Raw genomic sequence first — 103,591 nt, 5'->3', positions numbered from 1 at the left:
GGAAGCCCTCCTGAAACAAAGAATAATGTTATGTTGACATAGATGGTCTGTAGATTTATCTAAGCCATGTGGACACAGATGGTTTCAGTTCTCACCTTCCTAAATCAGGTCCTTCTAAGATGTTTCCTGACTGAGTCATTGGTAACACACCCACCACGCTCTGACTCCCCCAGAGGAAAGAATTTGGTGTTATCTTTACTTCCCTATTCTGTAATTCAGGCTCTCACTCTCTACTCCATACTTTGCAATTACTTCTTAAATGCTTTGTCAGCATCTCTTCTGTCTCCATTCTTTCTTTCATATAAAAGTTAGAGTTTTATTTCTGAAATAAATAAATGAATAGGTAACTTTTCTCCTAAGTGATTTACAGTAGTTTCACAATATTTACATATGTTAAACCATCATGTATACACGATCAAAATGTATACAATTTTTATTTGCCAATTATACCTCAATAAATTTGGGGGGGGGAAGTTTTCTAATGCTAAAGAATAAAACCTGAACATAATAGCACTGACTTCAAGACCCTCCTTGAACTGGTCCCAATATCTTAATTCACTTACAATACATATATTTTATTCAAATTATTTAAACTAAAAATTAGAACAAAAAACAGGTCACCCATTTCTCTCCATTATTTACTATAGGCATGCACAGCTAAAAATTTTTCTATAAGCACTGTTATAGTTGCATCTCATAAATATTGGTACTTTGTTTCTTCATTTTCACTCATCTCAGAGTATTTTTAAAAATCTCTTTTGATATCTTCTTTGGTCCATTGGTTATTTATGAATATGTTGTTTAATTTCACATATTTGTGATTTTTCCAATTTTTCCCTGCTATTTATTTCTAATTTCATTTCATTGTGGTTAGAGAATATACTTTGCACCATTTCTAACCTTGTAATTTTTAAAATTTACTTATTTTCAATTACAATTGAAATTCAATGTTATTTTATATTAGTTTCAAGTGTACAGCATAGTGGTTAGACATTTATATAATTTATGAAGTGATCCCCCCAATTAGTCTAGTACCCACCTGGCACTATACATAGTCGTTACAATATTATTGACTATATTCCCTATGCTGTACTTTACATCCCCTTGATTATTTCATAACTACCATTTTGTACTTCTTAATCCCTTCATCCTTTTCACTCATGCCCCCAAACTCCCTCCTTCTAGCAACCATCAGTTTGTTCTCTTTATCTATGAGTCTATTTCTGTTTTGTTTGTTTATTTATTTTGTTTTTTAGATTCCATATATGAGGTCATATGGTATTTGTCATTCTCTGTTTGACTTATTTCACTTAGCATAATACCTTCCAGGTCCATCCATGTTGTCACAAATGGTAAGATTTTGTTCTTTTTATTACCAAGTAATAGTCCATTTCACATGTATATACATACCATGTCTTGGCTATTGTAAATAATGCTACAATGAACATGGGGGGCATATATCTTTTTAATTAGTGTTTTGGATTTCTTTGGGTAAATACCCAAAAGTGGAATTGCTGGATTATAAGTTAGTTCTATTTTCAATTTTTTGAGGAACCTCCATACTGCTTTCCATAGTGGCTGAACCAATTTGCAGTGCTACTAACAGTGCACCAAGGAGGATTCACTTTTCTCCACATCCTTACCAACACTTGTTTTTCGATCTATTGATGATGGTCATTCTGAAAGGTGTGAAGTGATATCTTATTGTGGTTTTAATTTGCATTTCTCTGATGATTAGTGACATTGAACATCTTTTCACATGTCTATTGGCCATCCTAACCTTGTAATTTTATTAAGGTGTTTTATGATTTAATATATGGTCATCCTGGACAATGTTCCATGTGCAGTTGAGAGGAATGTATATTCTTCTGCTGTTGAGTGCAATGTACTACTGATGTCTGTTAGGTCTAGTTGATTACTAGTGTTGTTCAAGTCTTCTGTTTCCTTTTTTATTTTCTATCTCATTTTTGTATTCATCATTGAATGGGGTATTGACGTCTCCAACTATTATTGTTTGCCTAGGTTTCTCTTCATTTCTGACTGTTTTTGCTTTATGTATTTTGGTGCCCTCTATTCAGTTGCATGCATGTTTTTAATTGTTTCATTTTCCTGATAGATTAGAAGTTTTATTATTAGAAACTATATCTCTTTGTCTTTAATAACATTTTTTGTTGTTGCTTTAAAGTCTATTTTTTTTTCTTATAGTAGTATAGCCATATCAGCTTTCTTATAGTTGCTGTTTGGATGATATATACTTTTTCATTATTTTACCTTCAATCTATTGTGTTTTTAATTGCCCATTTTAAAACTTTCATTTTAAATTAATTTTTAAAATATTTTTTAAGTTGGGTTGTTTGTTTTCTAACATCAGGTTGTCAGGGTTCTTTGTACACTTTGAATACAAGTCTTTAATCAGATATTTGTCTTGCAAATATTTTTTCCTAACCTGGCTTGTCTTTTCATTTTCTTAACATTGTCTTTGGAAATTTTGATTAAATCTTAGTTACCAATATTTTTTTTTATGGTTTGTGCTTTAGGTATCTTATCTAAGAAAGCTTTACCGAACCCAAAGTCATAAAGATTTTCTTCTGTGTATTCTCCTAGAGGTTTTACAGTTTTAAGTTTTATATGTAGGCCCATTTTTAGTTAATTTTTGTATGTAATGCAAGCTATGAACAGAGGTGGGTTTTATTGTTGTTTGGTTTTTATTATATAGGTATGTCTAATTCTAGTACCATTTGTTGAAAAGACTATCCTTTCTCCATTAAATTGCATAGAAACTTTGTAGATTTTTTTTTTTTTTGTAGATTCCATTGGATTATCAACATAGATGATCATGCTGTTTGTAAGGAAACACAATTTTGCCTCTTCCGTTACAATCTGGATGGGTTTTATTTCTCTTTTTTGCCTGTTGCACTGAATAGGACCTCCAGTATAATGTTGAATTAGAGTGGTGAGACAGCAATCATTGCTTTGTTCCTGATCTTAGAAGAAAATAATTCTTTCACCACTAAATATGATATTAGCTGTAAGTTTTTTATAGATGTCTGTGATGGTTAACTTTATGTATCAACTTGACTGCTAAGATATGCACAGATAGCTGGTAAAACTTAATTTCTGGGTGTTTCTATGAGAGTATCTCCAGAAGAGATTTACATTTGAATCAGTAGACTGAATAAAGATCACCCTTACCAACACTGGTAGGCATCACCCAATCTGTTGAGTGTCTGAAAAGAACAAAAAGGCAGACCTGTCTGCTTGACCTGACACATCCACATTTTGCCCCCAGACATTGACATTCCTGGTTCTTGGACTTTTGGATTCAGAACAGGACTTACACCACTAGCCCTAATTTTCAGGAATTTGGACTTGGACTAAATAATATCACCTGTTTTCTGGGTTCTCAACCTTGCGGACAGCAGATTGTGGGTCTTCTCAGCCTCCATACCTATGTGGGCCAATTCTTATAATAAAAAACACATAAATAAAAGCTCCCATTGCTTGTTTCTCTTGGGGAACCCTGACTGATATAAGGCCCTTCATCAGACTAAGAATGTACCCTTCTATTCCAAATTTTCTGAGAGTTTTTATCTTGAATGGTTATCAAATTGTTGACAAAAGTTTTTTCATCCTCAAGTTTTTTATGTTTATAAAACAATCCTAATTGATGGACATATATGTTGTTCACAAATTTGTTATTACAAACGAAATTGTAATGAGTGGCACCATGCAGATGTGTACCTTCAAGATAAATTTCCAGGAGCAGGAATATTGGAAAATAATATGTATTTATAATTTTGATAGGCATTTCCAATTGCCCTCCAGAGGGATTGTACCAATGTCCATTCCTACCAGCAATGTAAGAGTGTTCTTTTTTCCTTTCAGGGTTGCTAACAAAGTGTATTTTTAAAATTTAGGATTTTCCCAATATAAATTGGTTTAAAAAAAAGTTACTTTTCAGTGTATTTAAAAATTTTATCTCTTATTATGAGTGACAATGACTATATTTTCATCTGTTATATTTTCATCTGCATTTTATATTTACTTTTCTATTCCTATCTTTTGCTATTGTGTGTGTGTGAGAGAGACAAAGAGAGAGAGAGAGAGAGAGAGAGAGAGAGAGAGAGAGAGAGAGAAAGAGAGAGAGAGAGAAAGAGAGAGAGAGAGAGAGATTTTTTCTTTTATCTGTAAGAACTTGTTTTTTATTTTGTTATTATTAATATTATTATTTTGGTCAATTTATCTTTTGATTTTGCTTTTGGTGTGTGTGTAAAAGACACATGCCAGCTTATCTTAAATAAGTTACATTCTTTCCACTATTTATTCTGGTGAGCTGTGGGAATATAACTTACGAGAAAATTTGGAAAACACTGTAATTTTATCAATTTTTTTGAGAAATCATATTTTGGAAAGTGGTAAACCTCATAATAATAGGGTGCTGTTACCTGCTAATTTTTTTCATAGAAAGTAGTTAATAAACTTGAGTGTTTCTTCTTTCTCTGGTGTGGATAAAAGGTACTATCTTTACTCCTCACATCAGACCTCTAGGATTAAAAGAGCAGGAAAGTCAAGGAACAGAGTGACACTGTTTGATGCACATGGAATTAAAATGTGCCCTTGGACTTGGTCATCTTGAAATGATTAGTGGCCTGGTTTCAGACAGAATGCTCCATATCTCTGAGAGTATACTCATTATTTGTATCTTAGTACAAATCACTTATGGTAATAGAGAATACCAGGGGCCTTCTTTTACAACCCAGACTCTCCAACTTGGGGACTTCTAGGAGCCTAATTTTCTAGCTCTTACTTGTATATCAAAGTGCTGAGTTCACAGTCATGAACTCAACCAATTCTTTATTTAACTTTGTACTGTCTTTGCCCCATTGTCACTATCCCACATGATGTTGGCACATACAGTGGTAAAAGAAAGTTATTTTTTTCTTTTTAAGTTAATATTAATGATACAATGTTATGACAAATATCTTCCTTCCTTCTTTCTAACTTCTGTTTTCTGCTGCTTTTTTTAAAACCCCACCTCAACTCACCCACTCCTTCCTTAGCATTTTTGTCAGTATCTCAGCTCCTTTTCGGTGTGCTTTTTTTTTCTCCGTAGGACATATAGGAAAATCTCTTCCTAGAGCTAATTATGTGTGTTACATTCTTGAGAAATTTATTTTAATGACTCAAAGAATGTATTTTTAGAACATCTTAAATGTCCTATTCTTGGGAAGAATACTGGTCAATTTCAGTCACATCCACTGCTTGTAGAAACCTAGAGAGGTAGAGACGTGGAGTGTGAAGCAACGAGTTTTATTCATTTATGCTCTCGTCACACTTTAAAAACTACTTATTCATGCCAGTCACCATTTATGTATTTATGTGTTTATTTATCAAAGAGTTGTTAAAATAAATGTAAGTGTATTTATTTTTATACTTTTTACAACTTTAAAAAACATGGATAGATGATATAATCATTATCATCAAAGGAGCCTGCTGTCCATCTGAAAAGTCAAGACACACAATGATGTAAATCAATTTCTGGGAAAATAGAATGGTGAAAACAATATAGAGCCAAAGTATAATATAGCACAGCAGTGTATTTTCTAGCCGCTTACTTCATATTCAGGTACCTGCAGCATCTTGAAATCTTTCCTAATTTTGGTGAGGGACAGGGAAATGAGTAAAGTCTAGTGTTAGCATGTATAGTCCCTTTGCATGAATTACTAAAAGATGCCCACACTGGGCAGATGAATTACAAAAAGGCATTTCCTTTGAGTACACGAAGCATATTAAGATCCATGTGATACCGTGTTTCCCCGAAAATAAGACCTAACCGGAAAATCAACCCTAGCATGATTTTTCAGGATGACATCCCCTGAACATAAGCCCTACTGTGTCTTTTGGAGCAAAAATTAATATAAGACCGGGTCTTATTTTCAGTGAAACACAGTACGTAGCTTTCCTACCTACTTCCATATGCCTGCTCAAACTTGCCAAAGGTACCGTGACCCTACCATCTTACAAAATGCCTGCGTGTAGTAAGTGCCTAATAAAACTTGTCAATTGGAATTGACCCTACACTTTTTTTCCCTCTGACCCTCCAGCTGTTCATAATATCACTTGTCACAGCCCGCGACCAAAGCATTGTTTAAGATGTCAAGGTTTCCTAACTAAGTCTCCACTGAAGCCAGTGCACCTTACAAAACCCACCAAAGAACTCAATGCATTAAAACCTTGCTGGGAAAAAGTTAGGCCAGATCCCACACACTGAGCCCCAAATCTAGCCAGCTACAGATTAGTCTTTTCTCCCTAAGTCTCAGACATACCTCCATAGGGGCTGGGCTGCAAAACAATAGGAGAAAAAGACACATGGCAGAATTCAAAATTGTTTCTCTTCTCCATTCTGGGCCCTTGTCCATGAGTTGTTCTTGTGTACCCTGGCTCTCTTTTTTTTTAGGAAATGTTTTTCCTGCCAATAGATTTCTGGTGGGCCATCCTTAAGGGCCCCTGAGATCTTTAAACAGGCTTAAAACTTAGAAGTAAAAACGACAATGACTTTGAAGTCAGGCCTGTGTTTGCAAACCAACTATTCCACTTACTAGCTATGAGCCTTTAATGTCTAAGTTACTTCACTTCTCTGCTTCTCATTTTATTATTCAACAAAGGGAAGATAAAAATATGGGGCTGTTGTAAGAATAAAGCAAATGCAAGCAAAGCACCTAGTACAGTGCCTGGCACATGGTTGATACAGAAAAATGGTATCTACTATTTTTATTAAAGGAACATCTGAGCAAATACATGCTACACTTGTGCTGACAGGTCCTGTGGTCATGAGGTGACAGAAAAGAGATTAAGGGAGGGAGTTCAGAAGAATAAATATAGTCATTAAAGGTACAGAGAAGATATGGTGGTTATTATAGGCAGTGAGGGCCACATGAGCAAAAATATTGAGGTCAGAGTAAGAGACCTTGTTTGGGGAAAGAGTAAGAGGCCGTGTTTGGGGCAGAGTTTCCATGTTAGATGAATGAAGAATAACTCGGTTGAATTGCAGAAGTATATGGAGTACAGTGATTTAATGGCTCTCTATCCACTCCCCTTGACTTGTAATTGGGACAATTAAATCACCATTAAGGAGCTTGAAGAACTCCTAACTTTGATTTTGATTTAGCTTAACCTGACTCAGGTCTTGGGATTTCATCTCCAGGCAACCACATTCTGGTGGTATGAATCTGGACTTTGCATGTAACTTTCCCTCATCAATAATGGAACAATGATGGCAATCTTACAGGATGGTCACAAGAATTAGGAAAATAGATGCATATAAGGGCCTGCAGCTACAGCCTCAGGATCTCAGGGGCAGATCATGGGCAACTCTCAGTGTGTCATCTATGACATGATTTCCGCTGCCTCACTAGCCTCTTTTTGGAACACAAAGACTATAAAGAAAATTTCGCCATCCTTGGCTAATGCAGCCAAATTTTGCAAATCTTATTATAGATCTTATCCTATTTAGAAATCTCTGCGGTTTTGTCCTAAGAATGAGTTTCATTTAGATTGTGAAATCTTTGTGTTTCATCTTTGGCTAAAGAGGTTAAGAGATTAAGAGATCGCTAAGCCTGGAAAAGACCAGAGATATTGGAACTCTCTCAGAGGAATGGGAGAAGTCAGAGAAGTAACTTAGGTCTGGGAACTTGCCTTGACCTCACATCTTAGGCAGATTTCAGTTTTAAGTCCAGAAGCCTGGGATGAGAAGGTAAAGAACTTGAGCCATGATAAATAGAAAGATCCCCACACTGGAGCTGTAGTGCAGGCTTTCTGAGCTAAGTCTTCCCAGAGCCCATATTTGCTGGGAAATCAATCATGATGAGTAACTGATTTCTGAGGATGAAAGTTGCCCATGTGATTCAATGTAGAAAGGATAGTCTTTTCAACAAATTGCCCTGGAACAATTTGACTATGTAGAAAAAGCAAAGTTACTACCACCACCACCTTAACGACAACAAAAACCACCTGTATCCCAAGCTGCACCATAGAAAAAATTAACTAGAAATGGGCTCAATGTAAAACAGAATGAGCAACAATGCACCACGTATGCACGCACATGTCTGCACATGTATGTACATGTTCACACATGTAAATAATAATTTACAGTTTTGTTGTTAGCTAGAGAGATTGCGTTTTGAGTAGAGGGATAGGATGTTATGTTGTATTCTAGAAAGTTCACCTGGCTGTTATATTATTAATAAACTAATGGATAGCAAGAGCAGTAGCTGAGAGATCAGGGGCAGACTATTACAATGATCTGGGTAAGACCTGATGATGGTAGCATTAAAAAGGGTAAAACGTGATTAGATTCTAAATATATTTTGAAGCAGAACTGATAGGATTCCTTGACTGGTTGCCTATGCTTGTGGGGAGAAAAAAAAGGATTCAAGGCTCGATTTCAAGTTTTTCTTCCTGAACAACTGGAAGAAAGAAGTTGCCAATAACTAGGTGGAGAAAACTGAGGAATTAATAGGTTTTGTAATTGATCGTTATGTTTTTGACATGTTAGATTTGAAATGCCTCTTAAAACCAAGTGGAGATATTTATTTTTAATTTTACTGAGAAATAATTGATGAATGTAATAGCATATATTTAAAGTGTACAATGTGATAATTTGATATGCATGGCAGAATGATTACAAAGGTCAAGATAATTAGCACTTCCATCACCTCACACAGTAAACATGGTTAACTCTTTGTGTTTGAGGGGGTTAGTGAGAATGCTTAAGATCCATTCTCAGCAACTTTCAAGTACACAATACCATATTATTAACTATAATCACCGTGCTATCTATTAGATCCCTAGAACTTCTTACAACTGAAAATTTTTATGTGGAGATACTTAACAGGCAATTGGATGTACCCAGGTCTGGAATTTAGAAGAGAGGTACAGGCTGGAAGTGTAAATTTTGGTTCATCATCAGATACATGGTATTTAAAGCCATGGAACTAAATAGGATCAGCTTGAAGAGAGGGCCGGGGACTAAGCTCTGGACAGTCATACTTGTAAAGGTCAACAGAATGATCGGGAACCAATAAAGGAAATTGAAAAGGAGTAAGTAATCAGAAAGGAGGATAGCAAATAGTGGAGTTCTGGACATCAGTTAAAAAGTGTTTCAAGGAAAGAGCAACAAGCTGGGTCAAATTACACTGGGAAGTAACTAAAAAGAGAAAGGAGAAGTGACCTTTGGGTTTAGCATTCTGGTTGTCATCAGTAACCTTAACAAAAGTAAGAATGGTAGAGTGAAAGTGACAGGTTGATTGGACTTTGAGAATGGAGAGAGGAAGTAGAAACGATGAGTACAGACACGTCAGGCAATTTTGCTGTAAAGAAGAAATAGAATGATAGTTGGGGAGTTTTGTTTTTAAGTAGGAACTATTATAGCATGCTTGTATGCTGACAGAATGATTCACTAGGGAAGTGAAACTTGAAGGGCAGGAGAGAACAGGGATAAGTTTAGAGCCATGTCTGAGTAGGAGAGGAGTTCCTTCTCTTGCACAATTAATATGTGTAGGAATTGGCCTTAGGAATAGGGAAAGCAGAGCAAATGGACTTTGCAGCAGGGAGATTGGTAGCTTTAGGCCTGGAGTACATAGGAGTTCTCTTTATGATTGCTTCTATGTTCTCAGTAAAATAAGAAGCTAAGCCATCAGCTGAGAGTGAGGAGAGGTGAGGAGTTATTGGAGGTTAAGATGAAATAATCTTCTGGGAGAGTAAAAGAGTGTTTGGAAATGCAGTAGGATTTCTGGGCAGCTATAAGAGACCATTTGAATGAGATAGTGACAAATTTAAAGTGAGATTGTCAGCAGAGGAGACGTGTGTTGGTTCAACAAGGAGAGACAGACAATAATGAGTTTGTTGACATGAGCTTTAGCCAATGTGGGAGTTGAAAGAAAAGAAAGGGACAATGGTCTAAAAATGGCAAGGAGGACCAAGAAGGATATCTATCCCACCCTCAGACCAGTGATTAAAAAAGGAAGAAGAACATCTACCATTAGGGAAGGCTACAGAAAAGAGGTATTCTCAAGTGACAGTCAATTCTCAGAGAAAGAAGGTAAAGATTGTGTTCAGCCAAGAGGCTAAGTATATAATGGATTTTGCTAATGACAAATCAAGAATTCCAGAGGAAACTGAGGAAGGGTTTGTGGGGCAGGGGATGAGTAGAAGACTGTAAGATTAGGGATTGTGCAGATTCATACGGTGATGAGAGTCAGGAGTGATGAAAGACCTAGGAATCTTGAGCTTCCTTGGTGAACAATGAAAACAAAGTGAGCATAATAGAACTGAAGCATGATGGTCTCTAGGGTTATTATATTAAAGTTGCAAGTATTGGGGAGGGTATTCTCAAGGTATTCTTGCTGGAGCAAATGGATCTTTGTGAAAGCCCTCTTCAGTTTTAGATCCCCTTTGATCCCAGGAGTATGGGGATCTCTATAAGAAGTAAATTGATATTTAATATATCCATGAATAAATATTATATACCTTCTTTCTCTTTTGTTTTGTTTTTGATAGCCCATTGAAGTATAACTGATATACAATAGATTACACTTCTAAAGTACACAATTTAATAAGTGTTGTGATAGTGAAACCACCACCACAATTAAGATACTGAACATATCCAAAACCCCCGAATGTTTCCTCATGTCCCTTTGCAATCCCTCTCTCCTTTCCTCCCTCCCTTCAGTCTTCAGGCAATCACTAATCTCCTTTCTGCCATTATAGATTCATTTGAAATTACTATAATTTTACATCAATAGAATAATACTGTATGTACTCTTATTTTCTCTGGCTTCTTTCACGCGGCATAATTATGTTGAGATTCATGCGTTTTGTTGAGTGTAGCAATGCAAACAAATCCACAATTTGTTTATACATTCACATGTCAATAGTTATGTGGGTTGTTTCCATTTCATAGCTATTAAAAAAGACCTGCTATGAACATGCACGCACAAGTCTCTATGGACAACGCTCTCATTTCCCTTTGGTAAATATCGAGGAGTAAATAGGCTGAATCATATGGCAGATATATGTTTAACCTTTTAAAGAATCTGCCAAACTGTTTTCCAAAGTGAGTGCTCCATTTGCATTTCCACTAGTAGTGTATGAGAGTTCTAGCTTTGTTCAGTATTGTTATTACTCTCTGCCTTTTATTTGGAGGTGTTTATAACATTGACAGTTAATGTTGTTATCAATATGGTTAGATTTAAAAGTATATCTTTTTTTTTAATTGGGGAACAGCCCATCAGCTCCAAGTCATTGTTCTTCAGTGTAGTTGTGGAGGGCACAGGTCAGTTTCAAGTCCACTTGTCATTTTCAATCTTTAGTCGCAACCCACCATCCCATGCGGGAATTGAACCAGCAACCTTGTTGTTGAGAGCTCATGCTCTAACCAACTGGGCCATCCAGACGCTCAGCAGCAGCAACTACAATCTAGTTGTAGATGGTGCAGCTTACTGGCCTGGCCCATATGGGAATCGAACCGGCAACCCCGTTGTTCATGGCTCGCGCTCTAACCAAGTGAGCCATCTGGCCACCCCAAGAATATCATCTTAAACACATTTAAATTACAAGAAAGAAATCTTATAGGATTCTAAAAGAAGATGACAGAATAGGTAAATGCTGAGCCTGCCGCCTTCCCTGACCACATTAAAATTAACCAGCCAGCCCTGCAAACCTAAGGAGGTTCTTTCAGTGGCTGAGCCTTATGGGCAGCTGACAGATGGCAACAGGCCTAAGGGTGTCCTGGGCCTTTGGCTAAGCTGCCTCAGGCCCAGTTCTGGTGGCAGTCAGCTCAGTGCACAGCATGGCCACCTGCGTGTGCCTCCAGGTCGTGCAAAGTCAGCAACCAACCCCACGTACCTCTGTAGCTCCTACAAGGTAGCCCTGAGCAGGTCACAGGCAACAACTGCACTTGGCCTGCACAGGAGCCCCTCCCAGGAGGCACCAAAAACAACACACCTGGAGGCTGACTTCTCATCACAACAGAATAGCACCTGATTAGCTCTACAAGCAGCATACCCAAAAGGTGGTCTCAACAGGAACAGGTGGGGCAATTCCCTCTCTGAAGAGTCAGCCTCCTTAAATAGGTTGGGTACTTTGGGTCTTGCTTTTAAGCTGTGTTGGCAGGTCCAGTGAAGGATTTATTTTACAGCTAATATAGTTCCACTACTGAGGCAAAATGCTTTTGTGCATTCTACTTGATAAGCCATTAACTATGAGACTTTCTAGTCTGTGAGTTGGAGACTAGGCAATATTTTATTCCTATGTGAGTTATAAGGTACTATTTTCTCTATTCCTTTTAGATGAGTCTTTCCTGAACTTCTGATAGTTCTCACTCTCTCTCTCACACACACACACACACACACACACACACACGAACTCAATTGAAGATTCCAGAGGAACTATCAGCAGAACTCCAAATCTCCCTTTTTTTGTCTCTCCCTCCTACCCTACTCTTTCCAGAAAGCTCTAGCTGTTCCCTAGATTCTGTTTTCCAAACTCAGAATGCTAGGCTCCAGCTGGGTCCCTTCTCATGCAATGCAGCCTTGAAACTCTCCCCATATATTCACCTGGGATAATTAGAGGAATTGTAGGGTTTACATCATTTGTTCATTGACGTGAACACTATTGTTTTATATATTTGTCTGGTTTTCTCCTTTGTTTCATTCTCTATTATCTATTACTCCATCTTATTTGAAAGTGGAAGTCTGCAGATACTTTGTAGCAAAGTCCATGCTTTGAGAATTGTTAATGAATCTCTAGTAAACAAATTTCAATCCCCTTGAATAAAATGTTCCTGATTCACAATGGCCTTTCAAGATGACTGTCTCTGAATCCTGAGATCATGGATTAGGAAACTGAGACAGGGACTAAGTAATTGCCTAAAGTTATACAAGTAGTAAATGACAGGCACTCAATTCAAATCCAGGTGTGTCTCTTGCAAAGTCCACGTTCTTTACTCCATTATGCTTCTAACACATGAAAGTGAGTTACTTAGGCCACATTTGATATCAAAGACTAAGAAAGTGACGTAGTAGAACAAAAATACCAACAATGTGAAATCCAAAGGTCAAGTGGCAAGGAGGTTCTCAACTGAGAATAGAAGTGATATCTACAAACTAACTTCTTACCTTTCTCCTTTCCTCCATTTCTTTTCTTCCACCATGTACTTCTACTGGATTTATCATATTAACCATCTGACACTTGAGTGAGATTAAAATCCTCTAATCAGAAAGGTGGTACAGTCATACTGCCAGCCAAAGCCAGATTAAAAAAAAAATCAAATTGACCACTGAAACACTGGAGACATGGGAGCTCGAAAATTATTCTTCATAAACAGATATCAGGATATGTTTTGCAGAAATGATGTTTGTCGTGCCGGGCGGCCTGCGGGGTCTGTGGTCCCGCTCCTCACATAAGAACGCAGGACATGGTGAGGCCAAAAAGGAACACCCACAGAGCCATAGGCAGGGGAGTCATACTACTATATTCTCGCCGGCGGCATCGCCTCTCTGCAATCCGCTCTTGCTAGCCCCCTGTGGGGACAAAACCCCAAAAAAGCAGTTTCCAGGCTCTCGGCCTCACATAGAAAGGTGCTGGCTCGGGTAGTAAATGGCCATCAACTGTGATCAGATGCCAGCAGCTGTGGCTAGTTGGCCGTCAGCTGTAACCCGTAGGCCATTGACCACTAATATAACAGCTGTGGCTACGCTAGCAGAAAAGGAATGGGGGCTAGCAAGAAGATGGTGGCTGGCAAGTGCGGACTGCTATTAGGCAGATTATGTAGATCCTGCTTCCTGTGTCTCCAGCCCAGACGCCAGCGAGAATATATTGGTTTGACTCCCCTACTTATGGCTCCATGGGTGTTCCTTTTTGGCCTTACCGTGTCCTGCGTTCTTGGGCGGGGAGTGGGAGCTGAGACCCTGCACGACAAATGGCGCAGCGAGCAGGGTCCCCTGCGTGACACCCCCATTTCTTTCTGCTAGCGTAGCCACAGCAGTTACATTAGTGGCCAATGGCTTACGGGTTACAGCTCACGACCAACTAGCCACAGCTGCTGGCCATCTGATCACAGTTGATGGCCATTTACTACCCGAGCCAGCACCTTTCTATGTGAGGCCGAGAGCCTGGAAACTGCTTTTTGGGGGCTTTGTCCCCACAATGTTTGTTTATTATCTAGTGTTTTTAAGCAGCTTTATTTTCTCATGGAAAGAAGCTTAGGAATTGTCTGACTGTTGACCATTTCAATCTAGAGGTCTTGGCATTAGATCTCACCTAATTTGAAAAAGGGCCTAAAGGAATGCTACAAGGAAACAAACTTCATGCATTGAGAGTTTGGGCGTGTCGATAGTCAGACATTTGGGATCATAAATGATTGCCTCTAACTGAAATGGAAAAAAGAAAAAATAAATACAATTTCATCTATTTTATTTCCTTTATATACATTTATGGAAGGGAAGCAGCATAGTGCAGGGAGAAGTGCTTAGAATATATCTATCTTGTATTGATTTTTTTCTTTGTTCCTAAATTCAGCATGTTGTTCTAGTTTATCTTCAAACCTTAGCTCCTGTTTTTCACCTTAACCCCCTGGATGTACCCTAACTTTTAGAAAGATGACTTTGATGCACCTGGGGTGCCACTTCCAGGCGCCCTAGCCAGCTCCACACACAGCACCTGAATGTCTAGAATCCCTTCCCCAGCTCCACACACGGACATCACCACCATCTGAAATCATGACCAGCGCTTATACTTCCTCAACGGCAATGAGGGGGATCAGATAGAATTTGGAACCTGAAGGCCTGAATTTGTGGGAAAACACTGGCCACTACTGAGGAACTTGCTTCAGGAAACATAGTTGAATTGAGTAGTTTGAAGCCCAGGTCTTCCCGTGTGTGAAGACTTTTCAAAGACAACTCTTTTTGAAGATAACTTTTATCTCTAAGTACACCCATGGTGGGCAGTTTTCTACTTAAAATCTTATTACTACACATCCTCTGATGAAAAGATTGAGAAATGCTGTTTTTTCTGTTGAAATGCTGATTTGGAGATGTATTACAAGGTTTGACTGAATTCCAGTGTCCTAGACAAGAATGAGTTTAGATCCCCAAGCAGCTGTAGTGGTTTGTAGAGTGGAAATGAGAACAATCTGGCACAGATATTGCATTTCTGAAATTCAGTGGGCACGGTTTAAAGGTTAATCGGGTGGGTTGAAGGCTTATCCCAGCCTTCAACCTTCTGGGTTATCCCAGAAGTAGCTGATAAGTATATCTTATTGGATGGTGTCATTCAGTTATAATAATTCTGTTTTCCTAAAGCCTTTCCCTAATGAACAGAAGAGAGGCTATTTCTATAACATTAATAACTAACCATTTCTAAATATCTTAAGAGGTCATTACAGATTTTATAAAACCATACTTATTTTAGTTTAGTAAAACAAAATATACAGCCCATAACATTTGAAATGAAGAAAATGTGGGCTGGGAAATCAAACCAACAGTAAACTAATCTGAGTCCCAGGAGGAAATCCCTGGTCTAGAAATTGGGGCAAGAGTCAGTAACCCCTCCCAGGCTTAGCAACAGGAAATAGGCTGTGATTTGTTTAGCAGCCAAAGCTATGGAGAGTCATGGACAAGCACATGATAGACGGGGGAAAACCCACTGAGCCAGCTCACCAATTTGTAAATTCATCTCTTCTCACTCCTTCCTTTTATATCCCACATCTTCCAGGTTTTTAGATAGCTGAGAGCCGGAGGCCCGCTCAAGTTTCCTCTAGGTTGTCCCCTATCTTTGGGGCAACCAGGCCCTCAGTGAGACAGAATATTCACCATATGCAGTGTAGAGCCTGGAGCATGAGAAGATATTCAATAAGCATGGTCAGCGACTGTGAGACAAATGCTGACTGGCTGTTTTCTCCCTTCACCTTGATTTGCTTGGAGAGATCGCAAAAAGGACTGGTTCCCTTCAGAAAGCTCCCAATCCCTAAATTGAAGAGAATAATAATAAAAGGGAGACCACATACCGGCTTGTAGTGATGCTACTGATAATAAAGTTAACAAGACTGGTAATGTCAGGGGACTACAGCTAACTCAAACACAAAGAATTTCTAAGCCACAGAATCTCAAGATTTTGTGTGTGAAACCCAGTTTTCTGGATAGCAATGCTATGGGAAAGAAGGAAGGAATTTAGTTTGTAAGTCAGTTGGCTATTCTTAGGCCCAAAATCTCACTGGATATTACTCTTTATATATGATCCTATTGTATGGAAGAAGTATATTACTTTGTAAACAAAAACAACGAAAAAAGGAAAGAAAGACAAGAAAAACAAAAACCAAAGAGCTCATTATACATTATCTTTTGCTTTACCAAAGAAAGGCAAGAGGGGGGGAAAAAGAGGGTTCCTTCAAAATGTAACCTTCCCTGGTTCTTTTGAAATATGGTTGCCTAAATGTTTAATTTGTACAAAAAAAAAACTATTAGAGGCTCATCTATCAGGTAAACTAAGTGTATTAGTCATTTATTGTTGTATAAAAATTACTCTAAAATTTGGCAGCTTAAAACAATAAGCATTTATTATTTCACAGTTTTTGGTGGTAGGATTTGGGAGTGATTTGCTGGGTCTCTCATGAAGTTGCATTCAAGCTATTGGCTGGGGCTTTTGTCCGTGAAGCTTGCCTGGGTCTGGTGGAACCACTTCCGAGTGTACCCTTGTGGCTGTTGATGGGGAGGTGTCAGTACTTCACTACATGGGCCTCTCCATAGTATCACACACAGTATGGCTTCTTCCAGAGTGAGGGGAGAAAGAGAAAGAGAGAGAGAGACAGAGAGACAAAGAGAGACAGAGAGAGAGAGAATAAGAGAATAACCAAAATGGAAGTCACGGTCCTGTTATAACCTAATTTTGGAAGTGCCATGCCATCACTTCTGCTGTATGATACTGGTCACACGGATCAGTGTGGGAGGGAACTGCCCAAGGATGTAAATACCAGGAAGTGAGGATCTTTGGGACCAACTTGGTGGTTGGTTCCTACACTATTCAAATTTTTCTACATGTATGTTTGGTCTGTAGACACATATTTCCTCTGTCTGGAAAACTGTGATAACAAACAAAAAATTTGAGGTGTGGTGAACTAGTTGGTGTCCGTGGTACAGAGTGCCATCAGTGGCTAGGCTTACCACCACACACATACTCTGTCACTAGTCACACAGATGTGTGATGGTTTTAATGCAAATTCACTTATCCTATTAGAATCCCAAGGCATGCTATGCACCTTCTAATGATACATTTGTTGTGCTATGTTTGGGTGTGAAGCAAGCTCATAATTAAGCCCATAGTTTATAATGTATTTTGGAGAAAAGATGATGTAAATGAAGGTAGATATGCTGAGTTATTAATCAGTAAGAGTCAGTTCTAGTTTTATGTGTTACCAACTAGCAGTATAACGTCAGTCAAGTCACTTAACCTCTCTGAGCTTAACATATCAGCTGAAAAATGAAAGTGCTGTATTAGGTGATTTCTAATAATACTGCTACTTTTAAAAACTGTTATCGATGACATTCTAATTATAGAAAATTCCCAATCAGATTCATTACAGAGGACAATTGTTTAGACAATAGCATTTCTATAGTAAGAGAAGTGTATCACAAATGGGCCTGTAGTCTAACTGAATCCAGGCTAAAACAGGACATTTTTAATAGGACAAGATTACTGACAGCATTCACTTATGACAAACTGCCAAATGCTGAGCCCCTGGGATATTCAAGGCTAGTGTTAGAGGATGGTGAATGAACACTGCAGAGGTTCCTCCTGTAGGAGCCAGAGAGGGGTATCCCCAAAGTATAGTTTTCGTAGGTCATGTATGCAGCTCGTGGTCATGTCTATTCCCACAGTTCTAGGTGTACGAATTTTTAAGACCTTTATTGAGGCAAAATGTATATGCCATAAAATTCACCTATTATAACTTCAATGCTTTTTAGTAAATTGCAGAGTTGTACGATCATAACCACTATCTAATTTCCACCAGCCCTAAAAGATCCCTTATATCCTTTTGTACTTCATTGTTCTTCCAATTTCCATCCCCAGGCAATCACTAAATCTACTTCTTGTCATTATAAATTTGCCTTTTCTGGAAATTTCATACAAATGGAATCATACATTATGTAGTCCTTTGCATCTGGTCCTTTCACATAGCAAAAGGTTTTCAAAGTACATCAATGTAGCATCTATCATCAGTGTGTTCTTTTAATTGCCAAATAATATTCCTTTGTGTGGACATTGTGTTTATCTCTTCACCAGTGTATGGACATTTAGGTTGCTTCCACCTTGGGGCTGTGATGAATAATGTCATCAGCAATGTATGCAGGTTCTTGTATGTATGTTTCTCCCCATCCTTGCCAACTCCTAGTATTGTCTGTCTTTTTGATGATATCAACAAGCATTGATGGGCAGTGAGCAAAGTGTGAACTGGTGGGTCTCTTCCTGTCGGGGGACTGCAGCTTTAGGAGACCTTATGCCTAACTGACAATGAAGTGTTGGGTCAGTGGTCACTGAAACAGTTGTTTTCTGGATTATGTTTTTCCTGATTGTACTAAGAAGCACTCCCTAGTCAGTTGCATGGATCTGTATGTTGTTTTTCACTATCAAGACAACCCAAAGCAAAGTTCTGAAAAATGCACCCTCGTATCCCAAACAGTTCATTTTATTGCACAAACGCCACTCTCTTTGTAGCTAACATTTAGACCTCAGAAAAAGAGACAATGCATTTCAGAAAATGCTCAAAGATATTTTTATATTCATCTAAGTTTTTACTTGTGAATAAGTATCCTGCAGGCAAGGAAAGTCTTGCGTATTTCATTTCCGAAAAATTCTATCATTTTCCTCTAGTTAGTTTAAAGGACCGCTAAGTAAGGCCATGTACAAATATAAATAACTATATAAATACAAAAAAACTATATAGATATAGATATAGATATAGATATAGATATAGATATAGATATAGATATAGATATAGATATAGATATAGATATAGATATAGATATATAGATATAGGTATGTATATATCATACATTGTGGGGGTTTTGTTTGTTTGTTCGTTTTGGGTTTTTTACTAAGTATAATGGTCACTCAGTAAAAATTTCCTGAATGAATCTGCTCTAAGAATAAATTTCAATTTTAGGGGACTAAAATGATACAAAATGACTTAGTGTTGTAATAAAATTTTGTCAATTTTATTAAAACTTCACATAGTTAAGTAAGTTCATGTTTTAAGCCCATTTTATTGTATTACTTCATCAGAGTAAGTTGGCTCAGTGAGACTGTCACTGACAGAGACATGTACAAAGTCAGCACCACACATCTATAAATGCAGATAGCCACAATGACCCTTCCAATATGTACAACCCCGCCTTTATGCATACACACATGTATTTACAGCTAATAAATAACACTTAAAGCCACAGCATTGTTGATATATATAGTGAAGTCTGTAGAAGCCAGAGTTCCCAGGGCCATACACTGATTTGATTCATATTTTCTTAAGGATGCACCCTTGTTCCACACCCAAATCCAGAAAGTTAATGAATTATCAAGAACGGGGGATGCCAACTACTAACCGCACATTTTATTTTTAGAGAGAATTCATGCCAAGCCGGCTGACATCAGCCACATGTGTCCTACCTACTCTGTATAGGAACAGCCTTATTTCTCAGATGAAGGGTTGAAGTTCTGGCATCACGGGAACAATTCCTAGTCCACATTCCAATCTCTTGAGCGCTCACCTTCCAAGCCACACTGAATAATAAATGTACATGCGGGGCTTCATCTATGAGTACGTATTCAGATACCCACACGTGTTCACAGTTTGGGTTCCCAGCAATAGCCTCTGAGATATTTGACTTCTTTATCATTTTATATTAATATATAGAAAAGCATTCTGAAAATAGGAGATCTAGTTTATAAATAATTGCTCACTTACTCCTGACTAGTTGTTAAAACAACAAATCGCATGACATTTCCTGTGGCCATGGCAACTGAGGATTGTTTTAATCACCCACAATGGTTTTAAGCACTGTTTATGAATGTATCCCAGTAACTTTTCCATATCTTTACTTAGTAAAAACAGTCCTTGTCTAAAATTTGTAGGAGTTTGCATGACGCAAAATTTCACTTTAAACACATATTTTCTTATCAAAACCAGGGAAGAAAGAGACGTGCTTGAAGTATGACGGAAGCATAACTGAGATGAGCCTAAAATTGAATAACCCTTGGGTATTAAATGACTTCAAATCAATGAATACCGTTTTGAAAACCTGATAAAATTATAATATCATTTTTCTTTCTCCATAGTTACAATTATGTGTCAGTTGAGGATAACAGGTTCATTTTAAACATCTACCCAGGGAACGTTGTTAAAATACAAGCTTGAGACAAGGCAAGAAAAGGAAGGAAGAGATTAAGCAATAAATTGTAAAGCCTATTAAGACGTAATCGATCTAAATTTTATATCTCCTTTAATTTGTAACTTAATTATGATGCAAACAACCAAGGGAGTATGTAAAGTCTCAGTTCAACTCCATTCTCCATCGTTCTCCAAGTCACTAGCTCCTAGTTAACTCTTGGGCTACATCCAATGGCAAAAGGAAAACCATTCCCAAAAAGGCAGGTGTTTTAACTAATAAGGAAATGGGTCAGACTCATGCCACACAAAAAAAATCATTTTTTATATTCAGACTTGGAGGAAACTTTGAGAAAGTGTCCATCCAGGAAATGCAGAATTCCAATTAAAATGTGAGGTGCTAATCAATTTAGGCTATGTCTAAACTCACTACATAAAGAAGCTTTATTGTTTTATCACGAGCTCAGACAATGCTTATTTCTTTCTCAATGGACAAAATGCAGTGCTTTTCATATCTGCTGTCTTTTAATGTTGGAAGGTGTGCTCTTTGGCCACTGTATTCCTCAAATTAAGTTAGCCGCTTTTTAGTATTTGAGACTGTCTCTTAACATAACTAACAAAGATATAGCTGGGATTAATACTCAGGAAAATTCACTTTTAACCACCCAAAGCACGGGGCAGCTTTTGTAAAAGTTACTTCATTCTTCACAGAATTCATTTGCTTTTCTTCTTTCTGTAGATTTGCCCAGTTTCTGAGGGGAAAAACGAAAAAGAGGAATAAGAGCGATTTATCATCTGCTTCATGTTTTACAACTCCCTTCCCTCCCCACACACTCCTTCAGGATGAAAAAGAATTCAACTGGAAGTTCAGAACAAAGGTTGTGAGAATAAACCCAGGGGAGACGTGGATAATGGATCAGAGAAAGCAGCAGGCTCATAGAAATGAAAGACAGTGTAACATCTACTTAACCATGTCCCCAGAAGGAGTATCATTTTAGAGGACTGAACCAAATGGTTTCAAAATTCAGGTAGAGTTCTTCCTTCTAAAACTTGCCAAATGAAATGCTTAGTTTTTTTTCTTTTCCCCCCCCGATATGAGACTTCCACGATGAGAGAAACACAAACTTGTCAATTTAGTCACAGAGGAGAGATACTGCAGAAGGTCGTTAGTCTGATTCATAATTACCTCCTAGGTAAAGTTCAGGTGCATTAAAAAAAAACTGTCTAAGTGTCTGTTGTCTCAGTAATCTTATAATCAGACAACGAATGTATCATTAGACTTTCTCAGATAAATTCTTGTAATGTATGTAAATAATATGGCCAGAAATACCTCATAAACAGCTTGAGGTATTTCCTAATTTTGAGGGGTTTTGTTTTTACATTCACATACAGATTTAAAGCTGTGTATGGTTTGGGGAGAATACATGCGTACATGTGTGTTTGTGTATGTTTGTATGTGACATAAGTTCATGTATAAATCTTCATATAGGAGTCCCTTTCTAAGAGTTAAAGCAAATGTGAAACTGCCTCAAATTTGTAACAAGAGAAAACAAAGCAATGAACCCATACTAAAACAGTTTCCACTTAGATAAGAATTCAGTTATTCTGCCTGGCTCAATACCAGTAACTATTCTCCATTTCAAGTTTATCTTGAATGTCTCACATTAATGTTTTTAATCCAGATGGCTTCATCTTACCAGAGCATATGTGCCATAATTCCATTATTGTAAAAAATTGTAAAAATATATAAATATTACATCTGCATAAAGTCTGAAAGGATACACAGGTCACCCCCATATAACATGGTTGTTAAGTTTCTAAAAAATGCCGTGTTATGTGAATCCGTGGTATACGAAACAAAGAACTAGTACAAAAAGGGGGTTAGGTTCCCAAAATTTTAAAAACATACTATTATATTTTTATAATTAAGATAAATATATTTATTAAAGGAACTTTCACCAAAAGTATAACATTAATATATATTAAATAATGTTTTCTTCGTCATCACTACTGAGCTTTTATTACGTTCCGTGTTGTTCGGAGAGTTCTCTAATTCTCAAACCGTGTTAGAGTGAAATCATGTTCTAGGGTGCCATGTTGTACGAGGATTTTCCCCATCTCGAACCATGTTAGAGGGAAACCATGTTAGAGCAAAACTGTGTTATAGAAGTGCTGTGTTATACGAGGGCTATCTGTACAGGCATATCTCAGAGATAGTGTAGTTTCAGTTCCAGACCACTGCAATAAAGTCAGTACAGCATTAAAGCGAGTCACATGAATGTTTTGGTTTCCCAGGGCATATAAAAGTTTACACTATACTGTGGACTATTAAATGTGCAATACCATTATGTCTAAAACAAACAAAAAAACTCTTAATTTAAAATTACTTTATTGCTAAAAAATATTAATCATCATCTGAGCCTATTGGAAAAAATGGCTGCAATAGATTTGCTCAATGCATGTGGCCACAAATCTTCAATTTGTAAAACTCAGTATCTGCGAAGTGCGATAAAGCAAAGCACAATAAAACGAGGTATGCCTGTACATTAAAATGTTAATTTGGGGTTGTCCCTAGGTGGTAAGAGTCACAGGGATTTTACTTTCTTTTTGCCTTTTTCCTAATCTATCCATAATCCATAATTATCCATGGATAAATTACATTATAAAACAGAAATTAAAATTAAGAGAGATTCTACGTAGGGCCTTTAATATACTTTTTCAGATCAGGCGATTCTGATTCTGTTGTTTTGTCTATAAATGTAATTCGGAGAAAACAAACCAAAAGCAATTGCTTTCTCTATTTCCAGATGACATTGTAACGAGCCTTTCCCATTGTTCCTTGTGTCACTGGCTTGTAGGACGTGATCTAAGCTTTGCCCTCTTTATGTGTGACTCCCACTAGCACTTGGTATCTGGCACGGGAAGCAGTGGAGGAATGAACGTGGCGCAGCGCAAGAACTCAGGAAGGGATGGGGAGGTCACATGCTGAGTCTCCCCTTCGGACTGACTGACGTCCTGGAAAGATTCAGCTGCCAGCTGCCATGTGGATTAGCCTTAAAGGTCAGGTAGGAAAGAGCCAGGAAGTTGTTTTGAGATGGAAAAAAGAACCTTCTCCTGTACTCGAACTCCATTAGCGCCCCACCTTGAGGGTTTTAAGATGGCTGCTCTGTGGCTGCCCCTTTGGAGAATCGAGGCCTAGCGGCTGCAGCTCACGTTTTGCTCCCCCGGTTACGTCATGGGAGGAGCTGCAACCCTAGTCACGTGACTGCTAACTTGCGCCGTATGCTCTGTACAGAGGATCGTAAAGGCGGCAGGGACACAGTCCAGGAAACGGCCCAAGCGAAAAATTTGTGGTCATTCAAGAAGGGAAGTGACATCTAAAAAGTATACCTGGGATGAAGGTCAGAGACGGCAGGAAAAACAGAAAGAGAGAGGAAAAAAAAGAGAAAGTGCTGTCCAAAGCAAATGGACCAGTGGATGTGTATATGGAAGGGCTAAGCGAGTCCCCCGGGGGGTTGCGACCCCGAGAATCAGTGCAGGCCTGCGCGTCTGGGCTGGAGAGCGCGGCGAGCAGCAGCGCCCCACAGCGGCAAGCTGGGGTACCCGCAGGGCTTCACGCACGATGCTCACCAGCCAGACTTTTTATTCAGAGACTTGTCATGGCATTTCACAAATACCACAGATGCCTTTCCTTTCTGCAGACGAGACACTTTCTCCCTGGAACAGAAGATCACCCTGGAGAAGAAAAGGGATGTGAACACACCACGTGAGACAATAAGGAGGACTGTTCAAAAATGTATGGTTAGCTCAGGGCTGTTTAAATCCTACATGATCAGTCTGATTAATTGTTTTGATATTCCCAGTAATTAACTGTTTACACTCAGGCCACTCTGGTCAGTGGGACCTTTGAACACCTGAATCAGAGGGTTCTCTGAGGGCCTAACCCACTGTGCAGTAATAAAGCTGGTTAATCAGTGTAGACAGGCATACAAACAGCCTCAAGCAGCCTTAAAATCACAAGGCTTTCACCAAAAGATGACGCAAGACTCACGTCACCACCTCTTAGTATCTGCGTTAGGGAATTCGCAAACCCACCTCCCACTGGACCTGCTAGAGAAACAAATGCTCTGCTTCTCCAGCCACAACCTCTTCCTTTTTGTTTGTTTTTAATTTATTTAGTATGAAAGTTTTAAATCCTCTCTATGCACTTCATTTTATAGATATATGTGGGTGGGACCCGGAAGACAGGATCAGATTCTCTTAGAACCTCATCCTTCTTGAAGGGGTTGGTTTTACTCTTTGAATGCCAAAGCAACATCTCCAAAATTCTTTCTATCACTGTTTTGTGCCTGCAAGAAACTGTGTGAAATGAGACGCTGAGATTCTAATCTCAGTTCTCACTCATAACTGTGTCCAATGCAGGGCGTATGTTGTCTTTCCAGGAAATGCAGAAACACTATTACTTCCTTAGTGTGATAATAAAAGCACATCCTCCCCACCAAAAAAATTATAGGTGTAATCATCCAGCTGATACAGTTTTAAAGACAAAGCTTACTAAGGTTTCACCTGAACGTTGATGGCTCCAGAAATACTATCTCTAGTAATAACATTAGAGTGAGTCTAAAGGGAATGGAGAAAAATGAACGTAATTACTTCTTTTGAGTCTCTCCCGCTTTTACTCTGATCTTCTCAATAGCAAAGCCGGGGCTGCTCCACCAGTCAGACCAGCTGAAGTATGAGTCGCTATTCCATTTGAGTTTCAACATCAGCAGTTCTCCAATGTCTACTTCCGTGTAAATTAGGAAGGAGTATGTCTTATTTGTGGAAACTTCAGGCCTGAAGACAAAAATCAACATATTTGGTTAGTTCTGGAAATCGGGGTGTTCCCCCGTTTTCTTCCTCCCGAGAAGTAAATAGCTTCATTGTTCGGGGAATATTTTAAAAATGCACAAAATGTCCAACAAAATACTCAAGAAAATTATCCATGGCATTTAGTGTATTTCAAAAGATATCTCCAACCCTTTCATCGATTCCAACTTTTATCCTAACAATATGAACTATTTAGTACAATTCTGAAGAGAACAAAATTAGCCAGTTTTCAGACATTATTTTCATATATTCCCTTTCAGTTGACACTAATATGTGAACATATATGTACTTTGTAACAATCATAGTGTACATACAATTCTCTATTCTTTCTTTGTTCACTTCAGATTTTACCTTCTACTTCTTGTCACGTTTTACCTAGCTTTGTATAACTACAGTTTTTACAGGCTAGATTGATTTTATTGATTTGTTAAACCACAATTCCCTTAACCATGGCCTCAATGCTGGACACTTAAACTTTGTTTCCAATTTATGCCACTCTATGTCCCAATGTCATGAACATCTTTTGCCAAATAGCTTTTTTAAAAACTGGATCAAATATATGGTGATGGAAGGAGAACTGACTCTGGGTGGTGAACACACAATGGGATTTATAGACGATGTAATACAGAATTGTACACCTGAAATCTATGTAAATTTACTAACAATTGTCACCCCAATAAATTTAATAAAAAAATAATAATAATAAAAAAAACTCTATTACATATTTCTTTTCTAGGTGTCCTACTCCTCTTCTGTCCCACAGGCAGGTCACAGTGCCATCACAAACCCAAACCCAGTGCCATCACAAACCCACAGGCAGGTCACAGTGCCATCACAAACCCAAACCCAGTGCCATCACAAACCCACAGGCAGGTCACAGTGCCATCACAAACCCAAATGTTCCGTGGCTACTCACAAGGTGAAAGGGATGTTTTCACTCTCCGCCACTGTGCCATACAGTGAGATCTCAAAGGCCTGGTTGGTCTGTGTCTCACTCTCAGCCCCAGCAAAATGTATCTTTACTTGGTAATGGAAGACTACAGGGAGAAAATCAGAACACGCACTGATCAGCTTGTATGGAAACATCACAGCCCCACAAAAGCAGGCAATTCAGAACCACAGACGGTATCTCACTAGCGATCAAGCAGGACGTGCTCACACACACAACTATCAGGGTGGTTTAAAAAGATTTCTTCGTGTCAGTACAGTGTTTGTTACTAGAAAATTCAGGTCTTGAATGCTATTTCCTTTCAGCAAAGTGTGGTTGAAGTGGATAGGAAGAATCGGGTATATCTGCATTGCCAAACAGTCTTAGAAAATAGTCATCTTTGATGAGGAACTAGGGAGATCAAATCAAGAGGCCAAAAAACCCATGATGCTTTCTCTATTAATTTCGCCCCTTTCTTGGCCATCTTGTCCCTTAGCATCTGTACCAAGCATATTCAGCATTTGTTACTGTGTCACTGTATGTGACTATGTTTCTTCACGTTTCATGGGTATGTCTGACCTCCCTATCCTGTGTGTGAGCTTCTTCAGGTCAGAAGACCCTGGGTTCAGGGTCATCCTCTGTTCCCCCATCATCTAGCACAGAGTAGGTGTATAGCAGGCTCACAATAAAACTTGTTTCATTGAATCACAAGGGAGGCCAGAAAGACTGACAGTTCCTAAACTTCTGTATTAGGGACAGCTTCTGGAATCAGGTACTTGAACTTAAACATCTCCTCCCTGCTCTCCCATCTCTAGAAAAAAAACTCTGAGTAGATGGGATGGGGGAGAAGATAAGGGGATAAGAAAGGCAGCAGACTTAAGACACAGTTACTAAAGGGTGAAGAGAAATAGAGTTTGGGGTTAAATGGAACCCTTGCAGGCATCACCACAGACCAGAGCAGAAGTGCCCCGGAGACACTGGTGCAGTGCCGAGTGTCTTGTTCAGCCTGGAGCTGTCCGCGTCTTCAGAAGATTACATTCTCCTCTATACCTCACACAAACTTCTGCAATCTGAAGAGGCAGGGAAACTAAGGATTTCCCCATTGCTTAAAAGGTTTCCTCGAATTACAGGTGCTCCAAATCTCTGGGCCACCAAATGCACCTCTACAGAGTCTCACAAATCACCTTATAAATGGGTGCCTCTGTCAGATGCATTTTCCTTCGGGAACTCTTCTTCAATATCATCCCTTCCCTCAGACTCCCACCTCTCGCCAGGTTTATCTGATTATCTCCCCTCCTGTCTCCTGCAGGTCTTGCGCTAAACAAGCTGCCACATTTGAAATTCAACTGTGAACAAACTCATGACAAAATGGAAATATCTTAGGAGGTTTGGTATAGTCTACCCTTCCAGGAAAAGTTGTATTTTAAAAGACAGGTGCTTCTTGCCTTCACTTAAAGCAAACTTTAGGGGTTGGCAAACTTTTTCTGTAAAGGGCCAGATACTAAATATTTAAGGCTTTGTGGGCCATACATACAGTCTCTATCCCAGCTGCTCAACTCTGCTGTGGTGGCAGGAAAGCAGCTTTAGTCAGTACAGAAAGGAATGCATGTGACTTTATCCTAATAAAACTTTATTTACAAAAGCAGGTGTTGGGCTGGATGTGGCCCGTGGGCCATAGTTTGCTGACTCTGGATGGATGGTTTCAAATTAGCTCTGAGCCTGGTGTTAATGCTGGCCCGTGCCAGTGGTCACAATTACAGAGGACGGTGGCCAGCAGGGTGGCTGCACTGGGTAGTTAGTGCAGGTTGTGTACTGGGCCTTTCTGGCAACAGGAATTTGGAGCTTCGGTAAACCCCTCTCTACCAACAAATATAAATAAGCGCTCATGGTTCAGTAACATTTCTTTATCTCTGTTGCAATAGACAGAATCAGTACATGTGATGCAATGAACACGATAAAACATTGGGTCACACTGACTTTCCTGTTTACAGTAGTCTCCAGCTTACCTTTATAGGGCATCTGAGAACGGGTCTTCAGGTACATTTTGCTGCTTCTTTTGGCTCTGACCTTATTGATCTCGTAGCCCAAGTTGTTGCAACGGTTCTTTCTGCAACTCAGGCAGAGCCCTTTCTCAAAGGCTTCCTTTGAACCACACCGGTAGGCTTTACTGGGATTTTCTTCATTCAACAGGGAGTCAATGAAGAGATGAATGGAGCGCTCATGGGAACACTTCACAAGCTGGTCCACATCTGGGGGAAAAGAGACACAAAGAAAATTTCAACTCTGTGAAAATCCACAATGAGTGTCTCATTTTGCAGGTCTAAAAGAGTTTAGACCTCTAAACTCTTAGAATAGGTGTTAGAATAAAATGACCTCAGGATCCAGTCCTTGATTGTATGTCCTATTTAAGGAGGTACTCGTGGCAGCAGCTCCTCACCTACCTCCAAGAATGTACAAGTTGCAAATTTATAGGGGACTTTGGCTTTATATTTGTGAGTATATTTAGGAAGTTATAATAAGAGACATATAAGATAGAAGTTGATTTCCCCCAGTTTATCACATCCTTCTCTTATACTGAAAGCATAAAATACTTCCTGATGCTTCTAGAAACATACTTCTAGAAACAACATCATAAAGAGCATAATTATTAAATGAAAAGTGTCTTATCATAGATACTATGTATAATTCAAGCGTTTTGTCACTACTAATAATTTTTATATTAAATGAATCATAGAAATCACCATTGTCATAAGAGTGTATCTCTTATCATACACTTTTATAATTATTGAAAATAGTATTATAACACTATACTGTAAGTTTTATAACATGTACAAAAGTCTTGAGCATATTATCTACAGGTATATCCCATTGTCCACAAAGTTTGCACAGTTCCTTTAAAGCAAATAATAAATCTAATACAAGCTAGGATGATTATTAAAGTAAATATTAAACGATATTAAATTGTATTTTCTTCTTAAATTTTTGGAATAGTTATTGTTAGAAAATGGTGATATGTCTCTGATTTGTGCATCTCTTTAAAAGGCTGATAAAAGAAATGTGGACTAATAAACACGTCCTTTGTTTTCAGCAAAATTCAAAATAGCTCTATTGGCTTTGCAACGGCATTCAAAGCATAAAAACATGTGTCCAGATAACATTTGATGCTTCCATTATCAAAAGCAATGGAGTTTTCTTGTCTGGGTCTCACCTTTCTCGTCTTTTGTCACCGCCAAGTGCAGTACTCAGTGTAGTCTCAATCATAAGACGTAAAAGGTAAAATGTCTGACTGACCACAGGAAATACTAACCTCTAAGGTGGTCATGCTGAATATGACAGACTTCTTCAAAAACATATCTTGGCTAAATGTCTATATTAGAACTACATACTTGTGGAGAATGGGTAGGACATCGGGTCAATAAGAGCTAAGAACACAACTTACGTTGAATTAACTTCTAAATCATATTTACCTCCAAGACCTTTCTCTGCAATCACGCGAATAGCTTCCCCAATGTTACATCCCGGCTGAAAAGTGCCTCCATTAGGATAGATGTCAACATGCCCTACTGGTTTCTGGATTCCAATACTTCGACCAGGTGACCCTCTGGTGAATGTGTGTAAAACGTCTACAAAATCCGCATCATCAGGAGAAAGGCGACTGGGAGCTTCTGCATACTCAAAGTTAGGTCCAGCAGGATCTAGGCCTTAATGGGGGGAAAAGGACCAGAGACTTTAAAATTCCTATTAGTTTTAGTCTCCATCACTATCACCTTAGCATTCTCTTGCTCATCATTGGAGGAAAAGTGACAGCCACACAGATTCTTATCAATAATGATTGGCTCTTTAAATTACTGAGAGTCACCAAACAGACTTAAGCTCTTTCTAAAATGTAATTTGAGTCTCTTAAACTAGCCATTAAATAGCAATTTTCACTCAGGGTGACTTGATTTCCTTTCGTAAGTTATTTCTGAACCTGGTGAGAGGCCTTTAAACAGTGGTAGGTTCTTCCTTTCTCTCTATACATGATAAACCACTGGCCAAAATGAATGTCTTCCTTTTTCCAAATGGTCTCTTGTGTTGGTCCTTTTTCATTTTTCCCAGTACTGATGTGAAGAGTGACATACGTGCAACACACTACCAAAGCCCAGGGCAGACAGGAGAGGGACACCGCTGGGCTCTCTGTGCTTAACTCGGCTCTATTTCTCTTCTCCTGCCAGTAGATGGTCGGCCCAAGAGAGCCAAGGCCCACATTCTATCTCACTCCAGATAAAGAGCCCTCCCATGAAATAATCAAGTGGCTGGGCAAACCCAGAAGAACACAAACACACACATACACACACACGAATATTTAACAAACATTCTCATTCTTTTTCAGAAAGACAGGCATCTCGGCCTTTGTGATAAGACAAGTGGCAGTGTTTTCTTACCAGTAATTCTGTTGACCTTCTTATTGGTCAGACTTCCTGCAACGCCAGCAGCGTGAGCTCCAAGGCTGTATCCCAAGAGGTGGACATTGTCCAGAGGGTAGTTAAATTCCTCCTTTGGAAGAGAAAAAGGAAAAAGGGGTTCTTACGGTTCTTTGCAAACGATCAAAGCTAAGCAAAATAAAATGAATATAAATATTATTTTCAAAACATAGACAATACTAAATAGTACTTATTTTAATTTTGTGTTACAGAGAAGAAAAACATACACTCTAGTGTTGAGATTTTCTCTTAATTAGAAAGTTTTTAAACATATCTGAAATTGAAATGTATGGAAATCTGAATTTGCGTACATCTGAAAATATATGTATGTGTATATTTATATAGAGCGATATACATATAGATTCACACTCACACAACCACACACACACATATTTAACTTTAATTTATTATTCCCTACTCTAACTACCCTATATCAATTTATTCTTTAAGGTTAGCCAAACAATGACTGAAAATCAGAAAATATTACAGGAGGAAGGGACCATAGACACATACGGTCCAGCCTCCATATTCAACAAATGCGAAGCCTGAGGCACAGAGAGGTGATCTGATGTGTCAAGTTCACTCTCCTGGTTAGCAAAAGAGTCAAGAAAAGAACTTTTATCATTTAATGGTCAGTCCAATAAACATAGCTTATTGTTTCCCTCCAAGTATCTAGTTTAAATAATTTGGCCATGTCAGAGTATTAGCTTCCTTGCAACCCCAAGAAACTTTTCAAAGGCAATTTTCAGAGGATGGCCTCAGAGAGTGCTGTAGGTAAAACTACCGTGTTTCCCCAAAAATAAGACCTAACCGGAAAATAAGCCCTAGCATGATTTTTCAGGATGACATTCCCTGAACATAAGCCCTAATGCGTCTTTCGGAGCAAAACTTAATCTAAGACCTGGTGTTATTTTCAGGGAAACACAGTAGCACCTAAGTCAGAACTCCCAACCCTCAGCCACCTTACATCCTACAGATAGATATTCCCTACCATTTACTTCCTAGCTCAACTCCATCACTCCCCTAACCCTCAACAGAAATCTGGATCCTTAATCCACACTAAGAAATAAAAACTATTAATATTTTCATCAGAGAGATTGGTATCCTAAGGGACAAAGCCAGGATAAAATTTCGTGTACCAGCCAACTGGTAGAAAAAGATTGGCCTGAACATGAAATAACAAGCTTTTCTGTGTTCTGCCCACTGAGTTCCTAGTCTCAGCAGGTCTATTCACTATGAAAATATCAAAGGACAGGGCAGGGTAGGACTATGCCTTGGCTTTATGGTGTGATCATTTTTATCATAACACAGCTTTTGGGTAAAAAAAAAAATAGTGCCCACGCTCATTCTGCAGATTTGAATGGACCCAGAAAATATGTGTATCTAAGGGAAAAGGAACAAAGACCAGCTATTTGTCCACCTCTAGCCAAGAGATCTGTTTCGGACCCATAAGGCTTCTTCCCCCAGTCTCACCTCCATCCAGTTGATAAACGTGGCCACATCTTTTCCCACCAGCTTGGTGTAGCCGGCAGACACTGGATAGTGCTGCTGGGCTCGCGACAGCCAATCCACCACAATGACGTTGGAGTCGGGTTCCCTCTTGTACAAGGCAGCCACAAGTTTTGGCACCCAACTTTCATACATTCCTGTCACCTAAAGAGGATGATACAAGCTTTCTTAAAATACTCACCCACAATTTGTCACAGATACATCAGCCCAATACACTGACATTAAATGCAAAACAAAAAACAAAAAACAAAAAAGCACCCCACAAGGAAGCCCATAGGCTCAGACAGGAAAATCAACCACACAGAAGACTGTTTAGAGACTTGTGCCTACTCTTCCTGAGGCAAATTTGAGTATGCCAGAAGACGGGATGTGCTGAGCTCAGGGATGGAGGGCTGCGGTTTACCACACTTCCAAGTTTAAAAGCACATTTTATGAATTCAGTAAAACATCAACATTTTATAATATTAAAAGGAAAGATCAATCTGAACAAGTTAAAATTTTGCAACAGAGCTACAAGCTACTTTAAAAGAAATTCAGTGTCAATACTTTCAATTAGACTAATAAGTGTTTCCCAACAGAATTATTTTGAAGGATGTAAAGGCACCCTTTTCTTTAAAGAGTCACTTTGATACAACATTTGATCTGCTAATGAAAAAAAATAGTTTTAAACATACTAATCTCTCCTAACAGAAAGTAAGTTTGCTTTATCAGAAAGTAAGTTGCTTTATCATTTTCTCTTAGAAAATGATCAGCTTTGGCTCAGACTTTTTCACAGTTCTCTCAAATTCTTCATTATCAGTAGAAATTAATGAGGTTTAATAGTCACATTTCCTAAATTATTATATTGGTCCTGTTTGAGATAAGCAGACTACCAATGGTAATTGTTTGCTTCATGTTAATAAAGGCTCCAAAATTCAAAGTCAAAAGAACTGGGGGGTCCTCAAATTAACTCTACTCATGTAGATTTTCTTTGTTATTTTTTCAATTTTTACTAGGGAATATTGGGGAACAGTATGTTTTTCCAGGACCTATTAGCTCCATGTCAAGTCGTTGTTTACAATCTAGTTGTGGGGGGCACAGCTCACTGGCCCATGTAGGAATCAAACCGGCGACCTTGGTGTTATGAGCACCGCGCTCCAACCACTGAGCAAACCGACCGCCCTATGTAGAATTTTAATTTATGTTTTCAGAGAGGAGAAATTGGACACCTGTGCAAAGATGCACACTTTAAAACAATGGAAATACATTAGAAAATTGCAGATTATAGACTTCCACACCATCCTGCCTTGAGTTTGGACATAGCAACACCCTGATTTGAATCCCCAAATCTACCCACACCTGATATAAGCTGAGAGCAGATCATATCAAAGCCACAGTGAAGTTCAGTCAACTATGTAGTCAACAAAGAAGATTCTGAAACCCATGTTTAAGGCACTTTTTCAGGAGCGATCTATAAAACCTATATTCTTTCAATAGAAAAAAAAAAATAGGAGTCTTGAATTTCCTTACCAAGGGACTTCATTTGGAACTCTGAGCTTATGTAGTGGGTTCTTTCAGATTTATGCTTCCATTTTGTTTTGTCTATTTTCTAGATGAAAACTATCAAAATATGAGGTCTCCCTTCACACCTGGCACTAACAAACTGCAGGGTTTCATCACGTTGCTGTGTTCTGTGGTAGGAACAAGCAGGCCTGAGAATCAGAAGATCTTGGTTCCAGTCCCAGCTCTTGCACTAACTACTTCTGGGGACGCAGACACCACTTTAACCTTACCCACCACCTACAGAAAACAGGGGCTAGACTCCAGTGATCTCAGAGTTTCCCTCCACCTCATAAATTTATTTGTGTGACCATTCTGCTTCCCAATCTACTTGCAGTAATAAGATGCCAACTCTACGGCTATTTCAAGCATGAAGAGAAAACAAAAAAGAAAAGGTACAAATGTGATGTTAGCCCATTAGGAACTTAATCTTCTTTCAACATGTCGCAGTGAGGCTGCTTCATGTCTGGGTGCAGCCTGGGCCTTTGTGGGAACCGGAGGAACGCCCGCCTCGCACAAGACCCTGAGAAATTGGTCCTGCCCTCTTTCTCGTGTATTCGAGGTTGGGGTCTAGCCACTCTGTGCAGCTGCCTCTCAAGAGAGAGTGATTTCTGCAGAAAGCAATGTTAAGCCCTCCTCCTTTCAGTCAGGGGTGACGACCTCCTACATCACAATGACAACCCCGTGCTGAAAGCATGGGTCTGTGAAACCCAAGCAGGTGGCACAGCTCCAGCACAGCTGTGTCTACACTGCCTTCTGTGAGATGTCCTATGCACACTGCATGCTAAGCATTCTTTTGCGTTGTGCCCTATGCATACTGTACGCTAAGCGTTCTTTTGGGTTGCTCATGACAAAGCTGCAGAAGTTCGTCCCTCCCCTTAGTCTTCGGCCCTTGTGCCACTCAGTTTACCTCAGATAAGGCAAGACAATCTTGTTTGCTCTAAGGCCCTATTAGGAGTTTTTCTGCACTAGCAGTGTCTCTGAGTTAGGCGACCTGTCAAAGAGCAAGTAATCCAACTTACTCCTACTGTGACTGATACTAAGTAACCCAAAGGGGTGGGGAGTCCAAGTATCCACCTTCTTCAACTCTGAAAAGATATTATTTTCTAGATTTTTCTTCTGAGATTCCTGAAATCAATACCCATTCTTAAAATCTTTGATTCTCAGACATGTCGCTGAACTGAAGCCCTCTTTGCCACCTGTACCAGACAGACCAACTGAACCAGCCAGGGCGTTCACTGAGATAAGCTGAGGTCAGTTACACAGCATCCTGGATTAGTTATTGAACAGACCAACCAGTTCTGTGCAGTGAAACTCAGTCCCCCAGCCAGAGGCCAAGCCTCTGAACCCAGGCACTCCACATGCCAGGACCACGATGTGAAGAATATAAGTGGGCTTAGTGGACAGTGGGACCAATGATAGGAACGAACATCATCTACTGATACTGGCTTAGTTGTGTCATCTTAGTGTGAGAAAGAAACATGTTTCTAAAAACAAATCCCTCAAGTACAAAATTCTCTCAGGGATAAGACTGAGATATTCAATTTATTCTCGTCCTATAAGGGTTGATTAAGCTTAAACTTTTTTGAAAAGTATTAAAAGCCAAGTTCTAGATACAACCAAAATGTCTCTGAAACCACCAAAGATTAATTTTTCCTATTTAAGTCTCTTAAAATATAGAAAAGATTTGTTAGGAATTTGTGCTTTATCATAAAACATGTAATTTACTATATTAACATGAGTAAATAGATGTATTTTATTAAAATAAATATGCATGTAAATTCTGTTGAAGTTGCCTTCATCTCCATAAAAGTTATAATAATTTTCCTTTATGGTCAGTAAAAGGGCTAGAAGTATATCAACCATTAGCTAATTCATCTCATTAGGATGTAGTATCTATTACCATATTCACAAGCTCTGACATAATGGAAAGGTAATATCTCTTTAACCATCCATTTTACATATGTCCTTTTTAATAAACAATAAAATCTGCTCACTAGAAATTTAAAATATTAAAATACAACTATAGCAGTTAAGTAGGAATTGCATCACATAGAGTGACCATCTGGCAAATTTAGAGAGAACTATTTTAATCATATACTTTAAAATAAAATTAACAACAGTTTCATCGTTTCTAATCATCTTCATGACAGTTACCTGTCTAGCCCTGTTTCATCTCTAGAAAATTTCCCTAAAGTTTACAATTAGAGAATGTTGGAAGGGAAGGGGAGGGATGGCTAGTCCAACCTCTTTGTTTTACAGATCAGTAAACTGAGGCCCAGGGCTGAGAAGTGGCTTGATCCCTATCACCGAACTGGAGGACGGCAAAGCCAGGACTGGAACCAACACCTCCTTACTTCACTCCATCCCTCTCCTTACCCTCACAGTTTGTCTTCCTTACAAAAGGACATTTGGGGATGTGCTGGATGAATCAACATTGTGTCAGGTTTCCACCAGTTCCCCAGAATGATAATCTACATTCTGCTCTGTAGCTGAGCAAAGCCTGGTTTTCCACCTCATAGGCATAGCTGGTTCGTGGGCACCAACCAGGGACCATGGTAAAAGGTCTGAAAGTCGGCACTGTCTGGAGGAAGTACTCATGAACCTGGGATTTTAGGTTCCACAATCTCAGCCCAAGCTAGAATTGCCTTCACTCAATTTTAAAGTAAAGCCATCAGAAAGTTAGCATAAGTATGGGATGTGGAGACCCATCATTGGGTTCCCAACATGGAGGGCAAGTTGGGCAGGATGCCGGGTCCACCCCAATCCACTGCTTCCTAAAGAGCATTTCTTACCGTCCAGCCATGGATCACCACAAATGTTTTGCTGCTGTGGTTGAAGTGGCAGTTAGCCACAGATTCTGTCACTCCAGGAATGAGGTGGCAAGTGTCCTCAGCTGTGTCTTCAGGCGTCCTTAGAGCAAATTTACTTTCAATGTCCATAAAATCATTTCCTCCTATAATTTCTGAGAAGGAAAAATTGAATAGGAAGTTAGCTGGAGGGTTCGTATTTTTGGTGTATTTTTTTTTATTTGCTGGAATGTTATGTTTCAAGTTCATAAGTAGCCACCACCAATACTATTTTTATTTCTAAAATTTAAAAAAAAAATGTGGATTGCAAGAGAATGATTGATCCTCCAGGGGTAACCAAAGTTGACAGAGACAGCCTTAAAATAACTTTGAGTTAAGCAACATTGATCTCTCCTACATCTTCCATCCTCTTCTTCAGTCAGTGTGTGTGTGTATATGTATGTGTGTGTGTGTGAGTAACTCTTATTTGAAATTCCTTAGTTAATTCAATCTTATCTCAAGATACAAGTTGGTCAAGGTCATGCTGCTAATAGTGGAAGAGAGAGTAGGGACCAGAACCCAGGTCTCTCGGTTCCAATTCAAAGCTCATTCTTATGGCGATCACATTATATAGTTCCACGTATTTCATATATCACTTCACCCTCTTTAAATCTCGGATTACATCAAAGGAATGTTTTCCCATAATATGATACAATAAGTCTTATTTGAGGAAAGATTGTTTACTTTTCACCAGCATAATTTTTAAAAATATTAGCAATAAGAAAAGCTAGTGGCATGAAGAAAAAAAATCACTTAGTGAGTTGTTCAGAAATACCTGTGCTATATATGAGCCGTGGTTAACTCTTTCCCCAAATATTTCTTTTCCCACTTACATCTTTACAGTCTTCCACACACTGTGGAGCTTAAAAAACTACCGCAAAGCTGGTTTGGGAAAAAATTCCCTTTGGTTCTTCATAGTTAATCCCAAAATGAATAAGAAGCGAAAGAGAACTTTAGTTTATCTCTCTCCGGACATTAAATCTAAATGTTGATAAATCTTCCCAAGGTATTTGTAGACAGTACATATCGTATCAGAGTGAACACTTAAACTGTATTGCAGATGAAATCGGACTGTTGTACAAAGCAAGCACAGTCAAAAGGAAGCTATATTAAGGAAAATTATTGAACTTTTTGTCAAGTAAAAAAAGTCAAAAAAAACCTATCTATTCATTATAAGAAGGTAATAACTTGTAGATTTTAGATTGCCTTATTTAAAACTTTCAGAAGATAAATAACTGAGGTTGCTTAGAAATACGTCTAATTTCTTATCTAAACGTACTCACTTTTCACAGCTCAAAGGTTGAAAACCTGTAATTTCAAATAACATTGCAAAAGGGAGGCCGAAAATAAATATAAGAATGATATAAGGAAAGACAGGCAGCTGAACCAACCTTATCATATAATTACCTGAGAACTGGCCAATATTTTCCTTTTCAATTATTTTTCAAAATTCCTTAAATAATATTGTGGTTCCTTGCTAAGTGATTTATTATATGCAGCAAGTGGCTCACACACACACACACACACACACACACATCTCTAACACTTAAACATTCTTAAGATAATTTGTTCAAATAAGAGACTGTAGTCAACTATTGATATTTAAAGCTTTTTTTTCATTTTTTCCATATAGTAAAATTAAACTTGAAGTCCACTCATCCATCAAGAATACACTCTGCCTTTCATACTATTTGAAGATGTAGGTCTTCCTTTTTCTTCCTAACTGGAAAGCACACTGGTGGCCTTATTATTTATCTGATAGTGGAAAAAAATATTGTAGATTTTTAATCTGCTTCCACTTTAAATACCCAAGAAGTTCTTTTATTGTTAGAAAATGCTTCAGAAAATTTAAAACTAAATTAGTTTCACCCTCACCTACATCTCTCCACATCAAATAACTCATGCCTCCCTGCAAATGGTCTTATTTTAACATGTTCGATTAGCAGTCTTTTTAAAGCAGGAATAATCTGAGCAACCAGGCAGACAGATCTCACCCACCACCTACTTGCCAAACTGATACTAAGACTCTTGCCTTGCACAACTCCACTCGCTTTTAGTCTATTTTTCCCTAGAATTATACAGCATGGCAGCCCTGGTGGTGATGACGGTTTTGAAATGACTAAGAATATTATTTGTAATTGTTAAGACTAGCTTTGAACATTCTCTCTCTCTCTCTCTCTCTCTCTCTCTCTCTCTCTCTCTCTCTCTCTCTCTCTCTCTCTCCAATCCATAGATCCTGTATCAGATTATCTATACAGCTCATTGAGAGCTCCAGTTTCCTGCAATCAACATTTAATGTTGGGTACATAGCTTGTAAAGAAAAATAATGGGAAATTCATACATTCTCAAGCAAGTTTGTATTTTGAGACTTTTATTTCACTTTCCAAGGAAGTTATTTTTCATTTTAAGTTATAGAAAGCCTAATGAAGCCTTTGACAGGAAAACAGTACCTACTCTATACAGTATGTGATATTTTCAATTCTATGTCAGTTCAATATATGAAATCATAAATGACAGTCTTACCTTCCCTCTGGTGTTCTGATAGGAATTTTCACACTACAGGTGTTTGTAACACCTCAAGGATGTTTCAGCATCCTAAAGACAAATGTGCTTTACAAACCTCCACAGCCCTCAAGCAACTGACGTAGGCTGCATAGAGATAGGGAGACAGATGGATCCTGATTGTGAGTCGGTATGTTAAGTTTTCCCAATATACTCTAGGATTGCTCCTGGCTGGCAAATGAACTAATTTGACTTCATTGTTACTAAGGAAATTATTGTTTCCATACATGGAAATGATATTAGTGACTCTGCATTTATCCTTTTCAGGGGATAAGGACCTCTTCCCAGGTCCCCTTAAAAATTAAAGCCATCTTAGCATAGTAAAAAGAAGAAAAAAAGTAGGGGGTTACCTAAGGTGTATAACTTCCTAAGGTCCTCCATCCTGAATTCAGCTTATCTTATCAGCACCACCACGCCAACCTGACCCCACCTAATATGTCTTTATTAAGCACTAAGGGGAGATTTTGGGGTACCGGGCAAATTACTAGTTAATGCATTTTTTGACTATGTAATCTCTATTTCTAAATAGGTAGCTAAAAATCTAAGTGTGTACCTAAAGACAAGGAATTTATCTTAATGTGGATAATAACAAGGATGAAATTAGGCTGAGAAGTTAAAAGCACTTTAAGGATAAATTTATAGGGGGTATATTATTGATGTTCAAAAAGAAGGAGCACAAAGCATCCCAGAAAAGAAACTCTAAAGGCAGCTCAGCTATCAGATGTATAAGATTGACATTTATAAGACATGAGGTACAAGAGCTCAATTATAATGCAATTATCTTTGAAGTTTCTATTCTCTCTCTGTCTCTCTGTCTCTCTGTCTCTCTGTCTCTCTCTCTGTCTCTCTCTTACACACACACACAGACACACACACACACACACACACACACACACACACACACTTCTAAAGGACTCTATCCTAACTCACATCCTCTCCGAGATGGATGGTCACAGTTATTGATTCAAACAGCTTCTGTAGAATGCCAAGAAACAAGTTGCATAGATGAAAACAAAAAAGCTTGGGGACGGAAAAAAAAATCAGTATTGCTATCTGACTGAACCGATTGGTCTTTTCAGGTATTCCAATGCAGACAATGTTCCTGATTTAGTTAACAAGCAGATTTGCTCTTCATTTTTATGGGGGAAAAGAAGGTTTGTAAAAATAGAAGCAATAAACTGTATAGCCCAATTTTTCCTCCCAGAATAAAGCAAGAAAGGAGGGCTGAGCTAAAAATACACTGCCTAAAAGAAAGTGAAAGTTTTTCACCTAACTCTTCCAATACAGCTGTCAATCACTCCCTCACTGAGCTCTGCTCCATTCCAAGTAGTATCTGCTATTTTGCTGTCATCACCCATCATGTTTAGTTCAGATGTTAGTCTGGAAATTCACTAGGTCCAGTCAAATAGAACCGCAACTACTGAGTACTGACCCATACATTCCATCTCCTAGTTCTTCAAGTTTCCTGATAAGGCCACGCAGAGATTGTGGTGGCTCCAAGAACAAAAAACCTGAGGGCATTGCCTCCTATCCTCATACTCTTCTTACAATGAACTGAGAATAAGTAAAGTCAGAGCCCACAGGAGGGGCCCTCACACCTGTAGCTTTCTGCTATGAAATTCTTACATCTTAAATAAACTTATTTGGAGGAGAAAAGAAGCGGAAAGTTGCTGTGACCGGAAATGCACACTATAAAGAGGGGTTGGGTGGCGTGAGTGTAGGAGGGAAAGATAAGGGATTAATTTCAAGTCTACTTAAAAAATGATTCCTCCTAAAAAAAAAAAAAAAAAAAAAAAAATGATTCCTCCTTTAATACATTTACAGTCGGGAAAAGCTTGTGTTTGTTAAAATCCAATTTAATTCATGACTCACGTAAGTGTCCATTTAAATCAGAGTAAGAATTAGAGGGGTCTATGAGAACTCTGAGTCTGGTCCAAACTCTTCATTTAAGAGTTGAGGAAGCCAAACTCGGAGAGGTGACACAGAGTAGCCCAGGAATTTAGGGTCCTGAACCTCTAAGGGAGCCTAGCAAAAACTTCAACTGTGGATGGCACCTATTTTTGCGTGTTTTACTACACTACGGTGCACTTTTAAAAATAAGAATCTGGAGTTTGTTCCTACCATCTTCTTGGACAGCGTTCAATACTATCCAAGGGGAACATGCCTCCACAAAAGAAGTTGAAGACTTTCTCATTGAAGCCCTGACAGAAACTGATCTGACAGAAAAGGTACTTGTCCTTTTTATCCCATTCAGCTTTCATGCAATCCACATTTTTTTAACCTAACAAAATTGCTCTTTCTCACAACTCGGTACTGCGGTACACTTTCCGCTACAGTAAAAATCACGGACAAACTCGACTACAATTCGAAGCACTGCGACCTTGCCGCCTGAAAGCGCCTCCAAGCGACGCCGCCCTCGCTGCCATTCCACGAAGGGAAAAGAAAATGCTGCCTCCTTGGATGACTTGCTTCAGTTGCCTTTTTATCAAGTTGCCGTTGTCCATTAGCTGAACCAAGGCTCAAGTGAAGCAGGCTGTCCCTATCGTGGGCAGGTCTCGGACGGGGCGCTGGTTCTCCCACCGCCACCCCCCTCCACCTGCCTGCCTGCCCCGCACCCCACACCGCGATTAAACAAATTGGCATCTGGCTTCCAACGCCCCCGGCTCCCGGGCGACGACTGGCGCTCAGCCGCAGCCTCCCCGCGGTGCCCGGAACGGGACTCGGCTCAGAGGACAGGCTGGCCTTAGACAGCCACGCGCAAACCTTGCAACCCCTAGATCGGCGGCCACGTTTTCAAGAGGGTCGCCCCTGCGCTAGATTTTCTGCGCGCTCAGAAGAGCGAGCGTGCGAGCGTGGAAGGTGGTGAACTTCCGGCGCCGGAACCGTGCGGGATGCGCGTCCCCACACCTCCACTCCACGCGTCGCGCGTCCCCCACTCCCATGTGCACACGGAGAGTGAGAGTATCCCGTGCCCCCAGGATGCGGACAGCCCTTCCTCCCGCCGGATTCCTGCTTCTCCCGGACAAGGGGCCGAGCCGCAGCTGCTGCCCAGCCAGGGTCACCTTGGCCTGCGTGCCTTTCATTCCAGTCGGTCACCGCCATCTGGGCCCTTGCTCCCGCCTCCCTCGTCCCGCCCCTCACGCTCCCCCCGTCCCTTCCCGGCCGAGCCCGGGCGCCCGCGAACAGGGCCTCAGCCGGAGCGGAGGGGACAGCGCGGGAACCCGGGACAGAGCGAGAGAGCGGGAACTAGGAGCTGCCCCAGCGACAGCGGAGGGACAAGTCCCTCCCCGTCTCTCAGCGGATCCCGCCCCGAGGACTTTCCGGAGCCGCACTCGGGCTAGAGAAGAGTCCCCGGAGCGCATCTGCACCCGCTTCAGACTTTCTCGTTCGAATCCTCATCATGCGTGGACGTGGCCACTGAGCCGAGTTTACAGCGGGAGCCGAGTCTGCACGCAAAACTTACTGTCGGCGGCGGCCAGCCCTCGGCGGGAGGCGGTCAGACTCAGGAGGCACACGCCCAGAGCCACCAGGAGCAGCGCTTTGCTCCCCATCTCGAAGCGCGTCCCTCTCTGTAGGAGTCTAGGCCACGGGGAGAAGCGCGGACAGATGGATGGACCTCGGAGCCCGAGGCAGGAGTGGGCTGGAGCCGCGGTCCCGCGCCCAGCAAGTCGCCCTTTAGAGCGGAGGGCAGGGCAGCTAGAAGTGGCAGGTTTCCTCGGAGCAGAAGGAATCGAGTCTGACACTGTTTCCACTCCACGGCTACTTATGTGACTGGAAATATGCAAATAAACCTCATCACCTATTGGCTATAAAATCATAAGTTGGGGGGAGGGCCCTAAATTCACTTCCAAATATTTGAGCAAACTGTGCTGAGGATCAACCCTGCCAGCGAGAAGAGGGGGAAAGGGCAGAGAGAAATTGTGCTTTCACTGTGTTTCCTACTTGCTTTTCCTAAGGGGTCTGGCTCGCCAGGCCCCCTGTCCAAGCACCAAACACAGGTTTATATGGTTTTATATTAAACACTCCGCGATCACCAGTTTTCCACGGAGGACAAGTAAAGCTGTTAAACTACATTTGGGATGCTTAAACCCACTCCTCTTTTGATGGACCCTGTTTGGAACTCGCAGGGTTTTTACCCCAAAATTCTCCGGGACAATATCAATTTAGGGATCCACAAACACATGGTTTTCTGCAGCTTGTGCTTGAACAATCTGGTATGTTAACATTGGCAAAATGGATTAGCTGATGTGGTGGAGAAAAGCCTTCTTGCTCTAACTGGTTACTAAGTTTTGCCTCATGCAAATTATACTCAAACCCTTCAAAGAATGCAAGTATAACATTTTATTCTCAGAGGCAGAATATTGAGGTCAAATAATTTAAAACTGCATTGTTATGCAAAGTTAAAGAAGCCAGTCACAAAAGACATGTATTGTATGGTTTGATTCCATTTGTGTAAAATATCCACAAATAGGCAAATTTTATAGACAGAAAGTAGATTGGTGGTTGCCTGGAGCTTGAGAATAAGGTTGGGGGTGGAGAATGGAGAAGTTTGGGGGAATGGTGATGAAAATGTTTTAAATTATGTTATGGCAATGGTTGTACCACTGGGTAAACATACTAAAAAAACATTAACTTGTAGTTTTTCAGTCAGTGAACTTTATGATGTGTAAATTATATCTTAATAAAGCTATTAACACAGATGCATTGAGGTATGTAAGTAAAATAATAAGAATAATGAAATCACGTGGGAAATTGTTTTTTTTGTTGTTTTGTTGTTTTTGTTTTGTTTTGTTTTTTGCCAAAATGCTCAGAATACTATCAAATGTCTTTTTAAGTATAAAGGATTTGTACTAGTCAGAAAGGACAGTTAACTGTATACTCTTCACTTTATATCTGAGAAATAGATTCAAAAATCAAAACCTTCAATTCACTGTCCATATTGGATTATTTCTCTGAACATCTTTAATGCTTCCTTTTACTCATCTCTCTCTCTCTCTCTCTCTCTCTCTCTCGTCTTTCTCTCACACACACACAAACACACACACACACACACACACACACACACATAATCTTCATTTGTATGTTAGAAGGATGAAAGTCCATATGATTTAAACTAGGCTCACATTTAAAGTTTTTCTCAAAAATGAAATACACCTGATAATACCCATATAATTCAAAGTGTGTTATTCTATAGAATAGAGTTCTATTTTTAAGTTAATGATTATATGGCACAACACAATATATTGTCCTGTATTATTGTCTTGCAATTATTGAACAATATGTTGTGCACATTCATCCCACAGAGCATGTGGAGGAATTTTGAAACCTGCCAAGAATTAATCCCCTCATAAGAACTTTAAAAGTGGCAAAACAGACCATGCAGGTGATGAGTAACTATGCTGTGACAGTCCTCCAAAAATTATATAGTAAAGCCTAATTTAAAAAAATGACACGAGGTGAGTACAATTGTGTGTGGTCAAGGTATAAATGACATATAAACAAAAGTGCAAAATGCCTACTATCTTATATAAAATACTCATGCAGTCTATTTTCACACATTAATTTTTTTTAAAAATCATTTGCTAAGACAACCAAACCATCAGCACTTCTGTGCCTTTCAGAGAACTGCAAGAAGATTGCTAAAGGGAAGTCTGCAATCTGTTTAAAATGATTTCTCAGGTTAACAGATAACAAATTCAAAGCAATCAAGAGTTAGAGTAATTCTTCATATATATGAATATGAAATATACACATGAAACCGGTTTTGGCATGGCCCCTAGTGTTACACTGCATGTGCATTCGAATTGCAGAGATTTCCAGGAAGAATTAACTCACAGCAGCTCAGCCTGTTTGAAAAAGCAGATGGATTGGCTCCAATGCGAGGGCAGGTGGTGGGCCGGTGGGTGTGGCGGCAGTGCGCTCTCCTGATTGGCTTTTCTCGGAGAGATCAGATGCCTGCGTTCTCGTGCAGAGGCTCACATGACCTCCAAGTCCAGACTGCATGTGCCTTAGTCTGGCGCCTCATCCAAGCTTCAGCAAGGTTATTTGATCACCCACACCGTGAGGTATGACGGGTTCCGTAATTGACATTTCCTTTGTGACAGACTTAAAAAGTTTCAGTTTAAAAGAAGCTAAGCTTTTTATAGATGTTCAACAAACCGGTACTCATGACAGGACGCCTGCTCCTCGTATGAGTTTAAAATGATGTAAGGAGAAAGTTAATTGTGTATACCTAAAGAAAGAGCCAGAAACTCCAGAACTCCAAATGTAGGGAAACTCTCTCTCTGTTTCTCTTCCTTTCTATCTATCATCTCTTTCTATCATCTATCTATCCTCTATCATCTATCTAAGTATCTATCTATCATTTAGATTGAGGGCCTGCTATTTGCACACACTGGGCACTTTTCAATCCTTTCTGTATGTAATCATTACAAAAACACGGTGAGCTTAATAATATTCCCATTGTACAGAGGAGGGAAGATAAAATTCAAGGAAGATTAAATAACAGTAACCACAAATCATACACTGTTTTTTTCTTTAGTGATCCCAAAAAAGAAGGAAAATGTATTTGATGTGTTATGTTACAATGTTGCTGTAATTGCAAACCGGAAAAGCCTGGGAAGCAGATGTGTTTTGTACATGCAGAGCTATGATGAAATGCCTGCGCTCTAAAAGAGCATCAGTACTGAAATGGATCTGGTGTCTATCGCAAAAATTATGTTTAATGTAGAAAAAAAGCATGACTGATACAAATGAAATTTACAAATACAAAATCATAAATATAAAAAGGTTTTAAAAATCTTTTGACTTTTAATACGAAAAAAACAAAACCAAGATGTTTACTAAAAATTGCCATAGAAGACTTTTCCACTGCTACCCACTCATATCCTGGCCTTAAACTGTAAACAAGGAGGAGCGCCAGCTGTGTCTGGTTGGAGATCGGATGTGACAGGGTGGGGATGAGGATGAGGTCATAGCAATAGGAGCTGCCCTACTGGGTAGCTAAGTGGAGCTATTGATCTTGCAGGCCTCTTCTTTGATTCTTTCCCCAACAAAGCTAAATTGAAAAAATTCCAACTAGCAGTTCAAGGGACAATTAAACTCAGATGGAATATAGTTCTCCATTGGTAAAGTTGGGTGTCATATTCTGGAAAAGTTAAAGTACAAATAAATATTGTATTTAGCCAATTTGTTACTGTCTCCTTCCTTCACCTGATTTGCTTTGGGGGTGAAAGAATTGTGGGGTGTGGAGAGAACTGCTTCAAATAATAAACGTGTGTTGTTAAATAATCCAGACATATTTTAAGGATTTTGGTTTTCTTGATTTGGGGATATTCATTCCCTCCCCTCTTCCAAACACAAAAGAAACAAAAAAAACAAAGAGAAAGAAGGAAATCATATCTTAATATCAGAATTAAAAGATTTGTCTAAATAAAATGAAGAGAAATAAAAGATATGCAAATTTTTTTAAGTGAATTGAAAAAAAATAGTGTATTGCAATGGCCTGTCGTGGAACAAGGCATTATGGAAAGGGGAACACATCAGAACATACCAGAGAGACAGATGCTGTCACAGAGGAGATACAACAGGCCAAGGGGGAGAAGGATTCCCGCCTTTCCTAGAAGACAGCTAATACAAACTAAAAAGAATGTCCCACAGATAACCTGGATTTATAATCCATGTTTATTTATAAGTAGCTTTTTTCTCCTTCCCCCACCAGAAAAACTTAAAAACTTAAGTTCAGGTAGGAAATCAAAGGAGACTTTCTATGAGACCTAGTTAATAACTTTACTATGCAAGACCACGAATGTTTTTTGCTGAGGGCTTTATGTTCTGAGATAACTTCAGACAAATCATCAAAGCCCTAGACTGACAGGAGTGGACCTGACTCCTCACAGACATGTTTGAAGTGCCCCCTGCTGTCTTCTTAGGGACACTGTAACATCTCAAAAAAAAAAAAAGTATTTTAAGGGGCTTGCAACAATTGACTGGAGTAATCATTAAGCTCTTGTATTGTTATTGGAACTTTTCTTGTTTCTTTTGTTAAATTATTTATAACAATGAAGGAAGGTATTGCTCTTCTCACTGCTGTGGTACTTCCCACAGCATCAGACTGAGAAGTCAGGTGGTTCTCAGTCAATAGTTGTTAGGTGAGTTAATAACCCTGAGTAAAAGATGATCCAGTGCCTGCGAGAAAGCAGGATATTATTTTATTTTAAATTTCCACTAGATTTAGTAATTATGAAACTTGAAGACACACCACACACACACACACACACCCTCCTTCCCATGATCTAGTCTACTTGGACCAAATCTATCCAGTTAGGGAAATGGAGGACAACTTCATTTGACTGGGGTTTTCTGCTGGCCTCATATACTTCTCTTCTTCCTTTTAATTGAATTTGTCGTTATAAAAGCAATATATTCTTGACCAAAATAAAACCACAAAAGACAAAATTTCAAGCAGTACAAAATTGTGTGCAAACATAAGTCTTTCTCTGACTGCAGACTTCCAATGCTCTAATCTCTCTCCAGAAGCAACTAGTTCCCTTTCTTGTGTATCTTTCTAGAAAAGTCTATCTGCATTTACAAGCATAAATGTGTTTGTAAATGTATGCATGTGTGTATATTCATCCACATATTCACAGCTTATTTTTTACAGTAATGTCAGCATATTGTAAGCACTGTTCTGAAATTTATTTTTTCACCTAATAATGTGCCTTAGAGATGAGATCATGTAGTAGGGCCCCTTTGTTTCTTTCTTTTTATGATCATGTAAGATTTACGTCTATGGTTATACCATCATTTATTAAACTAGACACCTATTAATAGTTGTTTAGTTCTTTTGATAATATAAACCACGTTATAATAAACAAAGACAAATTCTTTGAAGTTATTCAGTCAAAAAGTATAAATATCTATCATTTATCATTTTAATAGTAAATCCACTGGGTCCTCTAATGAAACTGCATAAATTTACATTTCTACCTACAGTGTAGAAGAGTTCATTGATTGTGGACATTCTAAACTATTTAGTGTCTACCAACCTGGAAAGTGAAAAATGGTCTCATTTTAATTTTCATTTTAAATAATAGTAGCTAACTCTCATGTAGCACTTGCTATGTGCCAGGCATTCATTATTCTTAGAACTTGACATATATGACTGATGTAATATAAAAACAGCTTTATTAAGATACAACTTACATATCACACAAAACATCCATTTAAGGTACAATTAAATTGCTTTTAGTATGTTCACAGAGCTGTGTAAACATGACCAATTTTAGAACACTTTAATTACACCCAAAAAAGCTCTGTACCTTTTAGCTGTCACCCCATCACCCCCACCCCCAGCTCTGAGCTACTGTCTGTTTCTATAGATTTACCTATTCTAGACATTTTGTGTACATGGAATCATATAATATGTGGTTTTTCTGACTGTTTTTTTTTTGCACTTAGCATAATGTTTTCAAGGTTCATCCATGAGTTGAAGCATGAGTCAGTGCATTCCTTCTTATTGTCAAATAATATTCCACTGTATGGATACAACACATTTTATCTATCCATTTATCAGTAGATGTATATCTGGGTTGTTATCACTTTTTGGCTACTGTGAATAATGCTGCTATGAACATTTGTGTACAAGTTTTTGGGTGGACAATATATTTTTAATTCTCTTGGGTATATATAGAGGAATAGAATTGCTGGATCATGTAGTAATTATGTTTAAGTCTTTGAGGAACTACCAGATTTTAAGCACCTCTTTCTTCATAGTTTCCCAGATTTCCCTCTGAGAGTTTGTCACCGTCTTTTTCTGTTGCAAATTAGTGTTCATTTTTTGATTGTTATAATAGGATATTTTTTGCTGTCTGTCTATTGCATGAGATTGTGGCCTCACAAAGTTGAGAATGAAATCCATTCATAGCCTCTGTCTCCTTAGCACCAAACACAGAGCTGGGTATCAAAGTAGGTACTCAAATATCTATGCAAACAAATGATTGAATAGCGGAAGGAAGGAAGGATGGAAGAAAGGAAAAAGGAAGGAAGGAAGAGTTTAAAAGGTGAAAATCAGTATATACTGTAAAGTATTTACATTTATCTCAAAACTTATTTTCTACTTTCCTTGGCAAAATTGTTAAATAAAAGAGCCAGAATTAAAAGGATAAACTGAAATCTTTGAAGTCTTAAAGAAGTGTATGTATGAATGAGCATAACAGTGTGGCTCTATTCACAAAGGAAGTGAAGACAAATGCCAGAAGTCAGAACCAAATGAGAAGGATCAGATCTGAGTTGTATTGTCCTAAACAACTGTGATTATATGGCAGTGTTTTTACTTTTATTACATAACTTTGATATGGTATAGCAACTGATAAATTTTATAGGCAATGTTTTTCTCTTACTTGAATTAATATTTTAGTGTAAAACTAATTGCCATTTTGGTAATTTTTTTGTCATCAGTGATAAAGTTACAGTACTATTTTATCAAAAACTTACATACATGTTGTCCAGTGCCGATTCCAATACCTTTCATTCAAGATATTTAAACAGTCTAATAATAATACAATGTATCACATAGGAGCAGATTTCACAGTTGTAAAGGCTAAAGCATCATACTCAGAATTGAGAATTTGCCTCGACCTGGCCTGATTCTCAAAGAACCCTACAGGAAAATCAGCACACCAACTGATCTTCAAAATTATTTCTAAAAGCTCTACTCTCTGACTTCACGTGTCAATCACCATGTTTCCTCTCACTACACAGGGATTTGATTGACCCTTGTCCAAAATTCTACATAGCCATGTGAAGCCTGCTGCATGTACCCTACCCTAGATGCACTCCTTGGACCATTTCAAGCTACAAAAGTTCAATCCAGCTGACTTATTACCTAATAGCAATGTAAGAGGAATGCAAATCTGCCAAGACCTTGAGTCTACATTATCAAGGGCTTTCTCTGGAGGCCTTGAACCCAATTTGTCTGCTTGGCTGCCTGGGAGAAAACAGACAATCCATCGGTTCAGTCCTGCCTGAATAAGAAAAGCATTTCTGTCTCAGACTTCAGTTCTAGCAGCTTTACTGAGGAGTTCCAAGGAAAGCAAATCTCCTTAGAACTTGACAGAGAAGAAGGTAGAGAATAGGCAGCAAGGTCCACAATGAAAGGGAAGGAGACCACAAAAGATGTAACTCTGTACCTATTCCTGTTTGCTAGGACCCTGGTCCCAGGGATCATTTTGGCATCGCCGTCTCACGTACCCCGAGATGGAATGTTTTGTTCACTCAAGCCCTGCAAATCCCTCTCTGTAATGTGCTGAAGCTGGCTTATATCAGCTTGCTAAAGCTGATTGTTAAATCTGTAGGAGTTTTGCAAGCAAGTTGATGGCACTTGTAGCTTGAAATGAGCCACCGAGGGACTGTTTACACCATGGAAATTGGCAAACAGTACCAAGGGAGCTGGCTGTCAAACATTTACTAGCGAACCACTTGTTCCTACCCTATAAACGCCTCCATATAAATCAACGGTTCTCAACTAAAAATGATTTGGGCCTGCGGGAAATGTCTGGAGACATTTTTGTTTGTCCTACTTGGGGGGGGGGGGGGAGGTTGCTATTGCCATCTAGTAGGTAGAAGCCAGCAATGCTGCTAAACATCGTACTACAAACCCACGTAACAAAGAATTCTCCAGCGCCAAATGTCAGCAGTGCTGAGATTGAGACTCCTTGGTGTGAACCTTGAGAAAGTAGAGCTTCCTGATGGGATGCGCTCATTAAGACCAAAATAGATTCACAGTAATGGCTAGGATATTCCTGTAATCATTCTCGCCTTGTCCATTAAAAGGTTTCACATGGTCACCTTCAACCATCGCTAATGCTCATGTATTAAAAATTAACTTTGCAGGCACTTCACACATGAACCCTTGCTACCTCTTCTGCATCGGTCATATCTACTCAGAGTGCAGTCCTGCCCACCCCCCAAGGACCTGTATCTCATGCCTCTTTCATCCTATTTTGGTGACATTCTGCTACCTGCAACCAACCCCTATCCAACTATCTTAAGAACAAAACAAAACAGATTTATTGAGATATAACTCACATATCATACAATTCACCCATTTAAAGTATACAATTCAATGGCTTTTAGCATATTCACAGAGTTCTGCAACCATCACCACAATAAATTTTATAGCACTTTCATCACCTCAAAAATAAACCCCTGGCCAGCCTGGTGGCTCAGGCTGTTGGAGCTCCATACTCCTAAATCCAAAGGCTGCCGGTTCAATTCCCACATGGGCCAGTGGGCTCTCAACCACAAGGCTGCCCGTTCAACTCCTCGAGTCCCCCAAGGGATGGTGGGCTCCGCCCCCTGAAATTAAGATTGAACAGGGCACCTTGAGCTGAGCTGCCTCCCGGATGGCTCAGTTGGTTGGAGCGCGGCTCTCAACCACAAGATTGCCAGTTCGATTCCTCGACTCCCGCAAGGGATGGTGGGCTGTACCCTCTGCAACTAGCAACAGCAACTGGACCTGGAGCTGAGCTGCGCCCTCCACAACTAAGACTGAAAGGACAACAACTTGAAGCTGAACGGCACCCTCCACAACTAAGATTGAAAGGACAACTTGACTTGGAAAAAAAAAAGGCCTGGAAGTACACACTGTTCCCCAGTAAAGTCCTGTTCCCCTTCCCCAATAAAAATCTTTAAAAAAAAAAAAAAGTATTTAAAAAAAAAGAAATAAAAACATGTAATAAAAGTACAGACCAAAAGATGATCCAGACATTGATGTTAACAGATAAGAAACTTTAAAGCACCTATCATAACTAGGTTAAAGAGAACAATGTGGCAAGATGTATGAAAATGATGAATGATGAAGAATTTTAACTGAGGACTGTAAACTATAAACAATCAAATGTACATTTTAGAACTTAAAATAAAATGTATAAAATCAAGAACTCATTTGGGGGTGGCCAGTTAGCTCAGTTGGTTAGAGCGTGGTGCTCTTAACAAGGTTGCCGGTTCATCCCCGCATGGGCCACTGTGAGCTGTACCCTCCACAACTAGATTGAAACAATTACTTGACTTAGAGCTGATGGGTCCTGGAAAAACACTCTTAAAATAAAGTTTTAAAAATAATAAAAAACAGTATTAAAAAAAGAACTCATTGGACAAATTTAACAGCAGCTCAGATATAGCAGATGATAGAATTAGAGAATTTTGACACAGAACAATAGAAAATACCAAAGCTGAAGCACAGAGAGAAAAAAATAACAGATCAGATTATAAAATATATGTGTTTATATAGCCTGGTGAGCCAAGTATGGCTTTTACATTTAAAAGAAGAAGAATGGCAAACTATTATTATTACATCTAATTGTATTGAGGTATAATTAATAAATAAAATTGTATAGTCTTAAGGTGTACAATGTGATATTTTGATATACGTTGTGAAATAATTATCTACAATGTGTTATTGTACAAATCAGTGAGTTGAGGATGGTTTCAAATTTTTAAATAGTTGCAAGGAAGCAAACAAATAAGAACATATGATAGAGATTGTATGTGACCCGCCAACATCTGAAATATTTATTATCGGCCCTTTCAAAATGAATTTGCTGACTTTGAATTAAATTCTCCACTTCAGGTACTTGCTATGAAGGAAAAGACAATTAAATCATACAAAAAGGAGCTTCAAACAACAAAAATTGCTCAAGTTTTAGATAATATGTTAAACTCCATTTAATCCTAGTGTTTTTAATTTTCTCTCTTTTAATTCTTACCTTATATCTGCTTGACTAATAGGTTTCTGGAAGGTAATAGCACTCCATTATTTTTCTAGTTAATTTCTTAGAATCCTTTTATTTCTGTTTTACTCTGAACTTTTTTTAATCATAATGAATTTGATAGAGTTCATTACTATTTATTCTAGATAATAGTTAAAACAGTTGTTTCTTTCAAATAAAGGATGTGACAGTTGTCTTCACCCAATTAGATAGTTTTATCTTTTTTCCCCCATTGAGCTTGTACACAGAATGAATACAAAGGCAGCCAATACTCACATTGTACTCAGTACGTGACTTTGAAAAATAATATGTATCAACCACCTACAAGTAACCAGAATGTACTTCAACTTTGAATAAATCTTTTATGCTTAGCCATGTGTCACGTTGAAAGCGTCTGGGAGTAGGAACCACTATGATTGCTTATCAAGGCTACTTGTCTGACTAAATAACAAAAAGAAAGCAAGAAGTGAAGCAAGAAAGAAAGATGGTATAAATAAATGAATGGATGAAAAGACAAAGGTAAGTGCTGTTTGACCCTTAGACAGAGGGGTGGGATTTACATTTTAAGTGTGGAAATATTGATTAAATGTACAGGACCCAGCTTATCTGCCACTCCAGATTCATATGTTTTCACCTATATCTTTCCACCTCTGTGTCCCCAGCTTCACTCATTTGTCCTTTTTTTTTTGGCCAAAGCAGTCCTTGAAATGGCTCAAGCTGTTGTTGTGATAAAACTACTGACAAGAAGAGTTCACATACTTGTGTTCTGGGTAGTTGGAAATCCCAGTAGGTTCATGGAGGGACCAGGTAACACAACCAGAAGCGTGGAGGACCTAATGTGCTGTTGGGAAGACTTTGACTAATGGGAGAGGAAAATGGGAAGAAACCTGCTGATAAATTGTTAATTTCCCCCCCTCCCCCCCACGGACTGGCTCTTCCTAGATGCAGTCGTTTTATATCATTATCAGGAGATATCCTGCAAGACCAACAAACTGATTTGGCCATTTCTATAATGTACCCATCGTATTTGCTTTTCCTTCTTCCCTGTCACCTCCCAATAAAGAAATAGCACAGAAGCCTTTGTCTCAAGCATTGTCTTATAGGGAACCCAAGCTAAATCATCAGGGAATTAATTTATAAATCTGTCTCCATAGCTACAGAGGTTAGTAGTTTCATATTCATTTAGCAAAGGATGAAACAAGAAAATTTTATGTCCTAGGTTTCCTACTCCCTAAATATCAACTATTAGCAGAAATAAAATTTTTGAGACTTGAATCACCTTTCTGGTCTACTTTTAATAATGCAGAGGATTATTAAAAAGCATTGTTTGTGATAAATTATTATATTTATTTATTGTCTCATGAGGGAAGTCCTCTGCATTTTATATGAGACGAAGACTCTTACCCCTCAATAGCTGTATTTAGAACCGTATTTTTTCACTGAATATCCTGAATTTCTAAGAGGGCAACTCCACTGTTGGGTGATAACCAGGATCAATAATTTTCCTCCAGTTTAGGTACAGATCCAACCGAAGTAAAGAATCTTTACAAGAAGTTTGTATCATTCTACAGAAGCAAGAGGGAGAGGAGTAATGAGGGTCAAAGAATGGATGTTTAAGTAAGGTGATGATCTACCCTGAATCTTTCGTTGTTTAAAAAAAACTGTGTAGCAGAAGCAGTAAAAGAATAACAGAGGGGCACAAGATGAGAAAATGCACATGATTTTGTTCTTTTTAGACTAGCTTTCACATATAAACTTAATTAGTAGAAGTTCAGTATGAAATAGCTATCCAAAAGGATCTGTTTTATGTCAGTGAAAGAAGTTGAGGTAAGAAGTTAGAAATGAGAATGCCTGATACCTACAGTAGCAGCAATACTAAGTAGCATCCACCTCTGAGAACAGTATAAGTAGTTAGGTCTGTACTTCCTTGGGTATACCATCAGACCGAATTATCATTTATTATATATATATATATATATATATATATATATATATATATATATATATATATAGAGAGAGAGAGAGAGAGAGAGAGAGAGAGAGAGAGAGAGAGATCATATCAGTAGTAGTGTTGGGTAGGAAAGACTGAGATTCACTCTGGCTGCAAACCCTACTCCTGCCACAGCACATTACAATCCGGAGGTTCCCTCCAACTCCATGTCCCTGAGGAATGAAGAGTTTGGACCACACATTTGGTCCAACTTTCAGTAAACTTGCAGAATACAAAATCAACATACAAAAATCAGTTGCATTTCTTTACACCAACAACAATCTGTCTGAAAAGAAAATCAAGAAAACGACCCCATTTACAATAGCATCAAAAACAATAAAATACTTAGGAATAAATTTAACCATGGAGATTAAAAGTCTGGACACTGATAACAATAAAACACAGATGAAAGAAACAGAAGAAGACACAAGTAAATGAAAAGATACTTTGTGTTCATGGATTGGAAGGATTAATATTGTTAAAATGGCCATACAATTCAAAGCAATATACAGATTTAATGCAAAATTCCAATGGCATTTTCACCGATATAGAAAAACAATCCTAAAATTTATATGAAACAACAAAAGAATACAAATAGCCAAAGCGATCCTGAGACAGAACAAAGTTAGAAGCAGCACACTTCCTGGTTTCTTTATTTTTTATTTTTCAATTACAGTTGACAAACAATATTATATTAGTTTCAAGTATACAAGACATGATTAAACATTAATGCAACTTATGAAGTGATTACCCCAATAAATTCAATACACATCTGACATCATACATAGTTATTCTAATACTACTGACTATATTCCCCATGCTATACATCCCCATGACTAATTTGTAATTACCAATTTGAACCTCTTAATCCTCTCCTCCCTTCACACACCCCTCAACCTCCACCACCCAGCAACCATCCAAATGCTTTCTGTGTCTATGAGCTTGTTTCTGTTTGTTTCTCTCTCTAGATTCCACATATAAGTGAAATCCTCCGACATTTGTCTTTGTCTGATTTACTCCATTCAGCACAATACTCTCTAGGTCCATGTTGTTGCAGATGGCAAGATTTCATTCTTTTTTATGGCTGCGTAATATTCCATTGTATATATGTACCACCTCTTCTTTATCCAGGCATCAATTGGATGGACACCCAGGTTGCCTCTTTATCTTGCCTGTTGTAAATAATGCTGCAATGAATGTATTGATGTAGTGCTTTGGGTTTCTTTGAATAAATACCCAGAAGTGGGATTACTAGGTCCTTCTTTGTCTCTTGTTATAGCTTTTATTTTAAAGTCTGTTTTGTTTGATATAAGTATTGGTTCTCCAGCTTTTTTTTTTTTCCATTTCCATTTTCATGAAATAACTTTTTCTATCTCTTTACTTTCAGTCTGTGTGTGTCTTTTGATCTGAAGTGAGACTATTGTAGGTAGCATATGTGAGGGTTTTGTTTTCTTATCCATTCAGGAACCTTATGTCTTTTGATTTGTGCATTTAATCCATTTACATTTAAAGGAATTGTTGATAGATATATAGTTATTGCCATTTTATTATTCACATTTTTTATCTTTTTCTTCTTCTTAAGAAAGTCTCTTTAACATTTCTTGTAATACTGATTTGGTGATGATGAATTCCTTTAGCTTTTTCTTGTCTGAGGGCTCTTTATCTGTCATTCAATTCTAAATGATAGCCTTGCTGGATAGAGTAATCTTGGTTGTAGGTCCTTGCTTTCCATCGTTTTGAATGTTTTCTGCCACTCCCTTCTGGCCTGCAAAGTTTCTGTTGAGAAATCAGCTGACGATCTGTGCTTCCCAAGCTTGTATGTCAATTTTCTTCACCAGGTTTGGGAAGTTTTCTGTCATTTCTTCAAATAGTTTTTCCATTTTTTGCTCTCTCTCTTGTCTTTCTGGTACCCCAATGATACAAGTGCTGGTATACTTGATGTTGTCCCAGAGGCCCCTTAAGCTATGATCATACTTTTGAATTATTTCTGCAATTCTAATTGGGTGTTTTCTACTACCTAAACTTCTAAATCATTGATTCAATCCCCTTGTCATGCAGGGAGTCACGCGGGGTCTCTGGTCCTGCTCCCCACATAAGAATGCAGGACACGGTGAGGCCAAAAAGGAACACCCATGGAACCATAGGTAGGTGAGCCATACCACTATACTCTCGCTTGTGGCTGGGTTGGAGACACAGGAAGCAGGAGCCACAGAATCCGCAATCCACACTCCGCCACACTCTGCGCTTGCTAGCTTAGCCACAGCAGTTATATCAGCTGCTAATGGCTAACCAGCAATAGCTGATCGCCAACTAGTCACAGCTGATGACCATCTACTATCCGATCCAGCACCTTTCCATGTGAGGCTGAGAGCCTGGAAAATGCTCTCTGAGACTCTGTTTCCACACTTCACCCTTACAGGGTCTCGCCTCGTAATCTATGGACAGCGTCTTCCACGAGGGTCCCTATGCAAGGAGCCTGGAGGTGAATGCAGTATCCTGGACACAGCCAGGGTTTCTCAGGGCACCACCAGTTCTTCGGAGCACAGCCAGACTTCCTGGGCTTCTTAGAGTACCACCAGTCTCCCCAGGCACAGCCAAGGCCTCTCAGGGCACTGCCACTCTCTCTGGGCACAGCCAGGCTTCCTGGACTCAGCCAGGGCTCTCAGGGCACCGCCACTCTCTCAGGGCACAGCCAGACTTCCTGGACTCAGCCAGGGCCACTCAGGGCACCGCCACTCTCTCTGGGCACAGCCAGGCTTCCTGGACTCAGCCAGGGCTCTCAGGGCACCGCCACTCTCTCAGGGCACAGCCAGACTTCCTGGACTCAGCCAGGGCCACTCAGGGCACCGCCACTCTCTCTGGGCACAGCCAGGCTTCCTGGGCTCAGCCAGGGCTCTCAGGGCACTGCCACTCTTTCTGGGCCTCTCAGGGTACCGTGCTGGAACAACAGCAACTCACAGTCAAGGTGCTTACATATTCTCAATGGTGGTCAGTCAAGACACAAAAGCAAACATCCGCCAGTTCCACTACATGGTGGTACATTCCCAAGCAGTTAAACGGTCCATTAAATTAGGGATAGAAGGCAATTTCCCATAGCCCATAGTCATTCGCCAGGGCTGTCCTGGGGGTGAGGGATGACCTTGACCTCACTCTTATCTCCCACAGAGGACTCAGCAAGCGTTTCCTCCTGGGACTATAAGTCCTGCATCCAGGCTGCCTCAGCAAGAACTTCCCAGCCCACAGGGCCACAATGAAGGCCACAGGGCCTTCGCATTCTCCTGCCTTTGCTGATCAGAGAACCGTCCACGTCTTTCCACGGGGGTCCAGCTCTCCAGTAGCTGCTCCTCCTGGTCTTCCTGAGACTGAGTATCCGTACGCATAAACTGCTCCACCGCTCTTCGGAGAGCTTTGGCCGGCACCGTACCATGTTCGCGAAACTGAGCTTTCATACATGTAAACTGCTCCATTACCCCTTTAGGGATTCTGGCAGACACTGTACCCTGCTCACTGCACCATATGTCATGCAGGGAGTCATGCGGGGTCTCTGGTCCTGCTCCCCACATAAGAACATAGGACATGGTGAGGCCAAAAAGGAACACCCATGGAGCCATAGGTAGGGAGCCATACCACTATACTCTCTCTGGCGGTTGGGTTGGAGACACAGGAAGCAGGAACCACAGAATCCACAATCCACACTCAGCCACACTGCACTTGCTAGTTTAGCCACGGCAGTTATATCAGCTGCTAATGGCTAACCGGCAACAGCCAATCGCCAACTAGTCACAGCTGATGACCATCTACTATCCGAGCCAGCACCTTTCCATGTGAGGCTGAGAGCCTGGAAAATGCTCTCTGGGGCTGTGTCCCCACATCCCTGCTCCATCTTATCTACTGTTGATTCCCTCGAAAGTATTCTTCATTTCAGTTATTGTATTCTTCATTTCTGACTGGTTCTTTTTCATGTTTTTATCTCTATTTTTATGTTTTCTAGCTCTTTGTTGAAGTTCTCACTGAGGTCTTTGAGCATCCTTATAACCAGTGTTTTGAACTCTGCATCTGGTAGATTGCTTGTCTCTGTTTTGTTTAGGTTTTTGTTTGTTTGTTTGTTTGTTTGTTTGTTTGTTTTTCTGGATCTTTGTTCTGATATTTCATTTGGGACATGTTTTACCATTCTACAGTTTGGATGTATCCTTTGTGGGGGTAATTGGGTGGTGCTCTGGTGTGGTCTGACTGGCTACCAGGTGCATTGGTTCTGGGGCATCCTGGGAGGGGCTCTGAGGCAGACAAAGTTCTGTTTCTGTTTGTGCTCTGCCCGGGGCCATTTGGTATGAGCTACAAACTGATCTGCAGATGGTTGCCACTTGTACTGGGCTTGGAGGTGCCTACGAGAAGCTAAGCAGCAAACTGAGGCCGGCTGCCATAGCACCAGACTTGGGGCTGCTTAGCAAGAGGTACAGAGCACTCCAAGGCCAGATGCTATTTGTTTGGGGTTTGTGAACCTTTGAGAGATTTTAGGAAAGTCCTCAGCATGAGCCAAGATAGACCATTCGGATGGAAAAGACACTGCAAGTGGCTTGGGTCAGCCCACAAGTTTGGTGGGTTGGGGTCTCAGGAAATCACCAGGGTGGGGTGAATGATGTAAGGTTGATGGAGACTCAGATATGATTCCTTTCTCTGTCTGCATGCTAATAGCGGGGAGGGCTCAACAAAGGAACAATGGCTTCTGAGAGCACTTCTGTCTGGGAGAGCACTTCTGTCTGGCTCTCCTGCCCTCACTCTGACGCTAGACAATTCAGTTCCACTTCCTATGTCTTTGGTTCTTTTCATGCTGCTGCCCCAGAGCTGAAGCTCAGAGTGAGTGAGTGGGTAAATTCGTGCATGGGCCCTATAAGAGGAAGGCCTAGGCCTCTGATAGCACGCCGTCTCACTCAACCACAATCTCCAGTGGTTTTCACAGCCAGAAGTTGTGGGGACTTCACTTCCCAACACTGGAACCCTGGGCTGGGGAGCCTGGTGTGGGGCTGGTATCCCTTGCTCCTTACAGGGGACCTCCACAGCGGAGATATACCTCCTGAGATATCTCCTGCCACATATGGGTGTAGGATTCGCCAGTTTTGCATCTCCACCTCTCCTACCAATCTCAAAGTGGCTTTTTCTATATATCCTTAGTTATAAGACTTCTGTTCAGTTGGACTTCAGGCAATTCTCAATGATGGTTGTTCTGTAGTTTAGTCATAATTTTGATGTGGTCATGAGAGAAAACGAGCACAGCACTTATCTATTCTGCCATCTTGACGAGAACTCCTCCATGCTTCCTGATTTCAAATTACCTTACAAACTATAATAATCAAACAATATGATTTTGGGGACACAGTCCCAGAGAGCAGTTTCCAGGCTCTCGGCCTCACGTGGAAAGGTGCCAGCTTGGTTATTAGATGGTCATCAGCTGTAATCAGATGGCCATCTGCTGTGGCTGGGTGGCCGTCAGCTGTTACTGATTAGCCATTACCCATTAATGTAACTGCCGTGGCTATGCTAGGGGGTTGGTTGGTGGGTTGGTTGGTAGAGAAGCGGACGGCAGATTGCGGCTCATGTGGCTCCTGCTTCCTGTGTCTCCAACCCAGCCACCATCGAGAATATAGTGGTATGACTCCCCTACGTATGGCTCTGTGGGTGTTCCTTTTTGGCCTCACCATATCCTGCGTTCTTGTGCAGATGCAGGAGCTGAGTCCCTGCATTACAATGATATTGGCATAGAAACAGTCACATAGACCAATGGAGTATACTATAGCGCCCAGAAATAAATTTAAAAAATTTTTAATTAAAAACTTGAAATAAATTGGTCTTGAAAAGATCTCGAAATGCGTAACTGCTTCCAAATGCACATAGAGTTAAAGACGAGGAAGGGGGTTTTATTGCCAACAATCTACTCAGAATCTAAGGTAATCCTGAAGTCCCTGGCTCTGACAATAATGGGAAGTGGACTGTTAATTTGGTGTCAGACTCCCAGAAGAGAATCATTTCCAATATCTACCTTAGATGTGTCTAAGAAGAACACTGGAGAAGAGAGATCCATCAGAAGCCATCTGGATCGGAAAAGGGAATTAAGGGAGGTGACAGCTAAAGGACACAGGGTTTCTTTTTGAGGTAATGACAGTGTTCTAAAATAGACTGGGGTAATGGTTACACAGATCGTGAATATACTCAAAATCATGGAAATGTGCATTTTAAATATGTGAATTATTGGTATGTGGGTTATATCTCAGTAAAGCTGTTAAGGAACAAGAAAGAGAGCTCTTCCACGAGAGCAGAACAGTGGGCAGTCAGAATGACTGACCAAGAAACTCCTTCTACCAGCCAGGCAGGGGGTCCTTGCTGTTCCTGTCAAATACTACACAGTGATGTTATGCACAGGGGAACACTACCATATTTCCTATTTTACCCTTCTCCAAATATAAATTGTCAATGCAGTTTTCCTGTTTTTCCTCTTCGTTACACAGATTAGGTGTATTATGGTGTGTGTGTGTGTGTGTGTGTGTGTTGGGGAGGAGGCAGTGTGAGTGGGGATGATTAAATTCATTCTTTAGTCACCAGTTGAGAACCTATGTGTACATAACAAAGAAAAATGCCTACCATCCCAAAAAGCCAGGCTTGGAGCTGATCAGGGCAACTAGGTAAGACCCTGAGCTTTCACTTGGAGAGGAAGAGGGTACATTCTCTGTCACATTGTTTTGGGTGGGGGCATTTTCAAGACCCACTTAATATTATTTTTACATTTTTTACTTGCAAAGCCCCTCTATCTCCCAAATGATTTCTCACCATTAACAACTTTTCTCATTTTAGTTTCTTTTTTTTAAAGATTATTTAGCTTACTTGTCTCTAGATAAGAGTCCATATTATCATTTACCTGCTTCAGAGGTTGAGGAACTAAATTAATCTCCTAAAAACATCTCTTGAGGTGAATCCAACACTATCATCTGCATCTCCTGCCTGGAAGCTCAGAGCTCCCATTAGCACAGTGTTCCCAGTGGAAAAACAGAGGATTCAGAATAGCACCTTCCCCATCACCCCCTTGGTCTTTGATCTTTCTCTGATAGGATACCAAACTACTTAGATGAAAAGTAAAAAATGCAATTGCCAATATATTTTACCTACATATTTGATGCATATAAATGTATACTCTATGTAGTTTGATATATATGAATAGTCAGTGCTATGTAAGTAAAATGTGCATTTTCATCTTATTGTCTTAAACACTTGCTATCCCATCAATGACCACATTACAAGCCTTCAATAAATATTTGTTGATTATAATATTTCTGTGCAATATTTGAATGGGAAGTAAAGAAAAAATTTGCCCATATGTAGGTGTATTCTGAAATTAGTTGTGGTTTATGAGAACTAAAAGGAGAGTAACTAGATATCAAGCATAAAGATTTTTTTTTAATTTTTTATTTTGTTAAGGAAAATGAGATGCAGTGAACCATTGCTATTCCATGCTGCTGAGAGTGTAAGGTTCAAGTCTTTGTTTTTCTATTTATAATGTGGGCTGGGGGTTGGTAATTTACTTACCCAGGCTGAACTGTTCAATTTCTTCACCTGTAAAACGGAGATAATAATACCCGCTCTGCCTTCCTCATAAGGGTGCTATGAAATCAGATGGGGCCAATTTTTAAAGGACTTTGTGAAGTAAAGAGTGCCATTTATACACGTGTTGGGGTTTAGGGATTACTTGTAACTTCTTGATGTTGCTTCCTTCCAAGGTTTGACACAGTAGTATTTTGAAATGTTATGTTGCTCCCCAGAAGTAAACTTTCAAAGCTAATGATGGAAAACAATAACAAGAACTAGATTGCACATCATACTTGCTCAAATTGATGGTGTTTCAGAAACTGTACTGACGTCTGAGTGGAAAGTGAATTCCACTTAGAATTGTTCTGGCTCAGTTTGTACTATGGCAACATACAAGCTTTTCCTAATGCTCAGAATTTCACCCTTCAAAAAGTCACAGTTCTAAGAAGTGCACCAGGAAATGGCTTTGGAATCCAGAGCCCAGGGCCACTTCTCTGTGTGGGAATTTACCAGTGAAAACATGGGAGACAATGCATTGTGTGTGTTTAGCGTCAATCACCCCAGGGTCCTTAAATGGAGTGATTTCCGTGCTTGTGAATTTCCTGGAGCCTGAAGTTTTATAGGAGAGCTGCCTCTCGTGCTCTGATACTTTTGTGTCATCTTAGAAGAGTCACTCAGGAGACAAGACTGATCCATGCCTTAACTTCCTGTTTATATTTTCTTTAAGATGTTCTGAAGGCATCTGCTTGGATGGTATTTGACCATGTGAAGACGTCAGAAGGATTTGGTAGCCATTTGGTGACCACTAACCTTTGCCTCTTCATTTTTTGGCAGCTCAACTTCTAATGGCCAATGGTCTGGATCTAGGTGAGAGGTTGCATTCCCTGGACTGAACCTTGTACCAGGACACTAGGCATTAAGGCTGTGGCTGGACGTGTCCCAACATTGCTCCTCCTCCCCCCTTGGCTTTACCTTGCAAACTAACTAGTAAAAACAAATAATCCAAACCCTGAATTCCTAGAATGAACTCAACCAGGAGAGCACAGCTGCGAGGTTTTTCCTAGAGAGCAGGACTACACTCTATTCCCAAATTGAATCTTTTATTTCTCTATCTCATAGATTTTTGCTGGGTGCTTCTGTACCTTTTACAATAAATATCTCCATTTCAAACAAGAGAGAGAACATGGTTGGAGAAGAAAAAAAATATTTTTTTTCTCTTTTAATGTTTGTCTTCATTTCGTGTGGCATCATTTTTAAAAGGGGAACAATATCTGTATTAGACGGAAACAATGTATTCTCAGGTTTTCTTGTTTTTATAAAGCAGAGTTTGCATTGAATGTAGATTTATAGATTTGTTTAGAGAGGCAGTAAGATTTTCTTGGTTACTATTTGGGGGTTTGGTTTTGATATTCTGTCCTTTGAACTTTCCAAAGAGCATTCACATTGGGCCGCTGTTTTTGCCATGTCTATGGAATCATTTTTTGTTTTGAAATATTTCATTGTGAAAATATTTGCCCTTGGAGAGGTAATCAAATAGGGTGGGTTTTTTCCCAAAGGCTACAAATTTTGGATTGATTTCTTTTAATGGTTGAAATCTTTTTGTCTAAAAATCTGCTAACAATCTGTCATGTTTTGACTTAAGATGGAGTTGGATAAATTATCTTGTGAAGTCTCTATTATTTGCTATATCTCAGTGAGGATCAGCCCATGTTTTGGGAAGACGTGCTATAGAAAGAAGAAAAGAGTACCTGTTCTTGTACATAATATATTTGACTGCCCAGGGATTAGTAAGCAGAGACGTTATTTTTGTGGCATTGGTTTGGTTTTGTGGTTGGGAGTTAAAAGAATTCTACAGTTGCGTAGCACCTCATAATTTTCAGTTTGTCTTCTTTTCACCAAGAGTATAAAGAACTTATTCAGGTCAGTTGTCTACATAACATCAAATATATGGGCATTTGAAAACCTACCAATAGCTTGGTAATTTTTTTCCAGTTTTTAGTCTACACATGTAGTATTATGTACGAACCCAATATAGGAATGCTGCTGTATGATGGACTTTTAGAGCATAACACAGACATGTCTTTATACATCTTAAATTTCACATGTCTGCAATTCAGGATATTATGTTTTCTTTATATACGTTGCCACTATTTACATCATGTTATAATTGCCACTTAGAGATGATAGATTAGGTAGATAGATAGATAGATAGATAGATAGATAGATAGATAGATAGATGACAAATAAATAGAAATCTGGAAGAAGTTTCAAAATAGCCAGTAGACAATCAAGTAAATAAATCAATTCTGACCTCTAGATTCATTTTTGTCAGTAGTCCTCTTTATGTCATCCCAGAGATCCAATTACTTTACCAGGTGCCTTTTCCTGCATTGTATTACTCAAAAACATATATGAAGAGACAGTCACCTTTTTTGAAGGTTCAAAAGCCTTTTGACCATCTGTTTATATTCCCACTGCTTAACTGCAAACCTCCTTGTTTTGAGTACCTAAAAGAAATTTTTAAAAGTTCGAACTAATGATAGAAAGTATACGTAGTGGCTTTCCTTGCACTTTCTTTTTGATCTGTCATTTAGAAGTAGTGAGTACCTTTTTCCAAGGGTCATGCTTGGAAAACACATTGGCACATTACCAGGAAGTCATGGAGTTGAGACTGGAGAGGAAAATTAACAATGGGTAGAATTAAGGTCTGGAGATTATGACAGGACAAACTTGGGACTCTTCCCGTGTGTTTTCTTAGAACACACTTTTCATGTTAGAAGCACAGTCAATTCGTCTTTCAGAAAACCAAGGGAGCAGAGAAACAAAATTATGTAAAATTATCTTCTTTAGCCTTTGTCACTACAGTTATAACTATGTACCCCTACTTTCTATAATAACTATTGAAAATTTCTGTACAGAGACATGGTCTGCTAAAGACACGTTATTAAGGTACTACATTGTACTTAACTATCCTACTTGCTTGGGCAGAAGTAAGACAACTTTGATGTAAATTCCCCCCCCCCCAGTTAATGCTATGAGAGAATGTCCCCTCTTAGAATTCTCACATGCTGAGCATTAAAGAGTAAAGCTCGGTATCCAAATTCTTAAATGGATTAGAAGACACGTGAGCCCTGAGTTTGCTTCAACGCCACCTGGGAGTGACTGATAATCTAGGAGAACTGTGTAGCCACTGTCCAGGAGGGAGCAAGAGGCCATTTGGTGGTGCAGATGCCCTGCGCTCCTCTCACACGGACATTTGGCTAGTGCTTCCGGGATCATAACACATTCCACAATCATCCTTGTTGCTTTCACAGTAGCCTTAAGAGGTAGACAAGACAAGAAGTCACACCTTCATCTTACATGAGAACAAAGGGAAGCTCACTGATGCTTAGGGCTTGCTTGAGTTCGTGCTGGGCCCCTAGACTTTCTCTCACTGTGGCTTCTCTGTACAATGCCCCCTGTGCAAGTTCTGATAGGACTTGAATCAAGACTCTCGTAGGGGCATCCACCAAGGAACGCCAATGAGGGGAAGGCAGCTATCCTCCATTAAGCTACAAGTGCTACGCTTTGCATTGCTATGCCATGCATTGTTTCATTTAATCTTTTCAACGCCCTGACAGGAACCATTATCCATTTTCACCTCTGAAGAAACTAGGACTCCGAAAAGTTTAGTAACTTGTCCAAGTTCACACAACTGGGAAATGGTGGCATTTATTCATTACAACAGTCTAGGGTAATTGAATTATGCCACCCTGATACAATCATAACTTATATGGCCAAAGGGGCTTTTGAATATTGCTTGTTCTCCATTCCTGTATTTTTACAGATCTGGAAATGAAGCCCAAATTCGAGACATACTTGCCTAGGTGATGAGTATGTTGTGCTAAAAATCAGGTCTCCTGATTCTCGTCCTATTACTCTTTTCACTCTACCATAGCAGGCTGTGGAGAAACTGTACAGCTACCTGATGCCGTGACGAGCCAAGTAAAACAGCATTTGCACATTCGCGGTCAGGCCTGGAATCCAGACGCGCAGCATTTACCCCTGTGACGGAAGGAAGCCAGCATTCCAGCCTTTTAAATGGGTTCGCTTCTGTTTTTCATTTCTTCTACCTTTACACTGCACCCCCACCACCTTCCTCTTCGATTCTTCTTTCCCCTTTGCCCATTTCCACTCCACACATTTGTAAAGGTCTGATTGTGTGTGGTGAATGTTGTGAGAACTTGACATATTCAAGGGAAATAAAGACCAGGGTTGTGTTCATTTCAGCATGCCCCAATTTTCAGCAAGTTTTTTAATTCCCGTATGTTCATCTCAACTAAACCCTATGTAGAAAGCTGAGGGGATGGTGTTATGGATGTAATTGGCTTTTCTTCATTCCTTGTACCAAAGAGGGCCTTGCCCCAGAGTTCACCTGACTGAAATGTAAAAATACTCTGGCTGCACTAATATAATAGTCTCCCTTGTATAATACATATATAACCATTCGTCCATTTCTGTAGCATTTTACAGTCAAGAGGCTTAGTTAAGACTCTAGGGGCCTCCACATGCAGGAAGATTTGCCAGCGCCCCAACATAGGAGCCTTTGGGATCCCACTTCCTTTTTATTCTTTTTTGGCATTTGGAATAGGTCCATCTTTTCCATCTCCTTAAATACATGCAATTTTTCTTATTTTCACAAAGAACTTCCCTTTTTTTTCTTTCTCTTCTCCTAGACTACAAAGTCCTGGGGTAAGGACCAAGGACCATATTCTTCTGTTTACCTTTACTGCTGGGCCTATGCCTGCACATAGTAGGAGCTCAGTAAATGTTCTTTGTTTTTTGAAACACAACATTTATTATTATTTTTGGCTTTATTGAGATATAATTGACATATAATATTGTGTAAATTTAACATACGCAATGTGTCAGTTTGATACATTTATATACAGAGGGTGCCAAAAAAAATGTGTACACATTTTAAGAAAGGAGAAAACGGTACTGAAATTATAATACGCAATATATACCGATAACAAAAGAAGAATACAGAAGTCATGTGTATACATTTTTTTGGCACCCCCAGGATTACAAAATGATTCCTACCATAGCCCCAGCTAACACCTCCATCATGTCACATAATTACAATTTCTTTTTTCTGGAAAGAACATTTAAGATCTACTCTCTTAGCAATATTCAAGTATATAATGCAGTATTATTAACTATAATCACCAGGAGATTATATCTGGGGATATTAGATCCCCAGAACTTACTCATAACTGGAAGTTTGTACATGTTGACCAACGTGTTCTTACTTCTCCCACCTCCCAGGCCCTGATCACCAACTTTTTACACTTTTTTTAAATGAGTTTGGCTTTTTTAGATTCCATATGAATGATAGAATACAATATATGTCTTTCTTTGTCTGACTGATTTCACATAGCATAATGCCCTCAACGTCAATCTGTATTGTCCCAAATGGCAGGATTTCCTTTTTTCATCATTGCGAATGATGTCAGCTGTGGACTTGACATATATGACCTTTATTGTGTTGAGGTATGTTTCATCTATACCCAATTTGTTGAGCAGTTTATTATTATTATTATTATCATTATTATCATGAAAGAGTACTGTATTTTATCAAATACTTTTTCTGCATCTACTGAGATCATATGATTTTTATCTTCATTCTATTAATGGGATGTATAATATTTACTGATATTCATATGTCAAATCAGCCTTGCCCTACAGGGTTAAATATTGCTTGATAATGGTGCATGATCCTTTTAATGTGCTGTTGAATTTGGTTTTCTAGTATTTTGTTGGAATTTTTGCCTTTATATTCATCAGGGATATTAGTATATAGGTTTTTTGTTGTGTTTGTTTTTTTTCTTGTAATGTCTTTATCTGGCTCTGGTATCAGGATATGCTGGCCTTATCAAATGAGTTTGAAAGTGTTTCCTCCTCTTCAACAACTTGGAAAAGCTTGAGAATGATTGACATTAATTCTTAAATGTTTGGTAGAATTCACCAGTGAATCTGGTCCTGGGCTTTTCTTTGTTAAGAGGTTTTGGGTATTGATTCAGTTTCCTTACTCATTATGTGTCTGTTCAGATTTTCTATTTCTTCATGATTCAGTCTTAGTAAGTTGTGTGTTTCTAGAAATATATCCATTTTTTCTAGGTTATAAAATTTGTTAGCATTTTAATTGCTCATAGTATTCTCTACGAACTTTTATATACCGTGGTATCAGTTTTCTTTCATTTATATTTTGTCTTTTCTTATATTTGTATTTCTTATATTTTGTATTTTCTTATATTTCTTATATTTGTCTTTTCTTTCATTTATATTTTATTTACTTAAGACTTCTCTCTTTTTGTTTATCTAAAAGTTTGTCAATTTTGTTTATCTTTCAAAAAACAGCTCTGAGTTTTCTTAATCTTTTCTAATGTTTTTCTGGTCTCTCTTTTATTTATTTTGCTCTAATCTTTGTTTTTTGTTTTGTTTTGTTGTTTTTTGAGGGGTTTTTTTGCTAACTTTGGATTTCGATTGTTCTTCTTTTACTAGTTTCTTGAAATATAATGATAGCTTGTTTATTTGAGAACTTTTATTTTTCTCAATTTAGGTGTTTATTAATAACATTATACCGCTTAAAACTGCCTGTGCAATATCGCATAGGTTTTGGTATGTTGTGTTTCCACTCTTATTTATTTTAAGAAATTTTTATTTCCCTTTGATTTCTTCTTTGATCCATTGGTTGTTTCAAAATGTGTTGCTTAATTTCCGCATATTTGCGAATTTTACAGCTTTCCTTCTGTCATTAATTTCTAGTTTCATATCATTGTGGTCAGAAAAGATATGGTATAATTTCAATATTCTTGATTATTACTTGTTTTGTGACCTATCATATGTCTATCCTGGAGAACGTTCTGTGTATGCTTGAGAAGAATGTGTCACCTCCTGATGTTGAAAGGGTGTCTGTTAGGTTAATTAGAGCTAAAGTATGGTTCAAATTCAATGTTTTCTTGTTGATTTGCTGTCTGGGTGATCTCTCCATTGTTGAATGTAGAGTATTAAAGTCCCCTACTATTATTGCATTGCTGCCTATTACTCCCTTCATATCTGGTAGTATTTGGTTTGACAAATACCAAAGTTCCCAAGTTAAGTGCATATATATTTACGAGTGTTCATATTCTTGATAAATTGACACTTTTATTATTATATAATGACCTTCTTTGTCTCTATTGATCATTTTTAGCTTAAAGTCATTTTGTCTGATATAAATACAGCTATCCCTGCTCTCTTTTGGTTTTCACTTGCATCCCTTCACTTTTAGCCTATGTGTGACCTTAAAGCTGAAGTGAATCTCTTGGAAGCAGTATATATTTGGATCTGATTTTATCCATTTATCTACTTTATGTCTTTTGGTTGGAGAATTCAGTCTATTGTTATTAGAGTAGTTTTTTGATAGGTAAGAAATTACTAATGCCTTCTCATTAATCGTTTTCTGTTTAATTTCCTTGTTTCTTTATTCCTCTCTTGCTGCCTTCCTTGACAAATTGATCCTTTTTCGTAGTTATATGCTTTGATTCTCTTCTCTTTATCTGTTGTGAATCTACTGTAGCTTTTTGCTTTGGGGTTACCATGAGGATCACCCCAAATATATTTTAGATCAACAATCTATTCTATGCTGATAACAACTCAACTTTCATAAAAATTCTATTTTTCTATGTGTTTGATATCATGATATATCTCCTTTTATATTGTGTATACATTAACAAATTGTTGTAGCTATTGTTTAATCTTCTTGTCCTTTAACCTTTATACAAGAGTTAAATGGTTAACATAACCATCATATTAAGAGTATTAGAGTAGTCTGAATCTTTACCAGTGTGTTGTGTATTTTAATATGTTTTTATACTCCTCATTAGTGTGTTTTCTCTTCAGCCTGAAGCACTCCTTTTAGCATTTTTTGTTAGGTGGGTCTAGTGAGGATAAATTTCCTCAGTTTTTGTTTGTTTGGCAAAGTCTTTATCTCCCCTTTATTTCTGAAGGACATCTTTGCCATAAAGTATTCTTGGTTGGCATATTTTTCTCTCAGCATTATGAATATATCATTCTACTCTCTCCAACCCTGTAAGGTTTTACTAAGAAAACTACTGATAGTGTCATGGTAGTTACCTTGTATGAAGCTGTTTCCAAGATTGTCTCTTGTCTTTGATTTTTGAAGTTTTATTTTAAGGTATCTTTGAGAAGATCTCTTTAAGTTGATTTTGTTTAGTGACCTGTCAGCTTCATGAATTTAGATATTCAAATATCTCCACAGATCTGGGGAGTTACTTTAAATAAGTTTGCTGGCCCTTTATCCCTCTCTTCTCCTTCTGAAACTTCAATAATTCACAAATTGGTTGTTTTGATGGTATACCATAGATCATGTAGTCTTCACTCTTTTTCATTCTCTTTTCTTTTTGTTTCTCTAATTGGAAAATGTCAATTGATCTGTCTTCATTCCTCCTGAGTCATTCTTCTGCTTGGTCAAGTCTACTGTTGAAGTTCTCTATTGAATTCTTCAGTTCAGTCATTGTACACTTCAGTCCAAAATTTCTTTTTGGTTCTTTTTATTGTTTTCTATCCTTTTGTCAAACTTCTCATAGTTTTCTTATATTGCTTTCCTGATATCATTGTTTGTCTATGTTCTCTTGTAGCTCTGAGCATCCTGAGAACAATTATGTTGAGTTATTTGTCAAGCAATTTCTTTATCACTTTGGGGCCAGTCACTGGAAGTTAGAGTATTCCTTTGGTGAAGTCCTGTTTCCCTAATTTTCTCTGATTCCTGTAGACTTGTGTAGGTGGCTACACCTTTGAAGAAACAGTCATCTCTTCCAGACTTTATGGAATGACTTTGGTAAGAAAGATTTCCACTTGCAGGTGGGGGCACACTGAAGTGTGGTGTGTGCCTGGGTCTAGTGGTACCGGGTGCCAAGTAAGAGATCTGTGGTGTAATTGGGCTGGGGTGTGAGGCATGAAATCTCTTCAACTCAGGCCACAGGAAGCATAGCATTGAGAACTGTGTAGTCCTCGGCAAGTGCTACTGAGCGTCTATGGTGATGATAAGAGTGATCAAGTTCCTTAGCTGTGCCTCCAGATCCAATGGTGGTGGCCAGAGATGGTGGTGTGCACACATTTGGCTGTGGGGGCCAGCTTTGTATGCCTGTGTAGTGGTGGGGGCCAGTTGCAGACACACACGTAGTTGTTGGGGCCAGGATAAACAACTGCTGGAGCCAAGGTAGTTAGGAGGCCTTAGCTGTTGGCACATATTACATTGTCTGTTGGGCCTTGGTCTGTGTGCATGGTGGTGCAGCATGGTGAGGGATTTGGACTGGTGGCATGCAGCTGTAAAAGCCAGCTGCAGGTGATCACAGTGGTGCAAGCCAGTGACAGGCGATAGGGCCTTATCTGGGCCCATGAGCAGTTGTGGTGGCCATGGCTGCCAGCTGTCCTCTCCCATGGCTATATAGTCTTTTCTGGGCATGTGCACACAGTGAAGGCTGGTGACAAGTGTCAGGCTTGCGGTGTGCAGTTGCACAACTAGAGGGGCTACACATAAGCACATGCACAATTGTGGAGGTCAACCATGGGCGTCTAGACTGGCATTTTGCATTCAAACAACCACAGAGGCCTGGGCTGGCTGCTGGTGCAATTTCCCAGGCTCCTGGGGTACAGGGTGGGTACAGGAAATGACTTAAGTGGTTGAAGTGAATGTACCTACAGGGAAAGCTGGCAAAATCTGCAGGAAGTTTGCAGCAACTAAGCTGGCCATTTGTTTCTTCCTTGTTGTTGAAAACAACTAGATTTTTCCTGTAGAGCAGATACTGTGAATCTCAATCACTTCCATGCATGGCTGCTATTGGTAGTCCTCGCTTTTCTTCATTGTTCTCGCCATCTCCATACATCTCAGTTTTGTCTATCTGAGCAGGATGAAACTGAAGTGGGACTTTCATGTGGTGACCCGGCAGGCTAGGGAAGCCAGTCACTCACCCCACTCTTCCATTCCTGGTAAGGGGAGTTCTTTATAACTGGGGACTTCCCTCTTGGCAATGAGCAATGCCAGTTTGGGGGACAAGGTGATGCAGGGAAAATAATGTTGTCTTCCTTCTCTTCTTGTGCAGTTATTCTCAGGCTTTTGTTTGTTCCACCGTGTACCTGAGCTCTCCCAGAGCTGTTTTTGTTTATAGATAGCTGCCTAATTGTTGATCATTGAGAGGTCTCCCTGCTGCCCTCTTGGTGATTTCACTTTGGCCTCGATAAATGTTGATTGAATGAATAGATGCAGTTCTTACCACAATCCTTGGTGGCTGTATAATCTTTACCAATACGTCATGTAAGTGCAAACAGCCTTTAAATGGTCAGGATCTGCTATGTCCCATGCTTAGAAGTACAGCTTTCTGAAGACATAGACCTAATTTTTCTGTTTACCTCTAGCTATCTGCAAGTGACACAACTTTTGATCTGGAGATTGTGTGTCACTTCTTTGAGGTCCAGAAATGGAAGTAGAAAGAGTGTCCACCAGCTGGCCTCATAATGCACACAAAGCTATGTGACCTCTAGGATTTACTCATTGATTTATGTGGGCTATTTCCATTGACACCTGGGATAGGAGGTGCGGACAGGTGTCTAAATGGGATAAAGCCACTCTATTTACCTCAGAGTTTTGCTGAATCTCAAATAAAACAATGTATGCAAACATTTTTTCAAATTGTAGAACACTGCAGAAAATAGCATATTATTAATAATGCTAACTAAATTGTTAAGTTTATCCTTATGATTTTATGCTGTGAATTAAGTATGTACTATCAAGTCTTGCTACACACTGAACTAGGCAATTCTCGATTTCCTTGTCTCTTATACAAACTAATTTGTATATTTTCATGTTTTATAGATTTTTGCTCCAGTAGACATTTACTTCTTTACTTTCCTGTTTAAGGACTTCCTGGTTTTACACAGTTGCTTCATGTGACTGCTAATTTTGTTTTACATTTTGGAGGAGTACATATTAGGCAATTTGTCCCTTTTATTTAACCTTTTCTAACACTATTGAGTAACTATAACAAAATTGGTCTTTAATACTTCTCAGTTTTCATAGTGACACAAGTTCTATGTGGCAAGGTTTTTCTATTTTAAAATAAGTCTTTATCTTACTCAATTCACATGGGTTGCTGTTTGTCCTGATTGGCTGGACATTGGAAAACTGTAAAAGACATTTTCACAATGACTTGACATTTCAAAATTCGTACAGATATTGAAAACCATGAATTTTCCAGAAACTCCCAATATCAGATCAGAATTTTGTTTAAAATGTTGAATACATTAGTTATTGAGATAATATCCGTTTCTTTCGGAAACCTATGCACGCATTTATGTACCTTTCGTGTTGCAGGTGAGAAACAAAAGCCCAATACATACTGACTTGTTTAAAGTCATGCACTGAGATGGGAAGAGAGCTGTGGAGCTCGTCTGACTTTTCCTACGTCATACTGCCTACCTTGCAGTCATCTGGACCCCTTTTGCTACAGAGAGCTGACAACCTCAATTCCTGCGGGACTGCACCTTTGAATACGTATCTAATCATGCTCCCTCTTAGGAGATTTGATGTGAGAATTTCAGTCCTGCATACGTGGCCACGTACGGTCTTTGTGATGTTGGATCAAGACAATTTCAGAGACTAGTGCAGTGTGCGCAGATCTGACTTGGACAGCTGAATATATGTGAAGAAAATAGGAATTATACTATTTGCTTTTTTTTTAAAGTTACAATTTAGATCAATTTAACTTCTTACCCATTTTTTCTTATCATTACTATTAAAAGAACACTCATCACTTCAGATTATTTTGACTGGTAACAATTTTCAGTTACCATAAAACAAATGATCTGAGAAATATCTTTAGACATGATAATTACAAAAATATTCTTCCGCTATAAAAGTAATTACTCATAGTGACTTCATTCATTAGTTGCCTCAAAATCCTGCACTCAAGTTGCCCTCAGCAGGAATCTCCATGTTCTCAAAAGAAAAGTGGGCATAGAAGGAAAGCTGAGTGGGAATAGAAGCAAAGCAAGGCTCTCCTCTCTTATCTCTCATAATGCTCTGTACGGGGGTGCCAAAAAAATGTATACACATGACTTGCATTCATCTTTTGTTATCAGTATATATTAAGTATTACAATTTTTTTCCAATTAAAGTTTATTGGAGTGACAGAGTATTACAATTTTAATACAGTTTTTTCCTTTCTTAAAATGTATGTACACTTTTTTGGCACCCTCTGTATTTATAAATCTTTAAGTCAATTTGTTCATGCCTTTGGAGAAATCACTGAGCATTTTTTATTTGGGGACTTGTATAAATTCAGTTAAAAGTGATTTTAGACATACTTTGTCCTCTGATATAAGCCACCCTTATTGTAGTGGGCACCTGGCCCATCTCAGAGCAGCAGTGACAATCTGAAATGTTTCCTTATACTGACTCTAAATCTCAGCTTTTCTAGCGTTATTTCTTGAGGAAAAGACTCCATATGCCTGAATCAAGTACTGTGACCAATACTAGAATTATAGAGATAGTTATAATTCTAGAGATAAAGAAAATGTTTCCTCTTTCAAGTTAATCGGAGTGTAGCACATTTGGAAACCATGAATAGAAAAGTGAATTACAGAGGTGAACACAATGCTCAATACAGTACAATGTGATAGAAATTATTGTGATACAGACGTCCCCATAAGATACTATCTGCATAAACTCTGGGCCTAGGCCAAGCACCACAGTTGTAAATGTGGCATCTTACCCAAATTATAGGCCTCAGGCAATGAGCAAATAACCTCAGAATCCAAACTTATAAATATCTCAGCTCATAGGAGAGCACTAATTAGCTGTATGATCAAAGGCATGATTTTAAGTCATATTTAATGAGATACAATTTACATTGTACAATTTATCCTTTTTAGTGTACAGTTCTATGAGGTTTGACAAATGCATTCAGCTATGTAACCACCATCACAATACAGAACAATTTCATCATCCCCAAATATGTTCCATGTGCCCATTTATAATCAACACCTCCCTCAGCTGCTAGTCCCTGGCAACCACTGACCTTTTCTCAGTCCCTACAGACTAAAGACAGAATTCTCAATCTTTGTAAGCTTTGGTTTTCTTATTCATCAGTAGAAATATTAATAATCTATTTCCAGGGGTTGTTAAAAGAATTAAATAAGATAATATATATAAAATGCTCAACACTATGCCTGATACATATGAGCACAGTATGTTGTTAGTGACGATGATGGCGTTGATGATGATTAAATGTTGAGCACTGAGTTGTAACCCAGAAATCACAATGGTGTAGCGAATAAAACTAAGATTTTCTAAAACACAATCTCCCAAGTAATACAGAAGCATTTTCTGTAGTATCTTGACAATCGGTCATCAGGCCTTAATTAAAATGCTTCCATCAATGGGAAACTCAGGATTTCTCAAAGCAACTTATTACATTGGTGGACAGAAAAATTGCTTAGATGTTCTCTTTGCCTTTCCATAATTTCTACTCTCAGATCACAATGACCTTAGGACACAAGTTCAATTTCTCTTTCACGTATAGGTTTTTCAAAGAAAGCACCCTCCCCTCTCTTTACTTCTATTCCTGAATCATTTCTCAACTAAAGAAGATCAAAACAGATACAGCTAGAGATTATTGGCAGAGGATGTAAGGCGGAAGATTATGACTTGGTATAAAAGGGAATGTTCTAAAGGAGTTACTTAAAGATGAAAGAAGTGGAAATAGAGGTAATTATTTCTCCATTCCCTAAGATGTTTAAATCCTGCTTGAAGAATCACTTATCAGAGACGTAGGAGGGTCTTGAGTATTATATGGGTAATTGGACCAAGTAATCGCTAAGCTTCTTCTAGCCTGGAAAGTACGAGTCTACAAACATTTGTTCCTTTTGCCGTATCTCTAAAACATTTTATCTGTAATTTCAGTCACAGAAATCATCTTGCCTCCATAGAGATGGTTTCTGCCTTGCGTTTAAAATCCATTTATCTTTCTTCAGTTGTTTACTCAAACTCATCTCAAGTTTTTGTTAATCACATTTGGATAAGAGAAAATAATGTATATCAGAACCTCTTGAACAACTTTAAGGATTATGCAAAATATAAGGTGCTATAAAGCTCTATCTAGTCTGAATCCTTGAATAGCACCACAAAATTTTATTGTAACTATTTTTAGTGGAGATTTGTCTAAATTCCATTTATGTTATGGTTACAGTTTTTACAGTTAAACCATTATGCTTAACTGTCTTTTTATTTTTCAGTTTACTGGACAAGTTTTCACATTTTCTGTATGATAGCATTATTGTTAATAATATTAATTGGAGTATTGAGTTGTAATACAATAATACTTTCAGGGCTAGAAAACAAATTTTGTTTTGTTTTGGATTTTTGCCCCTACATAAAATAGTTTCATACTACTTCTGGTGTGTGTGGGAGTGGAGGAGGTTCTGCATTTTACTGTATTTTCCATCCCCAATAGCTGTCACAATGCACTTATGTATGGCCATATTTGTCTATTTTCAATTTATTGTGGCTTGGAAATTAGATATGTACGCTTATTAGAACAAAGTGTGAAGCAAGGGTACATAAATTCTGAGACACGAGGTATAAAACACATCAACTCCCATGCATGGTTCTTATATAATATTTATTTTTGCAGCTCAGAATCCTTTAAAAATTAACTTCATGTTTTCTCTTGTATTGTGAAGAGGAGGGATGAGGCTGTGAGTTGCCTGAGATAATGTACAATCTAGAGTTTATTGCCCTATTATTAACCTAACTCAATCTCTGACCTTCATTTCCGGGATTAACAAGGGCAGCTGCATCTCCAGCAGCGCGTGCCATCTTTGGAGCAGACCCAACAGGTAACTGGAGAGCAGCATGCTTTTGGTATCGAAAGAGGAGCCAGACCAGAGTATGATTCTAAGCCAGATATCTTGGCTACTTTTACTAATTTTTGATAATCATCTCATTTAGTGGATATTATTTCAAGGAAAATTGTGAAGAATGAAAAATTCGAAGAAGTCAGAAAGGAAGCAGAGAAGAGGTTCTCTCCCAGCAATATCTCCACTTGGAACAATGGAGTTGAGAAATGGGAGGCCAGGAAAAGGACAGAAGGACGTTTGTAGGATAAAATCTCCAAGAGGCAGGAAGAACTACGATCATTTTTCTTTGAGCTCATTTGTCACTGGTTTTCCAGGAGGTATATTTAGCTCTTTGTTGCTAGTAAAAGACATGCTCCTGGATCTTGCAGAATGGCACCATTCCAGGTGCAGCACCAGGAGGAAGTTCTAAGGTCACTAATATCAATGGTAAAACCTGTAACCATAAAAAAATGGACTTCCTTGAATCTACTGGACACGCTCCATCCAACAAGTTCTGCCAGTGGCCCAGGTAGAACTTGTTCCCTCAGATTGCCAGGAACTGTGCTCCCAAAACCCTGAACTCAATGCCCAAATACATTTTTAGATAAGTGCTTGTAAACTTCAGTTGTGCATGTAACTCATTTGGAGACCTCAGTGAAATACAGATTCTGATCCAGAAGGTCTGGGGTGGGCCTGAGATTTTGAACACGCTCTTTGGTGATGCCCATGCTATTGGCCATGAGCCAGTCTTTGAGTAGCAGTGTTTTCAAATATTTCAGCTCTGGTTAAATTAATTAGAAATCTTGAAATGAAAGGGAATAGTTATAAAATAAACCAAATGCTCAACTCCACAATGTTAGTGCTGAAAACGCATAAAGAATATCAAAAAAATTTTTTTTAATAAAATAAAATGGGGGCCTGTCTTTCCCCAAGCCCATTCCTAGTGACTGATTTCCAGCCCATGACTTTTCAGGTCACCTTGCTGCTCCTTATGAGAGATGTGCTCAGAAAACACTGAAAAGGAGAGGGCGCTGGAACTGAAGAGGGGGGTAAGGCATGAAATGCTTACAAGTAGAATAAAATTATAAAGTAGAGTCAACAGAGGGGAAAAAGCAACTAAGAAGAAAGGGAACAGGTGATAGGAGTAAAAGAAATCTGGCTGCAAGAGTTAGGGTCACAGTAGGAAGTCCTTGAGAGTGATCAAAATTAAGGATATCGGGAAGGTCCTGCACTGCAACTTTCTTCCAACTGATGGCAAGAAATTGTGACCATAAAAAAAGAAAGGGGGCTCTAACCGCCTGAGCCACCGGGCCGGCCCCATGCTCCTAACTCCGAAGGCTGCCGGTTCGATTCCCACATGGGCCAGTGGGCTCTCAACACACACATACACACACACACACACGAAAAGGCAAAAAAAAAAAAAAAAAAAGAAAAGAAAGGGGGGTGAGTTCCGTTGAATCTGATGGACAATCTCTCTCACCTTCCATCTATTCCTAATTTCTCATTGGTGTGCAGTCTTTTTCATTTTGAGTGGCTCTCCTATTGTGGGCTTCTTTTCAAACACCCCTGTCTTAGTCAGTTTAGATTGCTATAACATAATACCATAGACTGAGTGGCTTAAACAACAACACTTATTTCTCACATTTCTGGAGGCTGAAAAGTCCAAGATCAAGGTGCTAGCAGATTTGGTGTCTAGTGAGGACCCAATTCCTGATTCAGAGATGGCCATCTTCTCACTGTGTGTTCACCTGGAAGGAAGAGGGTGAAAGAGCTCTTTGGGGTCCCTTGCATAAGGGTATTAATCCTATTCATGAAAGCACCACCCTCATGACCTAATTACCTTTGAAAGGCCCTATCTTCTAATACCACCATATTGGGGGCTAGGATTTCAACGTATGAATTGGGTAAGGACACAAACACTGAGTCCATTGCAACTCCTGAAAAATTGAATACGTGAGTCTTTTATTATCTTGGCAAGCACATTTAAAATATGCTTGTTTGAAAAAAAAAGAAAAAGAAAAAAATAAAATAAAATATGCTTGTTTGGGAAACAGAGGCAGCTTAGGCACACTGGCAGGGATAGGGGTCTGGAAGGAAAGCTACAGAGCTAATGTGACAGCATGAAAGGCATTGAGATCAGCAGGCACTAGAGACAGACCCTGGTTCATGAGCAATGGATTTTCTGGGTGTAAGGGAGCCTGGAGGAGAAAAGAAGATACTCAAAAAGTGTGTGAGTTGAAGCAAAATTAGAGATATAGACGTGTGTTCATTGTGTGTGTCCCTTCCCTGTTCTTTGTTTGAATGCTCCATCTCCTGAGACTTAAGACTCTGAAACGGTCACCAAGTAATTTAAGGTCAGACCTCAGATGCCACCAGCACTGCACACACATCACTGATATTCTTCGTCTCTGTGAGGATAAATGAGGATGATAAATCAAGGTATTCCATTCTACGATAATATTTTGCATCGGGAAGCATCACCTATATTTATTATCATCACATGTATACACTTACCCCCAAAACAAAAATAATGACGAAATTAGATCCATCACAAATTTTAGTAAGTCATTCATCGTTCTGCTTTATTCATGAAAAGTAAGTCATTCATCGTTCTGCTTTATTCATAAACAAGAATTTTCTTCTTTCCTTCTCTCTCCTTCTCCTTCTCCCTCTCTTTCTCCCCCACTCTCTCTTTCTTTTTGATTTATTTGAGGTTTAGAAAACAGCACACTCCACTCAAGGACAACCTTGATCCTTGATAGGATAGTTAGCCCCATATAGACAATAAAAGTTTACTAAGCAGAAACAATGTCCAAAGCAACTATTAATTTTTCAACTGAATATATTTTCTGCTTTTTTTTTTTTTTTTAAGGAGGGCACAGCTCAAAAGTGGCCCATATGGGGATCAACCGGCATCCAGGAGCAACACACTATAACCAACTATAACCAACGCACTATAACCAACGGAGCCAACCAGACGCCCTATTTTCTGCTTTTTAAAGAAGTTCTTTTTCAAAAATAAGTGTCCTGCTAGCTAAGGTTCTTGCACCATTATGGAAGTCAGTAAAAGTCCAAAGATTTTGCTTTGAGTTTTGTGTGGGTAATGCTTGCTAACTTTTCTTCAAAAGGACCGGCATGTACAATTTTCTAAAAAGAGACATATCAGGGGAAATGTTTGTTCCTAAGTCTGAAGATGGTAAGTTCTTTTTATTCTAAAGGGAATGACTTGTTGTATAATGAAAAGTTTTGATGTCATGCAATCCTGGAAACTCTTAGAAGGCTGTGTTTGAGCGCTCGGAGATTTGTTAAATTTTGTAGAAGGAGGAGGCTATAGGATAAAATCAGGACTGGGATCTGGGATCAGTACCGTGTGCTGTCTGTGTTGAATGACATTATTTCCTCCAACTGAACCACTTAAAGTGTCTCTATCTGGAGCCGTGCAAAACTGCCTTCTCTCAGATTACCTGCTTATTTGCTCGATTGCGGAGGTGGGCATGGTCAAGAGGAAGAAGTTGGCATCTGGCATCACACAGACCTGGATTTTCATCCCATTTCTGCCATTAGCTGTGTGGCCTTGAGAAATCTTCTGGAACTGTCTGAGCCCCACTATCTGTGTACAAAATTAAGGTAATAAAGTCTCTCAGGCTTCTTGGGAGGAGTAAATGAGATCAATGCAAGCAATCTACTAGATTGGAAGAATATGAAATGTCAAGTGAGGTGTATTATGAAATTAAAAAATCAAAAGGCAAGGCGCTGTCAGTCTTAGGTTCAGCTAGCTTAGGCATTCTTAAGGAACCGTGAGAAATTGTTTCAATTTAATACTTACTTCCTTCTCTTACAAGTGCAGAAAAATGACAACTAAATTAGAAAACCTTCTCTAAAACCCAGACGACTGCCCAGCCTGACTGACAGCTTGATTTCAGCCTCATGAGATGTAAGCAGAAAACCCAGACGCTCCTGCTGGATCTCTGACCTATGGAGTAGGTGACACACTTATGATCTGCAATAAATGTGGTCATTCGTTTGTGGTGACTTGGGATGCAGCAGTAGGGCTCTAATACAAGATGTAATTTTGGGAGTGGAGAGTGAGGACGGAAAGAGAGAAAGTCAACTGTAAGGGTGCCTCAGAGGGAGCTGCTGTTGAGGGCAATGGGAATTCCATTCTCCTGTGATCTCCTGAGAGGTGGGCAGAATGCCACCCAGAATTATCCATCAAAATTACAAGACCACCGCATATACCTTCCAGCTCTGCCCGGCTCATCCTCTCCTTACGTAGTTAAGGGAGCCTTAATGACTATGCTAACAGCATCGTCCCATTGCCCAAGGTGGAGGAGATGAAGGCCCCACAGAAAGACAGAAGCTCCTCGAAGTGAAAGGCTGGCTCTATAGAATGAGTCTGAACTTGCACAGAACATCCTGGAAAACTGTTACTGAACATAGAGGTAGGCCAAGGTGATATGTGAGGGATGCTTAAAATAATAAATAAAATAAAAATCCTAGAGTGTCAGATCTGGGCTCAGTGAAGAGAGGGCTCTTGCTCAAAAGAACCAAGTCTCTGCACAGCGAGGTCAGAAGGAGAACTCAGTTCCCATGACCTTCAATTAGCCTCTCTCCACTGCTCCTAGAACTTCACCTCCACCAGTGAAGCAAAGTTAAACCCATGAACTCAAGAATTCCTAAGCTGCTTATCAAATTCCAATCTACCTTGCCGGCCTCCTCTGTTCCAAGCTAGACTACAAGGTTACTTCTAGCCTCTAAGCTCATTTCACACTTAAATATGTAGTGCTTTCTACTAGCAGTTGTATTTTCTTGTTATAGTGTGTTAACAAAACAAAACCATATCCAGCTTATTGTTGCTTACAAAGAATTAACTACCAGGGTTTCTGGAAAAAAATTATATTGAGCTCATTCCTATACTTTCAACTTTGTCAGCTCTCTAAAGTTCATTTTGAGTCATCTAGAAACTTCTTAGCGTCTCCTAAATGGTGGCATGCTTTTTTTTCTCTATGGATTCTGGACTGGGAGTGAAATTGGAAAAAAGTGGACAGAGCAGTAAGATCCCCAAACTTATTACTGACAAAGTCTTGCTAATTTATTTGTAAATGTTCCAGACCTGCCATGGTAATTTACACCTATTTTTAAAGAAATAACTTTATTACTTCCCCTAATACTTAGCATATCCTATCTTGAGCAACAGAAAATTTACATAGTGACTCAGTCATTGATAAGGAATTATTTTTACACCTTAAAGTGAGCTTGATAAGAAGCTTTTCTGAGCATTTAATTTTATTTTATCTAAATTTCAGTTTTAAAAATTTAGACTTGGTTTTTCAGATGCTCGATTACTCTTGAAATAATCTAGTTACCAGACTAAACAAACATTCTCATTACATTTAAGCTCCGTTCTGAGTAGCTGAATTTATAACAAATAAAAACATGGAGGTGATAGTTCACAAAAGATTGAACAAAGACAGCTTAAACTAGAGTTCCGTTAAAATGACTTAAAACATTCTGTTTACACAGAGCTTTCTGCAATACATCTAAAGCACTGTATTTTATTGATTTAAAGACACAACTTTTTTTTTTTAAGTTTTAACAACTCTGAAATTGGAATGTGTGTTACCTTGCTCTCAACCAAGGAATACGTATGATATAGTTGGTTTTACCTGCATGTACACAAACATCAAAAACGCTAAATCTCACACAGCCTGGTTTCTAACGACGTCTCTGCTGATAGGTCGGCCGGTAAAGGAATGCACGTGGTCAGGCAAGTTAAGAAAGTTTTTACTGTAAGAGAGAAAAGTGTATCGGACTGAGCAAAGACCGCTACAGTCCGGGCTGCACGCCTAAAGGAGATTTGCAGCCCCAAGGGAGGGGATGAAGAGGGTTGTATAGGGGCTGTGCTGACAGGGTAGCATTGTTTGAACAGAAAATGCTCACTGCCTGTAAGCCAGTAGCTGTTTTGTGGCGTTTTCTGTGATCGCAAGTTTGGCTCTGTCTGCAGGTGCAGGCCAGCAGACATTTTGTTGTCTTCTTGCAGACATCGCTGTCTGTAAGTCAAGGTCTCTGAGACCTAGCATTCCGAGACCTAACATCAAGGTCTCTAACATTCAGAGACCTAACACCTGGCATTGTCTCCTACCACTCTCGCCTTCCATGAGTGTGCTCCAAATACAGAGGTCTGCTTGGGTTCCAGGATCGGTTGTGCGTTGGATCATTTTGCCATCCATTCAGGATGCCTGCAATGCAGTTGCCTCCAATCTCATTATGATGATCCTTCTACCATTCAGATCTCAGCCTAACATGTCCACTTCATTACCTAAACCACCATAGCTGTCCAATCATTAGACATCGGAACTGACGTACCACCATCTGCTATTTTTCTTATTTGTTAGCTTATTTATTGATCCGTTGATTAATTGATTGTCTCCCTTCAATGGAATATGAGCTCCTGCTGAGTCAGTCTGCTGGCCGGCTTTTCTGCTGCATTCCTGGCACACAGAACAATACCTCACACATAGTAGATGCTCAATAAACATGTTAAAAGAAAGAATCCATGTCACCTTTATTTTAACCCACATAACATATAATACTGCTATTACCAAGACAAGTTTTTTGTTTGTTTGTTTGTTTTGTTGAGCAAAAGAAACAAAAAAGGGAAATACTAATTGAGCAGATCTGGCTGGTATGACAAATGTGTGCTGGATTAGATGTTAATGGTACAAACCCCAGACTTCTCCCCATCCCCATTTAAGACTTTTCCTCCATGCTAGTTTCTAAAACCCTTCTCTGTGGTCCTCACTCCCACGGAAAGGAAATTCATACTGTCTCCTTTTTTCATGTTTCAAGAAGTTATCAGAAGTGAAAAAAATACCTACATGTAGTAGAAGTACACTTGCTTTTTTGAATAAATAAATGTATATATGTGAAGGGAGTGACTTAGTAACCCCACCCAATGACCCCACCCAATGAATAATTCTATGGAGCAGATCCACTTTGGGAAGCATGTAAGTTTTATGCGCAGATCCCAGTCAATAAATGACAGGATCCAATTCTCTAGGAAAGTACTTATCACTATTTCTTATCACCATGTCATGGAGCCAAATCCCCCCAATTTCCTCTACTGGTACAAATGATGCCCTTATATTTTCATATAATGACTCTTGAATCGCTGGGTAAATATTTTATCAAGTCCCTTTCTTTCCAGAAGCTCTTTACTGTGTGTCAATTTAAGGGAATTGTGAGAACTGTATGTTAAAATTACAGATCTTAAAAATGGACAAGAAAATTTCTCCTGGTCTAGGGGCTGTGGCTTCAGGCATGTATGTTATCATACCATTCTTGTTTGTTTGTTTTGTTTTTTACAAATAAAGAAACTGAGTCCTGAGAAACTGAAGGTAAAGAACCTCATTTGTGAAGTGAAGATGGCAGTAAGGTTACCTTCCCCATATTTCTCTGCTCATTGTAATTCTGATCCCAGCACATTCATTTTCAGCCTGGGTCACATCATTAACATTTCTCATTTTAAAACTGAGGCAAAAATACCTCTGCCATAGACCAATACTACATTATTCGATATCAGGGGGAAAAAACAGTTCTGATTTTCTTTAATTTCTATACTCACCAAATGCTTATTGTAAACATTGTTTTGATTTTTATTTGTATAGCCTTTAACTATTTTCACCGTACTCAATGTGTGTTATCTGTCTTTCTGGGCAGTTGAGATATTACTGAATCCACGATTGAAGAAAGAGTGCACAATTCGCTCAGAGGGAGGGCAAAGGAAAGAAATCTGGAAGACCCTGACCCTAACCTTGATTCTAACCCTAACCTTTACCCATAGAGAAAAACCCATGCACATCATGACCAATGGAGAGTAAAAATGGTCAACAATTTAAAAAATCAAGAGTCCCAGCAGAAATGCAAATGCTTGAAAAACACTGCTAAATGGAGGAAAGAGTGGGTGAGGCAAAGAGAGTGATGTGAGGGGGTGCAAAAGAGGCACTCAGAGAAAGCTGTCAAGTTAGTGGGTGGATAGACGGGTTGACAGGTGAGAGGAGGAGAGATGAATGACAAGATTGGGGAAAGGTATGAGGAGAGGGCAGGGTGAGAGAATGAGCAGAACTGAGGTGCCATACAGGACTGGGCTTTCTATGTGAGTAGCATCTAGGAACCATTGCTCAAGAAATTAACCTTTTCTGTTGCTCCAAGGTCGACTTTATGGTGTCAGGGAGAGCAAGTGGAGGAGAAATTAGGCAAAATCAATTCAATCTCTAATCTTACTCTTTGTAATCAGCATCTAGTTAGATTCCAAGTTATATCGCCATAACAAGTACCATTTGTACTTTCAAAATTTGATATTTTTTAATGAACTCTCAGGTGAAGTAGGTAACGAAATAGGCTAGCTCTGTGAAATTTGGCTGGTTTTTCTTTGAAGGAAAATATTTACGAAAAAGAGGAGAGCTTCTTGAATTCACCTTCACTTTACAAAAGAAAAATATCAGGGTATATTTACTGTATTAAATAATTTGATCATTTCAATTCCGTGTATTCGCTATAAAAATGTTTGTGGTTGCTTAAAATCTATAGAAACAAACAATCTTCTCAGTAAAGATCAATCATTTTTGGCTTTTCATTTCTTGTGAGGAAACTGCCATAAAATTTAATGCAAATCAGTTGAGTGAGGAAAAAGCAGAGGAGGCAAGATTTATAGGAAGTCTCACGCTGATAGGAAACAGCGCCACCTGTTGGTAATTATATAACTTTTCATTTTCTGTCTAAAAAAGAGGACTGTGAAATAATTTTTAATGAAGAAAATTTTAGATTTAAATTTTCAAATAAAAAAGCCTCATGGAACACGTTTAAAAATCAAGTGTAATTAAATAACACAACATAAAACATAGCCTACAGACTCACTCTTTCTCTTCCCTTTTTTTTTTTTTTTTTGCTGTGCTTTCTTGTATTAATATTTATACATCATTTTGGTAAGCCTCAAACTGCTGCCTCTTGATTTATCCATTATAGATGTTATCTGTCGATTTCATGAGCTTAACACTGAATATTGAGCTTTCTTTATTTCACAGGTGGTAGACACAGAGGTGGACGGGTGGCCCTCAATGAAACAACAGGTGAGAAGGGACTTGCTCTCACTCCTGAACTGATCCATCTTTGGCAAATGGTCAGGCTTCTCTTTTTGGCCCAGATCTTACAATGGCATCCAGAAAATATCAGTGCCAGTTATGTTCACCATCCCATTTGGCACATGGCAGCTCAGGGGCTGCCGTGAAAATAATTCCCACCCAACATTTACACTCATTTGTTCCAGCCTCCATTAAGGTTGTGCTTTCACAGAAGGGATGGTACAGGTTTGCTTGTTTGTTTCTTATTTGTTTTCCACCCTGTGAACTGAGAACAGAGATACTTCCCTCACTCACCATGTTAATGGCTGCAACCTCCTTAGACATATAGTGAACACAGGTGACGAGATGCGCGAGAGCAGAAGTCTCTAGACCAGTGGGGAGAGGATGTCTCATCAGATGAGCCCACTGATCCAGGTGCTGGGATGGAGGCTGTGCAGCCTTGAAGTGGGGGTAGGGGGGTTGGACAAGAGACAGCAATGAGGAATCATTTATTTAGTTTCCTAATTTTAAATATAGTAAGGTTTTTATAGGCTATACTTGAACGGTTTGCTAGCTTCAAAAAAACATAAAATAAAATTCCCTTAACAAACTTGCTCTCAACAGCTCAGTTTTCCTCGGTTATTAACCTTGGTTCAAACTTGAAAACTGAATGCAATGTATGCAGAGTATCATTTTCCTTATTTTGACGGTGCATTGAGGAGAAGCAGGATAGCAGACAGAATGCAATGGAGAGTGTTGGTCATCCAAGTGACAGACTAGGAGGCTCCAAGCTCTCACTTCCCCACAGTAACATCTATAAAACCACCAGAATCTGTCCGATCCAGCTGGGGATCTTAGCCCAGGAGACCCAAAAAGTGGCAACAACAGTCTCTTTCCTGCTCCCACCACTGCCAGCCCTGGCAAGAGCATCCATTAACCTCCAGGACGTGTGTGTGTGTGTGTGTGTGTGTGTGTGTGTGTGTGTGTGTGTGTCTCCTTTCTTCCTGGCACCCCCGTGTCTGGCTTAGTGCTCCTCTATGTTTCATGACAGCAGTGGCCATGACCAGGCCAACGGGCCGGAAGCCTCTGTCAGGTTGTGTCCTTTGGCACACACCAAGTTTGTAGGCTAGGGCCAGGTTCAGTTGTCCCCTTGGCTCGTCCCTGCTGTGGGAAGGGAATGTCCTTCCCTTGGGAAAGCAGCCCAAAGCTCAAGGAAGGAAGCACTACGCTGGTGTAGATTGGGGCCAGCAACCCTTGTTGTGGACAGTTGAGGTGGCCAATGAATTGTTAGGGCCTCCTGATATGGGCGAAGGGGCTGAGGACGTAAGGGAGCCCAGGCCTGCAGAGTTTGCGTCCCACTGGGCCCCGGTTGGCCCTGGGTAGCAGAGAGGTTGAGGGGCTGGGATGCAAGCTGCCTGCCTGGGGACTGGAGTGGAGGAGGCGTGGAGAAGCAGCAGCTGTGGCCCACCTCTGTTTCTAAAGACCTTCTCCTTGCTGGCTCCTGACGCCAAGATATAGAAAAGCCTTTATTCCAGTTTTTGAAAACTGCTTTAGCTGTTCTAATTCCTTTGCCTTTCCATATACGTAAGTGTTTTTAAAAGATAAATACATGTTGCTTCGAGTTTGGGGTTTGTTTGATTTTTACCACTGGAAGTTCTACAACTTGTTTTCATTGGTCAATTCACCATCAACATCTTTCCATGCCAGTACCTATACATCTACCTCATTGAAAATTATAAATAAACCTAAATTGTCTGAGCCAAGACAGGACAGCCTGGGAAAGGAAGGGTGTTGAGGAGCAGGCTCAGCGGCCGGGCCTCGGAGCGGCAGGAAGTGGGGAGACAGATAGATGCAGGCGCAGCCCGCCCCCCTCACCGCCGCCACACACCATTCTTCTTTGTATTTAACCAACCTGATTGTAATTACCTGGGGTTCATGTGTCTCCTTGGCAGACAGTCTCTTCTTCAGGGACAGTTTCAGAGGCTGCCACACCTGAGTTCTGAGACCTCTGTGTGACCAGTAGGACCAGCCACTGGTACCTTTGGAGCCTCCATTCCGAATCCCATGTGAATGTGACAGCGATTCTGTGCCAGATGAGCTGCCCGAGCGGGGGTGGACCACGAGCCTGACCCTGGTCCCCGTGAGGTGCTGCAGCTTTGGCTGTCACCTGTGAATGCTGTCCCTGGGACCCCAGCCCTCCTCAGGGCTCTGCTTGTGAAATGTCTGAATAGAGCAGGAATGAGCAAGAGAAGGACGGGCAGTTCTGGGCCACATTGAAATATAGGGGATTTGACTTTCCTCTCAGCCACTTCCAGTAGTTCTAGCTGGGTCCTAGCCCTGAGGCCACTGGCCACACACCCTGAGAGGGCACTGTGTCCTGGGAACTCAGAGGATGCAGTTTGTCCACCAGGACTTACCACCAAGCAGGAAAAAATACATGATGAATTGAGTGAATGAATAAATAAATGGGCATCTGCCTAACCCAGTAAGAGGAAGGGCAGCGCACCCAGGCCAAGGCTTGGAAACACAGAGCACCGTGGGGAATGTGATGACAAACCAGCTATTCTTAGCTGCTGCCTCGGCATTTAACAGGATGACCACCCTGTTCATAGCCAGGGTCTGGGCAGTTAGATTCCTGCCACAAGTTCCCACTTTGCTGTTCCCGGGACACCTTTGGCATTAACCCCTTAGAGCAGAGCATACGAAAAGTTAGTGACCTACGCCCCAACCACCTTATAAATCATATGTACTTGCTTCCCTTCTCTCTGTCTCCTGCCGGCCTCTGGGATGGAAGACTGCCTTCCCCCAGCTCATTGCACCACCCAACCCGCAAACCCATTTCTGAGATCTGTGAGTAGAAGATCTTCTGCCTTTACTTCCTTTGTGTCCGTGTATTGACTGCGCCTGCAATCAAAACGACACCGATGTTTTCACTTCCCTAACTTTGGAGATCGGATGCTGAGGGAGCTACCTACTGAGCACGTGTGCGTGTCTTTTGACCCCTCGTTCAGCAGGTCATAATAAATAGTCATAAACCAGCTCTGGGTCCCCAACATAGGGAATAGTGAGAGAGGTCGCAGGCTGATACCTGCCTCACACCCTCTATGGCTGTCTTGCCACCACAATAGCCTGTGCTCTGGCCCCTCAGGGGACCTTTGTCTGTCCTCTGCTCTGGGATACTGCTTCTCATTCCCAGCAACACCTGACTGTGTCACTCAGTGTCCACATGTGTCATCGTACCTCCTTCCAGGGAGCTTTGTGAAGAGGGAAAGGTCAGAGTGCAGCCCAAGGCTGAAGAGGAAGAGAGGATGATGAAAATCCCCACAGCGGTGGCATGATGGTGTGGGACACAACAGAGGGATGAGGTGGGGCAGAGATCAGGCCTGGGGGCTCAAGGATGAGGCCACCGGTGGCTTCCCTCACCAAGAGGGAGGGACTTCAGGAGGAGGGGTAGTCATGAGGCAAGGGATGACCTCCGTTTGTGACACACTGGCTTTGAGAAGCTCAGAGCACCCCAGGACAGAGACATCCAGGAGGAGGTGGTGTGACAGTACATCAGAATCAGGTGCTTGTGGCTCAATGAGATGGGAAGGGGGCAGAGTGGAAGGGGACTGAGGACTTGGGGGACGTTCATTGACTGGTGTCACCAAGGTGGAGACCCCTCATGCTCATTTCACAGCCTGCTGGTGCCTAAGAGAGCGCCCAGCCAGGGAGGCCATGGGCTGACTTGACCCAAATTCACGAGTTTCCTCTTTGAATCACTAGAATACAAGTTGCTGAATTCATCAGATTGGTGACCCAGGCTCAGGCTAATTACCTAGGAAGGTGAAAGCAAGGATTTCAAATCCAAGAAAAATATAGACTCAACGCAAAACTGAGAATCTGGACAACAACCTTAGACTCTCAACATGTAGCTCCTCAAGGCCTTAGAACCGTTGTACTTGGTGTTTTCTCAGCCTGGAATAATCTGCCCTCTGCATTGCTTGCTCCCTAAATACCTTCAGAAATGTGTTAAAACATCCTTCCTAACTTTATTTTTGACCACCTGACTTTGTGTATATTTTACTTCTTTTTTTCCCCGTCTCCCCGACTAGGCTATCAGCTCATGAGAACAGACACCTCTGTCTGCTTCACCCACTGTGCACCCTGTGTCTAAAACAGGCCTGGTGAACAGTAGGGTCTCAGTGACTGTACACTGAGTGAGTGAACACTGAACGGAGTGGGGACACCTGGCTTCATCCAGCACTGTCCCAGATGGAGAATGAAAGGGTCAGGAAGACCTGCTGAAGATCTTGTACTTTTGGAAATATCTCGCTATTGAAGAGATCCAAAATTAAGTCGCGGGAAAGTAGCTGCCCTGATTTGAGGACGGTCCTAAATATAATAAACTGCTAAGGGTGTGCGGGTCCAAGGCTCTCAGAGGCATTTTACATCCTCCCAGCATTTCCTTCCATCTCCCTAAGAAACCACACATTTGATCTCACAGGTTGAACCCCATTACTCACTCAGAGGATCTCTGGCCCACAAAGGCGACAAGGGAGGAAAAGGGAGAATGATACCCAAGTACGGATGGGAGCAGGAGGGGTTCAGGTGGGGTCTCCAAAGCCCAGGAGGAAAATAACAGAGGCACACGCCTGCATTCATCCTCCAAGATAATGCTGCAGGGAAGAAAACACCTACAACTCAGTGAGGCTACATCTAAACCCTTAGAAAGAATTCTCCTCCTCTGTCCCCCATCACTCAGAACTTCCATGGACACTGCATTCAGATTTGAAAGTAACATATTATTTTTCATACCTATTCAGCAAGGATTCAGAAAACGTGCACTAGTCAAGGTGGTGAGGGTGCAATGGGACAAGCACTCTCAAATGCTCCTCTGGAAACACGTGGATGATGCCATTTTTCTGGAGCAACCTTTGGCAATATGTACACAGAAACTGTAAATTTTATAGCCTTTGACTGTTTCTACTTGTGGGAATTCATAGAAAGAAAGTAATCAGAGATGCTGACAGAGATTTACATACATAATATCCACTGCAGCATGTGTATGATAACCAAAAATTGGAAGTGAATTAAATTCCCTGTCAATGAGAAAACTAGAAAGACAATCAGGATCTACTAGTCAATAAATACCATACAGCTTAAGAATCATGTTTATTCACGGGTCCCTCATTATTTCTTTTAAACTTCTTGTGTCACTGAAGTCGAGGGTCCTCCGTATCTTTAAGCGCTTCTCCCATTTTAAAGATCGGAAACATGGGACGTCATGGTGCCCACTCAGTTGCCACAGCTCCCAGAAGTCCTCTCCCACAAAGGCAGGGTCCCCAGTGACCATGGAATACAAAACAACTCTCATCATTACACATCCTCTGTGGGACTGTCGTGGCTTTGGCCCAGGAAGACTTCTGGGGCAGCATAAGGTTGGGGACTGCCACAGTAAGTGTTCAACTACTGCCAATTAACTCATTGCTGAGGCTAATGTCTGCAATTTCTACATTCACTTCAGCATCAAAAAGTAGGTTCTCTGGCTTCAGGTCCTTGTGGACAATGCCCTTCTCATGGCAGTGCTGCACAGCAAGTGGTAGCTGCTGGAATACGCATCAGGCCTCTTTCTCTGTTATGAGGCCGTGATTCACTAGATACTCAAACATCTCCCCTCCCCTAACACAGTTCCAGAGGAATTAGAGTGCCTCTGGTGAGTCCATCACCTAGAACACTTTTATGATACTGCGGCGATTCAGGACCTTCATGCTCTGAGCATCATATTGATGCTCTGAGCTTTGCAGAACAGTCTCTGGAGGTGGGAGGAGCTCTGCTGACTCTTGTTAACAACCTTCCTGAAAGAAGGCAGAGCTTTCATCATATGACCTTAAGCAGATCTTTCATTCTAAACCTTCGAGGTCAGATGGCTGTGAGTTGATCAATTCAATATGTTGAAGAAAAAAAGCTGTCAACCAAGACTCCTACGTCTGGCAAAACTGGCCTTTAAAAATGAGGGAGACATTAAGACATTCTCAGTTAACCACAGCTTGAGAGAGTTCTTTACCACTAGACCTGGCCTGCATGAAGGGCGTCCTTCAGGTTGGAATGAAAGGACACTGGGCAGTAACTCAAAGCCTTATGAAGAAACACAAACCTCTGCTAAAAGTAAACATGTAAATGATTATACAAACTAGTACTATTGTAACTTTGGTTTGTAGCTCCACATTTTTGCTTTCCACATTAAAAAACTAATGTACTTTAAGAAAACTAAAGAACTTTATGTTTTTGAACTTGCAAAGCATAAAGATGTAATTTTGTGACATCCATAACTGAAAAGGCATTGGGTCAGAGCTGGATAGAAGCAGTTTTTATGAAAAATATGAAATTGAAGTTAAGCTGGTATGAACTCATAAGAGTGTTACATGTACTCCCCATGGTAGCTACAAAGCAAACAGCTATAGAATATACACAAAAGCAAATGAGAAAGGAATTTAAACATTTCACTACAGAAAAGTCAGCTAAATACAAAAGAAAGCTGTCATGTGTGAAATGAGGAACAAAAAAGCCATAAGGTATATAGAAATCAAACAACAAAGTGACAGAGAACTAACTGGTAAGTCTCTCCTTGTCAGTAATTACTTTAAATGCAAGTGGATTAAATAGGCAGAGATTGACAGAATGGTTAAAAACACATGAACCAAGCATAGACTATCTATGAGGGACTTACTTTAGATCCAAAGACACAAAAAGTATGAATTTGAAAGGATGGAAAAAGATAACCCATGCAAACAGAAACCAAGAAAGACCAGAGCCCATTCGAAGGAAAAAATAATCGTGGAGTAAAAGACATAGATTGGCAGAATGGATTTAAAAACACAATGTAAGTATTTGCTGTCTACAAGAGACTCGCTTGAGATCAAAAGACATAAATAGATTGAAAGTTAAAGTATGGAAAAGATATTTAATACAAATAGCAAACGAAAGAGTACAGGGGTGGATATACTAACAACAGACAAAATCAACTTTAAATCAAATATACACATGTTCATGGCAACATTATCCACAGCAGCTAAAAGGTGGAAGCAACCCAAGTATCCATCAATGGATGAATGGATAAGCAACATGTGGTCCGTCCCTACAATGGAGTATTTTTGAAATTTGAGAAAGGAGGACATTATGCTATAACATGCATGAAACTCAAGGGCATTATGGTAAGTGAAATAAGCCTGTCGCAAAAGGACAAATACTGTATGATTCCACATCTATGAACAGAATACTTAGAATAGTGAATATCATAAACAGCAAATAGAATAGTGGTTCCCAGGGGCTGGGGACTGGGAAGAATGGTCGTTTGTTGTTTCGTGGATATAGTGATTCAGTTTTGCAAGATGACAAGAGTTCTGGAGATGGTGGTGGTGATGCTTGCACAACATGATGAATGTATTTTACACCACAAAGTGTACGCTTAACAATGGTGAAGATGGTAAATTTGGTCACGTGTATTCTACTGCAGTAAGAAAACCTGGGGTGGAAAGTTTTGTCTCACCCCTCCCTACCCAGCTGTCTTGTGACTCTGTGTGTGTGTGTGTGTGTGTGTGTGTGTGTGTGTGTGTGTGTCCGGACAGGCAAGGAAGTGAGTAGGAGAGGCCAGCAGAGAGATTCCTGGCTAAAGATCCCTGACTGTATTGCATACTCCTGAACTAGAGAGACTTCTCTCTACTGGTTTTTAATCACATTGATCTCAGTCATTTCATTCCTCTTTTCCAGAAAATCACATTAGACTATGAATAATATGAAATTGACAAGACCTAATTATTGGCAATGGAAAACATGAAAGTGGGTTAGCTATGGAAATAACTAAGCAATTAGTTCACGATGAAGAGAAATGATCGGCCCCGGATTAATGTTTTTGTCAATTCAGGCCATCCTTCAACATCAGCAGAGAAAGGACAAAAGAAACTTGAAAAAAAAGAGCTAAAGTGAATCTTGGTGCACAGCAATCATCAGACAATGAGTGAGTGCTGTTTTAAGGGAGGAGATCGACTCCCCAAGGATAAGACTCACAGCCATACAGGGGATCCTCTGGTCCCCTCCTGGGAGAGGCACTTGTGGGATGACAAACACACAGGGTCTCCTTCACCAGGGAGGACAGACCCTCACTATAACAGACAAGAGAGTTGGCCACTGGAGATTGATTCCACCTCCAACCCCACTCCCCTCCCTGGAAATCAGTGGGTGGGACTGAAAGTTCCAACACTCTATTCATACCCGGGTTCCCTGGTAACAAGCCTTCATCCTTAGGTGCTTTCCGAAAGTCACTCCATTAACACAAACCCAATGGTGGTAGGAAGGAACTTATTATGACTAACCAGAAACTCACTTCACCTTTATAGCTCTGAAGTGATTTCAGGAACTGAGGACAAGAGACCAAATATTTTAAAAAGCTCCCATTGCTCAAATCGCTCAGGAAATTCCAAGCGTGCTGTGAGCCAAGAACCCCCGATGAAGACCAAATATACATGAGAAACATATTTTGGTCACCTGAATGACCTAATATCCTCAAGTTATAACACTCTTATGTGAATCCATGCCAGCTTAATTTCAAGAACAGATCAAAACTCTGCTCCTTCAGGAAAAACTGAGAGTTGTTAGATGGGCGGGGGGGGGGGGGGGGGGCTAAGGGGGAATGTGAAGGGATTAGGAAGCAGCTGGTAACCACAAGAGGGCCTCAGGGTTTTTGAAAATTAATTTGGGGAACGTAATCAATAATGTTGTAAAGATTTTGTAGGGTATCCGATGGACACGTGTCCCATTTGGGAGACCACCTCAGGGATACTGTAGATGCCTGATCATGGCATTGTACACCAGAAGCTAAACATTAATGAATGCCAACTATAATTTTATATACATAATGTGATGGCTCAGTGCGAGGTCGGAGGGATAGTGGATGGGGGGAGAGGGCCCACAGTGTGAGGGATATAAATGATGAACGTCTAAGTATTACCTTGTCTTGTACACCTGAAACTAATAAATTAAAAAATAAATAAATAAATAAAGTCACCACCAAGTAATGTGTGAGGATTGTTTACAGCATAGAGCGTGGTGATGTTTTCACTGGTGTATACTAATCTCCAAACTCATCAAGTTGTGTACGTTAAATAGGTATATATGGCATTTTGTATGTCAATCATACCTTAATAAAATAGTGTAAAAAATAAATAAAAATAAAAAATAAAAATAAAAACTCTGCTCCTTCACATCTCTGACCCCCATCCAGTTATTGATGTCACCAAATTATATCTTTATGCACTGTGTGTCCCAAAACATAGACTCATAATTGTTTTTTATACATTAGTCTCTTAAGTCAGGTAGAAAATACAAAGTAGAGCTACAGACCAATGTTACAATACTGCCCGCTTTTACAACTGTCCATGCATTTACTTTGAGCAGAGATCTTTATTTCTTCATAAGGCTCTGAGTTATTGCCTAGTGTCCTTTCATTCCAACCTGAAAGACGCCCCTCATGCAGGGCCCGTCTAGTGGTAAAGAACTCTCTCTGCTGTGGTTTATCCGGTTCATTTTCTTATAATATGTTATCAGTTAAGTTGTAGCATCATTTTTTGAACAATCAGACTTTAAGAGAAAAGAATTGAATATTTTAAGTGTAAATACTATAAGGTCTTTAAAAGATAAACATTATGACAGATTTTCAAATTATAAATGAAAAGGTCACTGTAGGATCCTACAAATTTTAATTTCTAATGAAGTAAATGTCAGCTTTTAATATTCCACATAAACAAAAAAGCTCTTTGGGGTCCTTTTTATTTTTTTACATTGTTACTTTTTTACAGAGTAAAGGGGTCTTGACACCAATAAGTGAGAAAACCACTGTGGCGTATGCCCAGCTGTGATTGTTTGTATCTTGCTCCGACCTCATAAGGCACCACTGTGGTACATTAGGAATTACAAAAAATCCTATATAAGGTCCTCGCTGGGCTGAGGTTTTTGTCCTTCATAGCCCAGGAAGCTGATTTGTGGAAACCTGTCAGACTTGAACCAGTTAGCTTGTTTTCTCCTCTCTCTTTTGTTTATTTATTTATTTTCCTTAGTCTTTTTTTTTTTTTTTTTTGGTCCTTACACTTTTTCTCATTTTCTTTTTTCTTTATAACTTTCCATTTTCTTATTTTTCTTTGTTCTTTTTTCTCACTTTTTTTCCTTTCCTTTTCTCAATTTTTTTTCTTTTTTTCTCTTTTCTCGTTTTTCTCTATTTCTCCTTTCTCACTTTTCTCTTTTATTTTCCTTGTTTTTTTTCTCGTTTTTTCTTTAAATTTCATTAGTATAGTTAGCTTTGTTAGTACATTTAATACAAGTAGCATTGTTTACTATTATTACCATTATTAGGAAGCATACTTAGCATTGTTAGTACTAGTTAACATACTTAGCTGTGTTAGTACTGTTGGTTAGCACAGTGAGTAGGTATTGATAGTTAGTATTACCTGTTAGTGTAGTTAGCGGGTCACCATGTCGCATGAATTTGCATCCATCTCTACTGACAAGGAGCCCAATACTGACCACTACAAGCTCCTGAACATCACTGGCCAGGGAAGCTTTGCCAAGGTGAGGTTGGCCCGGCACATTCTGATGGGGACAGAGGTGTCCGTGAAAGTCATTCACCAGCAGGGCTCCTGTAGACATTTAGAAACTTGAGGGTGTTTCACCACCCAAATATTGTGAAGTTATTTGAGGTCATTGAAACTCAGAAAATGCTGTACCTTGTTATGGAGCGTGTGCAGGGATTGGATGATTACCCAACAAACCATGGCCACCTGAACGAGAACGAGGCCCGAGGTATTTTCAGGCAGCTGGCATCCACCGTGGATGGAGGGCCATTGTTCACCAGGACCTGAAGGCATAGAACGTGCTCCTGGATTCAGAACAGGGTGCAAAAGTTATAGACTTTGGCTTGAACAAAGAATTCATCGGCTATGAGCTGAGCACATTCTGTGATACCCTCCCTTAAGCTTCCCCAGAGCTCCTCCTAGGCCAAGACTATGAAGGCCCAAAAATAGACGTGTGGAACATGGGAGTGCTGCTCTATAAGATGGTCACTGGAACTCTTCCATTCACAGGAAAAGGCTTCTATAAGCTATGGGAGATGGTACTGAGAGGGCGCTTCCAAGTCCACTCTTACATATCTTTTGACTGCCTAAGGATTTAAAGAAATTAACGACGGTCAACCCCAGCGACAGAGGAACGCTAGAAAACCTGATAAAAAAACTGCTGGCTAAACTTAGGCCAAAGGGAGCAACTCAGGCCTCACACTGAGCCACACTGTGACATTATGGACCCCTGAGTTTTTCATCTAAGGATGTGCAGAAGAAGCCACCTCCAGACTGGTAGGAAGGTCAGAGACACTGAATGGCTGGTCCTATACCCACATGTGACCATTAAAGATCGGGAGGGCTATTTCAGATGTGGGGGTCCCCTGCATCCCCTAAAAGAATGAGAGATCCCAGCCCCACCCCAGCCCAGGGTTCCAGTGCCGCAGAGAGAAGTCCCCATAGTATGTATTTGGTTGTAAAACCAGCAGAGATTGTGACTGAGTGAAACTGAGTGTGGCTGCACTCACAGGAGCTCCTCTTAAAGGGACTGAGCGCAGACTTACCCACCAATGGAATCACTCACTCTGAGCTCCAGCACTGTGGCAGCATCTGGAAAGGCGGCAAGGACAAATGGTGGGGAATTGAGTTGTCTGGCTTGGGACGGAGGCTGAAGAGGCAGCTTTCTCCTGAACGGGTCACCTGGCAGAGGTCATTGTTTCTTTGTTGAGCCCTCCCCCTTCCCAGCATGTGAACACGGATGGCTGCCATTTCTGAGTCTCTACCATTAGTTCCCCACACCCTGGTGCTTTGAGACCTAGCCCCATCCAACTTTTGGGCACACACAGGCTGCTTTCAGGAGCTCTTTCATGCAGACCACCTGCTTTGGCTCAAGCTGTAGATTTTCCTAGGGTCTCTCAAAGGTTTGCAGAACCCAGACATGCAGCATCTGGCTTGAATGTGTCCTGTACCTCTGGCTGAACAGCCCTAAGCCGGCACTAGTGGCAGCCGGCCTTGGTTCACAGCTTGGCCTCTCAATGCACTTCCAAGCACAGCATATGCAGCAGCCATCTGCAGATTTCTTTCTGGCTCCTGCTGGGTGGCCCCAGGTGGGGCACAGGCTATGGCTGAAGTAGACCTACAGCAAATCCCCTCCAAGGTGGTCCTGGGGCTGGCGCTCCCAATGGCCAGCTTCCCAGCCACCTCCAAGTACAATACACTCAAGGGGAGGATTGGGAGGGATCAGAGCCCTGCTGAGGCAGATACTGCTCTGTAGGATCAGCCCTGCACAAAAACTCTTCCACTATAGTCTACGCCAGTCCTCACAACCAGTGAGCCGAAGGGTCAATCCCTCACATTGATGTCCAATTATCAACCAAGGCTCAACAAGAGGAAGACACACACAACACACACAAGGGACACATTTGGGGCACATGGCTCAGTTGACCAGAAAGACTGCACCCCTGAACCCCATAGCACACCTACTACATAAGGTCACTCTACTAAGACCAGAAGGTACATAGCAGCTGTACCTAGAAACAAACACAGGGAGACAGCCAAAATGGGGAGACAAAGAAACATGTCCCAAATAAAAGAACAGAACAAAGCTCCAGAAAAAGAACTAAGCGAAATGGAGATAAGCAATCTATCAGACGCAGAGTTCCAAACACTAGTTATAAGAATGTTCAGTGATCTCAGGGAGAACTTCAACAGAGAGACAGAAAGCATAAAAATGGAGATGGAAACCATAAAAAAAGAACGAGTCAGAAATAAAGGATACAACAATGGAAATGAAGAATATATTATAGGGAATCAACAGTAGATTAGATGAAGCAGAGGATCCAACCAGCAATGTAGAAGATAAGGGAGTAGAAAATACCGAACCAGAACAGCAAAAAGAAAAAAAGAATCCAAAGAATGGAGGAGAGTTTAAGGAGCCTCCAGGACAATATCAAGTGTTCCAACATTCGCATTACAGGGGTACCAGAAGGACAAGAGAAAGAGCAAGGAATTGAAAACCTATTTGAAGAAATAATGACAGAAAACTTCCCTAACCTAGATCCTAGGAAATGGACATACAAGCCCAGGAAGTACAGAGTCCCAAACCAGATAAACCCAAAGAGGCCAACACCAAGACACATCATAATTAAAGTGCCAAAGGTTAAATACAAAGAGGGAATCTTAAAAGCAGCAGGAGAAAAGCAGTTAGTTATCTACAAGAGAGCCCCCTTAAGACTGGCAGCTGATTTCTCAACAGAAACTTTGCAGGCAAGGAGGGAGTGGCAGGAAATATTCCAAGTGATGAAAATCAATGACACACAACCAAGATTGCTCTACTCAGCAAGGCTGTCATTTAGAATTGAAGGCCAGATAAGAAGCTTCCCAGACAAGAAAAAGCTGAAGGAGTTCATCACCACCAACCAGTATTACAAGGACTCTTAGAGGGACTTCTTTAAGATGAGAGGAGTTTTAAGGATAGGTGAAAGAGGAAGGGATTAAGAAATATAAATTGCTTGTGATATAGTAGTCATGGGGATGTAGGGTATAGCATAAGGAATATAGTCAAAAATATTGCAATAAGTAGGAATGGTGCCAGAAAGGGACTAGATCTATCAGGGTGTTAGATGGGAATGGGGATGGGGGCAGGTGAAAAAGTTGAAGGCATTAAAAAATACAAATTGATAGTTAATACTATCAATTTGTATGTGGAATATAATCAACTGTAGTCACACAGCAGCCTAGCAGTCTGTCCCCTCCAATCTTTCCTTAGGGAAAGGTGACTCTGCGGGATTGTCCCTTATTGGGGTTGAGTTTATGTTACCCTAAGTCTCCATGTTTGGTCCTTGTAAGCAGGGTCTGCAGTCAAAGACGAGTAAGTTTCCTCATGGGAGGGACGACTTAAGCCAGACGGCACCCCCTTAGCACCCCCATGAGTTAATGTAATAAAGTTAAGAGGTAGCTGTGCCCCTCCTCTTCTGAGAAGCTGCTGACGCATGCCTCAACTATTGTCCTGCACCCTCAAGTGTAAAGGACCCATTAGAGCGATAATATCTCGCTCTTCCTGCTTGGCTCATGGGATAGTTTTACCTCGTGAGACTTGCTCCCCCAGGGATTGTATGCACCGCACCTTGGTCATTTGGGGATGGCATGCACCAGTTGCTGTGGGACAATTATGGGAATTGGAAAAATGTTTATCAAATGGTGTGAGAGTTTCGCAGACCCTGCCCCTAATCATGTGATTCCTATTGTAAAAAATCAATAAATACCCACGGTGACCCGATTCGGGGCTCCAGTCTCTTGAGGCTGCGAGTCCCTTGGTCCTCTGTGATTTAACTGTATTTGAGTCTCTGTCTCTTTATTATAGTTTAACCCTCGCCGCCTCCCTCGCCTTCCCACGGCTTGTGTTGTGCAGGTCGCAACAATCAACAATGTTGTAAAGACCATGTAAGATGCCAGATGGGTACTGGACTTATCAGGGGGATCACATCATAGACTCTGTAGATGCCTGACCAATGCACTATACACCTGAAGATGAAGTAGAATAATATTGCATGTCAACTATAACTAAATATATAGGTGTATATAGTCACAGGATGTGGAGCACAATATAGGGAAGATAGTCGGTAGTATTGTAATAGCTATATAAGATGTCAGAGGGGTGGTGGCTTGGGGGGTGGATTATCACTTTAGGAGGGGTTTAAGTGTCTAACTATTACATTGCTTTCTACACCTGAAATTAATAAAAAGAAATTTTTAAAAATAACATCTGAGGTTCAGTGAGGCCAACAGATCAGGAAACGACTGCCAATGAACAGAAAATTTGTGACTCAGAGTTCCCAGAGGAGGGGGCCATGACACACCCTTCACGGCCACACAGGGAAGCTACCTTAACAGGGTTAATCCCATGAGGATTAATTTGGGTAACGTGAGTGGCCCAGCCTATAGCTAGCCCTCAACAGACACTGCTTGAATCCATTTGGATCTCCACTCTAGACTTCAGTCTTACTGTCAGTGTTCTTACTTCCAGTGTTATCTGGAAGGTCTTCCTTGAAGCTAGCCTAAATCCACACTGTTATAGTTCCAGGGTGTTCCACTTAGCCAGCTGGAAAAAAAAACGATCAGTGACGGAAATCCCAAAACGGCTAAAACAAGCAAACAATCAAAGCAGGAGGAAATAATTTATGTGACCAGGCTGAGAGCTTCAGGCAAGGCTTTACCTGGGTGTTCAATGACGTAAGCAGGAACCATCTCTCTCCTTACCTCTTGGCTTTGCTTCCTTCCCTCTATGCTGGTGTCATTCTCAGGTGGGCTTTCCTTTTATGAAAGCAAGATGGTCAGCAACAGCCACAGGATGACGTTATATCCCCTCAGGACCCCAATGGAAATTCAGCTTCACTTGTCCCTGATTCCAACATGAAGGGCTGACCCCAAGGACCTGGTTGGTCACATGAGCCAATCATTGTGGAGGATGGATAATGCTGATTGGCCAGATGAGTGTCATGGGACCACCCTCTCCAAGGATACTTGTGAGCTGTTTCCTCGGTTTCTAGGGTGGGAGATAGTAGGATGCCTGAGACAGCAGGGTTCAGTGTCCAGTGCTGTGTTCCTCTGGGCTTAAATTTCTCAGATATACATGCTCATGTCCTCTTTTCATTCCCCAACGTCTTCTGTTTATGAAACAATTCATGGCAGCACCTCTTTCTGTCGCAAGGCCCTTTTCACGCAGACCAAAAAAGAGCGAGACATCCTGTTGGAAGACAGGATTTGGAGTCAACTCCAAGGTTCAAAGCTGGCTTTTGTACCCCATTATATCATTCATTCCAGTCCACCAATGTCACTAAGCACCGATGACATGCTACGGTGAGTTTCAGGACTGGTAGTTATTCTGAGAGTGACCATCACCTGGGAGTCTTCCAAAGAACATGAGTTTCCTACAGGCAAGCATGTGGAGGCAGATTCCAGTCCTACGCTGCCAGTCACTGTGCGGCCTTGAGAGCATTCCTTCCCCTCTCTTGGCTTCTGCTCTCTCACCTGCAAAACGAGGCACTGGGGAAGATGGGATCCTGGAACCCCCTCAGCTCTGACACACTGGTTGGGCCTTGAATATTTCTCCCCAGCTGTGAGTCAGCCTAGGACGGAGAAGGATCTGGGGCTTTCCGTGTGTGAGAGGATCCCAGGCTCTCGGTTCTTGGAAGGTTTCTTGTTGCTACTACTGCTGCTATACATCTCTTTTGGGGGGTTTGTGAATGCCATAGCCTCCCCCCACGGAAAGTCAAGTGTGGGACTCTGAAAGGGAAGTGTTGGGAGGCCACGTGGAAGGGAGGAGAGGTTGATATAGAGCTTCCATGGAGTCCATCTATCCTCCACCTTCCTCTTCCTCCTCTCTTCCTCTCCCACCCAGACCCCTTTCTCTGTTGCAGCTGAAATTGGTCCTGGCTCCCTGGAAGAACTGAGAACCCCCTGATGTTAGTCGGGGAGGGAGGGGATCCCTCTGAGGCACGCCCAGTGGGGAGGCCTTTTCTTTTTCTCCTGGTTCAGTCTTGTTTCTCTTCACTCTTTCAACATTTCAGGACATGAATTGATTGCCCCAGTCACTCTGTCGCTCCTTTGTCCATTCACTCAGCCGCTCATCACCTTATTCATCTATTTGTTCCCTTCTTTACCTAGCTCATGCCTATTTTTCTAAAGCAAGAGGCGAGAGAAACCCAGGAGGAATGGAGGAAACCCAAGAACAAACAGAGACTAGAGCAACTGGACTTCTCAAAAGACTGGAGGCAGCAACTGGTAAGACCTGAGAAACCGAGTCTGCGGTATCCCTTCCACAACACCCAGGCCGCAGTCATTCATCTCTGCTCTTCTTTGCACATCACTAGACTCTCCTATCTTTTAAACCCATTGTTTTCTCTCCATTTCCACTGCCATTGGGGTAATTACATGAAAAGATGGAGGTCACAATCTTGAGTAGATGGG

At 40.1% G+C, this 103,591-nt stretch overlaps 1 protein-coding gene across 6 annotated transcripts; it reads right to left on the bottom strand.

Annotated features, from left to right (window-relative positions):
• Positions 1 to 18,719: 18,719 nt before the first annotated feature.
• LPL (lipoprotein lipase) lies at positions 18,720 to 101,991 on the bottom strand (the record flags this gene model as incomplete). Of its 6 annotated transcripts, none has more annotated exons than XM_081077427.1 (10): positions 101,882 to 101,991; positions 36,538 to 36,707; positions 32,168 to 32,347; positions 30,656 to 30,767; positions 29,699 to 29,932; positions 28,238 to 28,480; positions 26,220 to 26,340; positions 25,088 to 25,270; positions 24,065 to 24,169; positions 18,720 to 21,186 (listed from the first exon to the last, which is right to left on the bottom strand). In XM_081077427.1, coding segments are annotated over exons 2-10 (1,326 nt in total). In that variant the 5' UTR covers positions 36,685 to 36,707; positions 101,882 to 101,991. The 6 variants fall into 6 exon arrangements, with proteins under 6 accessions (XP_080933553.1, XP_080933549.1, XP_080933550.1 ...); XM_081077423.1 differs by lacking the exon at positions 101,882 to 101,991 and adding an exon at positions 42,617 to 43,111; XM_081077424.1 differs by lacking the exon at positions 101,882 to 101,991 and adding an exon at positions 42,216 to 42,290.
• Positions 101,992 to 103,591: the final 1,600 nt, after the last annotated feature.

The sequence above is a fragment of the Rhinolophus hipposideros genome, assembly GCF_964194185.1.
Source record: "Rhinolophus hipposideros genome assembly, chromosome: 16".
Lineage (NCBI taxonomy): Eukaryota > Metazoa > Chordata > Mammalia > Chiroptera > Rhinolophidae > Rhinolophus > Rhinolophus hipposideros.
Note: the sequence above shows the minus strand (reverse complement) of the source record. Positions and strands in the feature narration are given on the sequence as shown.